This window comes from Achroia grisella, unplaced genomic scaffold, assembly GCF_030625045.1.
Source record: "Achroia grisella isolate CSIRO2021 unplaced genomic scaffold, CSIRO_AGI_Agris_v1 utg841, whole genome shotgun sequence".
Taxonomy (NCBI): Eukaryota; Metazoa; Arthropoda; class Insecta; order Lepidoptera; family Pyralidae; genus Achroia; species Achroia grisella.
The window spans coordinates 2,022,788-2,138,187 of NW_026713039.1; the positions used below are offsets into that span (position 1 = coordinate 2,022,788).

General features: G+C 34.3%; 10 protein-coding genes across 10 annotated transcripts; 2 read left to right on the forward strand and 8 right to left on the reverse strand.

The window, feature by feature from the left end:
* The first annotated feature begins 4,347 nt into the window (after nucleotides 1-4,347).
* Nucleotides 4,348-9,748, forward strand: LOC131852285 (uncharacterized). The gene is made up of 5 exons (XM_059202947.1): nucleotides 4,348-4,582; nucleotides 5,253-5,416; nucleotides 6,878-7,053; nucleotides 8,366-8,454; nucleotides 9,255-9,748. The coding sequence occupies exons 1-5, from the start codon at nucleotides 4,494-4,496 to the stop codon at nucleotides 9,667-9,669; spliced, it is 933 nt and encodes a 310-aa protein (XP_059058930.1). The 5' UTR covers nucleotides 4,348-4,493; the 3' UTR covers nucleotides 9,670-9,748.
* A 126-nt stretch (nucleotides 9,749-9,874) lies between these two features.
* LOC131852284 (uncharacterized) lies at nucleotides 9,875-20,429 on the reverse strand. Its single transcript, XM_059202946.1, has 7 exons — nucleotides 20,340-20,429; nucleotides 16,443-16,480; nucleotides 14,642-14,721; nucleotides 12,002-13,608; nucleotides 11,319-11,466; nucleotides 11,153-11,199; nucleotides 9,875-10,548 (listed from the first exon to the last, which is right to left on the reverse strand). Exons 2-7 carry the CDS (start codon nucleotides 16,478-16,480, stop codon nucleotides 10,372-10,374), a joined length of 2,097 nt encoding a protein of 698 aa, XP_059058929.1. The 5' UTR covers nucleotides 20,340-20,429; the 3' UTR covers nucleotides 9,875-10,371.
* An 11,415-nt stretch (nucleotides 20,430-31,844) lies between these two features.
* Nucleotides 31,845-32,516, forward strand: LOC131852281 (histone H1-like). The gene has a single exon (XM_059202944.1). It carries the CDS (start codon nucleotides 31,845-31,847, stop codon nucleotides 32,514-32,516), a length of 672 nt encoding a protein of 223 aa, XP_059058927.1.
* An 8,182-nt stretch (nucleotides 32,517-40,698) lies between these two features.
* Nucleotides 40,699-61,633, reverse strand: LOC131852253 (steroidogenic acute regulatory protein-like). The gene is made up of 12 exons (XM_059202905.1): nucleotides 61,382-61,633; nucleotides 59,988-60,068; nucleotides 58,402-58,550; nucleotides 57,350-57,508; nucleotides 56,347-56,400; nucleotides 54,879-55,017; nucleotides 54,386-54,549; nucleotides 43,998-44,147; nucleotides 43,404-43,508; nucleotides 42,153-42,358; nucleotides 41,273-41,385; nucleotides 40,699-40,874 (listed from the first exon to the last, which is right to left on the reverse strand). Exons 2-12 carry the CDS (start codon nucleotides 60,061-60,063, stop codon nucleotides 40,765-40,767), a joined length of 1,425 nt encoding a protein of 474 aa, XP_059058888.1. The 5' UTR covers nucleotides 60,064-60,068; nucleotides 61,382-61,633; the 3' UTR covers nucleotides 40,699-40,764.
* A 3,235-nt stretch (nucleotides 61,634-64,868) lies between these two features.
* Nucleotides 64,869-73,320, reverse strand: LOC131852265 (uncharacterized). The gene is made up of 4 exons (XM_059202920.1): nucleotides 71,962-73,320; nucleotides 70,939-71,101; nucleotides 66,010-66,130; nucleotides 64,869-65,310 (listed from the first exon to the last, which is right to left on the reverse strand). The coding sequence occupies exons 1-4, from the start codon at nucleotides 73,089-73,091 to the stop codon at nucleotides 65,087-65,089; spliced, it is 1,638 nt and encodes a 545-aa protein (XP_059058903.1). The 5' UTR covers nucleotides 73,092-73,320; the 3' UTR covers nucleotides 64,869-65,086.
* Nucleotides 73,321-78,486: 5,166 nt separating this feature from the next.
* Nucleotides 78,487-85,302, reverse strand: LOC131852209 (UDP-glycosyltransferase UGT5-like). The gene is made up of 4 exons (XM_059202851.1): nucleotides 84,478-85,302; nucleotides 81,640-81,862; nucleotides 80,716-80,935; nucleotides 78,487-78,778 (listed from the first exon to the last, which is right to left on the reverse strand). The coding sequence occupies exons 1-4, from the start codon at nucleotides 85,300-85,302 to the stop codon at nucleotides 78,487-78,489; spliced, it is 1,560 nt and encodes a 519-aa protein (XP_059058834.1).
* A 3,340-nt stretch (nucleotides 85,303-88,642) lies between these two features.
* On the reverse strand, nucleotides 88,643-95,794 carry LOC131852210 (UDP-glycosyltransferase UGT5-like). Its single transcript, XM_059202852.1, has 5 exons — nucleotides 94,958-95,794; nucleotides 92,137-92,359; nucleotides 90,246-90,465; nucleotides 89,076-89,352; nucleotides 88,643-88,780 (listed from the first exon to the last, which is right to left on the reverse strand). Exons 1-5 carry the CDS (start codon nucleotides 95,792-95,794, stop codon nucleotides 88,643-88,645), a joined length of 1,695 nt encoding a protein of 564 aa, XP_059058835.1.
* Nucleotides 95,795-103,006: 7,212 nt separating this feature from the next.
* Nucleotides 103,007-106,170, reverse strand: LOC131852211 (UDP-glucosyltransferase 2-like). The gene is made up of 4 exons (XM_059202853.1): nucleotides 105,373-106,170; nucleotides 104,614-104,836; nucleotides 104,023-104,242; nucleotides 103,007-103,283 (listed from the first exon to the last, which is right to left on the reverse strand). The coding sequence occupies exons 1-4, from the start codon at nucleotides 106,168-106,170 to the stop codon at nucleotides 103,007-103,009; spliced, it is 1,518 nt and encodes a 505-aa protein (XP_059058836.1).
* Nucleotides 106,171-108,695: 2,525 nt separating this feature from the next.
* On the reverse strand, nucleotides 108,696-112,835 carry LOC131852212 (UDP-glucosyltransferase 2-like). Its single transcript, XM_059202854.1, has 4 exons — nucleotides 111,999-112,835; nucleotides 110,897-111,119; nucleotides 110,136-110,355; nucleotides 108,696-108,978 (listed from the first exon to the last, which is right to left on the reverse strand). Exons 1-4 carry the CDS (start codon nucleotides 112,833-112,835, stop codon nucleotides 108,696-108,698), a joined length of 1,563 nt encoding a protein of 520 aa, XP_059058837.1.
* A 1,226-nt stretch (nucleotides 112,836-114,061) lies between these two features.
* LOC131852261 (histone H2B-like) lies at nucleotides 114,062-114,454 on the reverse strand. The gene has a single exon (XM_059202917.1). The coding sequence runs from the start codon at nucleotides 114,452-114,454 to the stop codon at nucleotides 114,062-114,064; it is 393 nt and encodes a 130-aa protein (XP_059058900.1).
* Nucleotides 114,455-115,400: the final 946 nt, after the last annotated feature.

A 115,400-nucleotide genomic window follows, 5' to 3' on the forward strand; every position in this document is an offset into this window, starting at 1 on the left:
TTACACTTACATTAAGAATATTTCACCCGTTCACTTCACGATTTAAATTCCAACATTCCAGAGCCGTAAAATATTTAAAAAAAAAAGTCTTGAAGTTTATGTTAAATCGCAATTATTTTAAATATCTAATAAAATAGCTAAATTTTCTATTACAGAACCGTGAGAGCCTGAAGGGTTTTACGAGGAACATTGGAATAAAAGAAATTTACGTCTTTAAAGAACAACTATTATATTTAGACAGCGCTTGTGACATCCTTTTAAAAAACAGCAAACAAATTATTTTTTTCTTTTTTACACTCATAAATCTTACTAACTCTTTTAATTTTATACTTACATCCTTTGTACCTAACATCACACTTAAGAAACGCATAAAAACGTCAATTTGTTGACAAAATTCAATTTTTTTAATCTAAAATAAATATTAGAAATATTGGCAGTACATTTATGTCTAATAGGCGGTATTAAAGGTGAGTGCAAAGGGTACTCTACTTCTAAAGTCTACCTCAGTAAAAAAAAAAACACAACTATAGCACTAGTTCCTAAGTTAGGTTACGCATAAATTATTCCTATTTCTTTTGAAATTTCCTGCCCATATAAATAGGCTTAAAATAAGGTTGCTGCTCCTAAACTCGATGCCGGTGCAAAGGAGCTCGCCCCGATGCACCAACCTCTCTGTAACAAGTGTTAGAATTATATAGATTAGTATGGCAACACTGAACAGAGATTATTAGAAAATGTCTTGCTTGTACAATGTCATGTCTTCTGCTACAATAAAAGTATTAAAATATAATAACAGTATTTATCATTATAACATGGCGCAGTCGATAATTTAAACTGAAAAAAGTGATAGAGAGTGATAATAAATAAGTGATATTGAGTAAGTAAACCAAAAAATATGGATATGTTGAAGCCGCCGCCATCATTGTCGTTTACCGGCGACATTGCCGAAAATTACAAAAGATTTAAGCAAAGATATCAGTTATATGTGAAAGCGTCAGGAGCTGATGTAAAATTGAATGATGAGGGACAAATAGCATTATTTCTTCACACAATAGGTGACGAGGTAATACAAATATATAATACTTTTGATTTAACCTCTTCTACAAAGTTCGATGACCTAATAAAGAAATTTGATAATTATTTCATACCACAGAAAAATGAGTCTATGAATAGACATATTTTCTTCAGTAGAGTTATGAAGGAAGACGAATGTATCGACGATTACGTAACAGAATTACGTATATTGAGCAATGATTGTAATTTTGAGTCACTGCGAGACAGTTTAATAAGGGACCAGATTATTCGAGGAATAAGAGAAAAGAGCCTACGTGAAAGATTATTAAAAGAGCATGGTCTTGATCTAAATAAATGTATACAAATATGTAAAACGTTCGAAATAACTTGTATACAGATGCAGAAATTTGAAAAAGAGAAAATAGAGGTAGCAGAAATAAAGAAAAGCAGTAAGTATGAGTACAATAAGAGCCAGACAAAGGGAAAAAGTCAAACAGCACAAGGTAGACAAGCTGAGGTATCAATACATAATGCAAGTAAGAAAAATAGTTTGTGTTATAAGTGTGGTTATAGTCATGGGTATAAATGTCCAGCATACAATGTACAGTGTAGAAAGTGTGGACGTCGTGGTCATTTCGCGCGAGTGTGTAAAAATAGAAATAAAGTGCAAGTGATAAATGAATCCGTATCATCTGACATTGTGATTAGTTCTATAGAGGTCGGAACAATAAATAAAAGTGATTTATTTGAGTCTCTTCAAGTAGGAAGCAAAATTATTGACTTTAAGTTAGATACAGGATCTGATTGTAATGTGATACCATTGAAAATTATTAAGCAGTTAGGTTGTAATACAATGATTAAAAGTAGTAATATTAAGTTACATAATTATGACGGGTCACAAATTAATAGTTTAGGTTTTATAGACTTGAGATGTAAACTGATCAATAATAGGCAAGTTAATTTGAGATTTCAAGTAGTAAAAGCAAATTGTACACCAATATTAGGTTGGAATACTATGGAACATTTAAAACTGTTTGAACGTAAAAATCTGAGGCAAGTAATATGTAATAAAAATATGCAGTGTCATGATATAATAAATAAGTATATACAGATATTTGATACAAATAAAATAGGATGTATTAAGGAAAAAGAAATAGAGGCACAGGTAGGTATGATTATAGAAAATATTCCAGTTAAATCTTGTAGATTAGAAGAAATTAAGAAAGAAACAGAAAATGACAGGGAATTTAATTTATTAAAAAAATATATTATAGAAGGATGGCCAGATAATATAGAGAAAGTACCAGACAGTTTGAGAGATTATTGTACATTCAAAGAAGAACTTTTTGTATATGATGATTTAATATTTAAAAATAACTGTGTAGTAATACCAATGTCAATGAGACAAAATATGCTTGAACAGTTACACTACAATCATTTAGGTATTGAAAAATGCAAGGCTAGAGCTAGATCATGTATATTTTGGCCTCATATGAATAAAGAGATAGAAAATAAGGTACAGAATTGTAATACATGTTGTAGATTTAAAAAACGTAATAGTAAAGAACCTATGACCATAAGAGACATGCCTCATAAGCCATGGTCAGTTTTAGGAAGTGATGTTTTTTATTATAAGGAAAAGCCATTTCTAATTATTGTAGATCATTACAGTAAATACTTTGAAATTATAAGTTTAAGTAATTTATCTGCAGAAGTAACAATTGCTGCATTTAAATCAGTATTTGCTAGATTTGGTATTCCTGATATTTTATATTCGGATAATGGTACTAATTTTTGTAATCAAAAGTTTAGAGAATTTACAAAAAATTGGAATTTTACTCACAGAACTAGTAGTCCTACATTTCCTCAGTCAAATGGTCTTGCTGAGAGATATGTGCAAACGGTTAAAAATTTGTTTAAAAAAGCTGATTATGAAAATAAAGACAAGTATTTAGCATTATTAGAGTACAGAAATACTCCTAAAGTAGAAATGGAGAATAAAACTCCTTCTGAATTGTTAATGAATAGAAATGTTCAAGGTTTATTACCACAATATTCATGTCCAAGTAAAGATAATATAAGAATACAGACTAAATTGTACAAAAACAGTTTTAGACAGAAAAAATATTTTGATAAAAACACTAAAAAGTTACCAGAATTGAACATTGGGCAAAAAGTTATATTAGAATGTGATAAAAAGCCTTTTACATATGCTGAAATAATTAGAAAAGATTATAGACCTAATTCATATAAAGTAATGTGTGAAAATGGACAAATGCTAGATAGAAATAGAAAGTATTTGCATAATTGTAAAGATCAGTCTAAGCTTATTATTAAAAAAGAAAGGAAAATAGATGTAGATTGTGATAGTGGTCAAAGTAAAGATTGTGATGATAAAGAGCAAACTGTAATTAAAGATAATAATATTGAGTTACAAGTTCAAACTGAAAGTCACAATAATGAAAATCATTACTTTACCACTAGGTCAGGTAGAATAGTAAAACCTCCAAGTTATTTAAAAGATCATGTTTATTAAGTTCATTTATTGTGAAGGAAGGGGGATGTAACAAGTGTTAGAATTATATAGATTAGTATGGCAACACTGAACAGAGATTATTAGAAAATGTCTTGCTTGTACAATGTCATGTCTTCTGCTACAATAAAAGTATTAAAATATAATAACAGTATTTATCATTATAACACTCTCCTAGGTCATACAGATGAGCCGGTGCATTCAGAAGTATCTATTTTTCTTGTTAACGCACAGTAGATTTGATTATGTTGATTAGATAGTGGACTGTATGAAAGTGTATGATAAATTATAGATAGGAATAAGAGGTTTACATTTATGCACTAATAACCTAATTGCAGATACGGTTTTAGGCTTCCCAGAACTTCGGGTTTGTCCTAACTTATCTTTTGAACTAAGTTTCCCACAGAATAAAGAAGTTTTTATGTTCTGTGGGGTTACCAATACCGCCAAAACCAATAAAATATATTCTTCATTCGATCAGCCACTTACCTTACTAATGTTATTTATGTACAAATAACACCAATTAACACAATAAAACTGCTTAAGCACAGATGATTTAGAAAAATATCGAAATTGACAAGCGACAACTCTTTTCACCATCAAAAACGGGCGCGAAATAATTTTATTTTTCTTTTCTGAGAGTGACAGTGTTGCCAACTTAATAACCAAAATAATAACTACAATTATGAATAACAATGGTTTATTCTACTGAAATGTAGACTTTTTTCTAAAAATGATCTCTAATCAATTATAAAGAAGAATAAATTATATATCTGGATACGTCACGGCAGCATCTGTCAAATTTTATATTTACTATTTACAAACGCGGACACTTGAAAAGTTGGTGCCTATAATGTTTAAATTTTCCGTTCAAAATGACAAAAAGACTCGAAACTAATACTCACTGTTTTAGATCTGATATTTATATATATAATTTCATGATAGAATGCCTGTATTCACTGCTAACATACCTAGCACTCTTAAAGTTGGAGATAGAATTGAAATTGGCGGAAAAATCAAGGAGAATGCTAGAAAGTGAGTTTGTTATCAACAGTGGAGATCTTGACGATGTATTATTACTTTAGTAGCTACATGATACTAATAATAACGTTGGATAAATTTTTACAACGACATTTAGTCCTCTTGTTATGTTATGCAATGTTGGTTTATGGGTGATAACCAGAGAACTAATATAAATACATAAAAACATTATTTTTTGTAAATACATATAAGTATAATATACACAGAATGGAGGGAAAGGGGATTGTTAGTAATATAGACTGATGATCTTATTGCTAGCAATCTAACATGTCAGGTTGACCTCCACGCGGTTCCTCCTGAAAACCATCGTGATAAATTCTTGGTGAATTTATCGCGATGGGCTAACTGACCTGACCTCATGGTCATCTTATCATCGTCTACTGGTGCCCCGCCAGCGTAAACCGTTAGCGCAGGCGGGTGCACCATTCCATTATCATCCATAACAAATACACACAGAATATACCAGACCGATACTAAAACTCATGAATGTTTGCTCTTTGCAAGGAATCGAACCTAAGATCGCAGTCAAATATACGATAGTGATATAGATATGAGAAGGACCACATATTACCATTTTAATATATTATAATTGAAGTGCCATACAAGCATTTCAATTACACCAGTCAATTGAACTTTTATATGATACAGATAAAGTATATTTCAGAATGTCGGTGAACCTGTGTGCCCAAGAAGGCGAGGAGCCCCGTGACGTGGTCCTCCATTTCGACGTGCGTTTCCATCGTGACAACATCATCTCATTGTCCAGGAAGAACGGAATTTGGATCGGCAGCGGCAACTATGACACCAACTATAACATGTTTGTGCCTGGTTAGTACTTATTTATTAGATACTAGCTGTGCCCGCGGTTTCACTCGTGTGTAATTAGCCTGCTAGCTGACTCACGCAATTTCGTCTGCATCACATTTACTTAATATTAATCATTATATTTCGCCTACTTTACATAATATCTTGTTAAATTATAGCTTACTAGCTTTAAGCCGCGGCTTCGCTCGCATTGAATCCATTAAGCATTCATACTTGCACATTTATATCTAATATTAGTAAGGATTTATAACTTAATTATTGGCTGCCAGACGGCGCTGAAGTAGCAAAAAGTTGATATTTTATTTTTTGTTTTTTTATAAAAAAGTTTTTTTTTTTTTAATAAAAAATATCCTATGTCCATGCTAATACTTCCAAGAACATGTGTACAAAATTTCATGATGATCGGTTCAGTAGTTTTTGCGTGAAAGCGTAATGAACATCCCTACTTTTACATGTATAATATTAGTAAAGATGTGTTATTGTAATGTATAAGCTATGTTATTATATGTATAATATGTATGTATTTACCAAAAAAAAAATCTATGATTTGTATCAGTTATCTAGTACTCATATTAGTTTAACTTGGGTCTAGATGGCGCTGTGTGAATTGTCCTGAGATTGTTAAAAAAAAGCTATAATTCTGTGACTACACTTGTAATATTTCTGTCACTCGAGACCTTTCCATTAGTACCTCTCCACTTAAAATAGATTTATTCTCAGTGTAAAGTCAGTTCACGTTACTACTGCGCGTAGAATGTACCCGTTACTAATAAGTCATGTAGTACCTACACTATAAAATAAACTTACTAATGTACAATAAATAGTACTATTATTTCACCTGTATACTCACTACCTATATACTAAAATATACAAATATATTGCGTAGCGACACCTCATCACATCATATATAACGTGGTGACTCATACAGTGGTGAGGTGATAACCACTGCGCCACACTGTAAAGTTTCATTAGAATTCGTTCAGTAGTTTTTACATGAAAGAGTCACACAAACATCCACCCGTCCATGTATCCATCCATACTTACAAACTTTCGCATTTATAATATTAGTAGGATAGTCCAAGTTTTGGTATGGCTAAGGGTTTGAACAAGTGGTTTTTCGAACCATTCTACTGCTTGTACGGACTGGTCTGCTTTAATTACTACGACTGTTTTAATCCTATTGTGTACTTAATATCTGAAGCTAATATATTTGTGCTAGTTGGTGGTTTGTATTCGCAAGTTCCGAATTGGAAATGTAAAATTACAGTGATTATTTTAAAGAGCAACACGCAAATTTCTTGCTCGTTCTTCTTGTGATGAGACAGCTTTCCGAATGAGCGGTAGATTAAAAGAATTATAACTATGACTATTCAAAAGTGCTTAAATTAAGTTAAATTGAATAAATTATTTTCTATTCTATTCTGTTGTAATGCTTAGATATATATTATTAATTATATTTGTCAGGTACAATTTTCAGAATTATCTTTGAAGTGAAGGATACAGATGTCATAACCATCTACTGTCAGGGCAAGTTCCACTCCAACTTCTTGCCCAAGATACCTTTGGTGATGGCCAAGTATATTGTGGCATGGGCCGACGTCGAGAGGATCACGCATTGTTTCTTTCATATTGGCAATAAGGTATAGATATCTACAGTTTTTTATTACACAGTCTCGGTGATCTAGTGGTTTAGCACACCGCTTTACTATCCGATGGTCGTGGGTTCAATTCCTCGCACGGTACAAACATTTGTATTCATGAGTATGATTGTTGGTATCGGTCTGGGTGTTTTCTATGTATAATATGTATTTATTTACAAAAAAGAGTGTATCCATGTATATATATATATATATATGAGTTGTCTACTAACCATAACACAAACTCTGCTTAGCTTGGGACTAGATGGCGCTGTGTGAATTGTCCTGAGATATTATTATTATTATTATATCTACTTTTAGGGGAACGCTCTGCTACCAAAAAAGATAGGGGAAAAAACTACATTGGTTTACAGAATGTAGGTAAGGGGAGAAATATATATATTTGTCTTGTACCTGTATGCTCCTGATAGGGTATACGTTTGTTTTGTTTTTGCTAAACTCTGAAATGGTTGAACCGATTTTGAAGGGAATATAGCAGATAGCTAATGGAGAATCTTAGGTTACTTTTACAAACAATATTTATTTTAATAAAAGAGAAGTTTAATTGTGTGCTGGCGACATCTAGTAGGTATCTAAATACATAAAAAAACTTTAAATATATTTCTGATCGTATGTTACATGTCTAGTATTACCCTTGAATTAAAGAGTTGTGTAGTGGACTTTTTATAATGTTACCGAATACTAGACTCATCATATCAAGATTATGAGTTTTATAGAAATTAATATTATTTATTGTATGGGAATAAAAAAAAACTGTATTCAAATAAAAACAAAGAGAAGTTGATCCCTTATAAAATGCATGGTAACATTTTTCACAAAGTGCGTCATTGCTACTAGATTTCATCAGGCGTTTTAGTATAACGTAATGTTACTGAGAAGATCTTAATTGCGAATGCAATAATGATTTCCTATGAATGAAATGGGAAAAAAACTGCGACGTATAGCTAGTTATGTATGGGACACGGTTTCATAGGTTCTTCAATGTAATAGTTGTAGTTAATTATGGCTAGTAAGACATTGAATATTGTCTACTAAGCACAAACCGTGTCATCTCACCTTACATTTTACTATTGTTATTTAGTAGAAAAGTAAAATATTTTTTAACCGCCAACATTGTATTACCACAGATAACATAATTATCCTGCAATATTAGGAAATAAAACTTTATGAATTCTTTCTTTACCTACTGTCTTATTCATCAGTTTGACTAGTTAGGTAATAAGACATTATTGTCTACTTATTTATTTATTTATTTAGAAAGAAAATAGTTTATTTACTTGCATTTCTTATTCAGGGTTTGAGCGGTGATGAAATGACATCACCAAATACTTACCAGCCACCGTCACCTCGGACAGCAATGGTCATTGGTGACGCTAAACGTTGGTACGTAGTTATACATCTATTACTCCGATCGATCCCCCGTCCAATTCATAACATTAACATTGTAAAAAATGTTATTTTGGTGTATGTACCGTATTTATATTCATATGCATGTAATAAAAAACGGCTATTTCAATATTACAAACAGACACTCCAATTTTATTTATATGTATAAATTTATATTTGACCCTAACAAATTAGTGCTGGTTGGTAGTTTGTATTGACTTCTTAATGTGAACTTACAAGGATTATTTAAAAGAGCAACACACAAGTTTCTTGCTCGTTCTCCTTGTGATGAGACTGCTTTCTGAATGAGCGGTATGTAGATTATAAAAAATTGTTATGACTATTCAAAAGTGCTTACATATTAATAAGCTTATATTTGAATAAACGATTTTCTATTCTATTATTATCTTCAATCGTGCGTGCTTTAGCGGCTTTTTGTAATAAACAATTATCATTGTAAAATGGCGGACATCTAACTATAGAGCAAAGAAATCATTATAGAGTTATTGATAATTTATGAATCTTAAACTTCTCTTTTGAGAATAAAAGATGTAAGAGATTGTTTTGAGCGATAAATTTTAAAACAGCCTTTTGTTAGCAAATTTTTTGTATTTTATGCACAATAAAGAGTACCTATTATTATTATTAAATCTGTGGAATAAATACAAGCGTAAAAAAAAAAGTGGAATGACATGAAACATACGCGCTATTACGCGAGGGTGAACACAAGAAATAGAAAAATGTAATCGTTTATATAAAGAGTACTTTTCACAGTTTTCCTCAAAACTTTTTTTTAGTTCCAGACCTTCAAAAAAATCTACACCCGGATCACCTCAGCTACACTCCTCAAACGAGAGCTCTGACGATGAGAAACAAAGACCCAAAGCTGAAGGTCGCGCCGACAGATATTTCTACGAAACACTAATGTGCCAGGAACGTCCGAAATATTCACCGGAATCTATTAAATACAGACGCGACCATAGTGCAGCTAGAAGCAACACAGAGTACAGAAAGTACAGAGACATGACAGACACAGAGAAGAATGACAGCGAGGATTATTCGGAGGAGCTCGCCTCTAAAAATGTAGATTCGTCTGTGGGCGAATCGGATGACGTGCTGCGGGATTTGGGCGCGAAAAAGCGTGGAAGGCGCGGCAAATTTCCATTCGCCCAAGTCGTAAATTTTATGGGGAAAACGGGCAAAAGAAATTAGCATTGTGCCATAATGGAGAGTTGTATTTCAATTGGTGATTTCTGTTTTTTTTATAAATATTGTTTTCGTTTTGATTTGTTGTTTAAATAAAAGAAATCATTTTAACAAAATATGTTTTTTTATACAGGGTAATAAATTATATTAAAATTGTATACAAATTTAAAAGTTACATAATATTAAAAAATAACAATTAATTTGAGGCGTGGTTAGTTAGCCCATTGTGATAAATTCATGGTAAATTTACTACGATGCGCTAACTGACCTGACCTCTTTCATCTTATCATCCTCCACTAGTGCCCCGCCAGCATAAACCGTTCCCGCAGGGCAACATTACATTGTCATCCATAAAAAAAATACAAAACATAGATTTCAATAACAATTCTGTATACCATGTTAGGTTAACCTCTACGTGGTTCCCACTGGAAACCATCGTTATAAATTTATGGTGAATGTATCACGATGGGCTAACTGACCTGACCTCATGCTCATCTTATAATTCTCTACTGGTGCCCCGCCAGCGTAAACAGTTAGCACAGGCAGCCGATCTATAAGTCCTTCCTTTGGTTTGGAGTGCCATCTGCACTCGCCCCCTATCGTCCGGTGAAGCTGTATAAAATGATAGCTGCGACATCATTAGAGTAGTCCGAAAAAAGGGTACACCATTCCATTATTATCCATCAAAAACAATATAGAACATGGATATCAACAATTCTTCACGTAATCACAAATTGTGTCAGCATGTTCCTCCTTCACTCCTATCCTGAGGAGTTGTGATCTATTCACCAGGAACAGTGACTCTCCATCGATCTCATGCTCCTGTAACGCTGACACTGTCTCATCCCATTTGTATTTCGAGAGATACGACAATAGTTGGTCTACCTGAAATTTAATCATAAACAACTATATATCTCCCTCGATGCATGTTCACCTAGTGCAGGGTCCAATGTATAGCTTTGTAATATTTGTATATTTCAGCAATTAATGAACAAAATATATTATTATTTATTATTTATTGCACTATCTAAAATTATTTATTTATTTATTTACGTCACACTAAGTGAGCTTTACAGTTTCCCAATATGCCCACTTAGTAAGATTGTATACATATACACACACTTATAAAACACTAGTTACTAATACATACACTAATTACACAAGAAAAAAAACATAATGTACAATTGGCGAGCTTAATGGACTATGGCATTTATTTGGCTACCAGCTAACCATTGGATAAAAATCATGACCCCCATGGACGCCCTGGATCCGCCGTTGCTACCATCGTAGTATAAAAAAGTCGTATCGGTCAGGCGGGAGTTGATCATCAGCCGCTCCATAAGTCCTTCCTTTGGTTTGTAGTGCCATCTGCACTCGCCTCCTATCGTCTGCTGAAGCTGAAAGGCCAGCTGCGACCAACAGCATTAGAGTAGCTAGATTTTTTTTAAATTTACTTGGTAGAGTAGAGTAGAGTTTTAAAGTTTCTTACCGTCCAAGATTTTACGGTAGTTGGCTTCAGTTCTGCAAATGGGTTATCTGAAACAAACACATATATTTTTATGCACCCATCTGTTCTAACTGGAATAAAAAAAATAGTATTGCTGAAAGATGATAAAATTGGATGAAATAGACATAAAATGTAGAATGTACCATACCATTTGTGGTTTCTGTCACTTTTTCTTCTCTAATTTTCTTTGTCATCGGACTATTCGCTAGTTTCTCGCCTTCAATTCTTAATTCTTCTTTCCCAATTTCTACCACTTTTGGATTAGCATGTGTTCTCTTTGTTGTTGGGTCTCGAATCTAAAATTAGATGAATCTAATAACATACCTTCACGACATTTTTTTTAATGGTAGATATTTGAATGGTGCTTCTACCTTCGCTTTACGCTTGCGGAGCACCAGTGGAGGATGATAGGTTGAACATGAGGTCAGGTCAGTTAGCACAGAGTAAGAAATTCATCAGGAATTTATCTCAATGATTTTCAAAGGTGTGATAGTCCACGTGACTTCATACATAGTTAGTAAATAATAATAACTCTGGACAATTCACACAGAGCCATCTAGTTCCAGCTAAGTAAGCTCTGCATGAATATAAAAGCTTGTATCGAGCTAGGAATCGAACCTGCGAACTTCAGAAGCAAAATGGTGTGCTAAACCGCTAAACTGCTACCGAGGTCTTTGATTTTTAAAATATGTGATGTCACTATAGGGACGAGGGAGTCTCACAAGTGTCCTGCAGTGACAAGGACGGGAGAGGAGGCAAAAAGTCATGAAAATCTTGTGAGGTAATTTCTCGATGATCCCTAGGCAAAGATATAATTTGTAATATACTTACAGGAAACGCCATATTGGATTCTTGTATAACGATACCGTCCAAAACGTGAGTCAAAACAAAATCTTTTTCCTGAGATTTCACATTATTAGTGAACTCAATCTTCTTATCATTTAAATCGTTGATTGATTTCTTTAAGTCGCTCATGCAATCTTTTGACACATTACCATTTTCGACAGCCTCACTTGTGCTAAGTTTATCCTTAATTATCTTATTATCAGTTTTGACATTGTTAACAACCTTTAACTCGTGATTAATGTTTTTAGTGTCTTTTAATATGTTCACTTGACCTTTAATTAGACCTTCATTAGTGCTTAGACCTCTAGCTTGTGTGAATACAGTATGTCTAACTAAATTATCTTTTTCATCTAGTTTAGCTTTTAACTCCATTTTAACCTTTGCTTCTTCGTCCTTTACAGTAACTTTTCTGTTTATAATAGACGCAATCATATCTGTTGTATTTGCTACTACTTCAGTCTTTTTATCATCATTTTTAGGTGCAGTTTCAGTACTTGCAACATGATTTTTCGGTACTGGACTAGTATTCACGCCGATTTCATGTAATTTCTTTACACCTTCTACTGTATTTGGAAACATATTTACATTTATAGTTAACTTTCTTTTTATTTCATCAGGAGACTCACTTTTTCTTTTTCTGTTCTTTATATTTGTTTTTGTTTCTGTACTAGTAGATTTTGTCTGATATGGCACATTTAATTGAGGTTTATTTTGAATACTGACATTAGTGTGTAAAATATTTTGACCAATATTTGGCATTCGAGGGGTAGTTTGATTCTGATGGTAAGACATGTTTTGTATATTGGTTGTATATTGAGGTCTTGGTTGAATAGGTCTATACAAATATGTTTGATTATGTGCAAGAGGTTTTCCGAGTTTTGTTAACATTTGTGCATTGGTGGCTGCATGAACCAATGTTGGAAGTTGTGGTCTGTGATTTGACACATTGGGTGATTGAGTGTGATTAAATGTTGGTACATTTGCATTAGTTTGCTGCATTGGATTTACAGTTATTACTTGTGGTTGCCGCGTTGTGTTAATCTGGTGGTTTATTTGTTGTCCACTGTTCATTTGAATGAAATGTCTTTGGTTATTTGTCATATTTTGTACTGTTTCTACACCTTGGCTTTTTGGAAAGTTCTGTTTCATGCCAATTGGTGAATTGGTCTGTGTTGGAACAGATGTAGTTTGACCAATATTTGGCTTATTTGGTGTATACATTGCTTGTTGAATTCGTTCATTTGCATTGTTTGAACCCATATTAGTATTTGGCGCATACATTTGCGGTTGACACTGACTAATTGGATTGTTTGCACCAATGTTTGGATTATTTTGTACAGAATGCGTCATGTTTGGAATTTGATAAGGTCTAATTTCCTGAGTTTGATTCATCATTGGTTGTAACATTTGTTGATTATAATGTTGTTGGATATACATTTGATTCTGATCCATATGCTGCTGCACAGAAGGAACAATATTGTTTGGTACATTTTGAACATAAACCATCTGATTTTGTAACGGCCTGTTTTGTATCCAAGGTGGTGGATTTTGTGGATTTATGTATATTGTTTGGTTTGGTTGGATTTGATCACCTAGAAATTAATAATTATTATATTCATGTATATGTCTACTACATCGACTGTTAAAAGTTTAAAAAATTCTTATTTTAATATTCAATAACAAGTATATAATAACATTCAGACTTCAAAACCAATGATTGACAACTAACTGTACCCTCTGTACTCTGTAATTTCTCTGCCGTATCTGACCCTTCAACCGCAACAATTTCTGAATTAAGCTGCCTTATAACTAAAATAGGTTACATGACGTTTCTGAGATGCTGTTCATGTAGGTGACAGTGGACTTTTACTATCAGGTGGATCATTCTGTCAGTTTGTTCATCATTCTAGTTACAAAATACATATTTAGATTATAAATTTTATTTAAATAAACTTCATATAAGCACATTTGAATAGTCATATGTTTTATTCTACCACTCATTCGGAACGCAGACTTATCACAAGAACAATGAGCGAGAAACTTGCACGATGCTCTTTTGAATAGGTAAAAGCATGCAGCATTGCATTATGAAGATTTTGAACGAAAACTGTTTTATTTCTTTCATATTCGTTTTGTCATTTGTTTTCTAGACTTGTTTTTACTACATCTCTATCATTTATCGTCTTAAGTATAATTTGTGGCTAATCTCGGCTAAGTAATATTCTAAACATTATTTTTTTTATGAAAATCTTAAAAAAATATTTTTATGAAATTTTTTTATAAAAAAAAAATTTGGTTTTGGCCTTTTCTTACAAGTGAATTTCTTCGTTTCCTCGCTTAAAGCTAAGGTTAGATTTCGTTTAAAAAATAAGGGATTTTTTCGGACTACTCTAATGCTGTTGGCCGCCACTGGCTTTTACAGCATCACCGAACGATAGGGGGCGAGTGCAGATGGCACTCCAAACTCGCAGCAGAACTTATGGAGCGGATGAAAGCCAACTTCTGCCAGGTTTGTCCTTTTCTTACAAGTGAATTTTAACCTTCCTAGCTTAGCTTTAGGATTTAATTTTTAAAATAAGGGTATTAAGTTTTAAAAATACAATTTAATAAATCTATGATATTTACCTGCTTGTACCAATATCTGAGTCTCGTATACCACTCGAACTGGATACAGCATCATTTGTTGTGGATTTGCATGTTGGGACCTGTCAAGGGAACATCTAAGTTTTATATAACTTCGTTTTTTTTGTAATTAAAATAATATCTTAATAGATACTTTAGGATAAAGGTAGGATAGATATAGATACGTTAGGATAGGTAACAGAGTCGGGGCACCAGTGGAGTATGATAAGATGAACATGAGGTTAGGTTAGTTAGCACATCGTGACAAATGTAGGAATTTGTCACGATGTTTTCTAGAGGCAAGAGTGTCAAGATAAATAGAATATTTGCATTCTGCACGCCTTATCCATTTAAACTATAAGTGTGCGAAATTTCATACTTCTCCGTCCGCGCCATTTTTATGAAAAGGGGTACAAAGTTTTTTAATCACGTATTAACATATAGATATAAGCCGAAGCCGGCAGAATTTTTTATAATTTGCGAATCGAATGGTAAGTACATTAAACAAAAAAAAACAGTCAGTCACGCTTGTTATCGCAGACGCCTACTTGCGAGTCATGTTCTCCTGGTATTTTCACTGTAGAATCTATCTGTAATACTATGTCTAAATACCACACCACATACATATACACACATACCACAGATAATATAATCTAATATTATATTATCTGTGGTAATACTAAGATAATTTCACGGTTGTTATCTTTGATGCGGTAGTCAGAAGCATTGTCAACTGTCTATGTTAGGGGGAAGGGAATTGTTAGTAATGTGGACTGATAACTTTCCTTGCTAGCAATGTATGTTAGATTACACGTGTCTACGTGGTTCCCCCTGGAAATCATCGTGTTAAATTCTTGGGGATTTACCACGATGGGCTAATTGTCATGACCCCATATTCGTCTTACCATCCTCCACTGGTGCCCAGCCAGCGTAAAGCGTTAGTGCAGGCTGTTGCGCCACTCTATTATCATTCATAACAGTCGAAGTTGTTGTAAACGCAACATTTGACATGTCCACATTTCATTCGGTATATTTGAATAAAGAAAACACATTACTCCCATAGACGGCGGCAGGCTCTGGCCTACTTGCGAGCCATGTTCTCCTGGTACTGGTTGACGATAACTTCACGACTGTTATCTTTGATGCGGTAGTCAGATTTATTGTCAACTGTCGATGTGGTGAACGCAACACTTGACATGTCCACATTTCGCTCGGTGTATTTGAATAAAGAAAACATTACTCCGGTAAGACGACGGTACGCCTTAGCCTACTTGCGAGTCATGTTCTCCTGGTACATTCACTGTAGTATCGGTAATATTAAGATACTTCACGACTGTTATCTTTGATGTGGTAGTCAGAGTCATTGTCAACTGTCGATGTTGTGGTGAACACAATACTTGACATGTCCACATTTCGTTCGGCATCTATGTTTCAGCCGGCAAGCAGCTTTGTAAGCTGTGTTTCGGTTGAGATTTGGTAGTAAAATTATGCGGTAGAATCACGACTGTTTCGGAGTGACAACACATGAGTTGGTCACATATCCGGTGCTGGTAGGTTCTATTTATTTGATTATTAGGAAGTAAATAAAAAAAAATTAGGTATATCTTTACATAGTATAAAATGAAGTCGCTTTCGCTGTCTGTTCACTTAGATCTTTTAAACTACGAAATGGATTTTAATGCAGTTTTTAGCAATAGATATAGTGATTCAAGAGGAAGGTTTATATGTATAATACATGTATACCCGTGCCAACCCGGGGCGGGTTAGGTAGTAATTAATAAATAAGTAGATATACTGAACTTACCCTATCTGATTTGGTTCATTGCTAGTCTGGTGCTGCATCTGTTAAAAGAATTACTAAATAAAGGAAAGAATAATAAAACCTAATTACAGTCAAATTATAAAGTACTTAATATACCCAAATATAAATTATAAATAAGACATATGTAATATCTCTTAACTACCAAACTGTGTAAAAACTCGTCTGCATGTGTAACCTCAGTCTCACCTATTTCAGCCGCCAAGCAGTTTGCTTTGTAAGCTGTTTCGGTTGTAGGGTGCAGAAATTACAGGGATCACATGTTAGTTCTCTGGTATGGAAATGTATGAGTGGTATACAGGTGTCATGAAAAATGAAAATTAGACTGAGAACCTATCTCTATAAAAGACATGACATCCTAGTCCTCTACCATGGTGACATAAGAGTATCACTGGTGTCACATGATAACGTGATGTCTGTAGTGCTGGTCACTGGTGGATAGGCGACAGTTAGGAACCACTTACCATCAGATGGGACGTCAGCTTGTTTGCCATAACAATGACATAAAAAATGTACTAACTCTATTCTGTAGTGTTCCTCACGTTAGAATATTTATAGCCAGTGTGATGTCAGATGACCGTGCTATAAAATTGGGCAACAACCTATTCTCAAACATAAAACTTTATCAAAAGGGGTTAAGCGTTTCAGACAAATATGACAACTAACAGGAAAAATTTAAATACTAGGTATATATTATACAAATATATATCAGGAATACCATAATACCTACATATTGGGGGAATGGAATTGTTAGTAATGTGGACTGGTGGACACCTGGTTGACCTCCACGCGATTCCCACTGGAAACCATCGTGATAAATTCCTGTAGAATTTGCAACGATGGGCTAACTGACCTGACGTCATGCTTATCTAGTTATCCTACACTGGTGTCCCGCCAGTATAAACCCTTAGCGCAGGCGGAAAGATCATTCCATTATCATCCAATAAAAACAATACCTACCTATTTACACAAAACTAAGAACTCGATTAGCGTTCGATAGAAACGAGTTATCGTCCCTAGAACAGAAGAACAAGTAACGACAAATAAAGTTAAAACGTAACAGGTTTTTGTTAATGCTCAAAATAGGACTTTTACGTCAAAGACATTAAGTTGAATTTCTTAAACTGTCGAATAGAAAACGTTTTCGTACTTGGAATCTTACATGTATATTACTATAAAGCAATAAACAATTCAATTCAAGCTCTTATATTTAAAAACATTAAGTTGAATTTCGTAAATAGCCGAATGCAATAGGATTTTGAATTTGGAATAATTTCGTACGCATCTCAAATTCCGAGACGCAATGAGACAGCAGAGTTCAAATAGTGCATCCCGTTCTAACACATTTTTTGCTCCACGTAATTTATAAGGGTAGGTAGCGGACATTTTAGAGAAATAACTTTAAAAATTTTAAATTAGGAATGTCAAAATATAAAATCTCTTTGATGTCTGACTTATAACGACGGACATAAAGTTCAAAATCATAAATACTTTACTGATTTAACGTGCCAAAGTAAATTAGTCCTTGGAACAGTTACGTAAGGCCTCGTACTGTACAAAAGGCCCAGCTATCGGGAATAATAATAAGTTTCTTTGTCAGACATGGCGTCCTGGCGGTAGACTTTTGCCTAGTGATGTTTATGTGGTATGCAACATTCTATCGAATTATCGATAATAATTTACACATTTTATTTCTTATTATTACTTCGTCGATACTCTTTTAGTTCATCCATTATAAATAGTTATATCGTAAGTACTTCTTCTTTTCCTTTGTTAAAATAAAACCTAGTTTGTTTGTTCATAACTAATACTTTTTTTTATGGCTGAATAATAATAATAATTCAGAACAATTAACACAACGCCATCTAGTCCTAGAACTAAGCAGAGCTTATGTTATGGGTAGGTACTAGACAACAGATATAAATATCTACTGAAATGTTTTTTTTAATACTATTTTTAAAATATATATATATATATATCTACATATATTTTTTATATTATATACTTAGAAAACACCAAGACTGACACAAAGAATTATACTCATGCATAGAAATGTTTGTACCGTGCTAGGAATCGAACCCGCGACCATCGGAATTAAGGCGTTATGCTAAACCATTGAACTACGGTAGCTATTGAATAATGAGTGATTTATTATGTTATTTTGTTGTATTTATATAATCTACTGGCTGTTATCTATACCCGCGACTTAGTTTCCTCTTTCTGAGATCAAAAATATCATAAGATGTATGTCCCACCGATAGCAATCGTCGCGAAAAGAAAAAAATATAATACTGCTTCGATCATTAAACCGCGATGTGGTCATATTTTATCAGTTGCCACACTTATTACGGACTACTTAACCACTAAGTATGTTTTTTTTTAATATGAAATAATAGAACGGTGCACCGCCTATGTTTTTTTATGCATGATAAGGGAATCGTGCAGCCGCCTGCGCTAACGGTTTACGCTGGCGGGGCACCAGAGGTCGAACATGAGGTCAGGTCAGTTAGCCCATCGTGATAAATTCACTAGGAATTTGTCTGGATGGTTCCAGTGGGAACCGCGTAGAGGTCAACCTGACATGGTACATTGCTAGCAATGGGATCATCAGTCCACATTACTAACAATCACCTTTCCCGCCGCACCGCCTATGTTAATGGTATATGCTAGTGGGACACTAGACGATGGGAGTCTTTTGGGATTGAAGTTTTATCATTCAGCCTACATCAGAAAACTCAGGCAAAAGGGGATTGTTAGTAATGTATGATATTAGATTGACCCCCACGCGGTTCCCACTGGAAACCGTCACGTTAAATTATTCGTGAATTTTAGATGATGCGCTAACTATCCTGACCTCATACTCATCTTATCATCCTCCACTGATGCCAGCGTATACCATAGATAGTAGTTTAGCGCAGGCGGGTGCACCAGTGTATTATCATGCATTAAAACTAGTAATTCACTACAAATTAACCACGATGTTTTCCAGGGGAACAGTGGAAGTCAACCAGATTCCATCGTCGTGGATCTCCCAATGGGTAAAGTAACTTAATGGGCGTTAAATGAGGGAGTTATAAAGCACAAAAAAACATTTATAGTTGGAAGAGAGGGGAGGAGGATATTGTTGACCACCACGCGGTCTCCCTTAGAAACCGTCGATGAAATGGTTATTTATAGGTGGGTGAATTTAGTATAATGGGTTAACTGATTTAATAGACAGATACTCATCCCATCATTGACTGATCAGCATAAAAAAATTCAAAAAATATTCGTCAATTAAAAAAATATCATCGATAACAACAACAAATCACAAAAATACTTAGCACATCACTAAAATAAATATAGAACGCCCCTGGGGTAATCAATCTCCCGCCAACGTCTCTATAAATAATATCCATGAGTTAGAAAGAGACAGCATGATGTGTTAGAAAGAGACAAAACATAGTACACCATATCGGATCTATTACTTATCGAGATATTAGGGAGTTTCCATACATTTGTATACACATCTATGGTTACATTAAATAACATTACTGTGCATATATATATGCAGATACTGTTATTTATTATCTGGGCACCAAAATATTATCCTATCATAATAAATTAAATATCTCTACTTAATTTACAATATTAACTTCAAAATACCAATTAAATTATATTACATATACAAAACATGTAAATTATTTGTCACATCATAATTAAAAACTATTTAAAGATGGCGTCCCCTGTTAAATCGAAATTCGAATTTCGAAACCCATCGTCTTCTTATTCTGGTATTTCTCAACACGTCTCTATAAACACTGCAATCGTTTTAGCCTCATAACATACGTTATTGTATCTAGAACTACAAGATTTGGTAAAAAAATAAGTCGTTTCACTTACCTTTATCGTTTCTCCACTATTCAGCGGCTTGGTATGTCTCAGGTTAACAGAAAACGAATTAAAACTTCAAATACAGAGTAACTTCGGACATGCTAGTGAACGAAATGGCTGCACGAATAACGTAAAAGCAATATCCACTGTGCATACAATCTTCACCACTAAACCTCTATCGACGATAAACTAACGACAGTATCGCGTCTCTAACGAACAAAATAACGTAGCTGAGTATCGATTTTATAATATTCCACTCGTTTTGGTACCGGCCAACTCGAGCCAATGATAAAACGGTGGATACGGACGAACCGCATTGGATAGAACGTGTTTTGAAATTAAAACGCGTTCTGTGACCCCAATATCCCCTTGCCTTATTGTATGTCTCTCAGAAATATATATCTATCTCTTTTTAATGCACTATGATTTCACATTTGAAAGACTGCGATATATAATTGCATTTTTCCTGCTTGAAACGGAAAGGTTAAACGTGTTACTGCTTTCGTAGACTGCGTGTTATTTGATTTAAGTTTTATGAATAAAGGAATAAAGTTTAAATTGATTGAATTAAATAAATTCACGTGATAGTGATGTCATTGCATAGAATGGCGGATAAATAAAAGACAAGTGATTCATTTGGGCCTACATTGAAGTAATGATTCTACAATAAATAAACATTGTACATTATTTATTATTCATTGTAACTGTCGTGAAATGCATTGAAAATTGTATTTTATTACGTATACGTTAGATTCCATTAACGAGTACGTTGTAAAGTGTATTATTCCGACGGAAACTTAATGAATAAGATAGTATTTTTTATTAAATTTTTATAACAGGCTCGGGGTATCTATATTGTAGAATTTCGTCTACAAGTAGACGCAACTCGTAGACGAGTCTCACCTATATCAGCTAAGCAGTTTGCTTTGTTAACTGTTCTTCAATTGTAGAATGAAAATTAGACAGAGAAATTATCAACTCTATAAAAGACATGACATCCTAGTCCTCTACCATGGTGATAAGAGTAGTATCATGGGTGTCACATGATAACGTGATGTCCGTAGTACCTACTGTTCATGTACCTATATAGGTGACGGTTACCAAAGGTGGGCCTATTGCATTCCAATAAAAAATCTACGAGAATTTTAAATTTAATTAAGAACGTAACAGTTTTGGTCATGTTAAATAATATTTAAGTCAACAATCTTATAATTAAGTTTAGGGACAAAGTCGTGAATGTTCATAGAAGTAGTTAATACCTACATAGAAGGGGAAAAGGGGATTGTTAGTAATGTGGACTGATGATATTATTGCTAACAATGTACCATGTCAGGTTGATCTCCACGCGGTTCCCCCTGGAAACCATCGTGAGAAATTCTTGGTGAATTTGTCATGATAGACTAACTGACCTGACCTCATGCTCATCTAGTCATCCTCCACTGGTGCCCTGCCAGCGTAAACCATTAACGCAGGCTGTTGCACCATTCTATTATCATCCATAAAAAAAACATACGTAGATATATTATAGAAACTTACGTGTCTGATTAAGATATTCAGTGGATAGATATACATACCTACAATAACTACAATTTATCCTTGACTAGCTGTTGTTGCGACTTCGTCTGTGTGGAATTTAACTTTATTTTTCTAAAATAAAAGTAGCCTAAAGAACTAAAAATTATTTTGTTCGTCTTAATTTATCCGTTCCATTAGGTACCTAGATACTGATAGGTTCAAACTAATACATTTTCATCCTGCATCATCCCTTATTTTATCCCCATGGGGGTTTAATTTATCAAAATCTTATTTAAGCATACGTCTTCATCATAGTAGCTCCAATCTTTAATTTCAGTTCAATCAGTCGAAAATCTAAGAAGATTTATACAAACTTCCTCCCCTATTTTATCCCCTTAGGGGTGGAATTTATCAAAATCCTTTCTCAGGAGACGTCTACGTCATAGTAGCTTTATGCAAAGTCTCAGACCGATCGGTGTAAAATTGACAAAGTTTCATTCAAACTTTCATCCCCTATTTTATCCCCTTGGGGGTAGAATGAATCAAAATCCTTTCTTAGCGGTAGCCTACGTCATAACATCTACCTGCATGTCAAATTTCAGCCCGATCCATCCAGTGGTTTGGGCTGTGCGTTGATAGATCACTATGTCAGTCACCTTTCAGTCACATTTCATCACATTTTCACGAAGGTCATAACTGTTACTTAAAAATTGATTACCCCATACGTACATAGGTACTTATGTACTTTTCAATGGATAATAACAGAATGATACACCCGCCTGCGCTAACGGTTTACGCTGGCGGGGCACCAGTGGAGGATGATAAGATGCATGACGTCAAGTCAGTATAGCCGATCGTGGTAAATTCACCATGAATTTATCACGATGGTTTCCAGGGGGAAACACGTGGACGCGTGGGTACCAGGTATCATATCAACCTGACATGGTACTTTGCTAAATCAAATCAAATTTATTTGCACTAAATATAGGTTTACATTGGTTGTTATTGTAATAGGTATAAAGTCCCATTATGTTTTGCCTCATTAGGCATGCAAAATATATAAATATGAAATATTATTTAATTATTAAATCAATTGTCATCAGAGAATTATAAATACATAGATATTATTATTATTACACTATTATTAATTTAAAAACTCGTTTACGGAGTAAAAACATTTGTCGAGTAACCAACTATTTAATTTATATGTCAATCGTCCTCGTGGATATATAGCAATATATATATATGCAATGGGGTTGTTAGTCCACATTACTAACAATTCCCTTCCCCCCCCAGAGTTTGTGTTATAAATATTTAGATAACTGACAGAAATACATAAATTAGTTAGGTATACCTACCTATATTTTTTTTTTTTTTTTTTTTTTTTTTTTTTTTTTTTTTTTCTTCGACTGGCAACACCGACGACAATTGTCATTTTCAGCTGGCCGTAATAATAAATAAATTTTAATTGTTTATCATACAAATATTATAATTTCAATATTGTTATTAGTGATCTAATAGTGTAATTAGTGTCGATTGTTGTTTGTGTACAGTTTAGTGGTGTATTACTTGCAAAAATCGACATTACAAATAGTGTACCGGCCATCTGTCAAACTGTTCGTGAACAACTAAGTTTTATTCAAAATTATTTTGCAATTGTTTCTTGGATTTATCCCAAGAAACTCATAATCATTGCAAGTTTTACATAAAATATTCATATTAAGTTAAATTAATAATAATTATAGTGAAGTTCGGTTGTTGCATACGTCGAAGGAAAAAAATACCCACTAATTTAATTGTAAGTCTTTTTATATTTTGTATTATTATAATTTAAAGGGAAAAAGCACAATTTATCTACATTTATTTCGTTATTCAGTTAAAACGTTTATTTAGATTATCAATTTATCAAATATAACTTGTATATAATATACCTAGGAGAATTTATTCACAATTTTAACACTTAAACTGTATAGTAAGGTTCAGCTGCTGTTCTCGTTGTAATACTTAGCTTCTTTTAGAAATAGCTCACTTCACTCTCCCTAGTAACTATTTATATTCTTAATAATGTCACTATCTACCCGTTCCACAACTGCGCGGCAGACAGAGATGAAGCTTAAAGTGGCCCTACAAGAACTTCAGGCATCCAAAGATCTCAGTGACAAGTTGATCAGGGAGAGAGAAGAGAGTGAAGATGAAATTTTAAAAATTATAAATAAAAATACACAATTAAAATCTGAATTGTCAGAACTTCATAATAGTCATCAGAAAGTTATTGAGCAGCGGGATCAGCTTCAAGAACTATTAAGTAGCTTTCACCAATGTAGTGATACACATGAGCAAGCCTTGAGGCGTATCACTGAGTTGGAGCTTGAGTTAAAGCAGGCATATCTTAAAATTAATGATCTTGACACAAAATTTGAATCTCAACAAAGTAATGAGATTAGTAATTTATATGATGAGCTTATTAGTGTCGACTGTATGCCTCCTTCTACTTCAGTTCCATGCAGCCATCCAGTTGTGATTGACCTTACTAGTGACACATCACAAGGCAACTATAATAATAACATATGTATGTTGAGTCATAATAAATTAAAAAAATATTTAAAATTAAAAAAGTTTATAACTAAGACTCGGAGTATATTATATAAACGTTCCAAAAATGGTCAGTTGCTGAAAAAAACTAGTTTAAACAATTTAAAATTGCATGATTATATTAATAAGTATAATAATAAACTAGTGGAAAGCCAAAAGTTATATGACATGGATACAAGTTACCTAACTTCAAAAATAAAGAGTTTAGAATCATCGCTTCATGATTTAAATAACAAGTATACTATCTCACAAAAACAAATCCAGGAGCATATTTTGGCAATGGATGATTTGATTGATGTCAGTAAATACAATGCTGACCGTTTTGAGTCGTTAACTAAACATTGTACATGTGATCATTCAACTTTGCCAAATAATAATTCAGTTTCAACTGTGCAGATAAATGAAGTTCAGGGGATTTGTGTCAGTGACTATAATCCTAAAAGTAGCACAATGGTGTTTTCTGACAGAATAGGCTGTAATTTTGGGTCTATATTGAAGTATCATCTTAAGGGTGATGTATTAAATTACTGTATGCCAGGGGCATCATTTGCACAAATTATTAACAAAATTAAATCTACTAAAATAAATAAAATGACCACAGTTGTGTTATTTTTCGGTAATAGTATTAAATTAAATAGACAGGATATAATTAAAGGTATTCAATATTTGTTACAATTGAATGTATATAAGATTGTATTGTGCGCTCTTCCTTATACAAGTAGCCATTATCATAAAAAAATTAACAATAAGGTACATTACCTTAATAATTTATTGCATACATTGACATGTCGTCATAGTGACGTTTTTACATTTTTTGACACTAATAGTTTTATTAGTGATTTTTATTTGACAAAAGATACAATGTATCTTTCTAAATCTTCTAAGAATAAAATAGCCACTTTAGTGGCTTATAATATTGACTTCATGAACAGTTTACATGGTAAACTTCAATATAAAAATTGTGACATAACAAATGATTCTATTAATTTTTGTTTAAATAGTGATATAAGTAATTTGACTGCAGATTTAAACTGCTAACAAAGACAAAGGGAAAGCAATTAGAATTGGTAATTGTTCATCAGAACATACAAAGTTTTCCCGGCAGTGAATTAATTATACAATTATTTTTGGAAAAATACAATATTGACATTATCTGTTTCACTGAACATTGGCTTAAAGAAAGCAATATGATGTTCAGTTTAAATAATTATAATGTTGTCAGCTGCTTCAATAGAAAGTCAGTTAACAGAGGTGGGTCTATGATAATTGCAAGAAATAATATTAAAGTAAAGGAACGTGCTGACATTGTTAGACTTTCTATTGAGTGTTGTACAGAAATCTCATGTATAGAACTAGATAATTATATACTTATATGTGTTTATAGGCCTCCTAATAGTGATTATAATGTATTTGAAGAGGTGATGGAGGATATATTAAAAAAAGTATTTAATAGCAGTAAAAAAATCATTGTGTGTGGTGATTTTAACGTTGATATTCTTTGTGATACACCCACATGTACAAAAATTATTAGTTTATTTCAGTCTTTTAATTTGAGTAATGTCTTTCAGGAACCCACTCGTGTAACCGCTACGACTGCTACTTGTCTTGACAATGTTTTTTGTAACTGTGAGTATATTGAAAAATTAATAATAAATAAACTTCCTTCGGATCACTGTGGTCAAGTTGTTAAGTTTAGTAATCAGACTAAAAAAAATACCAATAATAAAAGATCAAAAAGACAAATAAATGCTTACAATATTAATAAATACAAAAGCACGGTTAAATATAAATTAGACTTAGAGTTACAATCTGTCAGTCTTAATAATCCTGATATTCTTTACACCAAGTTAATTAGTCTTTTGTCAAAAGAATACCAGAATATTTTCAAGAAAAGAGAATATTGTGTTAAATCTAAATTTACAGAATGGGCAACAGTAGGAATACTTAAAAGTAGAAACATTTTATTTGATTTATATGATCAAAAAAAATATAGATTTGATGACAAATTTACGACTTATGTGAGAAATTACTCTAAAATTTTCAAACAAGTTTGTATTGCAGCTAAATCTAATTTTATAAATAAACAAATTAATCAGTCCTCTGACAAAATTAAGACCATCTGGGGAATTATAAACAAAGAAACTGGACGGTCTGAAAAAGCCTGCAATCAATTCTCATTAAATTATGACAATAAGTTAATAACAGCAACAAAAGATATAGTTCATATTTTTCAAGATTTTTTTGCTAATATTCCAATTGATATTACATCTTCTCTAGACTCATCTCCAATTCGGGCAAAAACATTACTGGAGGCTAATGTCAGCCCTTGCTCTTTAACATTTAAATTTTCACATGTCAGCCCTTTTCATGTCATAAAAATATTCAAACAGTTAAATTTAAAAAATACGGAAGATCTCTGGGACATGTCAGTTAAAGTAGTTAGTTCATTCATAGATATTGTTGCTCCTTATCTAGCTACTATTTTCAATAAATGTGTTGATAATGGCGTGTTTCCTCAATTAATGAAATTTAGCAAATTAATTCCACTCTTTAAATCTGGAGATAGATTTGAGCTAGGCAACTATAGACCAATTTCTATTTTGCCAGTTCTAAGTAAAGTATTTGAAAAGATTATGTTTAACCAAATGTTAAAATACTTCAGGGATAACGGACTGCTTCACAGTCAGCAATATGGTTTCACTGCCGGCAAGTCTACTACTGATGCAGGTGTAGCGCTTATTACACATATATTCGAATCATGGGAAAAATCACAGGATGCTCTCGGCGTTTTTTGTGACTTGTCGAAGGCGTTTGATTGCGTAGATCATGAAACACTTTTGTACAAGCTCAAACACTATGGTATTAGAGATAATGACCTAAGTCTAATGAAAACTTATCTAGAGGATAGGGTGCAAACTGTAGATATTGATGGTGTAAAGTCTAAAGGAACTAATATAAAAATGGGCGTTCCTCAAGGTTCAATATTAGGCCCATTTCTCTTTTTAATTTATATAAATGACCTTCCCTACATGGTAGAGAAAGTTGCAGACATAGTGTTATTTGCGGATGATACTTCGTTAGTGTTTAAAATTGGTCGCCAATGTAATCAATTAGACGATGTAAATTATGCTATCTCTGCTATACTAAATTGGTTCACATGTAATAATCTATTATTGAACTCCAACAAAACTAAGTGCATTAAATTCACGCTGCCTAATGTAAAACAAGTAAATACGCAGCTATTGCTTAATGATGAAATAGTAAATTTTGTTAATGATACCGTTTTTTTAGGAATAACAGTGGACTCGAAGTTACAATGGGGGCCCCATATTTCAAAATTAGCCAGTAGACTTAGTTCTGCTGCTTATGCAATTAGAAGGATAAGGCAATTAACAGACGTGGCGACGGCAAAACTTGTATATTTTAGTTATTTCCATAGCATTATGTCATATGGCATACTGCTATGGGGTAAAGCTGCCGATATAAATACTATATTTATTTTACAAAAGAGAGCCATACGTTCTATTTATGGTATGGGTTCTAGAGAGTCATTACGTCAATGCTTTAAACAATCAAATATCCTCACCGTTGCCTCACAGTACATTTATGAAAATATTATGTATACAAGGAAAAACTTAGATAGTTTCAAGAAACTTAAAGACTGTACAAGTAGAAACTTACGCAATAAAAATAAGCTAATTTTACCGAAATGCCGTCTACACAAAGTTAGTAATTCATTTTATGGTAATTGCGTAAGATTCTATAATAAACTGCCAGAGTCTACGCTAAATCTTACAGAGAGGCAATTCAAATCTTATATTAAACAAATGTTATGTAAAAAAGCCTATTATAAGATAGATGAATTTATAGATGATAGCAATATATAGCAAGAATAAGTTTATTTGCGGACAACATTATAATTTTAATTTTCATACTGCTTTCTTGATATATGATAGCGTAGCGGCTTTTGTATTGATTGCCGCATGCATCCTTATGTAAAGTGCGAATACTGTAACTACCATATAGTAATTTTTGTAGCTGTGACGTGGTCGTGTGGAATGAGTAGTCATGCTCACTAAAATGTCCAGACATGTGGCGGCGTGGTGGGCCGGGTCAATGGGCTCCCTAAAATATGGTCGAGCGCAGTGATGGCTGGCTCATCCGTCATACTCGTGAACGAGTGCTGCTTGTAGGGACTGGTCTGCTCTTATCACTACGACTGATTTAATCTTATTGCATGATTATATTTGACCCAAAAAATTAGTGCTTGTTGGTAGTTTGTATTCACACGTTTCGACTTGTAAATGTAAACTTACAAGGATTATTTAAAAGAGCAACACACAAGTTTCTTGCTCGTTCTTCTTGTGATGAGACAGCTTTCCGAACGAGTGGTAGATAAAAAACAAATTGTTATGACTATTCAAAAGTGCTTAAATTAAGTTTATTTGAATAAATGATTTTCTATTCTATTCTATTCTATTCTATATTATGTTTGTAAATATGTGCATAGAAAACACCCAGGCCAATATAAACAATCATACTCACGAGTACAAATATTTGTACTGCGCAAGGAATTGAACCCCCGACCATTGGAATACCGCTTGATAACCGATTTTTTTCGGACTACTCTAATGCTGTTGTCCGCAGCTGGCTTTACAGCTTCACCGGACGATAGGGGCGATATGCAGATGGCACTCCAAACCAAAGGTCGGACTTATGGAGCGGTTGCAGGACAACTCCCGCCTGACGGATAGGACTAGTCTGAGGGCACCGCTATGGGTTGAAACCTCGGCTCAGGCCGTCGTAATTTCGATCTCCGTCTGAATCGGTATTTAATTGAATTTGCATGCCTATGTGGTCCATATTGCTGATCAACATATCATGTAAGATCATATTCGCTCCATTTATAGCATGGGTTCCAGGGAGTCTTTGCGAGAGTGCTTTAAGGAATCAAATATCCTCACCGTTGCTTCTCAATATATTTATGAAAATATCATATATGCCAGGAAGAATATAGACAGTTTCAAAAGAGTTAGTGATTGCACTAATAAAAGCTTACGTAACAATAACAAACTGATTTTACCTAAATGTCGTTTGGCTAAAGTTAGTAATTCGTTTTATGGCAATTGCGTAAGGTTTTACAATAAAATACCAGAGTCTGTTATAAATCTGCCAGAAAAAAGATTTAAATGTCAAATAAAACACTTCCTTTGCAAAAAAGCTTACTATAAAATTGAAGAATTCGTTAACGATAATAATGTTTTTGTAGAAAATTTTTAAATACATAGCACTGACAATATTATCTGATTACACTAATAATGAGTGCGTAGCGATTTCTATGTTGATTGTCGCATGCCTCTTACTTGTTACACTGTAATTATTTATATAAAAAAAAAACATCTACTAAAAAGAGCAACACATAGTAAATAAAAATAAATTTCGGACGGGCGATCGATTAGATCTTTTTTTTTCAGACTACTCTAATGCTGTTGGCCGTAGCTGGCCTTTACAGCTTCATCGAACGATAGGGGGCGAGTGCAGATGGAACTCCAAACCCGCGGGAGGACATATAGAGCGTCTGAAGGCCAACTCCCGCCTGACGGATACGACTTTAGTCTGAGGGCATCACTATGGGTTCGAACCTCGGTTCAGGCCGTCGTAACATCGACCCCCGTTGAATTGGACGGAAGATCGATCGAAGGGGTGACCGGGGGCGTCGGTGTGGAGCGCCCGTGCGCGCGCAGGCGCCCGGTTGATTGCGCGATATGTGTACGAGGTTCGATTAGAGCGGTCGACCGATGTCTTATGTCCGTGTGACTTTCCTACTCGCAACCTAGTACGTCGTAACGACTGCTGTATATCATGATTTGACCAATCGTGAGTGGTTATGATTCTGGAATATGATTGGTTGGAATATTTATTTTTAAATTTTCGTGTTTAGTTAACATCATTTATATATCAATACATGATAACCGTTTTAATACGAATATTTTTATGGTAAACTAGCTGTTCCCGCGACTTTGCGTGGAATTTCACTTTATTTCTCTAAAATAAAAGTAGCCTAAGTTAGGTAGGTACTCCTTATTACATCCGCTACCTGCCAAAAAAAGTCCCGTCGATTTCGGTCCAGCCATTTCAAATATTAGCCGGAAGAAACAGACAGACAGACAAAAATTGTAAAAAAAATCGTTTTGATGTATGTACCGTATTTATATTCATATGCATGTAGTAAAAAACGGTTATTTCAATATTACAAATAGACACTTTTACTTAAATATACATTTTTATTTATATGTATCTATAGATGCATAGATAAAAGTACCGAAACATAGCTTACAAAGCAAGCTGCTTGGCGGCTGAAATATATGAGTCTAGAGGGGAAATGCGTAATAATAATCCCATTACTAGCAATATACCATGTCAGTTTGACCTTCACCTCCCCTTAAACCATCGTGATAAATTCCTGTTTGTCATGATGGGCTAACTGACGTAACCTTAGGACTCTCTTGTCATTTTTGTCAACACAGGGGACAAACAAGCATGCGACTCACCTGATGGTAAGTGATCACTGCCGTCCATGAGCACCCGCAACACCAGGGGAATTGCAAGTAGATACGTTGTTATCATGTTCCACTGTCGCCTCAACACTCGTCTTATCATCCTCCACTGGTGCCCCGCCAGTGTAAACTGTTACATCGGGTGCACCATTCCCTAATCATCCCTAAAATAAATGTGACTTGAATACACACGGAAACGACTTTACAGCTAGTAAAATAAAAAAAAAAATTGACTTAAATTTTTATTGGAAATTACGGCCATCTAATAAAAAAAAACCGCCGAGACCTACTGACATCGCTGTTACTACAGTCAGCTCGTGACCACTGCTAGTGCAACCTAGTCGAAACGTCGAGAGAAGTAAATACCTTTATTACCTTTTATGGGTGATAAGATGAGCATGAGGTCAGGTCAGTTAGCCCATCGTGACAAATTAATGAGGAATTTATCACGATGGTTACCAGGGGGAACTGCGTGGAGGTCAACCTGACCTGAATATACCATATATTGCTAGCAATGAGATCATCAATCCACATTACTAACAATCCCCTTTCCCCCCCAGTAATGTGGACTAATGACCCTATTGCTAGCAATGTACCATGTCATATTGATTTGTCCACGCGATATCCTCTGGAAAACATAGTGCCACAATTGGTCAACTGACCAGACCTCATTCGCATGAACCATTCCATTATAATCAATAAAAAAAAAACACCTAAGTAGTTACTTTTAAAAACATTACAGACAGAGGATATCGGTTCTCTATAAAGTATTGCTGTAATTCACTTAAGTGTTTAAAATAAAATTTTCAAACATTTGCTCGTCACCCACAATAATACGATTCTACAAGTCATGTCGGACGGTTCTGACATGGAGTTGCTAACAAATTTGCCGAACAAAACGAAAAAACCGCCAAAATCAAACAAAAGCGCGCCAGAAGTCATTACACAAGGCACTCAAGATCAAAAGAAGATAAGTACAAAGGTTATGATACATGAAGCGTTAAATGAATTGAAGAATAGAAAAGGAACATCACTATACGCAATCAAGAAATATATAACGGAAAAATATAATGTCGACACCGAAAAACTTGGTTACATTATCAAGAAATTGATCAAGACAGGAGTGGAAACGGGTACCATCATTCAGACGAAAGGTATCGGTGCCAGCGGATCCTTCAAGCTGGCAATCGTGAAGAAAGCAGAAAAGAAACCGAAAAAGAAAAAGACGGTACCGAAAAACAAAAGCGACAAAGAAAATCCCGAAGAAAAACCGAAAACTAAAAAGAAATCGATGGAAACGAATAAGGAAGAAAAGAAAAAAGTTGCAACTGTTAAAAAGACCGAAACGACAAAAAAAGCTACGTCGAAAGAAGTTAAACAGACGAAAACACAAAAGAAGCCTGAATCCAAGATGGCGAAAGAGATGAAAACTCCCGCCAAAAAGCGAGCGGCCATGATGAAAAGAAAAAGTATAGGTTCGATTATAAAACCGCCAAAAATGAATCCGAAGAGTAAGAAATGATGATAATTGGACAATAATAATAATATTGATTACTATAATATTAAAATAATAATTGTGTGATAATGTAAATAATGATTTAATTAAGTATATGATTAGCGAATGATATTTTGTTTTTATTTTTAAAGATAGGTACCTACTTTGAAATTAATTGCCTCTACGTCGTTGTCACACTGGGTCACATTTGTTCTGCGATGCTCTTGGGCTGCATTTGCCAAGTGTAATCAAGTAGATCAAGATACATTTCACATTTTAAAATCTAGGTATAGTTTGTTTTTTTTTTAATATTATAAACAGAAACAAAAGTACTTAATTTCGAAACGGTTGTTTGTTTATTCATTTGATAATGTCTAATAATAACAAAAACATACAAAATATATATCTAGATATAATTTTAAATTATGAAAGGAATTCAATGATATGAATATTTATTACGTAAAATGTGGTAGGTACCTACGTTGGATATGGTTTTTTATATCTTTGTACACACATTTTCTCATTTATATAATATGAAACAGACATTTGTCAAAATTTAGATACCTACCTATCTCTATTCTTATAAAATAATTATATAGATATCATTTGATAGCTTCTGTAGTGTAGCGGCACCGCCTTAATTCCGATGGTCGCGCGTCTGGCTGTTTTCTATGTAGGTACATTATGTACGTATTTATAAAAAACTAGCTTTTGCCCGCGGCTTCGCTCGCGTTATTTTATCCCCTTAGGGGTGGAATTCATCAAAATCCATTCTTAGAGAATGCCTACGTCATAGTAGGTTTTTTTTTTGTGGATGATAATGGAATGGTGCACCCTCCTGCGCTAACGGTTTACGCTGGCGGGGCACCAGCACCACCATGCACCATGATAAGATGAGCATGAGGTCAGGTCAGTTAGCCCATTGTGACAGATTCACCAGGAATTTAACACGACGTCATAGTAGGTTTATGCATGCAAAATCTCAGCCCGATCGGATTAAAATTGACAGTTTCATACAAACTTTCATCCCCTATTTTATCCCCTTGGGGGTAGAATTAATCAAAATCCTTTCTTAGCGGATGCTTACGACATAACATCTGCCTGCATGCCAAATTTCAGCCTGATCCGTCCAGTGGTTTGGGCTGTGCGTTGATAGATCACTATGTCAGTCACCTTTGAGTTATATATATTTAAGAAGATATATCTATGTAAATATTTATAGTTAGTTGTCGAGTACCTACCCATAACACAAACTCTTCATAGACTGGGACAAGAAAATACTTTGTGAATTGTCCCGAGATATTATTATTATGGTCTATACGGAATATTATATTTACAAAATGACCATAGGCAATTATTTATTAATAAAATATTAATTCATTTATGCATGTTAATTTGACATCGGCCTCAGTATAATCTAGACTAGTCTAGAAGAATATTAGGACATACAAGATAACTATTACCTCTCTGGACGTTTCTAGTAGATGTTGCACTGGCCGTGGTCACTAGCCGACTGGAGTATAGCGATGTCAACGTCGGTATGTGTCAGCGGTTTGTTCAACTACCCTCACTAGATTGTACAAAGAGCGCGACACACAGCACTCACGGTATCCATACCTACCTATTGACTGATGCTACCGAACTTTCTTTAAATTTATTTTATTAGGTACCTTTAGCGTCTATATTGTTACCGCTATTATTTGTGTTTATGTTGTGTTCTTGTAGCAGCAGCGGGAAAGAAGGAGGTGAAATGAGGAGTCCAGATTGTTGTTATGTACATATTTATAATTACGAAATATTTACAATGAATATATATAGGTATGTACAAGAAAGTGAATTGGTCTCGAATGACAGGCCTGTTATTTTATTCTTCTGTCGTAACTAGGCAACGGTGTTGCCGCGCGATTATAATTAATTCGCCACATACCTATTCAATTATTATCCTATTGAAGGGGAGGGGCAAGACGGGGTACCCCCCTTACAGAGAAAACCAAACGAACCTCAGTTAAAACAATAATACCAGTAATAAGCTATTACTTGACCCCCTCAGTTGCCTGAGAACCACCGCAGTGAGACGTCGCGTTTAGATGTTTGAGCGAAAAAACTAGTTTTGACCAGTTTACTTATTATATTCAATTGTTGTTAACTACATGAAAAAAATATTAAATTGATGAGTGGTTGTTATTGCTATTTTTTTTGGAAGAGTAAAAAAACATAAAGTAAGGTCAGATTATTTCGACCGCTTCAATTTATTATTCCTATTTTTTATTATTTTTTTATAAAATTAATACCAGAAGGGGCAATATGGTATATGGGATACCCCATCTCACCCCGTCCGAGTCTAATTTTGTATTTTTGAGGAATGGTACGGACCTACCTACGTGCGGAAAACCAGTAGGGTGAGTTGGTCAGAGCAGGCAAATGGCACCCTGAAATTTCAATTAGAAAACCGGAGAACATCAGCGGTAAGAGCTTTTTTTTTTATATAACACAGGAGACAAACGTGCATTCGGCTCACCTGATGGTGATTACCGCCGCCAATGAGCACCCGCAACACCAGGGGAATTGCAAGTACGTTGTCGGCCTTTTAAAAAGGAATAAGCTCTTTTCTTGAAGGTTTCAATATCGTATCGGTTCGGAAATATCATTGCTGGACGGTGATTCCACAATGTGGTTGTGCGAGACAAAAAGTTTCTAGAAAACCGCACTGTGGAGGACCGCCATTCATCGAGATGATCAGGATATTTCAGTTTCTGGCGGGTGGTACGGTGGTGAAACTCAGCAGCTGGTATTAATCCGAACAATTCCTCAGAACACTCCCCGTGATATATGCGGTAGAAAATGCACAGAGATGCAATATCACGCCACAAAGCCAATGAGTCGAGTCTGTCACATAGACGTTGATTACCTATGATTCTGGCTGCTCGGTTCTGAATGCGGTCAAATGGAAGTAGCTGGTATTGAGGTGCTCCTGCCTAGAGATGAGAACAGTATTCCATGTGCGGCCGGATCTGCATCTTGTATAATTGCAAGCGATGGGCCGCCGTGAAATACCGTCTCACTCTACTGAGCACACCAAGCTTTTTTGAGGCTATTTTAGCCTTGTCCTCCAAATGACCGCAAAACTGAGCTGCAGGACTTAATAAAATAGCTGTAGATAGATTTTTAATTTGTCAGGCTAAACCCTCGACCTCAAGAAAATTTCTCCTGACAGAATATATATCTAACACAGTTAAGACTGGGCTATCCATCGTTCCTAAAAGTAAATATAAAATTATCGCCAGAACAGGTACCTTTAAGTTTAAAAATAAAACGACTAAATTTATTGTAAAAAAAAAATGTATTTCTCGATTTATATAATCTAAAACTATCTAGCGATGATTGTATGTAACTATGCTTATATTAAGCGTGATTGTAGAAAATCTTATATTTATATTTATTACATGAACATTATCGATCTATGATAAATTGGTCATACATTATACAATTTACACGACTGTTAAATTCCGCTGACAGACAAACAGATTCTTTATCTATACATATAAATAATATTGAAGAGTCTGTTTGTAATATTGAAATAACCGTTTTTTACATGCATATGAATATAAATACGGTACATACACCAAAATAACATTTTTTACAATTTTTGTCTGTCTGTCTGTTTGTTCCGGCTAATCTTTGAAATGGCTGGACCGATTTTGACGGGACTTTTTGGTAGATGGCTGATGTAATCAGGAGTAACTTAAGCTACTTTTATTTTAGAAAAATAAAGTTAAATTCCATGCGGACGAAGTCGCGGGTGCAGCTAGTTCTAAATATAATTAACTTTTTGAGCGAAGCAAGGAGTTATCTTAGAGATCAGACTTTGTAACGATACTCCCCAGAAATGGCTTGACCGATCGAGACCAACATTTCATTAAAAGTCAATCTCCGGGCCTCCATCGTTTACTCAAAAAAATTCCAACTAGTTAACGAGTTAAATTAACGAGTTTTTAATAATAAACGCGCACCATTGACCTGGTGTATAAACAACACGTTGTAACAAACCCAGTTATTGCAAACAAGCTGATGGTAAGTGGTAACCGTCGCCTATATACATGAACAGCACTACGGACATCACGTTATCATGTGACACCCGTGATACTACTCATGAGTTGCCATTCCAGAGTACTAAGATGTCACGCCTCTTATCCTGTAATTTCACTACCTAATCTGCACCCTACAACCGAAACATCTTACAAAACAAGCTGCTTGGCTGAAATAGGTGAAACTGAGGTACACACGCAGATCACTTTTCACTAAGTTTAGTTTAGTGACATATAATCTCATATAACTTCATACAATGATTTTTAGCAAAGCATAGATAGAGTTAGAAAGGTTTGCCTGATCGTCATATCGTTGATACTGTATCAGTGTTGCCACATTTTAATATCTCTACATCTTTTCTAACAAAACTCCAATTTGTACCTTACCCTGATCTATTTTACTTAAACTGAATCAAAATACAATTTTTAGTAACATCTTTAAATTTCATATTATGTATTTAAATAAAATACACTATAACTTAAATACTTAAAATTTGTTTTTTTTATTACTATATTTTACTGCTCTTTGTAACAAAACATTACCATTTTACAAGTCATAATTGTTACAATTACCGATAACAATATTGTTTATGGCAACACTGTAAAATGAATATGAAATTAATTACAAACATATTTTTTAAGTGTAAAGACTGTTTATTTTAATTATATAGAGATTGCTACCATAATCTCATTTATAAAGATATATTTAATGATTACATTTTATCATCTCCGATGTCTTCCATCTCGCTCGCTCTTAGAGTCATGACTATTAAAGTCAAGTTATTATTTACAATATAAACCAAATACCTCAACTTCTATTTAGTTTCTTAATTATTAAAATATAAAGCCTATATTTAAAAAGAAATACTATAGTACAATTAGATACCATGAATAAAGAAAGTAATAACTACCTAACATCTTATTCAAAAAGGAACCTTATACTTAATCTATATCTATAACCCTATACTTAATTTCATTTATCAGTACAAAGGCGTTTGTGGAAATAATTTCGTTGAACGCAGACTAAAACTTACAGAGATTTTCACGATTGAATCCACGTCCCTAAACAAATACCAATTTAAAAATACTTTTTACTAATATTATAAACGCGGAAGTTTGTGAATGGATGCTTGTTACACTTTCACGCAGAAACTACTGAATGGATTTTAATGAAACTTTACAGTAATATAGCTTATACATTAGATTAACACATAGGCTATAATACGCGGAAGAAACCGCGGGCACAGCTAGTGTATCGTATAACGAAAAATGTACAACAATCTGAAACACAACGAAAATATAAAGAAAACTGAACTTTCATTTCGTTGTATCTTTTTCGTTATTTAAAAATTATATATTTAACGAAAGGTGCCATTTATTGTAAACAATTATAATATTTATATATCTAATTAATTTTTATATTGTTACACCTTTTATCTTATATTAAAAATTATATATAATAATAATATCTCAGGACAATTCACACAGCATAATCCCAATGAAAGGTGCCTTATACAGCTATTATATTTATATATATATCTAATTTTTATATTGTTATACATTTTATCTTATATTCAAAATTATATATATAACAATAATAATATTTCAGGACAATACAGCGCCACAAAGTCCCAAGCTCCGTAATGCATTTCCCTTAAATTGAATTATATGATTAACGGAAAATTATATAAATAACTAAATTATTGGCAGTGTTGACGTCATCAAAACTGTTTTAGCTGTTTATTTTCTATTTCTTAGTTACATATATATAATGGAAAAGGTATGATAATCCGAAATACATTTACAGTAAGTTAAGTGACCATTTGAAGAGGCCTTAGCTACAGCAACGCGAGGCCGGGTCTGCTACTAGGCTATAAATTTGAAGCAGGTGTAACCGCGAGCACAGCTGGTGCATATTATACATCCTATGATTATATAATTATGCCATTAACGGAAAAAGATATTATTTCCGTTAGCTTCATTGTATGTATTATTTTATATATATAATATTCATATTATTGCATTCTTATAGAGCTTATACAGGTATGTAATAAAAATACTTATATCATAAATTCATTCGTTCCTTCATTCATTCAATAATTTTGAAATTAATAATTTGAATATACTTTTTTGAGACATATCACGTTTTATAAACATATTTTATGTATTCTTCTTGAATATTTTTTTTTATATTATAATTTGACAGAAAGTGACAGAATATTAATTTATTTTTTAATTTAGTTTATTTAAACAATTTTAATTAGTTTACAAAATACTTATATCATAAATTCATTCATCCACTAACTCATTCATTCAATAACTTTCTTATTAATATTTCGATTTTACGAGACATTTCAATTTATATAATACAAACATATTTTATGTATTACACTATTCCATCCTTTCTTCTCTAATAAATTTTGTAATTTGTTAGAAAGGGACAGGATAATATTTAATCTTTTAAATTTATTTTACTATTTATTAATAAGTTGATGGATATATCTAAACAGAAGTTACAAACAAACATAATAAGTATAACATATTGCATATTATGGATGTGTATAATTAATTATTTACTAAGTTTCACTTTAAAATAACGTAGAAATAAGTCTAGAAAGAGAGGTATACCTATAAAGCGACTCTATTGAAATTTTCTGTTCTTTTTCAACACTTATAGTCTAGTAAAGTGACAGTTCGTGTGTGTGTTTGTCTGTGGGATCGTAACTCTTAAATTAATAGACTGATTATGATGCCTATTTTTGTTTGATAGCTGACTGATCGGCATGATTCATAGCTAAAATTTATTATTTAATTAGTTTGACGCGTCTATGTCTGTGACATCGTATCTTCTAAACTAATGGACCGATTATAAAGCCTATTTTTGTTTTAAAGCTGAAGTGATTGGTATGGTTCATGGTAAAATTTATTCTTCACTAGTTTGATGCTTCTGTGCGTATGTCTGTGGCATCGTATCTCCTAAACTAATGACTGATTATGATGCCTATTTTTGTTTTATAACTGACGGGTGATCGGAATACTTCATAGCTACTATTTATTACTTTTATTTATAATTACATAAATGCTTCTCAGAAATGCGTATATTTGTAACTTCATTTTTTTACGTAATTGAAAAGGCAAACAGGCTGACGGTCCACCTGATGGTAGGTGGTAACCGTCGCCTATATACATGAACAGCACTATCATCACGTTATCATGTGACACCCGTGATGCCAATCATGCGTTGTCATTTCAGAGAACTAAGATGTCATGGTTCAATATCCTGTAATTTTATATAAAAGAAAGTTTATATTTATATTATCTTAATATTATAATTATACATGTCTTATTAGAGTCATGGCTTAGCCAGTTATTACCTTATTTACACTCAAAAGATCGTGAGTTCTTGCCGACACAAAAAAATACTGTGTATCAATTTATATTTGGATTATCGTTGTTTCCTATACTAGAGTTTATAAAACAACGATAATAAAAAATAACAGAGAAATAGAAACAGAACATATTTAAGATTTACTAATATTTGGATTATCGTTGTTTCTTACAACCTGAGTAGCTGAAACAACGATAATGATAAAAATAAAAATTCTGAGAAACGACTGTAGGCTCGCTCCCTAACCAATTTGGATTCAAATATACTCAGTTTATATTTTAGATTTATTAATATTTTAATTATCGTACCTACAATCGGAGTATTTGAAACAACGATAATGAAATAATCTGAGAAACGGCTGTAACTTAGCTCGCTATGGATTCAAATATACACGTTATACATATAATATAATTATACAATATTTATGTTACAAACATAAAAAATGACACTCTTCCATCGTCTAAATAACCACACGACGGGTGTACTCCTAAAAGACAAATCAATTTAAAAACGTTTTTAGTTGTAGTAGTGCGGTATAAGCTGTCAATAACAGGAATAAATCAATTATCGCTAGCTAGAAACTCCAACATCCAATAAATATTAATTATAAAAGTCCAATCATAATGCTCTGACATATTGCTGGAATATTAAATATTAGCTTTAATACAGAATTATAATACAATTTTCTGTTACAGAGAGATGAGAATGAGATCCTAAATTTGTAGAACCTCTTAATGTACTGACCGTACAAATATAGACACGTCTTGAAATTGATTTCTTTGTTACGGGCTTGGTTATCAGTCTAGAACTTTCCTTGAGCCCTACAGACGGCCGCGTACTTCCGCACGTGGACAATATAGTCACACATGACTGATGCGAACGCAGCGTCAAGCACGAACGGTGGTATTTTTCCTGAAACAAATAATAATAATAATCATACATAAATGAAATTGAAGTAGAAGTAGAAGTAGAAGTAGAAGTAGAAATATAAATATAAATATAAATATAAATATAAATATAAATATAAATATAAATATAAATATAAATATAAATATAAATATAAATATAAATATAAATATAAATATAAATATAAATATAAATATAAATATAAATATAAATATAAATATAAATATAAATATAAATAGAAATAGAAATAATCTTCATTCAAATACACATTCAGTCATATTTTTTATTCTACAAGTGTTTCGGAGGAGCATCGTTACAAAGAGTGCAAATCTAAGATCGCCCCGCAATACGGGCTTTGTTCAATAAATCTGGAATCGAACCAAAGTCTGAAATCTGAATGTTACCTTTGAGATCGCAGCACATGAGCCACTGGAAGCTGGTATGCTTTTCTATCTTGCCGCCGGAACTCTTCACGTTGATCGGCTTCATGTACCAGCATCCCACTTTATTGTGACCCCTGGAAACATTTTATGCAGACAATGTTACTTAGGGGTCGGCAACGCGCACGTGTAACCCCTGGTATTTCAGGCGTGCATAGGCTACGGCAGAGGTTCCCAAACTTTTTTGTTTCGTAGACCCCTTGCCATATTTTTCGGTTTTGGGTAGACCCCCCATTCTTACATGGTATTGATTTTTGTAAATTTCTAACTGTAGTAAAGTTTAGTGTTAAAACAATAAGATGATCGCTGTCGTAGACCCCTTGCAGTTTGTCATAGACCCCTGGGGGTCGATATAGATCAGTTTGGCAATCACTGGTCTACGGTAACCGTACGTTTACCTTATTATTTTCTCTTCTTCACAGTTATTATTATTATTATTTATCTATTTTGTAATCTCAATTCTTAATATTATTACTATTTATTTATATACTAGCTACTAGCTGTACCCGCGACTTCGTGTGGAATTTAACTTTATTTTACTAAAATAAAAGTAGCCTAAGTTACTCTTTATTACATCAGCTACCTGCCAATAAAAGTCCCATCAAAATCGGTCCAGTCATTTCAGAGATTAGCCGGAACAAACAGACAGACAAAAGTTGCAAAACATGTTATTTTGGTGTATGTACCGTATTTGTATTCATATGCATGTAGTAAAAAACGGTTATTTCAATATTACAAACAGACACTACAATTTTATTTATATGTATAGATTTATTATTATTATCATTTGCCTGATGTTTGCTACATTTGCTGTTTTTTTTTACAATTATTATTACTTACGAACCTGACTAGATCCCTGTTGGGTGGGAACCCTGGCACTTGAACGCTGACTCCACTACTGATGTAACTGTACGGGTCCTCGTCCACGATCCTGCCGTCCTTCGAGAGGGGCGCGGCCCTCCGGAGGATCACGAAGTCACGGGGTGTTATCATACCTCGACCTCCGCCTTCCGTCACCTGGTATGATATATCGATACCTGGTGCTATTTCCTGCAAAAAAGAGGGTTCATTAACAAGTTTAAAGACTTCATGACCGTTTTAGCACGCCGCTTTACTTCCGAGTCGCGGATTCGATTCCTTGCTCTGCACAAACATTTGTATTCATGAGTATGATTGATGGTATCAATCTGGGTTTTTTCTATGTATATTATGTAGGTATGTATTTACGACAAAAATCTATGTATTTGTATCAATTATCTAGTACCCATAACAAAAGCTTTAGCTAGCTTAACTTGGAACTAGATGGCGCTGTGTGAATTGTCCTGAGATTATTTATTCCATTTTACCGGTAGAGTCAGTGAGACGACATATATGTCATATAGTGACATATCAGTGAGATGACATATAATTATGTTTTATAATTTGATTACAGAATACAAAAAATAAACTTTAAACACATTAATATTAAAAAAGTTTCTCAACAAAAACTAACATTACATTATTGTTTTATCTATTATGTTTTAATATTTTAAAAACATAATATGTACAGATTTATTTAAGATATAAAAAGATGGCAAGCAAACAAACATAAAGTCCACCTGATGGAAATTGGTTATTATTGTCTTATCTATTATGTTTAAAAATATTAAAACATAAGAGACAAAATCTTGAATCACTCTATCCAATGTTAAAAACTGCATTAAAATCCGTTGCTTAATTTGAAAGGTCTATGCGAACAGACAGTAGAAGTGATTTAATTGTTTACTATGTAAAGATTTATTTAAGATATAAAAATGGCAAGCAAATAAACATAAAGTCCACCTGATGGAAATTGGTTATTATAGTCTTTTTAAACATAATAGATAAGATCTTTACATAGTAAAAAATGAAATCACTTCCGCTGTTTGTTCGCATAGACCTTTCAAATTACGCAACGGATTTTAATGCAATTCTTAACATTGGATAGAGTGATTCAAGAGGAAGGTTTATATGTATAATACATGCGTGATATAGTATAGAACAAGCCGAGAAATTCAATGATTTGTAATGCATCCGTGCGAGTCCTGGTCGGATCGCTAGTAAAATAACATCTTACCTTGATGACTTCGCTCTTCAATATTGTAGGATTCCATTTTGGGAGATTAGTAATATTGTCTCTGAATTCTTCGTACAGAAATTTCGGTGGACACTCCACTATGCCCTGTAAAATACGCCAATATTAATCTTAATCACTACATAGTATAAAACAAACTCGCTGTCTGTCCATCCCTATGTATGCTTAAATCTTTAAAACTACGCAGCGGATTTTGAAGCGGATTTTTTTAAATAAATAGAGTAATTAACACATGTACACCCGTGCGAAGCCGGGATAGCTAGTAATATTAGAAACATGAAAGTTTGTGAGAATGGGTGTTTGTTATTCTTTCATCTAAAAACTACTGAACAAATTTTAATGAAGCTTTACAGTAATATAGCTTATGCATCAGAATGACATTTAGGCTATATTTTTATAGAAATTTAAAGCAGCCGAAACTGCGGGTACCACTAGTTTCTTTACTGACTTATAAGTCAGTAGTCGTAAAAGAAGGCCTTGGGGGGAGGGGGGAGGGGTACCGGGGGGGGGGGGGGGGTTGAAGTTTATTTAATTCTTTTTTATTATTATTTATGAAGTAACAATAAATAAACTCACAGTGAACCTGTACACCTTTCCGAACTGTTCGGTGCGCTTGGACTCAACAATATCGCCCTTGTTGCGTTTCTCCACCGACCAATTGGGGGAGTTGATGATACGCCATGCATTCTGCATACTCTCCTCGGCCTGCGACTTGTATTCATCGATCTGTTAACAAAATATAATAATAATAATAATAATAGAACTAAAAATACAATGGCAGTTAGAAACAGTGAAAACTCTCCCAATTATTATCTCGTCCACAGGTGTCATCCCAACATCCCTACACACTAGCCTCAAGATATTACAACTTCACCCACTTACTTTCATCCTTCTCCAAAAAGCTGTAATATTAAACACTTGTAGAATAGTCCGCAAATTTTTGTCTTCCACTTAAAAATTATTCATCCTCATTCATAATTTATACTGTCATTGTTTGGTGATTTTTACCCGCAATGATCAGTCTATTGCCCCATCTATGGGAGATATATAATATATATATATATAAAATAATAATAATAATAATATATAATTATTATATTATTATACATGGGCCATGTTACTAAAATCTTATAGACTAACGTACATATTATTATGTAATAACCAGCTGTGGCCGCTGTTTCATCCGCATTAAATTATAGCCTAATAGCTACCCACCCCGGATTCGCGCGGGTGTACATGTATTGCATATATATAAACCTTCCTCTTGAATCATTCTATCTACTAAAAAAACCGCTTCAAAATCCGTTGCGTAGTTTTAAACATTTAAGCATACATAGGGACGGACAGACAGCGACAGCGACTTTGTTTTAGACTATGTAATGATAATAATGACATGTTATTCTGATGCATAAGCTATATTACTGTAAAGTTTCATTAAAATTCGTTCGGTAGTTTTGACTTGAAACAGTAACAAACATTCATCCATATTTATTTATTTATTTATTTATTTTCGGAAAACCAAGGCTGTTTACAAACATAGTTATAAACATAATTAAATCAGAACATTATTCACAAACTTTCGCGTTTATAATATTATTAACATAAAATAATCGACCGTCGTAATTTCGATCCCCGTTTGAATTGGACGGGGGATCGATCGTATGTGCTACTCATGAGTACAAATGTTATTACCGTGCGAGGAATCGAACCTGCGACCATCGGAAATAAAACGGTGTGCAAACCACTAGGCCAGCGGTCTCCAACGTTCTACAAATCAAGGGCCAAAAAAAATGTAAAATCTGTACAGTGGGCCACACCACAGGTATTTTTATGAGGATCTTTTAATTTTATATTAAAGGTACTTTTTATTACTTAATTTTTATCATTACTGAGAGCGGGCTATTGACGGGCCGCAGAAAAATAATCGGGCCGCAAGCGTCCCGCGGGCCGCGGGTTGAAGACCTTTGCACTAGGCGATTGTTTTTTTTTAAATATCGAGATACTTTAAGTCAGGAAAGCCGTAGCGTATTAGCAACTTCAATAATTTTAGACTTTGGTAAATTGACATTGCATTGTTATTGATTATCAATATTGAATTGGGATTATATTGCAATATTAATACAATAATCACTGATATCAATAATGCATAGATAAACGAATTTAAATCTTACCCATACTAATATTATAAACGTGAAAGTAGGGATGTTTGTTAGGCTTTCACGCAAAAAGTACTAAACCGATCAGTGAAATGATGCCTCGTTTAGAGGCGAAACACGTGTCGCAATATGTAGACTCAATAACGGTCGGAATTCGATCACCATTAGATAAGGTCGTAACGTAAGGGCAGAGGAAGACCGGAAAAGATAGATGGACTGTGTGAAAGATGATATGGTAAGAAAGGGAGTGAATAACGATATGACTGCGAACAGGGATGAATGGAAGAGAAAAACATATTACGACGACCAAACAAATAAATAGGATAAGGAAGAAGCAGATGATATAGAGAAGATCGTAACGGTAGTCAAGTTTCCACACCAAATATTTGTGGTGTCACAAATGTAATTGTAGCGGAATAAAAAAAAATCCACAAAAAATAAAAAATAATAATATTGTTGGAAGGTTAGCGCATTCTGATGAATAGGAATGTAATAACGATTTTTTTTATGGATGATAATAGAATGGTGTACTCGCCTGCGCTAATGGATTATGCTAGTGGGACACCAGTGGAGGATGATAAGATGAGTATGAGGTCAGGTCAGTTAGCCCATAGTGACAAATTCACCAAGAATTTATCACGATTTTTTCTGTCTATCTATTTGTTACCTTTACACGACTAAAGCGAACATAAAATATATTATACAATATAGATTTTAGATGTAGGATGGTTTCCAGGGGGAACCGCGTGGAGGTCAACCAGACATGGTACATTGCTAGCAATGAGATCATCAGTCCACATTACTAACAATTCCCATTTGAAATTAATAATATTTGAAATATGTTGATTATTATAGTAATGTTATTAATAAACTTAAGCATGTCATTGTTTTTTATTTTCTTTAACACTATCCTTATCGTCTTGTTCGGATAGTTACATTAGTTAAGAACGCCGTTAAAGCTGTAAATAGGTTGAGCACACCGCCTTACTTCCGATGATTGCGGCTGGACCGATTTTGACGGGACTTTTATTGGCAGATATCTAATGTAAAGGAGTAACTTAGGCTACTTTTATTTTAGAAAAATAAAGTTAAATTCCATGCGAACGAAGTCGCAGGTACCGCTAGTTATTAGATATAATTATAACATAGCACGGATATACGTAATCAATTATCTTAAAAAGGCAGACGAAACCGAGAGTAACAGTTGGTCATCCATAAAAAAAACTTACACTCAACCAAACAGCATGGAATTTCTCCTTTGAATTGTCACGATTGAACAGTATCTTCATCCAATTGCTGATGGAGAAACCGAACTTGGACATGCTATCCATCTTCTTGTTAAATTCTTCCTCAGTTTGTATATTCTCTAAGTCCTTCATATGCTTCTCCATTTCCGAATCGGAGAGCGGGAGTTCCGGATCGGTTGATTTGGCGGCCATTTTGTTTTTTTTATTTCTTTATTTATAGGAAATTATAGTTTTAATATTTGTATGACCTTGAATTGAAAATATGTATGGGTATGTGAGTGTAATACATAGAAATGAAGAGAACATTAAAATGAAAATGTTATATATAATTGTGAATATTTGTATGGGTAGAAAAGGGGTGTGGACTGGAGCGGAAACAACGACTTTTAATAAAAATCTTTAATAATTGTAATTTATACGTATTTACAATTCACACAGCGCCATCTAGTCCCAAGCTAAGCAAACCTTATGGGTACTAGTCAATTTATACATTGTTTAAATACGTTTTTTCTAAACACATACATAATATACATGGAAAATACCCAGACCAATACAAACAATTATACTCATGAATATAAATATTGGAATCCAACCCCGACCATCGAATTAAAGCAGTGTGCTAAACCACTAGACCACCGAGGCTGTCATAATGCATGTATACATACAGATGGATAGGTCGATACATATTATTAGATATAGAATTGTGTGAAGTTAGGAAATTGGGACGAGCCTTATCTCATTTGTAATGTTAATGATTTATTTTAATGCTTCTGTGTTATAATTAATCTATGAATCATTTTATGGTAAATAAAGATATTTACATCTCTTGACGTTTCGAATAAGTTCAGCACGTGACCACTGAGAAACCTCAAGAGAGGTAAATACTTTGTTTTTACCATAAACTTAATTTACCACAAAAAAATTCATGTAAGTATATTAATAAGGTCTACTAAAGTTTAAAAATGAGTATATATATAATATATGTATATTAAAAAAGCGATTTTTTTTCTGTCTATCTGTTTGTTACCTTTACACGACTAAAGCGAACATAAAATATATTATACAATATAGATTTTAGATGTAGGATGGCATATGTTCATTCCCGAACATAACCAATCATAAGCCACAAAAAACATCTTTTCTTCTAAAAAAAAAAACAAATTTCTATCGCATTATCAATGATATACTTTATCTTTATATGGGACTATTTAAGAGACACAATCTTACAAATAAAATAAAATCTAAAAAGACACACAAATACAGTTAGAATGTTATTTAAAGTATCAGACATAAAAAATACACTTGAATATTAAAAAAAAAAATTATGTTATATCATAAAAAAATAGAAACTAAAAATTTTTTCTAACCAGGGGTAGCCGAACATTTAGGGGGATGAAAAATAGATGTTGGCCGATTCTCAGACCTACTCAATACGCTCACAAAATTTCATGAGAATCGGTCAAGCCGTTTCGGAGGAGTATGGGAACGAAAACTGTGACACGAGAATTTTATATATAAGATACAATTATACATACAATAGCTTGCAAATAAAAAAATATTACAGAATTTCGATAAAAAAATTCGTTCTAAGCAACGCAAGTACAGTTCTACAAATAGTACACTTTCGACCACAATAAAGGATACAGAATTAATATTTATATCTATTATGAGATAACAGAACGGTCACTCATTTAAATAAACAAGTATTTGAATATCGAACGCGTTCGCTGCGTGACACATTCGCGAATGAACTGCCGGTTGCATAGAGGTTATTGCGTATATAATTAACTTTCAATTACTGTACACTGCCGTTCAATATTATGGAGCACGCATTTATTATTTCTATTTATTTTATGCTACGTTTACATTCAGCAGTTTCCCCTGCCACTCGCGCTGCCGGAAATATTGCCGGGCGACAACTGAGCGAGAGGGCTGAATGTACACGCTGCCAGTCCTTTGAATCGCGCACGAAAAAACGACAGTCGAGGGAGCGCCGGGCAGCGCGAGTGGCAGAGCCAATGGCATGGGAAGTGTTTCCACTCTCGCGCTGCTCACTTCCCTGCCCACTCGGGCTGAGTGTAAATTGGGCATTACAATTTTTCTGTACAGCTACTATGTTATGTCCGTGGTAGCCCTCATGCGCTGCCATTCAAGAGAACTAAGATGTTGCATTGCATAGGGATCTAGTTAGATCTATGCTAATATTATAAAGAGGTAAAAATTGCATGTTTGTTTGAGGTAATCTTAAGTTCTGTCGGTCCGATTTTAAAAATGATTTCACTATTAGGTATAAAGTTATATTATCCCTGAATGCTATAGGATATATCTTAATTTTAATAAAAGAAAGACCTCAAATATTGGGGCCCTGCGAAACCGTGACAGGTTGCTAGTCAGTAATAAACGGACCTAGTTTCGCAAGTATCGAAACTTTGGTTTGGAGTGCCATCTGCACTCGCACCCTATCGTCTAGTGAAGTTGTAAAGGTCAGTTGCAGCCAACAGCATTAGAGTAGTCCGAAAAAAGGGCGACAAGGATGCGTTTCGGTGCGGTAATTCCATGACCGCATTAAAGTGACTCAATTATAGAAATATGATAATGCAAAAGGCGATTAACATAAGTAGCGAATGGGATCAATTCAACAGATTATACATTAAAGATAAGTATAATAACTGCTTATGAATTATAATCTCTTGTAATTAGGACCTTCGTAGATAAACAATAGAGTTAGTAAACGAATGAGCACGTATTACTAAATTAGTTTTTGCATAATATATATTAGTACTATTATATATATTAGTACTAGTACTATTATATCGAGGACCATTTCAAAGGTTTTTAATATTAAAGTGGATGTATGTATATAAAGACTTCCTTCATCATTATTAATATAGTTAAACGGAATTAAATAATTTTATGCTAAATAAAGGAATTTACCTCTCTTCGCCAAAATGTGACCACGGCTAGTCGAAACGTCGAGAGAGGTAATTACCATTTATTATAAAAATATTAGTGTTAAAACCCGTTTAACTATATTAGTAATCCTTACTAATATTATAAATGCGCAAGTAACTGTCTATCTGTCTCGCTATCACGCCAATACTACTGAAATGATTTAACTGTAATTTGGAACACAGATAGCCTAGACCCTGAGAAAGAGGCTACTTTTTAATGCCATAAAAGGGCTGAAAGAAAATATGGATGGACCCTGTCAAAGACGATATGCATAAGGACTATAAGCTCAGATATGATCGTTGATAAGGATCAGTATCAGTGGATGAAGTTGACTTACTGCACAGACTACAAATAATGGAAAAAAGGCAAGGCAATGATGATAAGCACTTTTCAATATTTTTTGTTTAAACTACTTCTAGGATGAAAGACATCCTAATGGATGTAGATTGAGCCAAAAAGAATGTGCAAGATATAGATACTGCTAAAGTCATCATTTTTGAGTGCACATTATTTAAACCATTCAAATTATTCCATTAAATAAATATTCAGTTTTATTGCACTGCAGTGTACTCGATACCATACATTAAGGAAAAGACCTGTCTAAGCAAAAAGTAGCGACTAAGGTTGCATATATACAGTCGATTAATCATCAGATTGCCCGAATATCTTCGAAAAGGACTGATGTACGGTTGGTATAACACCAGGTACCAGTGTATGAATTAATTATTTACAAGTAATCTAAGAAAGAGGAGATCTGTAGAAGAACTAGAGTGACCGACATAGCCCGAAGAATTACGAAACTGAAGTGGCAATGTATAGGGCACATAGGTAGGACAGATAGGACAGATGGCCGTTGGGGCAGTAAAGTCCTCAAGTGGTGACCGCGGACCGGAAGACACAGCGTGGGAAGGACTCCGACAAGGTGAACTGACGATTTGGTCAAGATCGCTGGAAAGCGTTGGATACGAGAAGCGCAGGATTCATCGTCCAGGACATTTTTGGGCGAGACCTTCAGCAGTGGACGTCTTACAGGCTATTATGATGATGATTATGATGCTAAGATATAGACGAACCAACACGGCGACTTTGCTATTAGAGACGACAATATGTTTATCAGCAGGTGTATTGGATCTGGTAGGATTAAGGTGTTAAATCGATTAATACCAAAGATAATGGTACTTGTAAATAAAACTAGTTACGCCATGCGGCGCTGCCCGCTTGGATTACAGCGTTATAACTACCACTCCGAAGAAAAAGGGAATTATTAATAGTAGATTTTTCAATGTCAAAAATTACTTTATTAGTCGAATTCTCAAGATTTTTAGACAGGATAAGAAAAAAGGAGTTACTTTGCACAAGTCAAAGGCGACAGAGAGTAGCAATTTGGCCACCGAACAGTCAACACTAGGCTTCCAAGCTATATCCGAACTCTATACAACGCCTGATGATGCTTCGTTGAGAGGCGAAAATGTGTCGCAATAACAATAATCTCAGGACAATTCACACAGCACCATATAGATTCAAGTTGAGCTAGCTAAAGCTTGTGTTATGGGTACTAGATAACTGATACAAATACATAGATTTTTTTCGTAAATACATACATATTATATATAGAAAACACCCAGACCGATGCAAACAATTATACTCATGAACACAAATCGAACAATCGAACCCGCGACCATCGGAAATAAGCAGGTGTGCTAAACCACTAGATCTTTACCTCCACCACCTATTTCAGCCGCCTGTAAGATGTGTTTCGGTTGTAGGGTGCAGATTAGGCAGTGAAATTACAAGATAAGAGGCGTGACATCTTAGTACTCTGGAATGGTAATGCATGAGTGGTATCACGAGTGTCACATGATAACGTGATGTCCGTAGTACTGGTCATGTATATAGGCGACGGTTACCACTTACCAGGTGGGTGGTCATATTTGACATTCAATAATATTAAAAAGAAAATCGACTTGGATACAGATAATACAAATGTATAATCTATTACAAATTGATCAGCTGATTAAGGGGAATTGGCGGTAAATGGTCAATTGACCTTAATAAACCTTAAATGGATTCGATCCTGTGCTTAGCCGATTGCAATATTAGGTCATCTATTGCTACTACATAGGTCTATATAGACCTATGTAGTAGCAATAGATGACCATAACCATATGGTTGTAGTTATAGTGATGTAGTTAGAAATACAATGACATCGGGTTAAGTAATAATTATTCGATACTAGCTTTTACCCGCGGCTTCGCTCGCATAACTTCATTGCTAGATGGTGCTGAAGTAGCAAAATGTTGATATGTTATTTTTAGTTTTATACAAAAAATATTTGTTTTTTTAAATAAAAAGTATCCTATGTTTGCCGGGACAGCTAGTAGTCTATATATTTATCAAAATACATTCAGTAGGTACTGTTCGATTCCTCGAACGACAGGGGCGGATATAAGGACTTTTTAGGCTGCATCCCAGGGCCCCGAGGATACAAAGGGCCCCCAATCCCCACTGAAACGATATTTCGAATATAAAAAAATATCTAGAATATTAAAAAAACCTATAAGGTTGGCAACCCTGAGATCAATCAACCCAAGAGTGCGCGTCTATCGAAAGGAACGGGGCATTTCTGGTCGCTTGTTTTTGGTCGGTGTATTTTTTTAGTTGAGTAACATAATTATATAGGCCTCTAAGTAGATTTAGCCCAGGGCCCCACAAATTCACGATCCGCCCCTGTCCAACGGTGCAAACATTTGTATTCATGAGTATGATTGTTTTCGGTATGAGTGTATTATATTTATATGTGTATATTTACAAATACATGTATATATCTATGAATTTGTATCAGTTGTCTAGTACTCATAACTCAAGATCTGCTAAGCCATTTTTTTTTACTTGGAGAAAATCCCTCATGGAGACCCGCCCGCCCCGGGGGAGGCAAGCGGGTACTGTGAGACTCCTACTCACTAAAAACTCCAAGGTATCCCGACGAAGTGCCTATAGCCGGAGTCGCTGGATCGACTGTCAGTCCACCGCAACTCCGGCGGCAAGATCTGCTAAACCTGGGGCAACATAACGCTGAGAAAATTGTCCTGGGTTTTTATTATATTACTATTATTTAAAATACAGTATTCCTATTCGTTATCTAGTACTCATAACACAAGCTCTACTTAGCTTGTATGGTGCTGTAAATTGTCTTGAACAATAAATAATTATTTTTCATACAAATTTATATATTTTTTGACATGTTCATTTATATTAGTGCACCGCCAACAATCTTTCTCTGCACCACTCATGGTTGCCTGGTAGATAACGCCGCAAGATGTTAAGTCCGCCATATGTACACATTATTTTTGTGTATTGAAGTTAAGTAAATAAATAATTATGTTTCATAGAAATTTATATATTTTTTGACATGTTCATTTATACTAGTGCACCGCCAAGAATCTTTCTCTGCACCACTCATGGTTGCCTGGTAGATATCGCCGCAAGATGTTAAGTCCGCCATATGTACACATTATTTTTGTGTATTGAAGTTAAGTAAATAAATAATTATGTTTCATAGAAATTTATATATGTTTTGACATGTTCATTTACATTAGTGCACCGCCAAGAATCTTTCTCTGCACCACTCATGGTTGCCTGGTAGATAACGCCGCAAGATGTTAAGTCCGCCATATGTACACATTATTTTTGTGTATTGAAGTTAAGTAAATAAATAATTATGTTTCATAGAAATTTATATATGTTTTGACATGTTCATTTACATTAGTGCACCGCCAAGAATCTTTCTCTGCACCACTCATGGTTGCCTGGTAGATAACGCCGCAAGAAGTTAAGTCCGCCATATGTACACATTATTTTTGTATATTGAAGTTAAGTAAATAAATAATTATGTTTCATAGAAATTTATATATGTTTTGACATGTTCATTTACATTAGTGCACCGCCAAGAATCTTTCTCTGCACCACTCATGGTTGCCTGGTAGATAACGCCGCAAGATGTTAAGTCCGCCATATGTACACATTATTTTTGTATATTGAAGTTAAGTAAATAAATAATTATGTTTCATAGAAATTTATATATGTTTTGACATGTTCATTTACATTAGTGCACCGCCAAGAATCTTTCTCTGCACCACTCATGGTTGCCTGGTAGATAACGCCGCAAGAAGTTAAGTCCGCCATATGTACACATTATTTTTGTGTATTGAAGTTAAGTAAATAAATAATTATGTTTCATAGAAATTTATATATTTTTTGACATGTTCATTTATACTAGTGCACCGCCAAGAATCTTTCTCTGCACCACTCATGGTTGCCTGGTAGATATCGCCGCAAGATGTTAAGTCCGCCATATGTACACATTATTTTTGTGTATTGAAGTTAAAATAATTAAATATTAAATAAATAAATATTACATAGTATAAAACAAAGTCGTTGTCGCTGTCTGTCCTCATGTATGCTTAAATCTTTAAAAGTACGCAACGGATTTAGAAGTGGTTTTTTTAATACACAGAGTGATTCAAGAGGAAGGTTTATATATATAATACATGTACACCCGTGCGAAGCCGGGGCGAGTAGGTAGTAAATATTCCAGTATGGATACACTTACTTGATCTTGTGTGAGTATAATTTGCTCCCCGGCTCTCCTCGGCCGTGGACTAGACTCCGGAGTCTCGACCGGTGAGAACCAGTTCACCGTGGACTCCCCGTGTGTGGACAGCACGCCCGACGGCCTCCCAGGGTGCAGCAAAGGAGTTCTTTCTGTTCCATGCACTGTATAACAAATCAAATCCAAATCAATCAATTATTAATCATCATGACAACCTCAGTGGTCTAGCGGTATAGCACACCCCTTACTTCCGATGGTCGCGGGTTCGATTCCTCGCACGTTGCAAACATGTATTCATGAGTATGATTGTTTGTACCAATCTGGGTATTTTCTATGTATATTACGTATGTATTTAAAAAAAAAAGTATTTATATTAGTTATCTAGTACCCATAACACAAGCTCTGCTTACCATGGGACTAGATAGCACTGTGTCAATTGTCTACGGTTATTTATTTATCTAATCTGCTACACTAGATTGACTTCAAGTCTTACCGATGCACTCCAGTATCTGCTTGGCCTGCAACTCCTGCGGGAGCACCCTAAAGTCCAAGAACCAGGCTTCGCCCCACGAGATCGTGAACGATGTGAGGATTAGGAAAACTTGGTACACTGGCTGCGACGCGTTCGGCCACTGGACATACAAATATGCACATTACTTATATTATTAACCGGATCTTCATTACATAGTATAGTCTGTCCGTCCCTACGTATGCTTAAATCTCTAAAACTACGCAACGGATTTTGAAGCGGTTTTCTTATAAATAGAGTAATTCAAGAGGAAGGTTTATATGTATAATACATGTACACCCAAAGCCGGGGCGAGTAGCTAGTAACATATAATAGACAGGAATAAATAATTGTCTCTTAGTCCAGAAAAGTCTAAAGTCGCGGAAAGTGGCAAGAGCACCACCGACAAGAGTGTAGCTCTTAAATTATGAATGAATGAATAAAGTCCAGAAAGATAACCCGAAAGTTTGTGAGTATAGATGGATGTTTGTTACTCTTTCACGCAGCAACTACTAGACGGATTTTGATGAAACTTTACAGTAATATAGCTTATACACCAGAATAATATATAGGCTATAAATTTCACGGGTGAAACCGCGGGCACAGCTTTTTTTTTCATAACACAGGGGACAAACGAGCATGCGGCTCACCTGATGGTAAGTGATTACCGCCGCAATGAGCACCCGCAACACCAGGGGAATTGCAAGTACGTTGTCGGCCTTTTAAAAAGGAATAAGCTCTTTTCTTGATGGTTTCAATATCGTATCGGTTCGGAAATATCATTGCTGGAAAGTGATTCCACAATGTGGTTGTGCGAGGCAAAAAGTTTCTAGACAACCGCACTGTGGAGGACCGCCATTCATCGAGATGATCAGGATGGTATTTCAGTTTCTGGCGGGTGGTACGGTGGTGAAACTCAGCAGCTGGTATTAATCCGACCAATTCCTCAGAACACTCCCCGTGATATAATATATACAGCTAATTATATATATTATTAACCTGGTCTTAATACGAATAAATGATTGTCTTTTAAGTTCAGAAAGATAATCTATATTATTTCATATGAAATTAACTATATATATAACTAGATGACCCGCGTAACTTCGTCTGCATCACACTTATACAACATATATAATTATATTTCGCACTATTTATATAATATTTTTTTAAATTATAGCCTATATGTTATTTGGAAGTATAAGCTATAAAGTTTCTTCAAAATCCTTTGAGTAATTTTTGCGAGAAATAGTAATAAACATCCATACTTACAAACTTTCGCATTTATAATAGGTATTCTTAAGAATAAGACAATAAAAGTAACACAACACACGTATTAACTCGTGAATATCTGTATTGGTTTTACTATTATTAATTCATTTTTATATACTTAAATACTTACTACATTATAAAACTGTTTGTTTCCCAAATAAAATAAATTAATAAATTAACTTACATCAAAAACAAACACTTTTGCTATCAAAAAGGCACAAGTTCCACCTGTTGAGAGCTGAAACAAATAAATTTAATAATAATAATAATAATCTCAGGACAATTCACACAGCGCCATCTAGTCCCAAGTTAAGCAATCTAAAGCTTGTGTTACGGGTACTATATAACTGATACAAGTACATAGATAATTTTTTTTCGTAAATACATACATACTCATGAATACAAATGTTTGTGCCGTGCGAGGAATCGAACCCGCGACCATCGGATGTAAAGCAGTGTGCTAAACCGCTAGACCTCCGAGGTCGTCCTGTAACTTATTACAGTTATAATTAATTGCATAGTTGCTATGTATACTCGTATATATTATTTATTTATATATTATGTATAACGTATATATTTATAATATGTGTATATATTTTATATATTACTATTATTATTTATGTATCTTTCATTCCATCTTGCGCCATCCACTACCTTCTGTCTTATCTCCTCTTCCCAAAAGTTGTCTGGAAGAGATCGCTTCAGCGATAAGAACGCCTTTGTACCTACATAATCTAAATATTTTATTTTCTTTTGTATTTTTTAAAGTGAATAATTTTTTACTTATTATTCTCTCTCTCTTTGTTGCACCATAATAACAAAATACATATATACAAAAGAAAACAATATTTAGAATATGGGTACAAAACGCGGTCTTATCGTTTATGTGATCTCTTCCAGACAACCTTTGGGTAGAGGAGAAAAGACGTTGGTTGGTTGGAGAAGAAGGTAGTGGATGGCGCATGATGGAATAGAAGAAACATTAATATTAATAATATATATATAAAATAAAGTCACTGTCGCTGTCTGTCCCTATATGTGCTTAAATCTTGAAAACTACGCAACGGATTTTGACGCGGTTTTTAATAGATAGAGTGATTCTAGAGGAAGGTTTATATGTATAATACATGTATACCCGGGTGAAGCCGGGGCGAGTAGCTAGTAAATAAAATAAAGTATATACTCACAGCTATAACACTCCAATTATTTATATACAAGATTGCGTAAAACAATAGCAGCACGATGAACCTAGTCACAGCCACCATTACAATATCAAACAGCGAAGTCTTCACGTTATAGTGAACTATTTCACGATTGAATATTTGTTCTAACGTCTCGCCTCGCATCTGAAAAGAAAAACAGAATAAACATTTCTGAAAAACATTATTTAATTTAAAATAAGTTTTTAAACTAATTAATTTCTTAACATATTCTTTAAAAAAAAATCTAAACTTCTCGTGTATTGAAAATTGTTCGTACATTGTATAAATAGATTTACTACCTATGCCCGCGATTTCTTCTGCGTGAAGTAGTGATTTTGGATGGCATTAAATATTTAATAATCTAATCCAAACTTTTACTTTATTCCCTTAAGGGTATTTTTTTATCAACAGCATAAAAAGGCCCAAGTTTTAATAATAACGATACTTCCATACAACTTTTCATCTCCCCTTTCATCCCCTTACAACCCTTTTTTCGCATAGTAAAGTAGCCTATGTGTTTTCTCAGAGTTTTTTTAGACTATCTGTGTACCAAATTTCATTTAAATCGGTTATTTAGTTTTGGCGTGAAAGAGCGACAGGCAGACAGACAGAGTTACTTTCGCATTAATAATATTGGTAAGGATTGTACATGTGTAGGAATGAAGATCATATCCTAAGGAAGGTGTTACATATTAATGTGGATGGTAAGGGCTGAGGAAGACCGAAGTCTTCTTCGGTCTTCCTCAGCCCTTCTTAGAAGAAGAAGAAGAAAGGGAGTAAATAACGAGATGACTGCGAACAGGGATGAATGGAAGAGAAAACATATTACCACGACCACAAATGAATGGGATAAGGAAGAAGCAGATGATTGTAAGGATTTGAATTGAATTGAATATGAAAATTCTGGTTCCTGCAGGATATTTACACAATCAGTTACAGAACATTCTTTACCAGTCAAGTCTTCGTAAAGTACAAAGATACATGACGCTGGCTAAAAATTACTATTCCAGTTACAAATATTAAAAAAAAAAACTCACCATTACACATATAAGCCACATGAGACTAGTAAACAATATATCGAATGTGACAAACAGACAGAAGAACCTTCGTACAGTCGACATCTTGCCCTGAGGCCTGTGACCTGCCGCCAGATCTTCCGACACGAGATTCACTGACTGTGACTGAGCTGGAATAAATAAAAGGAAAAGTCAATGACAATCATCAAAGTCATCATAACAAAGATCTGTGCGAATTTGTCACGATGAGCTAACTAATCTGATTTCATGCTCATCCTATCATCCTCCACTGGTGCCCCGCCAGCGTATATCATTAGCGCAGGAGGGTGTACCATTCCATTATCATCCATAACAACTTATATTATACTAGGCAGAAGTAGATTGTTAGTAATGTGGATTGATGACCCCATTGCTAGCAATGTACCATGTCAGATTGACTTCCTGTCTAGTTTTGTATTAATTAATTTAATTTAAACTCCTCAGTTATCTCTAGAAAAACCGTTTATTATATGACTTGTCTTAAATCTATCATTAGTACACACTCAATGCTCTATGGGTCCCGAGTCGCCATAGACTATATCCATATATTCTTTTAAGTCGTTTATCACTAATACATTACATTACACACTTCCACCTGGTTGGAATTAACCACGACGTTAATACCTGGTGAATTCGCCATGATGAAAGAACAAGCTACTGACGAAATCTTAATCCTCATCCTATCGTGGTAAACTGGTGACCTGGTATTGTGTGCTGGTGGGTCACATTCCTTTCTAATTTTTCTTCATTCACTGCTCATTAGATGGTGTTGTACCCTTTTTGAACTAACATCACCTAGTTGTTTAAGTATGATTGTTTATATTGAGCGAAATGTACCATGTCAGGTTGACCTAAATGTGGTTCCTACTAGAAACCATCATGTTAAATTTTTGATGAATTTGCCATGGTGGGCTACCTGACCTGAACTCATGCTCATCTTATTATCCTGCACTGGTGCCCTGCCAGCATAAAGCGTTAGCACAGACGGGTGCACTATTCCATTATCATCTATAATATTTGTATTGATCTGGGTGTTGTTTGTGTATTATGTATGTATGTACAAAAATACCTATGTATTTAATTATTTCTATCACTTGTTTAGCATCCATAGTATAAGCTCTGCTTATTTTTGGGACATCATGCTTCCTAATACGCACTGCCAAAGAGTGGAACACACTTCCAGCTTTAGTGTTCCCGGAGAAATACAACCCCGGATTCTTCAAGTCTATGGTGAATAGATATCTTCTGGGTAAGCGCGCTACATCCTAGGTCTTGCCATCATTTACCATCAGATGAGGTGAGACCAAGCAAATGGTTATGTGAATTGTTCTAGTTTTTTTTACTAATGAAGATGGAATGGTGGGTGCCTGCACTAATAAACTATGGAACTACGGTAGAGGATGACAGTGTGAGCTTAAACTCATGTCAATTAACTCATCATGACAAATTCTTCAGGAATTTATAACAATAGTTTCCATGTCGAAATGCCTGGTACATTGCTAGCAATTGGGCCTCTAGTCCCCATTGTGAAAAGAATATATAAAATGATGTACTTATAGAATACTTACATATAGTCCTATAATTTGGGTTGGACACTGTACTGAGCAGTGACTCAGCTGCCTCCCGTATGCGATGGTCAGTCATATTGAATCCTGTGAACACAATTGATAAAGCTAATTATGAAAGTAAACCAATTAATCAATTTTCATTTCCCATAGATACTGCTTTCTGCATTTTCTCCTCTCCCGAAACATCATCATGAAGAGATAGCTTAACACATTGAAGACTACATTGAAAAATCTTATTTTTCATATAGATATTTTTTTATTGTCGCATGTCAGCTAGTTAGCTGTACATGCGACTTCATCCGTATGGAATGTTACTTTATTTTACTAAAATTAAAGAAATTTTCTAAAATAAAAGTAGCCCAAGTTACTTCTTATTATATCAGCTACTTGCCAAAAAAAGTCCCGTTAAAATAGGTCCAGCCATTTCAGAGATTAGCCGGAACAAACAGACAGACAAACATAAATTATAAAATTTTATTATGGTGCATTTATATTCATATGCATGTAGTAAAAAACGGTTATTTCAATATTACAAACAGACACTCCAATTTTATTTTTATGTATAGATTACATATATTATTTTTTAAATATGTTTTTAGTGTACAATGATCGGAGGCAGACATTATTTAACCCCTAGATTTATTTCAATTAAAGTGCCCACAAGCAATTACCCGATCCCAACATATAAATTTACTTTAATTGCGGTGTGACCCACCAGTGGGCATGCAGTCTTTAACATGTTAAGTGATAAGACACCTTTAAGTTAAGCTAAGCCTTTTACACCTTCATACTTCATAAATTTTGTTTGTTATATTATTCCAGGTGCAACATAAAATAACAAAAGAATTATCAATAAATATAATATTTAAAGTACCGAATTTTCAATACATAATAATGAAAATGTCAAGATCAAATAATAATTTAAATGAAAGTGAGCCGAACATACAATAAGGAGCAATAATTATATTATGTTAAACCTCTGGCTAACAAGCACACCAACAAAATGTACCTTTATTTGTGTATTAAGTTTGAACATCAATGTTTTAGAACTTTGTTGACACACATTCTGATTAATATGGATGCAGTTTTTTCCTTATCATGGCATAAAAATAATCTATTCTTGCAAGAATGTACATGCCAGTTGCACTATAGTTAATGTCACAGTTGAGGTGATAAATTGCTTAAGCATATGGAGTCATAAATAAATCCGAAACACTAAGATGTCGTGCCTCTTATCCTATAATTTCACTGCCTAATCGCAACCTACAACAGCAAGTTAGTACTTCTTAGTTGCTTTTGACAAAGACAAAACATTTTATGTAAACAATATTCTATTGATAAACATATAGCATCCATTAGATTTCTAAGTCAATAATTAACAAATATAACGACTTACTTGATTGCAGTCTTCAAATTAACATACACATATTTATAGAAACCACTCAATGTAAGGAACAATAGATGTTTTGTTCCTATTATGGTTTGTTACTAAGAGCTGTTATCTCAATCATGTTTGAACCTTATCAAAAACAAATATTTTTATTAATTTCACAAACGAAATCACGGCACTGTTTAATCGAATAATAATTAAAGCTTAAATAGATTTTGTACATAAAAATAAATTATAACTTATAATACAAAACTCCTACAATAATAAATTATCAGTAAGCTGTCATTATTGTAATGTCATGAGTGACGTTTATTTTTGACATTTGCGTTCGAAAACAAATCATTCATTACACTGATGTATAAAAAATATATAAATGTTCAGAATATTAATGAAACTTTTTTTTTAAAGCAAATGCATTTCTAAAATAAAAGTAATCTAAGTGAATATTTGCAATCTCCAAGTGAAAGTCACGTAAAAATCGTACCGGCCGTTTCAGTGATTGCCAAGATAAACAGACATACATTTTTTTTAATAGGTAGGTAGGTGAAGTGGCAGTGGGCAGGGCACATAGCTCGTAGGACAGATGGCCGTTGGGGCAGTAAAGTCCTCGAGTGGCGACCACGGACCGGAAGACGCAGCGTGGGAACGCCTCCAGCAAGGTGGACCGACGATCCAAGATCGCTGTAAGCCATTGAATGCGAGCAGCGCAAGACCGATTGTCGTGGAGATCTTTTGGGGTGGCCTATGTCCAGCTGTGGACGTCTTCCGGGCTGCGATGATGATGATGAGGTAGATCGGTTAATTGTCCTGAATGATTTCATGTTTACACTCCATTTTTTATGTATGATAATGGAATGGTGCTCCTAACTGCGCTGACAGTTTACGCTCGCTGGGGACTAGTGGAGGATGACAAAATGACTCTGAGATCAGAATATACTCCATTGTTTACTTGTGTCTCGCCAGCGTGTGCTGTTAACCCAAGTATATTCATGATACATCATCATCAACTAGGAAGAGGAGAGGACTATTAATACATAATGAAAAAACTGGTTTATTAATTAATTTCATTCAGTATAAGAAACACAATGTACTCGTACATTTATTATTCATTTAAACTTTATTCTTGTCTAACAATTTAAATAAAAAATATTTACAAATCAATTCATCACAATAATAATATCTTCATAAGAAACCATAGACAAATTATTTTTTTATATGTGACGAGCCCAGTTATAAACAATTACAATTAACATAATGCCTTATTTAAACCTTACAACGGTTTTAAATAACAAATATTGATTTCAAGAATTGTCTTGCAAATTTAGCTACATGTACTTTTGGCGGCAACACCTTTTTCAATAATTAATAATACAATATATTTTTCACTTCTTAAAATATTTTTGAAACAAATCATACTATATATACATAACTTAATTATACAACAAAGAACCTAAAATTAAAAACCTTAAAGATATAATATAATAACTAAAATATATTATTAAAAGGAGTTCCTTTAGGCAGGGTTCCGAAGATACTGGCAGCGTTCCCCCTTTTAATGGCTAGACTAATTCTTTGTCCGAGGTAGCTGCCAGCTCTTCGGTCTTCTGTGATGTCGACTAACCTTTTTATTTCCTTAAAAAGTCTTATAGCGCTAGGACCCCACGGACCAAGGGTGGGAAGGACGGACGAATGGGACGAAATCATATTCGGAGCCTAGACCCATGTATTTGCATGCTTTAGTTTTTTCAGCCGCTTCACAAGCCGCACCAGCTCTATTGTTGGTTCCTTGTGGATGGGATGGGGCCAGCGTGTCTGAACAGGTTGCATCCCATACCAGCATCCGGTCCATCTTCCATGGAATCAAACTCATACCGTCCGATCTCATGCCATCGTCTGTTGCAATACCGGCTCAAGTAGACTTGGCACGTCGACGGTGGCAAGGCCGGCGTATGATATCGGTAATTGCGGCATATCTCAAGAAGCGGCCTGCACTTTTTTGGCATGACAGTCCGTGATGTCCTAGTTTGTCGACATCACTACCACAGGGACATTTATGATGATGCAGACCGGAACCCCACGCCGTAGACAGGTTGCTATTTGGAGCGTCTGAGGCTCAAGAAATGTTCCTGTATTTAAATTAATTTCCTGCCGGCCTCATGCGTACACACGGTCAAAAGCTTAGCACACGCCGAACCTGTACTACAGCTCAAAAGATTGTCATAAGTCCATTTAAAATACACTAAAAGCAAAGACGTGCATAAAACTAAGCTGGAACCTTTGGTACCTAAATAATAATCATTTATTTTATTTCACATATTTTGTACAATTAATTTATGAATTCCCTGACTTCTGAGTCCTCTTCCATATTATGGTGTACTTATGAGGGAATTGATGAGAATATTTTTATCAAAGTGAATAGTGGTGTGTATGTGTGTGTGTGTGCGCATGAGTGCGTGTATGTGCTTGTGTGAATTTGTTTGTGAAGAGAACGCCTGAAGAAGGGTATTGTATAAATGTATGGTATAAAAGAATTATACATATATGTACTCTACACTATTTTGTGATCTTATTAATAGCCTATAAATTACATTAAAGATATAGACATACAATATTATTATAAACATTTTAAATTCAAAACAGATTTGAATTAAAACAATACAAACACATTTAGTAATGTTTTATAATGTCAGGAATGTATTTTGGTAGTTTATTTATAGGAAACAAATAATGTAATTAAAATAATACTCTTATAATATTCGTTTAAATATACTTACATTATCTTTATAACAATATCTACGTTTGTAATTTACATAGTTTACGTTATATATTAGAAATTAATACTTCTGAAATCTGTTAAATTCAATGTAATCATAATGCAATGATACTCCTGATGAAAAATTAAGAGCAATAACACAGATATAACAAAGGTTCAGGTTGCTCAGAGTTTTATGGGAATTGCGTATGGTTTTGCAACAAACTGCCAGAGTCTGTCCTCAATCTGCCAGAAAATGTCTTATAAATAATTTATTTTGTAAACAAACTTATTATAAAATCGACGACTTTATAAATAATAATAATGTTTTTGTAGAATAAAATCTGCCTTAAATTCATAGAGCTTACAATATTATATGATTCCACAAAGTTTGAGTGCATAGTGGTTCATATGTTGATTGTCGCATGCCTAATCTTTGTTAATGTGTTTACTTAGAACAAAATTTATGAACCCACTTTTAAGCACTTTTGGATACGAATTACTTATTTTTCGGAAAGTTGTCTCATCACAAGAAGAATGAACAGGAATCCTGCGAGTTGCTCTTTTGAATAAATGCTGATTTAAATAAACACACATTAACAGGGAGGAGGCATGCGACAATCAATTTACGGACCATAACTAGAGTGGTAGAATAAGAAGAATATGACTATTCAAAAGTGCTTATATTTTTTTTAAGTGTATTTGAATAAAGATTATTTCTATTTCTACTGTTTTACATTGTGGAATGAACTACCTGCCGAGGTTTTCTCTAGAGACTTCAGCATAGGGTTTCTAGAAGGGTATATTAAGCTTTCTTAAGAGTCACTATAGGCTATGGTTACAGTTTACCATCAGATGGACCGAATGCTTATTTGCCACCTACATGGTATATAAAAAAAAGTTACTCATACAAATAACTTTACACAAAATCAACATATACAAATTGATCATAGAACCTTAATACCACGTTGCAGTCCCCACTCGATTGTCAGGGGGATCTCTCGCACAGCAATACGAGGCTAATACCCCAATGGAGGCGAGACCAAGAGACAATATGCTGACTCCACAAACAGCTCCTGACGTGATATCATTGACTGGAGAGCCAGGCTGAGGTTGAACGGTCAGAAGAATGAGGAGTCCGAAGGCACTGAGCAGAGAGAACGTCGAGAGAACTATATACCCTGTAACAAGAAATTGTTCATGATTATCAGCTTCTTCTTTGTCCCATTTATTTATGGTTCCATTCATCCCTGTTCGCAATCATCTCGTTATTTACTCCCTTTCTTAACATATAATCTTTCACACAGTCCATCCATTTCTTTTTCGACCTTTCTCTGCCCTTATAACCATCCAGATTTATGTGTAACACCTTCCATAAAATATTATCTTCATTCCTACGCATTACAAGCAAAACCACGACAGACGATTACTCTTCAACCTCTCCGACACAGGCGTCTCTTTTATGCTTATTTTATTGTAATCATACTTAATATAACAATAAATTGTTATAGACAAAAAATGGAATATTTTTTGTCTATAACAATTTATTGTATGGGACTCGCATACTGAAGATCCAATCGATCCCCCATCCAATTCAAAATAGGATAGAAATTACAACGGCCTGTGCAGAGGTCAAACCTTTAGCGGTGCCCTCAGACTAAAGTCGTAACCATCAGGCAGGAGTTGTCCTTCAGCCACTTCATAAGTCCTTTATTTGGTTTGGACTACCATCTGCACTTGCCCCCAATCGTTCGGTGAAGCTGTAAAGGCCAATTGCTGCCAACAGCATTAGAGTAGTCCGAAAAAAAATCTGATATAAAGGCCCCATCGTGGCTACGCCCATGTTCAGGTTGCTATTGACAAACGAAGAAGGTACTTACCAGAAACATAATTCCTGTTAGGCAACAGCTGTTGCCTCCTAGATCTGAAGCCGAGTAGACCCAGCAGGAAGCAGGTGAAACCAGCCAGAACACCAAAGTCCAGATAGTATCGACGACCCATCTGTAAATGACATTGTAGGTATAATTAGTAAATCACGGTATCTTATCACGTTTTATTATTATTGAGTTCCCGATATTTCGGCATTATTTCAACCGCCATGATCTCGTAGACTGATTAAAACAGTATATGAGTAGTCGTTATTTATAAATGCTGACTGCTCGGCGGTGTGTGGTCATCACTGTCTTTATATATATTAATACGTGAAACAAAAACTTTGTACTAACCTACCCCTTTTTACGACAATTGTGTGAACGGTGGAGTATTAAATTTCGCACACTTATACCTTTTGGAAGGTGGCGGGAGCTCCACCGACAAGAGCACAGCTCTTAAATTATGAATGAATGAATACCTTTTATAGAAGAATGTGTAAAAATGAAGAAATTAATATGTATTTTTGTTTTTTAAAAGGATGTCACAAGCGATGTCTAAATATAATAGTAGTTCTGTAAAGGCCTAAAATTCTTTTACTCCAGTTTTCCTCGTAAAAACCTTCAGGTTATGGGCCCAGAATGCGGACTGCTAATGTTTTTTCCATAATTGTGCATAAAACAAACATTACACAGACACATGTATTTGACAAACATACAAGTAGTACATAAGCATAGAAGTAGTCTTTGACAAAAGATCTGTGATAAATTTACTATTATCGCGCGGCAACACCACCGTTGCCTAGTTATGACGTTGAAAAACAATTTACCAAGCCTGTCAATCGAGACCGAATCGCTTTCTTATGTATATATCTATTGTAAATCTTTCATAAATACACATAAGTGCATGTGGCAGAAATGCGAATCTTGAGGTGGATGTGTGGGGTTACCAGGAATGACAGGGAGTTTAAAAGTTGCGCCAGTTATGTGTATATAGCTGGTATTGGCATGTTATGCGAGGATCATGTCTTAAGGAAAGTGTATAATATGAACGTGGATGGAAAGGGATAGGGCGCCGGGCGCCCTAAAAAAGATGGATTCATTGTGTGAAAGATGATATGAATAAAAGGAGAGTATGCTCAGATATGACGGCCGATAGAGAGCAGTGGAAGAGAATGACATACTGCGCCGACCACAAATAATGGGATAAAATGATGATACATAATGTAAATATATAATTGGGATAATTGGTGTTGTAATAACTCTTTAGTTTATATAAGGAAAATACAAATTTGAAAATTGTACATTCCTAGAACAATAGAAAATAAAGGACTGTAAATTTAGACTTCATAGTGAATATATTAACATATTTTACTTTTCTTTTATTGTGTGAATTATAATAAAATATCTATTATTATATATATATTGGGTTTACTGTAGCCCAATAATCTCTTCACCTCCCTCTTTTCTGATACTACAAAAAACCCTCAATAGTATATAAACAATAGCCCATTCATAACTGCTAAAGAACCGTAATACTGTTCAAACCTATAATTCAAATTCAATAATCATTTATTCATGTAAGACATTTTAGCCGCTTATGAACGTCAAATATTTATTATAATTTTTCCCTATTGCCCAATTCAGTATATAGATCCAATTGAGAAGAACTGGCAAGAAACTCAATTGAAATACTTTTTTTTTAAAGCCAGATTACAATGTATATAGGTGTCTATGTCTAACATTAAATGAAAATCCCGTGCATGAACCACAATTGCCATTCACGCTGGTCCTTCAAGTGATCCTTTAGTGAGTAATGCTTTGCTCAGTAAATTTGATTTAACAGACGTTTTGAATTTATTTTATATAAGTAGGTACATAAACAAATTGGTAGTATTTGATATTTAAATAAAATAGACTCTACTATAGACCTCTACAATAATAAATTATATTAGATGGTTCACATACTTAAAAAAATGTATTTAAAACAGAGTTCTATATGGCGAGTGACGAATGACGTGAGAAAATTTTATAGATGGACTATGGATGTCTCTGTCTCACCTGTAAGCGGCCAGTCGTCATGAAAAGAGTAATAATTTGATATATTATTATATATAGAGGGTTGCCAACTTTTTTTGACAAAAAAATTGTATAATATGGTTTGGATAGGAAAAAATAAAATGAAAAAAAATTTCAAATTCTATGTTTTTATTACTTTGAAAAACGTATGTGTGCTTTTAACACTAGAGCTGTGTTAAATATCACCTTCAACTGATATCTAACATTTATTCAGTAATTATACATCGTTAAATACCCATAATGAGTATTTTGATTTATCACAGTAAAAGTTGAAAATAAAGTATTTTTGCATATTTATATATAAAAGTAAGCGCGGTGGTTATCCTCATCACTGTAGCGTTATATATGTTTTGTGATGAGGTGGCGCTACATAATATATTATTTATTGTAGTATGTAGGTTGGTATACCAGTAAAATTTGCACTATTTATTAGACATTATTAGTTTATTAGTTGCTACATGGTTTATTAATAACGCGTCCAGTCAACGCGGAGTCGGGACGTAGACTGATTTTACACTTAACTTAAATCTATGTTAGTGGAGACGTAAACTAATTGGAAGGGTATCAAGTGTTTAGAAATATTGTGTATATAATATAATATAAGTGTAGACACAAGTACAATTACCAGAAATAAAGTAGGATACGTTATTATAAAGTATTGTTGGCAACCCTACTGAACCGTGCAACTTCGTCTGCGTCACACTTACTTGACATTTATCATTATATTCCGCCCAATTTACATAATATCTTTTTAAATTATAGCCTATATGTTATTCTGAAGTACAAACTATATTAGTATAAAGTGTCATCAAAATCCGTACAATCCTTTTTCAATAATTTGGGGACTGTTGACAAGTTGACATCCACGAGGTTTCCCTTGGAAACCATCGTGATAAATTACTGGTTAATTTGTCACGATGGGTTCAGCCGATCTCATGCTCATCTTATCATCCTCAACTGATGCCCCGCCAGCGTAAACGTTAGCAAGCGGAAGCACAATTCCATTATCATCCATTAAAAAAAATAGACAAATATTGTAAAATTGTATTGAGCACTTTATGTCAGTTGAGACAAATTTCCTAAGAAAAGTGCCGTAAATAAAAAAAAAGTTGACAAGTCCTACGCTTTGAAGGTCTTATGTATCCGTTAATAATTCTCTATCTACGGTAGCAATCGTATATTGTAAAACATATCTTATACTGTATATTTACAAAGTTGCAAATTGTTGAAACGCTGGCAAAACTTGTTCCTACCACGCTATCTTGTTTAAATATGGAACTGTGGGAAAACGAAAGAGACGACCGTATTTATTTTATTTTTTTATTGTAAATAAATGCAGAGACACCACATTGTGATACAGCCAACTACTCGTAAATAAGAGCTAAAGGAAAACCGCTATTTTAGTCGTTTCTCTGATTACTTTGATGCGGTTTCAGAGATTTAGATATATGAAGATATTTACATATAAATTTTCTCAAAAAAATATAGCAATTAAATTTATATTATTTATATAAAATAAAAATATAAATTTATATAATAATATAAAATTACACACCTATTACCATACCATAAGGAACTAGTATAAAATTCTATTTTTTATAAACGAACAATTATATAGTTTATATCTCGTTTCTCTTGTGATGAGATAGATTACTTAATTAGCGGTAGATTAAAAAACACTATTCAAAAGTACTTAAATGAAATTTATTAGAATAAACTATTTTATATCTTAGTTTAGTAGTCAGTAGTTTTTGAATTATTATTGATAATTTGGTTTAATTCGGTTTCCCCATGGCTTTATTATAAATATAAAAGATACCCTGAATATTCAGACCGATACAAACAATCATACACATGAATACAATTGTTTACACCGTGCGAGAAACCGAACCCACGACCATCAGAACTAAAGCGGTGTGCTAAATCGCTAGACCACCAAGAACATAATTTTTTATTATTATATTAAAAAAAAATTGTGATAGCTAGTAATGTATATAATGTTGAAGAGATCAAACCGTTATCGCATATGCAAACTTATTGACACTTTAAATCTATTTGTATATTCAAGTATACGCATTTCTCATGCCTTCTCATAATGATATACATATTATCAATTATTAAATACACTAAAATCATATCCGTTGTAGATACATTCAGATAAATATGACTAGAGTGCATTGTTGAGGTCTATGTAAATAAAAAAGATAAATTTATACGTTTTTAAACGTGTAGAATTGACGGTTTTGGCAGTCACATGTTTTGAGAAATCTTACTTCTTACTTTTATTATTTTAAAATCGAAACTTTGTAAGTATCGACGGATAGATGTATGGATGTTTGATCTGTCACTAAAAACAACTGAACGGAATTTAGTGAATCTTACAGTAATATAGATTATACATCAGAATAATACAGGTGCTATAAATTTCATACGGTTGAAAACAGAGAACAGCTAGTGTCTAATAACTGCTTGACATTTGGGAGAAAAAAACATTGCTTTTTTTCAGTTATTACTATATTTTTATAGCTAGTATTTGCGGCCTTGGTATAGCAGTTACCACAATTTCCTTCCAATGGTTGGGGATTCCATTCCTTGTACGGTAAAGTTGAATTCATTGTTTGTATCAGTCTATAATAATATTAAATGATAATGGAATGGCGCACCCGCCTGCGCTAACGGTCTACGCTGGGCACCAGTGGATGATGATAAGATGAGCATGAGATCACGTGGTAAATTCACAATGAATTTATCACGATAGTTTCCATGGAGAACCACGAGAAGGTCAACCTGACATTATACATTGTTAGCAATTAGGTTATTAATCCACATTTCTAAAAATCCTCTTCTAAAATATATACTTACAGCATACATCATGTAGAAACTGAGCCCAGTAGTCAGACCACCGCATAAAGTCAGCATCAGTGCAGCAATGGTCAAAGAGGCAGTAGCAGCATTGATTGTCTTCAAGTTATTGATTGATTTGTATGTATCATCTGAATATATCGATTCAGGAGCCGGTGCAACCCTGGAAGCAGAAATAGATAAGACGTTTATTTGAATTCTTTAATCACCTTTTTTATACTACGAATAGCATACAAGCATACGGCCCATCTGATGGTAAACGGTTACCGTAGCCTATGGACGCCTGAAACACCAGGGGTGTCACGTGCGAGTTGCCGATACATAAGAAAACTACATACCCTTCTTGAACAAACCTTCAAAAAAATTAGCATTTACTAGTTCCTTCCACGATGTAAGTTTACGTGGGAGTTCTTTAAAAAACCTTCGAAATTTCGGCAGGTAGTTCATTCTACAATAATGTAACTGCACGCGGGAGGAAGCTCCTCTGAAACCGCACTGTCCGAGACCACTTAGGTTCCAGCGTGTAGGGATGAATTCCCTGTTGATGGCGAGCGTCACAAACAATAACAATAAATATAGACAATACAAAGATTTATAGTTCGTGTCATTATATATAATAGCAGAAATACAAAAAGGTTATAAGCTCAGTGAGTACATTAAAAAAAATAATTGTACATATTTTGTCTATCTATTTATATGTTTATCTCTGAAATGGATTGACCGATTTTGATAGGACTTGCACACAGATAGCTAATGTTATTGCTAAGAGAGGATATAGGCTACTTTTATTTTAGATATTTTAATCATTTTTGTAATATATTATTTATTTATTATAATCAATAAAGTGAAGTTCACGAGGACGAAGTCTAGAGTAACCGCTAGTAGTAGTAGTAGTTATAAATAATGATATTGATGTATTTAGTAATTATATAATGTATAATGCTGTTTGGTATTAGGTTTGTAATCAGATAATATTGTATTAATACAAGAAGCTGAAAAGAAAAATGAGTGTTTATTGCTTACCTGGGCATTATAACAGCAGTTGTTCTATCCTTCTTCGGCTCCCTCGTTCTTCTACTATCTCTATTACTATTTCTTCTATCAAAATCTAAACTTCTATCATGACTCTTCTCTCTAAAACTTGTCACAAATACATCCGACCTATTAAATTCATCTGACAATCCGTAATTCAATTTCTGCTGAGCTTTAGGTGAAATTGGCGACGTTGCTAAACTTCTAGAAGCCAAATTCGCACAGGATTTAGAGGAAGAGACTCCTTTGGTAGGCGTACTAGCGATGATCTTCTTCGGTGTTCCCACATATCTATTTGGACTGTCTGATGATTTATTGGGCGTAATTCTAACTGATGGCTGACTGGCATAGCTCTTTAACTTCCTCGGCGTTGATAATAGCTCGTGTAGCTTCTGCGTTGCTATTAAATCCTTTCTTGACATCATTGGAGAAGAAAAGGTAACATTATTCTTCCTAACAAGCTCCTCGTCGTCCGACGGAACAATAGCATATCTGTGCGTCTTCCCATTGACGGTTTTAACAATTTCTGTAGGTATCTCTTTCAATTCGTTGTCATCAGGTCCATCTACGTTATATTCTATAACCTCTGCTGCATCTGCTTCAACTATTCTCTTCTTCGTTGGAGAATAATCAATTAAATCGTCAATATCGTCTGGTATAACTTCGTATCTATGCTTATACCTGCTATCTTCTAATCCATCATCGCTTTCAGCGTTTCTATCGTATTTTGTATTCCTCCTTTGTCTAAATTCTGCCATTTCTAAGTCTTCACTTCTTGTTCTGCATCTGACTGTCGAACGTGTCGGTTTGTACATTAAAGATGATTGTCTATAGAAGTTTCTGGATTGAAATTTAATTGGTTTAGGCGGTAATTCCGGAGGTTCGTCTCTGTTACGACCGGCCGGTGACATTCTTAATGGATTATCAGATATATCAGTTCTAACTATTCTATTGTTTACTTCTGTATGTTTTCTTGGCGAGTTGGCACCTAATGGCGGCATCCTCTGCCTGTTTGGTGATACGATCTTCGTTACACATGATTTCTGTGCGAACAAAACTTCGCTTTGTGCACAGAAAGCTGGGTTTGAGTAATATTTGTATACGATTTTAGGCGACTCCATCGTTTAAGCGTAAATGTTCCCCCGGTTTCTTAAGAAGTGTGCTTCAAAGAATAATTCCTGTCTTGGAGTGTTCTTCAACCGTGACCGTTCAGGTCATGACTTTTAAAGTAATTAGTTTAGAACTTAAACACGTATATTTAACACTAATATATACAGTTAAAACTAGATATGTTATCACTATAGTAATGAAAAATTTTATTATTTGAAATTGTCACAAACGTCCATTCATTTTAACGGTCACTTGTAAACTGAGGCATTCCCTTTTTAAAAGGGTCGGAAACGGCGCGAGCGCACCCCTGCTTATGGCACGAGCTATTCGAATTCCAATTTCAATAGTTCAACAATACTCTCGACTTTAAGTTTTATTGCGTCGAGTATTACGTCGAAAATATAGTGTATAGTGGGTGCATATTTATCTTTATTGTCACAATATAAAAAGGCGATAAGGTATTATTAGTAACGATTGTAAATGATGTTTAATACAGTTAGACATAAGGATGATTTTAAATTGAATATGTAGCTTCTGCAAGTTTTCGCTTTGCGCAATTATTGAATGAGCGACGGAAAGAAGTTTTTATGTGGGGTGAACTTTAGTGAGAGTGGAGTTCCGTTATAACTTAACATTTTTATAGATATACTTTACTTTGGAGATGATTCATCTATTATTATTACTAAACAGAGTTAATCCTGACGGCCTCGGTGGTCCAGTGGTCTCCCATCGTCGCGGGTTCGATTCCTCCCACAGTGTAATAATTTGTATTCATGACTAAGATTGTTTGTGTAAGACTGGGTGTATTCTATGTATATTATGTAAGTATTTATAAAAAAATAACAATCTAAGTAATTATAACAGTTGTCTAGTATCCATAACACAAGCTCTGCTTATCGTGGGACTAGGTTGTGTTAATTGTCCAGGGTTATTTATTATTATTATAATCCTAAAAGTTTTACTAAAGGTAGACCAGACTTTATAAAATTCGACTGTGTGTGTACCTCAGACTTACCTATTTCAGCCGCCAAGCAGTTTGCTTTGTAAAATATAGTACGATCAGATTAAGTAGTGAAATTACAAGATTAGAAGTATGATATCTTGGTCCTCTGGAATCATCATCATCATCATCATCACCTCAGCCTGGAAGACGTCCACTGGACAAAGGCCTCCCCCAAAGATCTCTATCATCCTCTGGAATAGCAACGGGTAATCACATGTGTGATATATATAGGTAGTTCTGTTCATGTAAGTATATAATATAGATGACGGTTGCTGTATTTGTTTGTTTGATATTTCTGTTGCCTATAAAAAGATAAGCACTTAAATTTTTATTACATCCTATAGTCGCAGGTTCCATTCCTGGCGCAGTACAAACATTTGTATTCATGAGTATGATTGTCTATGTATATTATTTTTGTATTTACAAAAAAAATGGATTTATTTGTATCAGGTGTCTAGTACCCATAACACAATGTCTTTCTATGTGTTAATCTGATTATAACTAGCTGACCCGTGCAAATTCGTCTGGTACCTATTAAAAAAAGTCCCGTCAAAATCGGTCCAGCCATTTCAGAGATTAGCTGGAAGCTTATTTTGGTGTATTTACCGTATTTATATTCATATGCATGTAGTAAAAAACGGTTATTTCAATATTACAAACAGACACTCCAATTTTATTTATATGTATAGATATAAATATAATATATATATTTATACGTATAATTAGTCAAAATCACGGGATCTTACCACGTTTTATATTTGCTGAGTTCCCGATATTTCGGTAGTGTTCCAACCACCATGATCACGGGTAAACTGGTAATCAGTTTACCCGTGATCATGGTGGTTGTCGTGATTTTTACTAATTATACGTATAAATAATGACCGCGTCAAGTTTAAAACAGTATATAATATATATATTTTTCCCTTGTGTCACTTAAAATTAGTTATTTAAACGGGTATAGGTAACATCTTCCCCGCTTTTAAACAGCAATGTGCAGAACGAGTAACGAGTTCTAGTACCTTATGTGTGGTAATACATTTATAAATGGCAATCCTCGGAAGGGGTTCAAATACCTGCAAAGGTGATTCTTAGTAATGTGGATTTATGACCCCATTGCTAGCAATGTACCATGTCGGGTTGACCTCCACGCAGTTCCTCCTGGAAACCATCCTGGTAAATTCCTAGTGAATTTCTCACGATGGGCTAACTGACCTGACCTCATATTCAACCTATCATCCTCCACTGGTGCCCCGCCAGCGTAAATCATCAGCGCAATGGGTGCACCATTCCATTATCATCCATAAAAAAACAGAGTTAACTCTATCCTCTATTAGAGAAACAAACTATTCGGTGTAAGATTTTATTATTTCTCAAACAACCGTTGCTAAGTAACAATCATTTTACAAAATGATAGTTGATTGTTATATTGTCATATACTGAGATTACAAACCTCAATATCCTCATTCTATCATCCTAAACTGGACCATATAAATATATATGACTTTTCTTTGATATAATAACGAGATAGGTTGTCTGTCTGTCTTTGTGTGTGTGTGTGCACTGGATCGTAAGGGCACGTGCTCACCCGTAACGGTCGTTCGCAGCTGCGGCGCCAGCTGCGGGCAGGGGTCGCGCGTTCAAATTCATGTGGTATTTTATTAAAAAATTTGCTGTTACATTATTGGAGAAAATATATTAGGAAAACAATAAGAATTGGTTGATATTATTAATTAAAATACTACAATTAAAAAAGTAAAGTGATGAAAGAACGGATGACGAAAAGACGAATCAAAGTCGGTATATTACAAACCTATTGTGAAATAAATAAAATTTCTAAAAAAACGTGGCCTAAGTTACTCCTTATGATATTAGCTATCTGCGAGTTTTGGAGATTAGCAAGAACTGACAGTCAGACAACTTTTTTATGCAAATACCCGTTCTTTCACATTTTGCATTTAGTGACAAGCTGTTAGTCTAATATTACAAACAGACATTTCAATTTTATTTATTTGTATAAATACATAAGTACTAATTGATACCTGCGACTTCGTCTGCTTATTCATTACATAGTATAAAACAAAGTCGCTGTCGCTGTCTGTCCGTCCCTATGTATGCTTAAATCTTTAAAACTACGCAACGGATTTTGAAGTGTTTTTTTAATAGATAGAGTGATTCTAGAGGAAGGTTTATATATATAATACATGTACACCCGTGCGAAGCCGGGGCGAGTAGGTAGTAATTATATTATAACATGAAATCATGAAATTCCGAGGCAAGTCGCTAGTTCGTAGTTTATACATTTGTAAAATGTTTACGTTATCTGAATATCGACCATTTTGTGTCCCTGCCCGTATGTTATGATGACATTAATGTATCGAATTGCGTACGTCCATACTAACAGTATAAAAGCGAAAGTTTGTCTGTCTGTCTATTACCTTTTCACACTTAAACGGCTGAACAGATCTCAACGAAATTTTACATCAATACAGATGTATCCTGAAGATATTTATCGAAATACGTACGTCCATACTAACAGTATAAATGCGAAAGTTTGTCTGTCTGTCTATTACCTTATCACACTTATACGGCTGAACAGATCTCAACGAAACTTTACTTCAATACAGATCGTATCCTAAAGATATTTATCGACATATGTACTTCCATACTAACGTTATAAATGCGAAAGTCTGTCTGTCTGTCTATTACCTTTTCACACTTAAACGGCTGAACAGATCTCAACGAAACTTTACATCAATACATATGTATCCTGAAGATATTTATCGAAATACGTACGTCCATAATAACAGTATAAATACGAAAGTTTGTCTGTCTGTCTATTACCTTATAACACTTAAACGGCTGAACAGATCTCAACGAAACTTTACTTCAATACAGATTGTACCCTGAAGATATTTATCGAAATGCGTAGATCCATACTAACATTATAAAATGTTAATGAATTACATCAGCCATTAACACAGGTGACTGAAACATTATTGTAATTAATTTACTTCCTGTAACAGGTTTCTGTACATCTGCTAGAACAATACAATTACGTACATGAAACTTGAATCAGGTGTTTCTCTTCGTGAAAAAAACAAATACTTACACATACTTGTAATCTTTAAAAACATTTCATAAAGAAAACATTCAATGAAGTATGATTTCAAAAAGGAAAATTTTCAATCAGGATTCAAAAGGATTCATCTCTCTATTACCCCTTAAAACCCTTTTTCTTTATTTATGTTTAATCAATAACCTTTAAGGGTATTTAAACCCCTTAAGGGTAAAAATTTGAAAAACTTTGTATGTCATATATATTTACATTTAATCAGCTGCCTCAAAAATAAGTTTCAAGCTTCTAGCTTCAAAAATAATGAATTAACATAAAAAAAATGTACCCCCTAATTATTAATTTTATTTTAAAATTTTTGAATTTCATATTTATTTATATTTAATCAGGAACTACAAAAATAACTTTTAAGCTCCTAGTTTCAAAAATGACATTTCTTCCATACAATTTTTCATGTCCCTTTCAACCTCTTACAACCCTTTTTTCGCATTCAAAAGTAGCCTATGTCCTTTCTCAGGGTGTAGACTATATGTGTACCAAGTTTCATTTAAATCTGCTCAGTAGTTTTGACGTGAAAGGGAGAGAGACAGACAGACAGACAGAGTTACTCTCGCATTTGTAATATTAGTAAGGATTTATTTCAGGCAACTAGGTCCATATTAAAAATACCTTACAGACTAACATACATAAAATTTAATATAAAAAAACTAATCCATTGATATTGTATGTGTGATCACGGCACTGACGACGGCAATCTCCCACGGTAGCGCCGATATACCACACCTTTCGGCCAGTAGTCCTCCTTCATGAATTGCCATAAAACGAATTACTAACTTTAGTGAGACGACATTTAGGTAAAATCATTTTGTTATTGTTGCGTAAGATTTTATTTAGTTTAAATTATAGATATTTTAAATGCTAAAGTGAATTGTGTTAGAGACATAGTTAAATTATTGTTATCATTACGTAGTATAAAACAACGTCGCTGTCGCTGTCTGTCCGTTCCATCTATAAAACTACGCAACGGATTTTGAAGCGGTTTTTTTAATAGATAGAGTGATTCTAGAGGACGGTTTATATATATAATACATGTACATCCGGGCAAAGCCGGGGCGAGTAACTAGTATATAATAATGGAATGGTGCACCCGCCTGCACTGACGGTTTACGCTGGCGGTCCACCAGTGGAGGATGATATGATGAATATGCAGTCAGGACAGATAATACTTCTATAAATTGCCCTCAGTTATCATTACCAAATCAAAACATTTACAACAAGAACAAGTAAAATGAAATGGTATATTTAAAACCTTATATTTTCTATAAATATATTACTTAAATACAATAATATCGACTAGAAATTTCTTCAAATACATCGAAAGGAATGTTAGAGAATAGTAAATGCAGATAGCGGTGAGAATGACGGTTATAATTAAAATTGCGACGAGAATTGCGATTAAGTCGAGTTCGTGGTAGCGTGCCCAATGCATGCCAGCGGCGGGAGCTCGTAGGTGCCCGCCTCCGTACCTCAGGACATGTTCCGTCCACCACGCGGCTCGTTGGACGGGATTCTGTGGCTGGTCGTGCAATCGTGCACGAAGTGCTACAACATTCTCGTGGTAACTGCAATCAAGAATGAGAATGTGAATAATTTGTTGCTGCCAATAAATTCCATGAAAGAATTTTTTATTTTTCCTCTCCAGTCAATCCCCCGTCTGATTCAAACGGGGATCGAAATTACAATGGCCTGAGCCGAGTTTCGAACCGAAAAGTTTGCTAGGCAATGCCCTCAGACTAAAGTCGTATCCGTGATGCGGAAGTTGGCTTTCCTTAATTTCTTGAAATCCTTCCGCGGATTTGGAATGCCATCTGTACTCGCCTCCTATCGTCAGGTGAAGCTGTAAAGGCCAGCTGGGCCAACAGAATTAGAGTAGTCAGAAAAAAAAACATTTCAAGGATACTTAATTAAAGACCGCAAAAGGATCCTGTGCAGCGTTGGTTATCAACCGGATATTTCTTTAACAATATTTTAATAATTAAAGAAGTAACATCAAATTTTAAAAGCCTCTTAACCCTATTAGTTGTAGCACAGTGATCAAATTCATCTATAATTCATTAAAATCTGTAAGTCTATAGAAAAATAATATTAAAATCAAACAATGTCAATCTATTCTCAATTTGATCACAGACTTTCAATAAACAAAATAGTATACCTATATGCGTGTTTGTGTGAAATAAATGGTAGAGTGTGTGAAGTTTTTTTAACGATTTAAAGTATTTTTGTGCATAATTTTAAAATTTGGGTGCATTGTGTTCTGTTTTTCTGTTTGCGAAATTTTTTAACCCTCCATCCGTGCAATTTTCATAATACGAGTACGTTCATAAGACAGACGATTTCTATGCTATACGGCGGAAACGAATAACGTCCCTATTAAGCAGAGTGCGGGCGAGTTCCAACAGTGTCCTGAAGGCAATTGCTTGTAAAGTACAGTCTACTTTACAAGCAAATGCCTTCAGGACATTGCCCATTCTAAGACACTGGGTGGGACAGGTAATATGTTAAAAGTTACATTTTAATTTTATATTTAATAGAAATAACGAAAAGGTTAGCCGACATCACAGAAGACCGAAGAGCTGGCAGCTACCTCGGACAAAGAATTAGCTATTCAAAGAGGGAACTCTGCCAGTATCTTCGGAACGTTGCCTAAAGGGACCCCGTTTAATAATATATTTTAGTCATCATATTATATTTTTTTAAGCTATTTAATTTTAGGTTCTTAGTTGTACAATTAGGTTACGTAAATAATAATATTTTTTATTTTATATTTTATTACTAACATAGGATAAGTTATGTCATTAAGCTGTTACTAACAAAATGGATCATGTTGTTTGAAATAAAATTATTATTATTATTTCTTTATATATCTATATATTATATATCTCCCTTTGATGGGGTAATAGACTTATTATTATTATTATTATATGAGTGAGGCGGACGCGGTCAAATTTGTAAAGTAATAGAGTAAAATCGATAGATGAGGCATTGGGATAAGTGCGTCATTTTCAAAACCTTACTTCCGAAACTCGCAACGAAGAAACTATCCATACATGTAGGCATCTCTCCTTAGAAAATGGGTTCCCGGTATACCGCTTGCCCGCGGCTTCGCTCGCGTTAATTTATCCCCTTAGGGGTGGAATTTATCAAAATCCTTTCTTAAGGGATGCCTACGTCATAGTAGCTTTATGCATGCAAAATCTCAACCCAATCGGTTTAAAATTGACAAAGTTTCATCCCCTATTTTATTCCCTTGGGGGTAGAATTAATCAAAATCCTTTCTTAGGGGATGCCTACGTCATAACATTTACCTGCATGCCAAATTTCAGCCCCATCCGTCCAGTGGTTTGGGCTGTGCGTTGATAGATCACTATGTCAGTCATTTGAGTTATATATAATTATATTAAACACTGCGTTGATATTTACTAATGCTTCTACAGCTGAAATATCACTCATTAAATTATTATACATATGATGAAATAATGTCAAATTATTATACACTTACCTTTTATCTTTCAAAATAGTATTTACACCATGTCTGAATTGTTCTTTAGTCAATGTTTTTAAATCTGCTCGTAAGCCTATTTTCAGTTTAATATAAGTTTCTACATTGTAAAATTGATCGATATTGAGTGGCATGCCTAGTAGAGGCACGGCAGCGGCTATAGCTTCTTGTGTTGATTGCAATCCCCCATGGGTTATGAACAACTTGACCTTTGGGTGCTCTGAAAATATTTATAGCGCGCATTTGAATTTTCAAGTTGAATTAGGTATATACTAGTTGTTACTTGTTACTTCGACCACGTGGATTTTTTTATTAAAATAAGTATAGTAAAAATTAAGATCACAATATAATATTCATTACTATAACTTGCTTATTCGCCCGCTTATCCCGACTTATTAGGACTAGATCGCGCAGTGGTAATTGTCCAGCAAAGCGTCTGTTATGGATAGATAAAATGATAAAACTCATATAAATACTTATATTTTCTTTTTGTAAAGACATGCATATAGATAATAAATATATAAAACATCCAGACCAATATAAAAAACTCTCTGAATCGGTGCAAACATTTGTATTCATGAACTCTCAACTCATGAATACAAATGTTTGCACCGTGCGAGGATCGAACCCGCGACCATCGGAAGTAAGACTTTGTTCTAAACCACTAGACCATTTAAAGCCGTCTAATATAGCTATTGTGCTCTCAGACAGTGAGTGGCCCGTGGAGGGTGGTGACGGAGTGGTCTCCACACCATCATGGCGGCAGTTTCTTCAGTGAAGAAGACGGCTGGCGTTTCGGAAGAATGAGAGTGCTACAATGGGAGTTTTAGCAGGAAAGATTTCCACAGTATCTACCAGTACCCCTACATAAAGGCGAGAGAAAATGTCAACTATCGTAAAAATCGTCAAACAATCGTTACTAACTTAGAAGAGCTTCTTGGGGTAACCACTTAGATATGTTGATGTTCTCAGTTCGTCCAGGTAACTCGTCCTCATTCCACTTCCAGATAACTTGGTATGGAAGGCTGGACAGCACTTCCACCATAATGTTCAGTTGTTTGGCTGGTAACCAAGACGTCTCCACATTGGTGCCGAAACTTATGTAAATGACATCATTTGACAAAGAGTCCAAATAGGATTTCAAGTCCTGTAATTTAATAATAACTGTTATTAAATTGTTGTAGCATTTGACAATATAATGATTTTGTAACTTATCTTTTACTATTGGAATAAAATGTCGGTTGTAGCAATTGTTATAAGCAAGTTAAGGCGCCACTGTATTGTTTTTATGGATGATAATGGAATGATGCACCCTCCTGCGCTTACGGTCTTCGTTGATGAGGTATCAGTGGAGGATGATAGAATGAGCTTGTAGTTAAGTTAGTTAGCACATCTTGTTAAGTAGCAATTTACCAAGATGTGTCCAGAGGGAGCCGCGTGGAGCTCAACCTGACATGGTAAATTGCTAGCTATGGGCGTTACTGTATAACGCTTGGCCATATTAGCAGCGCCATATTTCCCACATTACGTTTGTGAAATAAATGTAGTGGGGATAACGGTGGTTGATAGGAGAGATATATTCTGACGACACACGCGGTGCGGAACGATCGTAAGCTGAATCGTCATCCAGCAATCCCTGTTAACTAAACGTGATACTATCATTTTTTTAGTCTGATTTAGCTATTTTTATCCCCTTACACAGGACCACGACAAAAGATCATAGTAATCAACCTCACCTCTGGCAATTTATTTTCCGCATTTAAGTGAATACCACCAACATGTATTAAACTTGGTGGCACCGGCATGTGCATTTCCCAGGCACGATGCACATTTGCAAGGAAAATGTCTACATTCTTGTTCAACTCACGTATGCTCGGAATAGCACCGAAGTATTTTCGCAAACGTACATCGTTATCTTCATCAAAACACTTATGCATGTTAACAAAAATGAAATATTCATACAAAGCGGTAAGTTTACCCCAAAATGTCTGGTCATGCGGTTTTGTAATTAACATACATGGATTTAAGATCGGATGTTGAACCGCACCAAATTCTTCATATTCAGAGAATCCTGAACCAAAAGAACTGAATCTAATCACTGGCACATTAAACTTGTAGGCGAAAGCTATACTCGGTCGAAACCATCCTTCTAGTATAAGCAAATCAAACGTATCGTTTTGTGCTTGTATAACTCTATTTACATCTTCTAATGCTAGATACTCATAAAAAACAGTAGCAACAATTCCAAGATGAGTTCTTAAAACTGTTTTTGTATCTATAGCGTCATTGAATGCAGCAGGAACGGGTTTCTTTTTCCATCCTTCGCTAGATTTCTTTGTTACATCGATCTCTGTGAAGTTTTCAGGTGCTTTGCCCTTTCGAAAAGCAGGGTTTGGTGTGATTACTACCAGTTCATGACCTCGACTGAGCAACTCATGTGTTAAAGAACGAAATACAATCTGATGGCTCTTCGACGGAGTTGCAAAAACAGCTAATATTTTTGCTGATTTAATCATTAATATATTTGATAATAACACAACTACTGTCAACTGTTTCTTCATTATTAATATACTACTCCTCAATACGATATATTTTGATAGTATATAATAGAAATTAACATTAAAATACAGCTAGTATATTGACATTGGATTTAATGTACGTGTATGCAACAGTAAATAACATATAGCTTCATGTTATCCATAAAGAGGCTACAATAAAACTGAATATTTGTATTAATGTATTAGCATAGGAATGGCCAAATGTTTTTCAGTAATTAAAAACAAAATTTGTCTAGATACTTGTTTTTTTATCGCAACAAATGCTACACATTGTGAATATGTCTGTGTGTATTCAACTGTTTGCTTTAAGTCTTTAACCTTTTTATTTACAACATAAAATATATGTATATATATATTAATTTATATTACTGTATTAATCGGAAGACATTATAGAAATATTTCATAATTTTATTAATGCATTATTATATGCATGAATAGATACGTGCTGTAGAGAAAGTGTAGAGGGTTATGAACAAAAAAACCTATATTATATATGTATCTATAATATGGTATATTTTTTTAATGAATATATATGGAAAGAGATAAGTTACAATTTCTAATCTATATAAAGTAGGCATCAGTAGGAAATGAACTGTAGTTTATTTATATTATGATGTTTTGTTGCCCCGATGGCGGTGACATATTTTGCGGAATAAAGGCTCAATATTTTATAAGATTAAAAAAAACTTAGTTAAAGTAATTGGGTTATAAGTGGTGTCCTCGGTTAAGGCCCCGACGTAATGATGATAATGTAATTTTTTTATAGTATATTGTCTAGTTACCTATTTTTGGACTAAATATGTATTTTTTATTTATATTAGAGATTAAGGTACGATGGGACTGACAACAGTGAATGAGAATAAAGGTCTCATAAAGAATTTAGATTTACCAGATATTAATGAGGTTTCCAGTCGAAGATGTTAGAATAAGAACAGATAAATTACTACTCAGATTTACTGAAAGCTATCGCATTCGAATCTGCGGTCACCTAAAACTTTGTGTTAATTAATATTTCTGACCTGATTCTCCGATGGTATAAACACCGGAAATCTATATAAATTCAAAAGACGACGGACGAACATATCGAGAAAATGTAGGTGCCAAGTGCTGCGTTCACCATAACATCAACAGTGGACAATACCTCTTCTGGGGCTGGACAACAATCGTATGTATATACTTTAATAATAGTTGAAGTGTCACTTACCTCCGGCAATTTCTTTTCTGCATTCAAGTGAATGCCACCAACGTGTACCACACTCAGCGGAGTCGGTACATACATTTCCCAGATACGATGCACATTTACCAGGAATATATCCACATTCTTCATCAACTCCCTCAGACTAGGAAGATCAGCACCAAAATATTGACGCAGATGTACATCGTTTTTGTAGTCGTTACATTTATGTAGGTTCGCGTGAAAGAAACTATCGTACAACAGTGAAACTTCTCGCCAAAATGTGTTATCGTTTAATTTAGTACTAAATATGCTAGGGTTCAATATAGGATGTCGACCGGTACCAATATTTTCATATTCATTAAAACCAGTACCAAATGAGCTGAATCTAATAACAGGTATTTTAAATTTATACGCAAACGCAATACTAGGTCGAAACCATCCCTCTAGAATAAGCAAATCAAACTTAGCATTTGCATCTTCTATTAGTCGTTTTACATCATCGCTTTTCAAATATTCAAAGAATAGTGCATTGACAATTTCAACCTGAGCTCCTAAAACAATTTTTGCGGCTGATTCACCACTTAAACCAGAATTAATAGGTTTCTTCTTCCATGCTTCTTGAGATTTATTTCTAACACTGATCTCTTTGTAATTTTCAGGCGCCTCGTTTTCTTTGAAAGCAGGACTAGGTGTGATTACAACTAATTCGTGTCCTCTTCTGGCTAATTCCAGAGTTAAACTTCGAAATACCATTTGATGACTTGGTGAAGGCGTAGCGAAAAGTGCTAAAATTTTAGCTGACTCCATGTATGATAGACTTGATAACAACAAGATTAGCAATAGTTTCTTCATATTTAGAAGTTGGATATTACTCGTGAAACTTGCTTGTTTTCTTGAGTTGTGTACTTATCCCATTAAAAACATAATATGTTAAGTTTCGCAATGTAGTTATTACGCTAAAAAATAGAATAGAATAGAAAATCATTTATTCAAATAAACTTCATTTAAGCACTTTTCAATGGTCATATATATAATATCGAATAAGCGGTAGATTAAAAGTAAATGACTTTTAATCTACCGCTTATTCGAAAAGTTGTCTCATCACAAGAAGAACTTTAAATAATCCTTGTGAGTTCACATTTACAAGTCGAAACGTGTGAATACAAACAACCAACCAGCACTAATTTAATAGGCTCAAATATAAAAACACAATAAGATTAAATCAGTCGTATTGAGAAGAGTAGTATATAGTAATATATAGTTAATATAAGTTTATATATAGTAATATGTAATTCATTAATTATTTCATACAAAAACATGTCAGTTTATTGGTGTTTTGACACAATTATAGGCTTATAGATTTATCCACAGTCTATTTTACCAGAGGTATAAAAACTCGTCAGCGTTGGTACCTCAGTCACCTATTGCAGCCAAGTAGCTTGCTTTGTAAACTGTTTCGGTTGTAGGGTGCAGATTATGCTGCGAAATTACATGATGACACAGAGGCAGATTCAGTCCTTTGGAATGGCAACTCCTGAATGTTTTCACGGACATGATAATGTGATGTCTTTCATGCTATACATGTATAATACAACTGTTATCACTTCCCACAATTTTAATTAGATAAAAATAAGCACCAATTCGTTACCAACAATATTGTTATAAATGGCTATTCTTTATTACAGAAATAAATTTATTTACATATATAACGTAGAAATGTTGTTATAAAATATATATTATAATAAAAAGAAACACAAATGGATTACCAAATAAACTGTTTTCTTTGAAAATGCTTCAATAAAACTGTTCAGTTTTATTGCGACATTTTCACATACATTTATTTGTACATATATAAAAACAATACCTTTAATTTAAAATTCAGTATATAAACTTAAATAATGAGGCAAAGCTGGCTATCTCTAAAACACAGCCATATCACATAAATTATTTATATATTTCCTACCAGACGATTTCGGAGGCCTAATACCTACTGTATACTGCATTACTTCCGACGGTCGCGGATTCGATTCCTCGCACGATGCAAACATATGTATTCATGAGTATGATTGTAATCTGAGTGTTATCTATTATATTATTATGTAAGTATTTACAAAAGAAACGTATTTAAGTATTTTTATCAGATGTCTACTACCCATACAATATTCTCTGATTGCTCTAAGAATGAGTGCGTTTGTTCTATGTTGATTATCGCATGCCTCTCACTTGTTATTGTGTAATTATTCATATAAAAAAATCTATTCAAAAGAGAAGTACACAATTTTCTTGCTTATTCTTCTTGTGAAGAATCTGCTTTCCAAATGAATGGTAGAATAAAAAATATGACTATTCAAAAGTGCTCGTATTGAGTTTATTTGAATAAAGATTTTTTCTATTACATATCTTAAGTTTTGCTGAGCTTGACACTAGATGGCGTTGTGTTATCATTTTAATAATAATATTATTTTTAATAGAGACTTCTAATCAGCAGACATTTTAGTCTGCTCTTTTAAAACTATAATTATCCTAGCTACTCCATCATCGTGATAAATATCATCATATCAATCTTCATTGAGATCTATCTGTCCTGTGTTTGGCATACAGGTAGATGTTATAACGTATAGGCATCCGCTAAGGAAGGATTTTGAATAATTCTACCTCCATGGAGATAAAATAGGGGATGAAACTTTGTTAATTTTAAACCGATCGGGCTGAGACTTTGCATGCATAAAGCTACTATGACGTAGGCATCCCCTAAGAAAAGATTTTGATGAATTCCACCCCTAAGGGGATAAATAAACGCGAGCGAAACCGCGGGCAAAAGCTAGTATATCTATACATATAAAAATTCGTTACTTGTCACTCTACTATTGTTCTTTCCTAACTTTATAATCTCGATTTGTTTTGCCTTTATATGTAGTGATGTTGAATTTAACACAATTAATCTGTTGTTAATTGTGAAAGCCTGTCAGTGGCTTATCGTGTTTTTTATAACAATTCAACATATGTATAGTTAGGCTTAGTATTCCTTTAATAAATAAAGGATTAAATAATATATATAACAATTTTTCTTTGATGTATTTTAATGAATATTTAATTGTCTGTGTCTTATCGCACGGTTGTACCTCGAAACAAGTTTATTTACATAATGTACGATAAAGCCACCAAAGTATAATGACTGCAAAATAATTTATAGTATACTGCATAATAATATATATGAATAATTTATAGTCGCATATATTAAATTCGACATCACTATAGCTCTCTATGTTTAATGTTAAATAAAATATAAATTTTCTCGAAAATATGAACCCCCGACGTAAAAGTAATAAGTTCGACGACTCTGGTTATCTGTGGTATGGACGTGATCTGAAAAAATGGACAGATTAGGAGTCGTATTATTAGAAAACTGATGGTAGCTAGCTAGAGTTAACTTTTTTTTAATTTTGTAATACACAACACCGTCCGCTCCGGGGAAGACAATGACCCCGACTATATTGTGTAGCGGAAATGTTCCATTCATATGGTGATCAAAATTACAATGGTCTGAAGTTTAACCGATAACGGCGTCATAACTAAAGTCCTTCCGTAGGTTTAAAGTGCCCTCTAAACGTATGCGCATACAGTTGTAAAAGTCAATTACGGTGAATAGTATTAGAAGGGGGTGAAAAAAAATCGGAAATCCCTTACACCTCATGTGGTCACGAATATTGCGGTTTCAGAATCAAATCAAATCAAATGAAACCAAAAATCATTTATTCATTTTAGCCGCTTATGAACGTAATTTTTTTTTATATTATAATTTTTTCCAGTTATCTTCCCTCCCTTTGAAAAGTTTTCTTAATTCTAATAATTAATTATCTTCCTAGGTTTTCTCTGACGAATACAGCAGATGGAATTTTAAAAAATTATGAGTTATATTTGTGTGTAGATATATTTTTTTATATTATATACATTTACAAAAAATATTTCAATGACGTGACACCCCTGGTATATTAATGGTACTATCGACAACAGCGGAGCCTGATCCTTAACAAAATAGTCCCTTGAGTACCTTACGTCGTCGACGTCCAGCAAATCACGCCGTGGACATAAGAAGTACAGCTCGCGATGGAGTTGCGTAAAGGCGCTGGAGGAGGAAACTGAGGCGATGGACGCCGAGTCTCAAGGCCTGTTGCCACCAATCCAGAACCTCTCAGCGGTAGACGCAGGGGCTTCTGCCATCACCCAAGAAGGTGGGGCAAGGTGTAGGCGCGCCTTTTAAGAAGTGAGCTTTAGAGCCTGTACTGCCAGGGTCACGATGGACAGCGTCTTCGATCCTGTGACTCTGGCGCTAGTAGCGAGAGGAGAACATAATGGGGTTTAGCTGGTAGGAGTACTGGAAAAGGCGGGCGCCATGACGAAATATCCCATTAAAAAAAAAGACAAGACAATTCTAAATTAACAAAAAATCTTATGTGGTTGCTTCCTATATCATGCTATTGGCGAACAACAGATGTCGCTGTTGTTGATAGTACCTAGAGAGGTTACGGTAACCGTTTACCGTCACACAGATATGTTAATTTTCACCACTGCGGTAAAAAAATCAAACATCATATTAAGACAACTATTTAATCTTTTTTAGTTACATGAATTATGACTTTCATGGTAAATATTCTCCAAACGAATCTTACAAGAAACTTAGTGGCTTGGTAGAGGACGAACGCGGCGAGGATAACGGCGGCTGCGAGCTCCGCCAGCAGGTGGAGCTGGTGGTAGACTGCAGCGTGCAGGCGGGCGGCGGGCGCGCGCAGGTGCGAGCCTCCGTGCCGCACCACGTGCTCCACCCACCGCGCAGCACGCGCCGCGGTCCGACCGCCATCCAGCTCGATCAGCGTGCGCAGACGCTCCACGTTCTGGCGGTAACTGGGAGCGGGAAATAGAGTTAGCTAAACACCCTCTATGCCTAATCAATCAAGTTTAGACACCTAAACATAGAAAATTTTAAAATATGTTGGAAAGAATTTCGATAAATGAAAAATTAAGGTGCAGTTTCTTCATTAGTCCATTTTTTTCTCACTATTTTAATGCAGTCGCTGTTATTCTTTACAGCTTTACCGGACGATGATGAGGGCAAGTGCAGATGGCATTCTAAACTACGAAGGTGGCAATCAAGTAGACGCCTCATCTGATGGTAAAGGGTGTTACCATAGCCAATGGACTCATGAAAAACAAGGAAGGTAAATATATCCTTTTTGAAAAACCCCATGCTGTAGTCTCTCGAGAAATTCCACAATCTTAGTGTACGAGTGAGATCTCCTCAGAAACCGCACTGTCCGAGATAGCTTAGGTTTCAGCGTCACACACTTAAACCTAAGCTGTTTGGGACAGCGAATGAATGATATGTATTTCAAACAGTGCAATGGTAAAAGTTAGGTAGGCATTATCTAAATATATATAACTCAAAGGTGACTGACATAGTGATCTATCAACGCACAGCCCAAACCACTGGACGGATCGAGATGAAATTTGGCATGCAGGTAGATGTTATGACGTAGTCATCCGCTAAGAAAGGATTTTGATTAATTCTCTCCCCAAAGGGATGAAATAGGAGATGAAAGTTTATATGAAACTTTGTCAATTTTAAACTGATCAGACTGAGACTTTGCATGCATAAAGCTACTATGACGTAGGTATCCCCTAAGAAAGGATTTTGATAAATTACACCGCTAAGGGGATAAAATAACGCGGGCGAAGCCGCAGGCAAAAGCTAATATAAAATAAGAAAGTAAGACATAAAAAGACATAAAGTAACAAACCTTTCATCATTTAACACTGTATAAAGTGCATTTCGAAAATTTTCTTCAGTCAAGTCATCGAATAGTAGTTTCACCCCTATTTTGTGACGGACGTAATTTTGTGTATTTCCAAATTGATCAGCCATTATTGGCATCCCAACAAGGGGTACGCCTGCAGCTATGGCCTCCTCCGTCGACTGCAACCCTCCTTGGGTCAAGAACAATTTGATTTTTGGATGTCCTAAAACAAATGCAGATTTAACACTCTCATTACTGATGAATGAGTACTTAAGTTCACAATAAAAAAAAATACTTTAAAGAGAGTATTATATATGAATTGTGGATGGTTGCTTGACGACCTTATGGGCAGGAGAAAGCCAACAGAGAGATGTGTAAAAGATGATATGGCAAGAAAAGGAGGAAATTCCAATCCAAGACTCATGCTCTCCTATTTCTGACTAAGCTGATAATTCTGGCCTTTCCTCTAGTACCTTATAATTCCACGTCCATTTAAGGGCTAAAGTGAGACCTTATTATCTCCAGTTGGCGGTAGGTACTAAGGTACCTACCGTGAAATTTCACTTTTATGTTTCATCTGGATGACAAAGAACTTAGTGATAGAAAAAGGCGATACTTACAGAAAATTCGTGAAGGCAGATAAACAAAATGCTAGATTATATTAAACATATTACCAACATAGTATAAGTAGCTTACTTTCTATCTTATAAATATTATAAATGCGAAAGTATGTGGGTATGAATGAAATGAAATTTATAAATTGAAATTCAACGCAGGCACAGCTAGTTTGTTACTCTTTCACGCAAAAACTACTGAACGGATTTTGGTGAAACTTTATAGTAATGTAGCTCATGCATCAGAATAACACATAGGCCATATTTTTTTATTGAAATTAAACGCGGGTGAAACCGCGGACACATCTAGTTTAAAATACTTCATCTACTGGATCTACTAGGTACCTACTCATTACTTAATACATAATTTTGAATATATTAACGGAAGAAAGGGAACCTTGAAAACCTTGAAAAACCCAACTTTATACCAGACCCAAAAAACTGTTTCAAAAATCCATATCTCATATATTTGTCTAGATAGAAATGTAAATTCAACTTTCTATAATCTTTTCTGATAATATTTTTACAGATATGAATTTTTTAAATAAAATATTTTTAAAGTATTGTTTTACAAAAATAGAATGGAATAGAATAGAAAAAGCTTTATTCAAATAAGAAAGAAAATATTTTATTCAGTGCTTTAAAACTTAATTTAAGCACTTTTGAATAGTCATAACATTTTTTTTAATCTACCGTTCATTCAGAAAGCTGTCTCATCACAAGAAGAACGAGCAAGAAACTTGTGTGTTGCTCTTTTAAATAATTCTTGTAAGTTCACATTTTTTAAATCGAAACATGTGAATAGAAACTACGAACTAGAACTAATTTATTAAGGCCAAGTACAAATACGCAATAAGATTAAATCAGTCGTAGTGATAAGAGTAGACCAGTCCCTACAAGCAGCACTCGTTCACGAGTAAAGTAACGACATTTCCCCTTTCTTATCTCAATCCTTACAAATAATATAAATGTGAAAGTAGGGATGGTTGTTACGCTTTCACGCAACCACCCCGACCACACTTTTACACACACACACAACACCGTCCTCGCCGGCGAAGACGACGACCTCAAACACACAATATCGCGCATTCAACCGGGCCCTGCGCGCGCCCGGGCATATTCACACACATATTCTTGGAGGTATTAGGTTGAACATAGGATATATATATATATCAACATTTTTCTACTTCAGCACCATCTAGCAGTCAGTAATAAAGTTATGCGAGCGAAGCTGCGGGTAAAAACTAGTTATAGATATAAATAAATAAATTATATCTTACTCAGCAGACATTCCTGCGGGAGCCACTTCGATATCTTGATGTTCTTAGGCCTCCCAGGCATTTCGTCTTTGTCCCACTTCCATAAAACGTCGTAAGGCAGCTGAGATAGCACGCTAATCATCGCCTCCAGCTTATCATTGCTGAGTGCCGAAATCACTACATTAGTACCAAAACTAATATATACTACCCCATTGATAGAAGAATCTAAATATTTTTGTAAATCCTGAAATTAAAAAAAAATATAACACTTTATTTTTTTTATTGTATTTTTCTAACACTAAGGTACAAAAAAAGCGTATGGCCTATCTGATGGTAAACGATTACCATAGCCTACAATAAGGGTCTAGACTATCTGTGTACCAAATTTAATTTAAATTGGTTTAGTAGTTTTGGCGTGACAGACACACAGTAATCGGTATATTAAGGTTTCTTAAGGGTCGGCAATACGCTGGTAACAGTCCTGATGTTTCAGGCGTCTATAGGCTACGGTAACAGTTTACCATCAGATGGGCCGTATGCTTGTTTGCCACCTACGTGGTCACAAAATCGCTATAAAAAGGGTTGATTGTAAAAGGATGAAAATTTTACATATAAATATATGAAAGGTGTTACATATGAATGTGGATGGTTATAAGGGCAGAGGAAGGCCGAAAAAGAGATGGATGGACTGTATGAAAGATGATATGGTAAGAAAGGGAGTAAATAATGATATGACTGCGAACAGGGATGAATGGAAGCGAAAAACATATTACGCCGACCACAAATAAATGGGATAAGGAAGAAGCAGATGATGTAAATGGATAAAAATTTGAAGTAATAATTTAATTAAAAAATACATACAGTATTTTTTAATGCTAAGTCGTTCAAAGGTTGATTGTAAAAAATACCTTATTTGGGATAAGACCACCTTTGTTTCGCCAACTTATTTCTTAAGTGTATCTATTTGCTGCTATTTTAAAGATAGTTACTGTACAATAAAGTGTTACAAACAAAACAACCAAAAATTTTGTGTGGCCCAACACCATATATATATTATGTACTAGCTGTGCCCGCGACTTCGCGTGATCAAAAACACTATCGCGATTATCTTTAGAAGCCCTCAAATATTTCCCCCGTTTTTGCAACATTTTCCCCTGATGCTTTGCTTCTATTGGTCGTAGCGTAATGTTATACAGTTTAAAACCTTCCTCGACAAATGGACTATCCAACACAAAAATATTTTTTTCAATTCGAATCAGTAATTCCTGAGATTAGCGCGTTCAAACAAACAAACAAATTCTTCAGCTTTATAATTTTTATTTATTTATTTACTCTTTATTGGACCAGAATTAGAAAGAACATAAACAGAGTAATAAGGTACAAAAGGCGCTCTTATTGCGTAAGCAATCTCTTCCAGACAACTTTTGAGCAGAGGAGAGAAGACAGAAAGTGGTAGAAGATAGAAGAAAGGCGCAAGAATAGACTAGAGCACTACTATATTAATATATTATTATTACTAACATTAGTATAGTTAGTCTGACAGACATATACATACAGATCTAAATGTAGCAATTGTATACACCTACAAATATAAACATTACGGAATGTACTCATTTTATGTACCTACTCCGCTTGACAAACAAACGGATGGGTTACAAGATCGTTAGTGTTAACCATGGCCTGGATATGTATTTCGAAATTGGCCGACACCATAACAAAAATGTGTATAAATTCTTTCACTGGTCTAGCTGTTTAGAACACCGCTTCACTTTCGATGGTCGTGGATTCTATCACTCGCATGGTGCAAACATTTGTATTTTTTTTATACTACGATGGTGGTAATCAAGCATACGACCCATCTGATGGTAAATGGTTACCGTAGACTATGAACGCCTGAAACACCAGGGGTATCACTTGCGCATTGCCGACTCTTAAGAAACCTTAATATACTCTTCTTAAAAAATCCCATGCTGTAGTCTCGTGGGAAAACCTCGGCAGGAAGTTCATTCCACAATCTAAGTGTACGCGGGAGGAAACTCCTCTGAAACCGCACTGTTCGGAACCACTTAGGTTCCAGCGTGTGGGGATGAATTCCCTGTCGATGGCGAACGGTGGGACGCTGGGCACCAGTGGGGGATGATAAAATAAGCATGAGGTCAGGTCAGTTAGTCCATCGTAACAAATTCAGCAGGAATTTATCATGATGGTTTCCAGGGGCACCACGTCCCCTTCCCCCCAGCTTGTGGATGTTTTCTATGTATTAAAAAAACAATATTTATATCAGTTGTCTAGTACCCCAAAAGCTCTGTTTAACTTGGGACTACATGGTGGGATTAGCTGCCTCGCGCAAGTTCGCCTGCATCACACTTGATATTTAGGAGTATTAGTAGTTTTTGCGTGAAAGAGTAACAGACATTCATCTATACGGTTAGATGAATGTCTGTTACTCATTATTTATTTACATAACTTAATTGTATAACTAAGAACCTAAAATTAATAAGCTTAAAAAATATAATATAATAACTAAAATATATTATTAAAAGGGGTCCCTTTAGGCAACGTTCCGAAGATACTGGCAGCGTTCTCTCTTTGAATAGCTAGACTACTTCTTTGTCCAAGGTAGCTGCCAGCTCTTCGGTCTTCTGTCATGTCGACTAACCTTTTTGTTATTTCCTTAAAAAGTCTTATAGCGCTAGGACGCCACGGACCAAGGGTCTCGACACCGAATGGGACAAAAGCATATTTGTTTACTTTTTACTTGTTACTTCTTTACTCACAAACTTTCGCGTTTATAATTTAAGTAAAATTATTCGTTTTTTGAAAAGAAATTAATTAAACCTACCTCTGGTAACGTGCATTCACTCTTGAGATGTATTCCACCAACTTGAACAACACTAATCGGCATTGGACGATTGAATTCCCAATTTCGATGTACATTGCTGATTAGCAGATCTACATTATCACTTAAATCATCCAAACTTGGCATATCAGCACCGAAAAAACTCCTCATAACTTCATTCTCATGTTTTACAGCACCATTGAACACATTAGATATATAAATATCATTGTATATTTCATATAGCTTCTCAAGAAACGTCAAATTCTCTATATTTGCACATCGGGAACACAAATTTGATGGGTAATACAACGGATGTTTAACACTACCCATAACTTCATACTCTGACAACACAGAACCGGTAGAACCAAATCTAATTACAGGGACTTTAAATCTATGAGTGAAAGCTAATACTGGTCGTAACCACGCTTCAATTATCAACAAATCAAATGTAACATTCTTATCTTCAATGATTCTCTTCACAGCATCATTCTTCAATTGTTCATAAAATACATTTGAAAGCATTGGTATAGCTGTTTCTATGCTCGTTCTAATATTAACATACTCATTTACTACTGTAAGTCTTGTTTCGCCTACATCTTTCAGGAGTTCATAAGTGTCTCCAACGTCTATTTCTGTTAAGTTTTCAGGACCTCCTCCTGTAGGGTACATAGGGTCTGTAGTGATAACAACGACTTCATGGCCACGGGTCACTAGTTCTTGTACCAACGGACGAAATACCACCTGATGACTGATCGATGGCGTTGGGAACACAGCAAGTATTCTAAAGGCTTCAATAGATACAATGATTACTAAATTGAAGATCACCGTTTTTATATCCATCTTTTCTTAAAGTGTACACTTTCCAAATTTTACACGTGGAATGAAAGTCTGGGTAGAAACAAGTGGTTTTTATTAACGTCACACTATTTTGTACAACAGTTTGGCGTGACCTTCTGTGGATATAAATATCATAATAAGTGGTTTATCATGCACTAAATATAGATTTAATAATATTAATATTAGACTATTCACACAGCGCCATCTCATCCCAAGCTAAACTTATGTTATTGATACTAGATTCATGTTATTTTAATTTAAAATTCAAACATCTATTGTTCATGTAGAATATTTTAGTCCCTTATGAACGCAATTTTTTGTAAATTATATTTTCCTATCGTCCAGTTCAGTCTATATCTAGATCTAATTGAGAAGAACTGGCAAGAAACTCAATTGAGTTACTTATTTAATTTCTTTTTAAATACTCAACGGATTCTGATGAAATTTCTAAAAAATTAATCTGAAAGAATATTCTTAAATAAATACGAAATCATTTGATAAATGAAGGAGTCCTTTCCCTGTTTAAGTTGATTAGCCTTTTATTTATTTATTTAATTTAATAAAAAAAAAATAGTTCTTCGCTTTCTATTTTATATCATTATAGTGTAGGATCCACAAACTCCACTATATTTTCATATAAATAATAAATAATTTCACATTTAATAATAAATAATTTGTTGGATACTTTAAGTACAAAATCCTTTAAATTACGATTTATCTACATTGCGACACGGCTTCTATGGTCTAGCGATTTAGCACATCGCCATAATTCCAATGATCGCGGGTTCGAGTCCTCGCACGATACAAACATTTATTTTCATGAGTATGATTGTTTGTATGACTCTGGGTGTTTTGTACGTATATTATAAATACAAATCGCACGCATTTATTATATATATAAACCTTCCTTTTGAATTACTCTATCTATTACTGAGAACAACATTCAAATCCGTTATGTTATTTAAAAGATGTGACGTACAGACAGCGGCAGGGTGTTTTATACTAAATAAAACAGATATCTTTACAAAAAATATATTTAAATATTTCTATCAGTTGTCTAGTACCCATAACACAAGCTATGCTTACCTTGGGACTAGATGGCACGGTCCAGAGATATTATTGTTAAAGCTGTTACTCGCGATTTCATCGGCATGGAACTCTTTTATATATACCTTACACTACCTATAAATATTTCTTTTAAAATAACATTAGCTGTCTGCGATTGAAAGTCCCATCAAAATCGGTCCACCCGTTTCAGAGATTATCAAGAACAAACAGACTGCAATTCTTTTTAATTATTCTTTTTGATGTAAATACCGTATTATATACTTTTACATGCATTTAGTGATATTAATTTGAAATTTCAAACAGGCACATCAAGTTTAATGTTTAATATATATTTAAAAAATATAAGTATATAGATACAACAAGTTAGTCTACAGGCCACTGACTTATAAATTGTCTTTTTTACCATGAAATTAAAAATGTAGAAATAGAAATAAAAATAATATCTATTCAAATAAACTCAATACAAGCACTTTTGAATAGTCCCATTAGAAGGTTTATCTTTACATGTACCTAATAATAATAAAATTGTGTTAAATACTAACTAGGCAAAAACTGTCTGTATGTATGTTTATCTGTTAATATTTTACGTAAAAGTACTGAAGGAATTGATGGGAAATTTTAACAGAATATATTGTTAAGTAGCTTTTAGCCGCGGCTTCGTTCACATTGAATCAAAAATATATGATTTTTTTAATAAATATCCTAGGTTCATTCCAATAACGCCAAGAACATGTGTACAAAATTTCATGATGATAGGTTCAGTAATTTTTGCGTGAAAGCGTAACAAACATCCTTATTTTCACATCTATACCTACATATAAATAAAGTTGGATTTAGGTTAGGGTAGGTGGGTATATTTTATGTTCATATCTATTATGAACATAAAACATATTACACCGACCCCAAATAAATGGGATAAAGAAGAAGCAGGTAGGAAGCTGATATTGGGTGAACATAAACAAAAGAAAGCTTAATGTAAATGAAATTGATTTTCCAGAAATCTAAAGTGCATAATCTATACAAATAAATAAAATAATAATCTCACGACAATTCACACAGCGCCATCTAGTTACGGGTACTAGATAACTGATACAAGTACATAGGTAATATTTTTTTATATTAAACATAGAAAACACCCAGACCGATACAAACAATCATACTCACGAATACAAATGTTTGTGCCGTGCCAGGAATCGAACCTGCGACCATCGGACGTAAAGCGGTATGCTAGACCACCGAGGTCGTTATCAAATAAAAGTGTCTGCGTGTAATTTCAAATTAACAACTGATCACTAAATTTGTAACATGTACATACGGTAGGTATTTACGTCAAAAAATAATTGTAATAATACGTGTCTGCCTGTTTGTCCTTGCTAATCTCTGAAACGACGATTTTCAGTAGATTATTACTTGCAGATACCTAATGTTATAGGAAATACCATATTTTAGAAATTTTAATTATTTAATAAAAAAGATTTAGATTCTTCGAACACCTAGTGATACTATAAAGTTTCTAATTGTTGGGAGTAACACTCGCAAGCATTGAGAGAACTGCTTCGCTTGGAACTAGATGGCGTTGTGTCAATTATTCAGGGACATTATCGTCGCACATTTGGTCGCAAAAATTACTAAATTCTCCACTCTACAACTACCGTTGCTGCGTGAGCGCGATATGTCTAATATGGTTGAGTGCAATGATGGCTGGCTCATTCGTCATACTTGTGAACGGGTGCTGCTTGTGGGGTCAGTCCCCACAAGCAGTACCCGTTCACGAGTATATATATTATGTATATATATATATAGACATCACTATGTCACCGTCACCACAGTATGTACTATGATCAAATTTAGTGTTGCCAATTTACTGTTTTCCCCGGACAAGTCCTACTTTTTGTACTGTCCTGGCACGTCCTGGTTAGTTTTAAAGCAGCGTATTGAGTTTTTAATTTGAAATTTTTTATTTAAAATATAAATAAAAAATTTCAATTTATTTATATTTTAATTTTTTATAATATATGTATATATATATATATTTTGAAATTAAAATATAAATAAACCGTAAATTGAACACAGTAAATTGGCAACACTAAATTTGATCATATATACATACTGTGCTGACATAGTGATGTCATAGTAATACATTATAATGTAAATACAATAACATCCAGTCGTAGGTATTTACACAGTTTGCAGACTGACACTTCCGCGGTTGAAATTCAATAAACCATATATTTGTATGACTCATTTAATTATATTCTTCCATTATATATTTACTTGCTATTCCCGCGACTTCGTCCGCGTAAAATAGTGACATTGAACGAATAATGAAAAAATATTTAGTAATCTAACCCAGTAAAAAAGTTTCATCGTTCTTGCTTTGAAAGTGACGATACTTCCAGACAATTTTTTTGTTTATATTTAATCAAAATAAGATTCAGACTTCTAGCTTTAAAAATGACGATCCTTCCGACTTCAAACCTTAAATTTCCCGTTTCAACCCCATACAACCCTTTCTTTATTTATAGTTTATCAACAGCCTAAAAATAAGTTTCAAACTTCTAGTTGTAAAAATAAAAATACTTCTATTCAACCTTTCAACTCCCCTTTTAACCCTTTCAACCCATTTTTTTTTATTTATATTTAAGCAATAACCAACAATATAAGATTCAAGCTTCTACTTTAAAAAGTGACGATACTTCTATACAACCTTTCATCTACTCTTTCAACCCCTTACAACTATTTTTCTTTATTTATCTATAAGTTTCAACTATTAGAATAGAAGTATTGTTATTTTTACAACTTCTAGTTGTAAAAATAAAAATACTTCTATTCAACCTTTCGACTCCCCTTGTAACCCTTTTTTCTTTATTTATATTTAAGCAATAGCTAACAATATAAGATTAAAAAATGACGATACTTCTATACAACCTTTCATCTCCTCTTTCAACCCCTTACAACCATTTTTCGCATTAAAAAGTATCCTATATCTCTTCTCAGGGTCTAAACTATCTATGAACCAAATTTCATTTAAATAGGTTTAGTAGTTTTGGCATGTAAATGAGACAGACAGAGTTACTTTCACCTTCATAATATTAGTAAGGTATTTAATAAACAAACCCAATAACATAATTAAATTTTATTAAATCGGATGTGATATTCGAAATTGCAAACTGTCCCTTTACTTGAGCGAACCATATCTCTGGCTCTTCCGACCAGAAAAAATGCGTATGCCAACTCTGAATAGCTTGGATGGAACGGTAGGTGTTGTTTCTTCCTAGGAAATGTAATTCATAAATATCGACAAAATTGTTATTATAATATGTAGTTTTAATTCTTAAAATTATTCTTACGTTCTTGTCGAAGAGCGGAGTCACAGTTATAGGCTGTACCAGGATTATATTTAAGTATTTATTAAATAAAATTGCAGAGCAAATGTTTATACATTTTAATTTTTAGGAGACAACAAATTGACAATAATAACTTCCTATGTGCGCTGCCTATACAAATGACGTACAACACATTTATATGATTCAACCGCATAAGATAACTTTGCACCTCCATTTTCAACCCCTTACAACCCTTATTTCGGATTAAAGAGTAGCCTATGTCCTTCCTCGGAGTTTAGACTATCTGCGTACCAAATTTTATTTAAATTGGTACAATAGTTTTGGCGTGAAAACGAGACAGACAGATGATATTTATAAATATAATTTAATCTATAAGCTATAACATCTATACATATAAATAAAATTGGAGTGTCTGTTTGTAATATTGAAATAACCGTTTTTTACTACATGCATATGAATACAAATACGGTACGTACACCAAAATATTTTTTTTTACAATTTTTGTCTGTCTGTCTGTTTGTTCCGGCAAATCCTGAAATGGCTAGACCGATTTTGACGGGACTTTTTGGCAGGTAGTTAATGTAATGAGTAACTTATGCTACTTTTATTTTAGAAAAATAATATAAATTCCACGCGGACAACGTCGCGGGTGCAGCTAGTTAATAATAAAATTACAATTAACTCGCTATACTATATATTATTTCTTTATCATCTGTAATCAGCCTTTCCAGCTATTCTGTGGTGTTACGGGCATAAGGTAAGGTAAGGTAAGGTATTAGAACACAAGGTTCACAACCTCACATGCCGTGAGGTGCCATTTCATTGATTTGTTTCTGATGCTGGCCAGGCTAGGTCTTCTTAATCTAGATGGATAGTGTTAGGTATACGAACTCTATGTACTAGTAAAAGTATGTATTATAATAAAATAACGACTATATAACATTAATTTAACTATGTCTCTAACACAATTCACTTTAGCAATTAAAATACAACCAGCACATCCTGTGCTCCAAGACCGAATGCCGCGGCTTACAAAAACCCTCCCTTTTATACAGAGAAGATATGAGTGGGGGTTATATGCAACTAGTTTAACGATACCGAGTAATAATGAAACTACCTTCTTTTAATATTAAATATCAGATTTTTCGAAAATATCCATGCGAACCCTAACAATAGTTAGTTATATCCAATAGCTTCAAAGATCATGAGGTACTGCATTTTACTATTTTTTGTGTTCACTCTTTCGCGCTTGATAGCGCGTGTTTCATGTAACTTCACTTTCTATTAGCTCTGTCCGCGGCTTCACTCGGTTGATATTTTTAGCCTATGTTATTCTAAGTATATGCTATATTACTATAAACTTCATCAAAATACATTTAGTACTTTTTGCGTGAAAGACTAACAAACATGCATCCATAATAACAAATTTTCGCAATTGTAATATTAATAAGTTTCCAGAGATTTTATTTTCCAATAACACGTTTACGATTTATACGTTATCAATAACTTTAAAATTAGAGTTGCTCTATGGTCTATGGTAAGCTATTTTGCAATAATAACTAATTTAAAAAAAAATAAGAGCTAAGACTTGAGGATAAGGCTACAGGGTCGAAGGGTGCCGGAATGCGCGAGCTGGCGGCGCGCACGGTCTTTTTCATTCTTTGTCTATATTTACATGCTCGTTATTTTTTTTTTTGTAATTGTTCTACGTATGTATGTATGTGTATGTATATATATGTATATGTGGGGGTGTGTGTGTATGTGTACATAGATATACACATATATGTAAAAATGTAAAATGTACCAATGTTAAATGTGTAAATGTATATTTATATCAATAATGGTTGTCAATAAATGTTTTTCTTTCTTTCTTATTTCAAGAAACTTAAAGACTGTACAAGTAGAAACTTACGCAATAAAAATAAGTTAATTTTACCTAAATGCCGTTTACACAAAGTTAGTAATTCATTTTATGGTAATTGCGTAAGATTCTATAATAAACTGCCAGAATCTACGCTAAATCTGACAGACAGGCAATTCAAATTTTATATTAAACAAATGTTATGTAAAAAAGCCTATTATAGGATAGATGAATTTATAGATGATAGCAATATATAGCAAGTATAAGTTTATTTGCGGACAAAGTTATAATTTATTTTCATACTGCTTTCTTGATATATCATAGCGTAGCGGCTTTTGTATTGATTGCCGCATGCATCCTCATGTAAAATGCGAATACTGTAACTACCATATAGTAATTTTTGTAGCTGTGACGTGGTCGAGTGGAATGAGTTGTCACGCTCACTAAAATGTCCAGACATGTGGCGGCGTGGTGGGCCGGGTCATTGGGCTCCCTAAAATATGGTCGAGCGCAGTGATGGCTGGCTCATCCGTCATACTCGTGACCGAGTGCTGCTTGTAGGGACTGGTCTGCTCTTATCACTAGACTGATTTAATCTTATTGTGTTTTTATATTTGAGCCTAAATAAATTAGTGCTGGTTGGTAGTTTGTATTCACACGTTTCGACTTGTAAAATGTGAACTTACAAGGATTGTTTAAAAGAGCAACACACAAGTTTCTTGCTTATTCTTCTTGTGATGAGACAGCTTTCCGAATAAGCGGTAGATTTAAAAAAATGTTGACTTGAAAAAAAACGTGCTTAAATTAAGTTTATTTGAATAAATGATTTTCTATTCTATTCTATTCTATTTCCTGGGTGATAGACTACTCGTACCTTAAAGAGCGTACGTGAAAAGCAACAATTTTCTGTGTTACCATTCCCTACGCTACTTAATCATTTCATTTAATAATCCTTCTTTTCATAGTTTTCAAAATGAGTCTAAAGAGGATCTTCAAGACTGTATAGGCAATAAAGCAGGCGAACAGTGCGGCGGCAGCGAGCTCCGCCAACAGCTGGAGGTGGTGGTAGACTGCGGCGTGCAGGCGGGCGGCGGGCGCGTGCAGGTGCGAGCCTCCGTGCCGCGCCACGTGCTCCACCCACCGCGCAGCACGCGCCGCACTCCGACCGCCATCCAGCTCGATCAGCGTGCGCAAACGTTCCACGTTCTGGCGGTAGCTGGAAATAAATGACAATTTGTTGGAATAGGCCGGTCATTGGCCAGGATGTCCTCTAAATGGTGGATCGATCATTGACTAAGAAGCGCTCTGAAAGGTTGGTCGGTCCTTAGTTAGAGGCCCTTAGAGAGACGGGCTAAACTTGTCATATATTGGACACCAAGCGATGGGCATTCTTTTTTAAATTGATGATAATGGTGATGATGTAATGGTTACCCACGATAATGATTTACGCTTTGATACGAGCGTAACGTTACGAGGAATTTGTCTCGATGGTTCCTGGATGGAAGGGGAAATCACGAAGAAGGTCTGACGTGAATAATTGGATGAATATGAAATCAGGTCCCCTGGATACAAAAAAGGGTACCTCAATCCACCTATTTCAGCCGCCAAGCAACTTTCTTTGTAAACTGCGTTTCAGTTGTAGGCTGCAGATTAGGCTGTGAAATTACTGGAGAAGATGCATGACATGTTAGTCTTCTGCAATGGCAATATATGTGTGATATCACATGCTTAACATGATGGTTAGCGCTTACCATCAGGTGGTCTACCAACTTCTTTCCATTCTTATTTCATAAAAATAAGGATATGACAGTGAAACGGAATAAAGTAAGAGCATCACTACATGATATCCATAGTGCTGTTCCTGTACATACACGATATGTCACCATTAGGCTGATTGCCAATCTGTTTACAGCAAAACTGGTAGAAGATTATAATTATTATGAAAACAAACTAACCTATTATCATTTAATACTGTATAAATTGCATCTCGGAAAGTTTCTTCACTAAAATTGTGCAGTAAAAGTTTTACTCCAATTTTGTGACGCACGTAATTTTCTACGTTTCCAAATTGATCTACTTTCAAGGGGATACCAACAAGGGGTACGCCTGCAACTATGGCCTCCTCCGTAGACTGCAACCCCCCTTGGGTTATGAACAACTTGATTTTCGGATGTTCTAAAACAATAGTAAAATTAATAAACACTTCTAGCATTGTGCACGCAAAACCTCTAGTCGAAAAAGACTATTATTACATCATCATCTGCTCCTTCCTTCGTTCATTTTCCTTATTTCCTCCCTTTATTTTCATATCATCTATCGCACAGTCCATCAATCTCTTTTTTAACCTTCCGTTACTATTACAATCATTCTTATCTAATACTTTCTTCATAAAACAACTATTTTAACACACATAGATATGTATATAGATATACAGCTAAAATTATTCTTATTAAGTATCACGTAGGACGTCACTTTGTCTGTCTAAAAATATTCATGTTATACCTAAAACTATCGTAACTGCATCAAAAATAACAACAAAATCTTACTTAAGAGACATTCCTGTGGTAGCCACTTCGATATCTTGATGTTTCTAGGTCGTCCGGGCATTTCATCATCATCCCATTTCCATAACACGTCGAGTGGCAGCTTAGATGCGACGCTAACCATTGCGTCCAATATTTGTGAACTAAATCCTGATGTAAGTACATTTGTACCGAAGCTGATGTACACCACTCCATTATTGGAGGAATCCAAATATTGTTTTAAGTTCTAAAATTATAACAATGTCAAAGTGATACACGACATTTTCGCGCAATTAAGCAAGTTGTGACTTTCTATCACTATCCATATCGTCCAACAGATGATAAGTAAAACCAGCAAAAGCTGTGAAAAGGGAGCAAAAAATATTATATTAAATATTAGGACAAACCATAGAGCGCTATCTAGTCCCAAATTAAGCAGAGCAGAGCTCATAACAGAGCACTAGACAATTGTAAATACATATGTATAGTACATAGAAAACACCGTATTAATACAGACCCTAATACTACTCAGAACTAAACCGAGGCCATCGGAGCTGTATGCTAAATCGAGACCGTACATCGATCGTAATGTATGTGTAAATGATCGTAAACCACCGAGTCCGTACATTGATATTACCACTTACCATCAGATAGGCTGTAAACTAATTAAATTTTTTACTTATTATTCACTGATTACTCACTTTAACTGATTACTCACTTGGTTAAACTGTCATGGTAGAGGAGGATATACAAAAAGATTTAAGAAAATGGATTAAAACCTACCTCTGGCAACGTGCATTCACTCTTGAGATGTATACCACCAACATGAACTACGTTCAAAGATGTTGGACGATTGAATTCCCAAATGTGATGTATGTTATTTATAAGCAGGTCTACATTATCACTTAAATCATCCAAACTTGGCATATCAGCACCGAAATATCTCCTCATTACTTCATTTTCCACTTCTACTCTCGAATCAAAAAAATTATTTATGACAAATTGATTATAAACTTCATAAATCTTCTCCATGACTGAAAGATTTTCTAAATTTGCACACTGCGAACACAAATTTGACGGGTGATATAAAGGATGTCCAAAGCCAACAGTGACCTGATATTCTGAAAAGAAACATCCCGCAGAACCAATTCTTATTACAGGTGCTTTAAACTTATGAGTAAACGCCAACGTTGGTCTAAACCATGCTTCAACTATCAGCAAATCAAACTTAACATCTTTATCTTCAATTAGCTTTTTCACGCCGTCTACATTTAATTGTTTAAAAAATGCATCAGTGAATAATGTTATCGCGTATGTTGTACTAATTCTAATATCAGCGTATGTATTTACTATAGAAGGTTTTCCCTTTTTAGAATTAGTAAGTGTTTGATTACGTTGACCAACATCGATTTCTGTTAGGTTCGCAGGACCTCCTCCTGTTGGGTACATAGGATTTGGGGTGATAACAACAACTTCATGACCACGCGCTACTAATTCTAGAATTAAAGGACGAAACACCACTTGATGGCTGATTGAAGGACTAGGGATTACAGCTAGTATTTTAGACGCTTCAATATACATTATAAGGTTTACATAAAAAAATAATTGTAGATTCATATCAACTGTTTGGAATTAATTACTTTTGTCTAGTGAACAATAAACGAGTCTTTACATAGACTTAGCACAAGTGTTACTGATATTAATGTAATTAACATGTAAAGTAATACATATGCTATAATGTCAAGTAATTAAGAATTATTTACTACGTGCATAATTAACTACAAGTGTGCTAAAATGCTTACCGAAAAATATTTATCTGGTAAATTTTCATCGACATATACTCTGCTAGAAAAAGGTAGTACTTCAGTCTTATCTATTTCAACAGCCAAGCAGCTTATTTTTATAAGATGAGTTTCGCTTGAAGAATGACAAAAATATCTCCAAACAATTCTCGCAACGCCATCTAGTCGCAACTAGTCGTTCTATTAGTCTTTTTAGTTCGTTCCATCTAGTCGTTTTGACCACATATACTTGACTAGTAATAATTTATGCAATAAAAAAAAATAGTTTTTTTGTACGGTGCAAACTGGTTTCCGCCTTAATCTGTATGTGACATTTTAGTCACTTCCGAAAGTAAATTTTTATTGAATTCGACCCAGAGATCAAGTTGAATACAATTGGCAAAAGACAATACTGCCATTCTTTATAAAATTAATTTAGCTGTATGTATATACTAATGATAACATTACATTCAAACAATATATGACAACAGCATACACGTGTATCGTTCAAGCGATTATTTAGTGAGTAGTAAACTTCACACTGTGTATAATAATAAAAGATAGGCAGTTAGTAAAAAATTCTAGAATTCTTCAGATATTAAAGTAAACATTTTGAACAACAGCGCTGACAAAGTTATCTGATTGAACAGAGTTTATCGGTTATTCGGTTATTCGGTTTCTATGTTGATTGTCGCATGCCTAATCCTTGTTGTTAATTAAATATAAGTAAAGCAATATTTATTTAAAAGAGCAACACACAAGTTTCTCATTATTATTCTTGTGATGAATTTGCATTCCGAATAAGCGGTAGAATAAAAAAAACTTGACTATTCAAAAGTGCTTATATTAAGTTTGTTTGAATAAATATTATTTATATTTCTATTTCTATTTCTATTTGTCGTAAAGTCAGTAGGGATTTTTATGGGATGAGCTACAAATTTCACCCTACTGACTTTTGTTAAACTATAATTTTTAATAGGAAGTTTGTCTTAACCTACATCTAGTAGGTAATAACAATGTTTTCTAGGTATACGAGATTAACTGAAATGAAATTTAAAAATTTAATTTTTACTTTTTGAACAATATGACGTGCACAAAAGGTGAGCATGTCATTATCTACAAGCTAACTTAAAAACTATATCTATGTACCTACATATATAATGAAATTATATATAAATTTATAGGATAGTGCGCATAGGACCTGCATAATTTGATCTTGACCTTCCTCTTTTTATCACCGAACTACACGACGAACATTAGGACTTCATCCGTACGTCGTGGAAATTCCACACATTCGCACTGAGCGGTTCTCATCGTCTTTTCTAATACGCACTGCCAAAGAGTGGAACACACTTCCGCCTATCGTATTCCCGGAGGAATACAACTCCGGATTCTTCAAGTCTATGGTAAATAGATTTCTTCTGGGTAAGGGCTACATTCTTGGTTTTGCCATCATTTACCATTACATGAGATAAGACCAAGCGCCAACCTATTTATAATATATTTAATTTATGTTTAAAATATTCACAAAAAGTAAACAAAAATACTAAACCTATATATAGTTGAAAGTCCTACTTAACTCAATGGTAAAAAGTTAAAGCTCATTCTGACGACTAAAATTTCCTTTCAAATATGAAACTGACAAAACAGGTAATTAAAAAGTTCCCTTTAAAATATGAGCTTACTCGGTGCTCGTCGGAGGTCCACAGTATTGCATTCTAAATATTAATTGACATGACTGTAAACGAGTTGGATATATTTAAAGTTTGAATTATGAGGAGTCGAGAAAAGGAGGTTATGAACAGAACGGAGTATACGTGGAGTCTCTGATGATTCGAATGATGATCTATCCTTCAAATAGGTAGAAGAGGAAGGGTCGAATTTGATTGAGAAGAGTGTGTAAAGGATACACAAGTCTCTGTGGTTACGAGTTTTATTTAAAGAAGATTAGAATTTAATTTAACTTGTGTAACGAGGGTCGAATCCACAGTCATGAAGGTGAAGTATAAGTAATTTTAATACCATATGCAATATGACAAGCAGAGATTTTAATAGTAATGGCCCTGGACAATTTTCACAGCGCCGTTTAGGCACACGGTAAGCAGAGCTTGTGTTATGCATACTAAACAACTGATATTTTATTTAGACTTAGATTTTTTGTTTGTAAATACAAACATAATATAGATAGAAAACACCCAGACCAATATAAAAAAAACATAGGTACTATATGAATACAAATGTTTGCACCGTGCAAGAAATCGCGAATCCATGAACATTGGAAGTAAAGCGGTGTATTAAACCTGTCTTTTTATATATCTTATTTAATCATTTAAAGTTCCTAATTCTTCTTTTCACAGTTTTCAAAATGAGTCTAAAGAGGATCTTCAAGACTGTATAGGCAATAAAGCAGGTGAACAGTGCGGCGGCAGCGAGCTCCGCCAACAGCTGGAGGTGGTGGTAGACTGCGGCGTGCAGGCGGGCGGCGGGCGCGCGCAGGTGCGAGCCTCCGTGCCGCGCCACGTGCTCCACCCACCGCGCAGCACGCGCCGCACTCCGATCGCCATCCAGCTCGATCAGCGTGCGTAGACGCTCCACATGCAGCCGGTAGCTGCAACATAACTCGGTATTGTAACCCCCTCCGATCAATCTCCCATCCAATTCAAATGGGGATCGAAATTATCAAGGCCTGAGTACGAACCCTACCGGTGCCCTGAGACTAAAGTAATATGCGTCAGGCAACAGTTGGCTTTTAGCTGCTCCATAAGTTTTAGAGTGCCATCTGCACTATCGTTCAAATCGAATCAAATTAAATAAAAAATTATTAATTCCTGTACGATTTAGCCGCTTATGAACATAATTTTTTTGGTTTTAATAACTTTTCCCCACCGTCCAGATCAGTATATATATCAGTAGCTAGAAACTCTATTGAATTTTTTTTTAATTTGGTGAAATTGTAAAGGCCAGCCACGGTCTACTATTTTTTTTTATGGATGTTAATGAAATGTTGCACCCGCCTGCGCTAATGGTTTGCGCTGACGGGGCACTAATGGAGGATGATAAGATGAACATGAGGTCAGGACAGTTAGCACATCGTGACAAATTCACCAAGAATTGATCACGATGGTTTCCAGGGGGAACCGCCTGGAGGTCAACCTGACAAGGTACATTGCTAGTAATAAGATCATCAGTTCACATTACTAACAATCCACTTTCCCCCCTACACGGCCTACTATTAGAATAGTTCGAAAAAACGATGTTGTATATACGTAACTTAACATTAATATTAATTAAATGATGAAAACTAACTGTGACTGGAGAGGGAACTGAACGACTACTTTATTAAAAATCAAAATAATTGTAATAATAATAATAATAATAATCATTTCAGGACAATTCACACAGCGCCATCTAGTCCCAAGTTAAGCTATCTAAACCTTGTGTTACGGGTACTAGATAACTGATACAAGTACATAGATAATTTTGTTTTCGTAAATACATACATATTATATATAGAAAACACCCAGACCGATACAAACAATCATACTCATGAATACAAATGTTTGTGCTGTGCGAGGAATCGAACCCGCGACCATTGGACATAAAGTGGTGTGCTAGACCGCTAGACCACCGAGGTCGTCTGTAATAAATGTGTATATTTCCCAAAAGGGCTCACAGTGATGAAACCAAAAGTGACATATAAAAAACAGATGTCAAAAATACAGAATTTATGAAAAGAACGGCAGATAAGCTTCCAGCAACACTAACCTTTCATCATTCAGCACTGTATAAATTGCATGTCGAAAACTTTCCTTCGTTAAGTCCTTAAATAAAAGTCTTACACCAATTTTGTGACGAACGTAATTTTGTGTATTTCCAAATTGATCCACAATTATTGGTATGCCAACAAGGGGTACTCCTGCAGCTATAGCCTCCTCCGTGGATTGCAAGCCACCTTGTGTTATGAACAACTTGATTTTTGGATGTTCTGAAATCATAGTGTAATTATTCAACTGCTTAAGTTGTACTGTTCCAAAAGTTACTGTTTACTTATACTTGTAATGTTCCAAGGTACTGTTAAAATAAAGTTAGTAGGAGGAATGGGCATTCTTTTTACAATAAGATATCGAGTCTAAGTTCCCACTTAGACTCGATTACACACTTAGACTGATTTTGTAGCTTGTTGTACCTACAAGGTCACCTCAAATTTGGTTGTAAGACCCGAAAGGTGAAGTAAAGCAGGATAAATTTGCACCATTTTCCCGCCTTATTCTATAATGTTAATCTATATTTTTCCAATCTTTTCTACATTATAAATTGTTTCCTGAATCTGTATTTTAGGTACCTACCAATTACTTTTTTGTTCTGAATAAAATTATTGTAAATTGTACCTATCCTAAACATAATCAAAAAAACTCTTTACTTAAACTTAACAGATCTTCTCAAAACATTATACTTCATGCATATGTGTGTAGAACAAAATTTGAGAGGATGTACGATACACTACCGAATATTATACAATATCTTACTTAAAAGACACTCCTGTGGGAGCCATTTCATTATTTTAATATTGTCACTTTTGCCAGGCAACTCGTCCTCGTCGTATTTCCATAATACATCGTAATCCATTTGCGATAAAACCTCCACCATCGCTTGTAAATTGTCTGTATCCAACCATGATGTCCTCATGTTGGTACCAAAGCTTATGTACAACACTCCATTTACAGAGGAATCTAAATAGTCTTCTAAATCCTGCAATTACAAATAATGTAATAAAATAATAAATTTAACTCAGATAATTACATACATATATAGTTAAAGAATGACTACATAAACTATATAAATAATACACACACACATACACATACACAGATACATATACACACACACTTACCCACATACCCATACTCCTAATCAAACACATGGACACTATAATTTAAGTTTTATTTTTTTTCTTTTCCTCATTTTTCTTGTATAATTTGATTTTTTTTTCTCTCTACACTGTGTTAAATAAAAGTTTAGTACAATCTAGTATATCAAAAAGAATAGCGACTCTTTTATACATTTTTTTTTGTATTCAAAAGAATTTAAGTTTTTTTTTTCATTCCTTTATGCAACTGCAGATGTACCAAAAATGTTTACAGAATGTTGGAGGGAACTGGCTTTCGTGGCACAGGTTCACCTAAATCGAAAGCCAGGGCTAACTATATTTAATTGTACCGTGCATTTATGAATAAAGTTTATTATTATTATTATTAATGTACCTTCAAAACTATTAACTAAAATGGGGCAGTTGGAAGTATGATCAACTATTCCCATCGTAGTAACGATGACAAAACTACCGTTGTCTCTCAGTTCATTTTTGCTTTGATATGGATATTTCCATTCGATGAAGGAATTATTATTTTTGGTTTCATATAGGATTTTTTCTTCACCGGATAGTCAGTCAAAAATTTAATTTGACACACAAAGTTCCTTTTATTTTGGTCCAACAACCTACAACGTCTTGAGTGGAAGCCTAGGTAGCATACCACTGCGCCATGGTACATTTAAAATAAAAATATAATTAATCAGAAACTAATAGATACATTTGGAATTAAACAAAAGAATATAAATCCATTAAATACATACCTTTGAATACGAACACTCCGAATTGAGATGAATTCCACCAACTTGAACAACACTTAACGGCATCGGAGAATTCAGTTCCCAAACACGATACACATTACTTATATACAAGTCTACATTATCACTTAGTTCATCCACAGACGGCATTTCAGATCCGAAGATAGTTCTCAAGTAATTAGTTTCATCGTTCTCGTAGGAATTGTGTATACTATTTATATATATGTAGTTACATATTTCATACACCTTCTCCAGGAATGTAAGATTTTCTACATTAGCACACCGAGAGCATAAACTTGTTGGATGATACAAAGGATGACCGAATCCCCGCATAACTTGATATTCAGACAGAAAAGATCCCACTGAGCCAAATCTTATCACAGGAACCTTAAATCTGTGTGTAAACGCCAACAGAGGACGCAGCCAAGCTTCAATTATCAACAGATCAAATTTAATACTTCTATCATGTATAAATTTACCTAGAATCTCTGTCTTCAATTGGTGATAAAACAATTCATTACCAATCATTACACCATTTTCCATACTGGATCTTATATCAGCGTATTCGTTTATCATCAAATATTTATTTGTTTTACTTGCAAATTCTTGATATATTCCACTTGTATCGATTTCTGTTAAGTTTTTCGGGCCTCCTCCTTTTGGGTACGCAGGGTCTGTAGTGACAACGACCACTTCATGCCCACGCGCCACTAATTCCAGCGTTAACGGACGAAACACCACTTGATGACTGATTGATGGGGTTGGAAATATGGCTAATATTCTAGCTGCTTCAGCAATTAAAATGTATGCGAAATGAACTACAGCAAAAAGTGCAACCTTCATACTTTCAATAAAATTAATCAGTTTGTAAGCAGACTTCACGCAATGTTTTCGTTTAAATACAGGTGTTAATGAAAGTAATATAAACATAGCTCATATATATATGTATATACACATATAGTACAAGCATTTACACGTTTTATAGACAATCGAATGTAATTACTGAATACTATTGTTATCAAGAGGTTTTTTAAACGATAATAACGCTGCGGGTCGCAGTGAAGTAAGATAGAATGAGGATAAAGTAAGGTTAGTTTCCTCATCGTAGCAAATTTACCAGTCTTATTAAAAATTTAAACAGAAACTCAGCTAATAAAGCAAGCAGCTGAAATAGGTGAGACTAGGGTATCCAAAGCGAACAACTTTTTATAAAGTTGTACCATTAGTCTGTTTAAAGACTTAGATATATAGCAATGAAATTAGGATATGTAGGACATTTTAGTCCTTCGGAATGGCAATACGTGAAGGGTAGCACTTTAGTCCTAAGGAACAACATCTTGCGATGCTTCATATACATTTATTTTTAGTTTCCTAAAGCAAATCGAAACTCCCTTCCTCCAAAGCTGCGGAAGGACTTATGGAGTGGCTGAAGGCAAAATCCTGCTGGGCAGATACGACTTTAGACGCTACCACTAGGGGAACCTCAGCTCCGGACATTGTAACTTCGATTCCCGTTTGAATTAGTCGGGCGATCAATCGGACGGGTACATAATAGTAGTGTAAATGTTTTTTTTCTGTGAGGACAACAATATACTTTTTAATTTAATTTCATTATTATTTAATAAGTTATTCTTAAAACAAATACATTCAGTTTGTTTACACAAACAATTAAGTGAATAAGAAGTTTATAATATTAAGCATCTTTTTGCCATGCACAACCACATTGTGCTATCACCTTCCAGCAAAAGTATTTCCGAATCGATACGATATTGACAACTTCCAGATAGGTGCTTATTTCTTCTTAAAAAACCGGCAAAACACTTGCAATTTGGCATTGCGGGTATTTATAGGCGGTGATATACACTTACTAGGTAAGCTAAAGTTTGCGCCCCATGCTATAAGAAAGATATTTATAAAGATAGACGTAAAATCAATCCAGAAACAATATGTTCGGCTCTGAAAAGAGCCACGTTTTTAAAATAATCATATTCATATTTACAGTAATTTACAACAACAATATTATATTTCTTTATTATAAATATTTCTTTAATACATTATACCGGTATTTCTCATTCTTTATTTTGATTTTCGTGATACAATCTCACTGCTTTCATGCCTTCAATGTTAGCGTGTTTCGCTAATTCTCCAGGTAAAAGCAAACGAACAGCCGATTGTATTTCGCGACTTCCCAATGTTGTCTTCTTCCCGTGTGCCACCAATCTGCTGGCTTCCACAGCTATCTTCTCCAGCATGTCGTTGACGAAATTATTCATTATCAACATAGACTTTCTTGATATCCTCAGATTATCCTGGCTCATGCTTCGCATAACTTTGTATATATACACGGAGAAGCCTTCGTAATTCTTCTTTTTACTCTTCTTGTTTTTTGATATCGATTTCTCCAACGGTTTCTCTAATGGCTTCAACGCTTTCGGCGGCTTCATTTGTTTCTTGGGAACCATTTTGTATTTTTTTTTAATAGTGTTACAATACAATACACAGTATTGTTATTTGGCATTATAAATAGATATTCCTATGCCTCACAACTAGTACGACGTGTAAGGTGTAAAAAATATGATTTCGACCAATCACGTTCGAGATTTAAAACTTGCATGATTACGTCACTAGTACTAAAATACGTTTTGTAGATAATTGTGATACTGATGTTTAGGCATGGCTCATTTGCAAGTTTTTTGTTACTTGCAATTTTGTTAATTTGCAATTAGTTGTATAGATTTATTTTTACGTATTGACGGCGTCGAGTAATTTATTTGTTTATTTAAAATACTTCGTTAACAACAACAGTTCTAGTCAGCTGAGTGAGTGTAAATTAATTTGAATGTCAATTGACACTTAATTTGAATGACTTCCACCAAATGAGGTTCGTGACAGAATAGAATAGAATAGAAGATTCTTTATTCAAATAAATGTATTGACTTATTTTTTAATCTACCGTTCATCCGTAAAGCATTGTCATCACAAGAAGAACGAGCAAGAACCTGCGTGTTGCTCCTTTAAATAATTGTTGTAACTTTACATTTTTAAGTTTAAATTACAAAGCAAACTGCTTAGTGGTTGAAATAAGTGAGACTGAGGTGCCCACGTAGACGATTCTGTACCTAATGTCTACTTGAGTAAGGATAAAAATAGCTATTATAATCATAAATGTTGCTATTTTTTTATTTCATTATGTTAGAAATTATTCTTTTTCTGTCTATTGATCGCATCATGACATTCTTCTATAATCTACCTTTTCGTTAAATTTAATTAATCAGTCCAATAGTTAATCAATAAAGCAACAAACAGAAATCAATGTCGAATTTTACAATATTAATCACTATAGATATTACTTGCTAAAAATATAGCTTTCATAGATTTTTTTTTAATTAGGCAATTACCTATATCCTA

Bases quoted from the DNA above. Each gene is read 5' to 3' on its own strand.
- LOC131852285 (XM_059202947.1), top strand. From the start codon at position 4,494: ATGCCTGTATTCACTGCTAACATACCTAGCACTCTTAAAGTTGGAGAT. The intron at 5,417-6,877 runs GTTAGTACTTAT...TATATTTGTCAG, and splicing joins CTATAACATGTTTGTGCCTG to GTACAATTTTCAGAATTATC. The intron at 7,054-8,365 runs GTATAGATATCT...TTTCTTATTCAG, and splicing joins TCTTTCATATTGGCAATAAG to GGTTTGAGCGGTGATGAAAT.
- LOC131852284 (XM_059202946.1), bottom strand. From the start codon at position 16,480: ATGCAGCACCAGACTAGCAATGAACCAAATCAGATAGG. The intron at 14,722-16,442 runs GTAAGTTCAGTA...TTCCCTTGACAG, and splicing joins AATGAACCAAATCAGATAGG to GTCCCAACATGCAAATCCAC. The intron at 13,609-14,641 runs GTAAATATCATA...ATTAATTTCTAG, and splicing joins TCAGATATTGGTACAAGCAG to GTGATCAAATCCAACCAAAC.
- LOC131852281 (XM_059202944.1), top strand. From the start codon at position 31,845: ATGTCGGACGGTTCTGACATGGAGTTGCTAACAAATTTGCCGAACAAA.
- LOC131852253 (XM_059202905.1), bottom strand. From the start codon at position 60,063: ATGACTGACCATCGCATACGGGAGGCAGCTGAGTCACTGCTCAGTACA. The intron at 42,359-43,403 runs GTAAGATGTTAT...TCTTTTTTGCAG, and splicing joins TGAAGAGCGAAGTCATCAAG to GAAATAGCACCAGGTATCGA. The intron at 41,386-42,152 runs GTTCGTAAGTAA...AAATGTTTCCAG, and splicing joins CCCAACAGGGATCTAGTCAG to GGGTCACAATAAAGTGGGAT.
- LOC131852265 (XM_059202920.1), bottom strand. From the start codon at position 73,091: ATGGAGTCGCCTAAAATCGTATACAAATATTACTCAAACCCAGCTTTC. The intron at 66,131-70,938 runs GTAAGTATATAT...TGTCATTTACAG, and splicing joins GTTTCTACATGATGTATGCT to ATGGGTCGTCGATACTATCT. The intron at 65,311-66,009 runs GTAAGTACCTTC...TTCTTGTTACAG, and splicing joins TAACAGGAATTATGTTTCTG to GGTATATAGTTCTCTCGACG.
- LOC131852209 (XM_059202851.1), bottom strand. From the start codon at position 85,302: ATGAAGAAACTATTGCTAATCTTGTTGTTATCAAGTCTATCATACATG. The intron at 81,863-84,477 runs GTAAGTGACACT...ATTAAATTACAG, and splicing joins CAGAAAAGAAATTGCCGGAG to GACTTGAAATCCTATTTGGA. The intron at 80,936-81,639 runs GTTAGTAACGAT...AAATATTTTCAG, and splicing joins ACCCCAAGAAGCTCTTCTAA to AGCACCCAAAGGTCAAGTTG.
- LOC131852210 (XM_059202852.1), bottom strand. From the start codon at position 95,794: ATGGATATAAAAACGGTGATCTTCAATTTAGTAATCATTGTATCTATT. The intron at 90,466-92,136 runs GTAAGATATAAT...CATTTGTTTTAG, and splicing joins CCCGCAGGAATGTCTGCTGA to GACATCCAAAAATCAAATTG. The intron at 89,353-90,245 runs GTTTGTTACTTT...TCCCGCTCCCAG, and splicing joins ACAGTGTTAAATGATGAAAG to TTACCGCCAGAACGTGGAGC.
- LOC131852211 (XM_059202853.1), bottom strand. From the start codon at position 106,170: ATGTATATTGAAGCGTCTAAAATACTAGCTGTAATCCCTAGTCCTTCA. The intron at 104,837-105,372 runs GTAGGTTTTAAT...TTATAATTTTAG, and splicing joins GTGAATGCACGTTGCCAGAG to AACTTAAAACAATATTTGGA. The intron at 104,243-104,613 runs GTAAGATTTTGT...CTATTGTTTTAG, and splicing joins ACCACAGGAATGTCTCTTAA to AACATCCGAAAATCAAGTTG.
- LOC131852212 (XM_059202854.1), bottom strand. From the start codon at position 112,835: ATGAAGGTTGCACTTTTTGCTGTAGTTCATTTCGCATACATTTTAATT. The intron at 110,356-110,896 runs GTAAGATATTGT...CTATGATTTCAG, and splicing joins CCCACAGGAGTGTCTTTTAA to AACATCCAAAAATCAAGTTG. The intron at 108,979-110,135 runs GTTAGTGTTGCT...GTTATGTTGCAG, and splicing joins ACAGTGCTGAATGATGAAAG to CTACCGGCTGCATGTGGAGC.
- LOC131852261 (XM_059202917.1), bottom strand. From the start codon at position 114,454: ATGGTTCCCAAGAAACAAATGAAGCCGCCGAAAGCGTTGAAGCCATTA.